Below are 121,896 nucleotides of genomic sequence, written 5' to 3' on the forward strand. Positions count from 1 at the left end.
CTTTCTTCTTTGCCGCTTTTGTTCCCATCGGACGGCTTTGAGTACCAAGGGATGAGAGGAAGACGTTGTCGTCTGTCACGTTGAGATCGATTGCCATACCTCCTTCACTTGAAGAGTAGTTTCCGGCGGTGGAAACTTTGGTTCTCTTCGGCGTCCCACTTGCCACCGGTTCTGTCCCACCGGTGTACTTCGGGCTCTTCTCGACAATCATCCAAACGTCGAAGTACTTGAACTGCTTCTTTCGTTGCTTCTTCCAGTCAAAGAAAAACTTCGCCCTAACCTTCTCCACGAGGTCCATATCGCTGTGCCCGCTCGGCCACATCTGGACTACGTTAGTCCACTTGTCATTCCACTTGTTCATCTCCTTCTGGACCCGACCCCAATGCTTGCGTAGCTTCACGTAGCTACGCTCGAACGACCCTCTAGGTCGACCAACGTTGTACTTCTGGGCAATCCGCTCCCAGAACACTTTGCCACTCTACTGGTTGACGATGATAGGATCCTCGGAGACGTCAACTAAGTTCTTGGCCAGCCACAATGTCTCCTGGCGATGGTATTACCATGTTGGAAGCCATCCCGGACTAGGCGTTGCATTTGGGTTGGGTGATGCCGGCACGTACCAGTTGTTGGCGTTGATGAACTCGTTCATCTGTCGTTCGTCGCTGTTAAACCACTCCATAGCAGACACAACAAATATTGAAATAAGAGGATTGAAATGGAGAAAGTGTTGGAAGAATGTTGAAGAAATGGAGTATAAATAGGAAAAAAAATTGAAAAAAATAAAAAATAAAAAATTGGGGGTTGCGATCTGGCCCGAAACACCTCCAACGCCGGGCCGGGACTCGCCAACGCCAGCCCGGGCACGACTAACGCTGGGACGGGACGGACCCAGGCCGCGATTTTCTCCCCTCCAACATTCGGTGACGCGGGCCAGGACCCAAGCGCGGTCCAGCCCGCTGCATTATAGATGCTCTAAGGAACACATTGTCATAGAATATAAATGTATAATAATTAAGTAGTGATTAATTAAAATCAACATCATTGACAACCCTTGATAACATAGATATAATTCTCCATCTGCATCATCAGATTTCTATTTCAACTGAGCTAATAACTTCTTTTCGAAAAGAAAATCTCAAAAGTAAAGGCATAACTTCCCTCTTCATGCTCTAAAGTGCTTCATATGTTCATCTTTTGCTTATAGTGAAAATGCAGACAAGAATTTAACTTTAAAAGTTGAATAACAACAATTTTCGTATTATTATTTATTAGAAGTCTGTCTCATGTGCGACCCTCTGAATTCGTTTTGGATATGACATCAACAAGTCATCGCCTACAACCTGACATGAAAAGCCACTCCAGATGTAGAGGATCTTCAAAGTGTGATGACACCCTACAGTAACCAACCTTATCAAATGGATCTCCAATTGACACAATAGGGTAGGTTGAGTGAGAACCATTATATGTAACATGATAGAAGCCTACTTAGACTGCCAACACAGCTACAGTAAAAAACATAAGATAACTACGTTCAGATCTGCAGATGATACCAAATGAGGAAACTTGCCTGGATATATCAGGAGCCAAACCACAAACAAGCAGGATTAGAAGTTGCAAAAGAGTTTCTTGAAAATTTGCCAATATTCTGGATGATCCAGATCATGAAAGGTTACATCAATTGAGGTGTACACACAAATATACAACATCTATACCTGCATATAAAATCTACTTACATACTACTAGTGTACTACAGGAACTTCATCCGTGACATTTCAACATGAGTCAAGAATGATGCCTCTTTTTCGAGACTGCTAGAATAAAGTGAGAATGTGTAAAGCAGACATCACATGATTCTGAGCCTCTCCATGAATACATAAATAAGAATATTAGGGAATCCGCAATGGAGCGGACGATGCTGCAGCATCGCGGACGATGGGTTACCCATCGTGCGCGGAGGATACCCATCGTCCGTCGCATCGTCCGCCACTGTGGAAGACGCGGACGATGGGTCACGGACGATGCGACGCGTTTCCGTTTTTTTTTTTAATTTTATTAAATTTTCAAAACCTATATATTCCTCTCATTTTCACTTCATTTTTCACTCACTTCACTCTCAAATTCACTACATTTTCTACATTTCAAGCAAAATGGATTCTGGAGATTACCCGAATAGTCCGATGTTCGGTGGTTTACGATCCCGACTTCAGCACTGACTCATACGGGCTGTCCGACATGGAACCTTCTCCCCACCGCCGCCGCCGCTTCTGGGTCCGCCACCAAAAAGAAGCGGACCAAGGCACGAGCCCAGAAGTTGCCTACAACGGAGGTGTGTGAAGAGTTCGCCTCGGGAAAGATGAACTACTCCGACCCCGAATCCATCATCTTGACGAGATGTTGGATTGATGTTTCGGAGGATCCGGTGTACGCCAACAACCAGAAGGTGACTGCGTATTGGGAGCGCATCGCCGAGAAATACAACGCGGCCAAGTCGGCGTACGCGTACAAACGCCGCAGGGAGCAGCTCCGCAAGCACTGGGATCAAATAAAGAAGCAGGTAAATTTGTTCGCGGGGGAGTACGAGAAGTGCGAGAGGGAGCAGGCCAGTGGCGAGAGTCTCGCGGATGTGCGGGACAAAGCGATGCAGTCGTACATTTCATTGTACGGCAATTTCAAGCAGTACCAGTCCTGGGCGCTCTTGAGGGACAAGAAGAAGTTCGTTGGTGGTGTGATTCCCCAATCGACGGCGGCGAGGAGGAGGACGTCGAAGCGCACCTTCACTGATTATACAAGTAGCGATAGCGGCGCGTTCCAATGGACCTCAACAGTCCGGTGTTCGAGAATGAGAGTTCCGGCATACCGATGTCTTCCTGGCGTCCCCCTGGCGTCAAGGCTGCCAAGGGCAAGGGCAAGGCCACATCCTTTTCCGCCGCGCCGCCTGACCTGGCCCCGTCGCCGACCCCGAGTTCGACGCCGTCCGCGACTTCGACTGCGGCCCATACGTACGCGGATTTGGCGGCCTCCTCCGACTACAGGACGTTGTTGGACGCGCACACCGCCCTCATGCAGGCGACCAACCCGGCTCAAATCGAGGGCATCCAGCGGATGATCGATGGCCTCAGCCGCAAGTTGGGACTTCTCTAGCTAGCCTCCTTTTTTTGTATTTAGTGCTTTTTTTTTTATTTCTTATTTTGTAACTTTTTTTTAATTAAGTAAATTTAGAATTTCCATTTAATTGTGTTGTTTTTATTTGTTTGTTTTTATTTTTACATTTGCAAACATAAAAATATAAATACAAAATAGAAGTAAAATGTTTAGGGCGTCGCTTAGGGCGGGCTATAGTCTGCCCCACTGCAGGTAGAATAGGAGAAGGATAAAATGCTGACGTGGCGGTGCATAGGGCGTCCCATTGTCAATTCCCTTATACAAACTACATGACTGAAAACTCAAATGGAGCTACCTTCTTATCAGTCTTGTCCAAGTCTATATTGGAAAACATAATTGATTCAGATGAACAATGCATATAAGAATGATTTCTGCGAATAGAAATGGTAAATTAGATTCAAGTCAATACCAGCATCAAATCATCCAAAAACTAATTAATAAAGTTGATCAGAGAAACTGGTAGAGCCTCAAAAGGTAGTATAGTTTTTTTAACAAAACAGGAAATTCATTTAAAATATTTTACGGAATTCGATAATTAGTTATATGTATCAGCATTTATTATTAATTATAATGAATGATATAAGTTAAAAAGGTTAAATTATTATTTTTAATGTACAGATTTAGGTGGTCTTTAATAAAATAAGGAGAGTGTAAAATAAGCTATTCCAAGTCTCAACTAAATATTTTCGTAGCTCAATTACGTTTTACAGAGACGATAGTTGTTAGGAATTTACAAATGTGATTCCAATGCATATGGGCATAGGCGGAAAAACAAGCACGTACTTGCTTTATAAATTGAATAAACTCAAGTCTCAACTAAATATCACTCATTCATAGCTCAATTACTTTTTTTAAAGTAGATGGTTGTTGGGAATCTACAAATGTGCTTTAAAATGTGAATAATCAAAGTATATTTAGCAAATGTAATTGTTACGCACATGCAAAGCTATCAGAATGGCTACTTGACTTGCATCATTTATTAAGAATAAATAATAGGAGTAATTAAGAGAAACTTTAATTCAAATCGGACCGAACCAGAATTAATTTAAGTATTTTTTTTTAATCACACAATGTGAAAATAATTCTCTCTCAGTCCCTAACAATTTTTAAAAAAAATTGTAATAGAAGGTGAATTGAAAAAGATACTCCCTCCATCCCTGAAATTTTGTCATATTTTTCTATTTTCGTTCGTTCCATAAAATTTATCACATTTCATATTTTACCATTTTTAGTAGTAGACCCCACACTTTACCAACTTTTTCAACTCACTTTTTATTACTTTTCTTAAAACCCATGCCCAATCAAAATGTGATGAAATTTGGGGGACGGAGGGAATAGTAATATATGAGTCCTACTTTTATATAGTTTTATGATAAAATGTGAGCGAAAATGAGTTAGTGAAATGTAGGGCTCACTATCAAAATTAGTAAAAGTGAAAGATGACAAATTTTTAGAGACATATAAAAAAATGGAAATAAGTGACAAATTTTTAGGAATATACAAAAAAATGGAAATAAGTGACAGATTTTCAGGGACGAAGAGAGTAATCGAATATGCCTTGTTACCTGAGCTCGGTTTTGCGGACACTAAATTAAGTTATACATGGATAATATCGAAAATAATAATCTTTCCGTCCCTAAAAATATATTTTTTAAACAAATACTAATCATACATATCATTTTAAACGTGAACCCTACAATCAGCTAACACTACTTTCACTATATTTTCACTCTATTTCACTTATTTTATCAATTATGTATTAAAATCTAGGTCATTTACAACTTTACCTAATTTTTTAAAAGGAGAGGGATTATATCGTATCTAGAGTCGCTATCTTTAGAAGAAGTACTTGCTAAATTTGCAACTTTTAATTAGATCAAGAAATGTTCAACTCTAAAATTGCTATTTTACCATCAGCATATAGTATTATATTGAGGCACTCTCCCGTGTGCGCGCACGATGAGTGCAAATGAAGGCGGCAGTGCAGGAGGGGGAAGAAGGACGGGCCACGATGACGATCAGCGCGCCCGCACAAAATTCATCTAATTACTCCTAATTGTACAGTGCGCCGTACAATAATTTATCTAATTATATGTACAAAAGGAATCTATATATATATATATATATATATATATATATATATATGAATAGGGTCTTGTTAGGTTGAGATTTTTGAACTTAATTGAGAATGACAATCTCAATTCTCATCCAGAATATTTATGAAATGTCAACATGTAGTTTATGTCAACTAGGGGTATTATCGTCAATAGCCTGCACATCAAATTTCAACAACTTTATTCAATAAATACTTATTTTATTTTAATTTATTTTATTATTTTATTATTTTTATTTTTAATTTTTTTTTTAAATTCTTTTTTTAAATTCTTTTTTTTGGTCAACTACGTATATACTTCATGTCAACTACACATCAAATGTCAACAACTTTATTCAATAAATACTTTTTGACATGATTTGTACATGTAGTTGACATGAATTGTATATGTAGTTGACATGAATTGCACACATAGTTGATATTATATATGTGTAGTTGATATGGATTGTACACATAGTTGACATTATATGTGTGTAGTTGACATGAATTGTATATGTAGTTGACATTATATGCATGTAATTGACATGGATTGTACACATAGTTAACATGAATTGTATATGTAGTTGACATGAATTGTATATGTAGTTGAAAAATAAAATAAAAAATAAAAAAAGTAAAAAAAATTAAAAAAAAAATAAAACAAAAAATTAAAAAAAAAATTAAAAATTTAAAAAAATATTTATTGAATAAAATGTACCATGATATTACCATTCTGCCCTTTCATAATTAATTAATCTAAAGATATTTTTCACGTGGAAAAATCTGGACCACTCATTTAATAAAAATGAGTAGCTGATATTGCATCTCATTTTTCAATTAGCATAAAAGATCTCAATTGATCACTATCCTATCCGAATAAATAAATAATTATGAAACCTTTAATTAAGTATCAGGGAATTCCAAAAATCAATTTACTAGTACATGATCATTTTGATCGGAAAATAATTGATTTATTATATGTATACATTAAAAATTAAAGGAGATTGTATACAAAGACAAGTTCTTTTCCATTAATACACTCTATAGTATACAATTTGTATTAATATAGAGTATCGTAAATACACAACCCAAATAAACACATACATTCAATTTCACAAATCACCAAATGACAACTATGCCCCTCCAATTCACACCCCAATTCCCCATTTTCCGATCATAAAAATGTCCATTTCCACCGCCTAGGCCGACACTGCAGCCGCCACGTCAGCCGGCCTCGCCAACTCCCGCGGAATCAGATTCACCCTCAGCCCGTTCTTCATGAACAGCGTCAACGAGATCTTCTGCTCCACCCGGTGCCCCGGCGCCAGCGCCAGCCGGTACCGGAGAAGCACCGCCGCCGCCACCGACTTCATCTGCAGATAAGCCAAATCCTTACCCAAACACGTCCTCGGCCCGGCGTTGAACGCCACAAACTTATACGCATCCTTGGGCGCCTCGAATCGATCGCCCGCGGCGGAGATCCATCGCTCCGGCTTGAAATCCAAGCAGTCCTCTCCCCAAATGCTCTTCATCCTCCCCACCGAGTAGATCGAGTACGTCACCGTCGATCCGGCCGGCACCGCCGTGCCGTCGGGGAGGACGTCGTCTGCGACGACGTACTTGAAGTCCTCCGGCACGGAGGGGTAGAGGCGGAGCGTCTCGGCGAGGGCGGCCTTGAGGTAGACGAGGGCGTCGGCCTCGTCGAAGGTGAGCGGCTCCTCCGTCCACTTTGAAGGGTCGGTGCCGCGGGTGGAGCAGAGGACGGAGGAGATCTCGCGGATGATGTTGGCCTCCACGGCGGGGTGGTTCATCACCAGCCAGAAGAACCAGCTGAGGGCGACCGAGGAGGTGTCGCGGCCGGCCAGGACGAAGTTGAGGGCGATGCGTTTGAGGACGGAGCTCTGGAAGTGGTTGCCGTCGGCGTCTTTCTTCTTCATGAATCGGGAGAGGAGGTCGTCGGATGGCCTCTCCTTTCGCGCGTCTAGGGCTTCCGACATGTACCTTTCCACCACCTATTCACGGAAAACCAATTAGTGACAGGATGAGTGACCAATCAGACTTATATCATAGTAATAGTTTCATTTTACTAGTGAGATATTGTTATATTATTTCATTACCTCCTAAATCTCAATGCATGTGATATATTTGCATGTTCATGTTAATGTTAGGCCTTCTAATACATTATTAATTATTAATTATTAATATAATAAAGCAACAACATGCATGCAATGAGAAAACAAAGTTGAGTGATACTCCTTCCGCTTCACTAAGTGGAGCATTTCCTATTCAGCATGAGATTTTTAGCCGTTTTATTTTATGAAATGTGTCAGTTAGAATGGGACGGAGGGAGTATGTACCTGTAAGCTCCTACTAAGCCTCCTCTCGGCTCCGGTATCAAAAAGCTTCTTCAACTTCCACAAAAAGCCAGGATAAAGCAATCTCTGCAACGTCGCCTCCGTAGCAGAATCAAACGCCACAGCAAACGGATTCTCGGGCATCTCCGGCGACAAAGTCTCTGGATCCTTCCCAAACGTAAGGCCACATATATTATCAAACGTGAGCCTCAGCAACAGATCCTGCAAATCAACGGCTCTCCGCTCCTTTGCCGCCTTCTCAAGTATGACCCAAAGCCTGGTCCGGATAGTCCGGCTGACCCACCGGGCCATGGCCTGCCTGAGCGTCCGCGTCGTGAACTCCAGCGCCGCGGTCTTCCTCTGGATGAGCCACGTGTCCCCGTCGCTGTTGAAGATGCCCTGCCCGAGGAGGTCGTGGAAGGCGGTCTGCCACGTGGGGCCCTTCGGGTAGTTGTCGAACCGGGTCCGCAGGATGTGCTCGATGTTCTGGGGGTGACACGTCACGGTGTAGAACCCCTGGCGCCGGGCCAGGAAGGGGACGGCGATGGTGCATGTTTGGTAGGTGGCGGCGCCGCCCGTGGAGCGGAGGGTGGCCGCGATCCAGTCGTGGAAGCGGCGCCGGTTCAGGAAGGTGTAGGGGAGGCTGCCCACGAGGGGCCAGGCGGGCGGGCCGGATAGGGTCCGGGCGAGGAGTAAGAACCAGATGAGGTAGGCTGACGTGGCGGCCGTGATGAGGAGGGTGATGAGAAGGGAATCCATGGGGGTGAGGTTTGTTTTTTTTGTTTGATTGATGAATGAGAGTTGAGAGGGTGTGTTTATATATATATGTACATATGTATACGCGTGTATGTATATGGTGAGTGTGCTAGTGAGGGGAAGAGAAAAGGAGAGAATTAGGAGAGAGTTGTTGGGAAAGAAGGAGGAGTCGTTGTTTGGTTGGATAGTGAAGTCATTTTGAATTCCCTTTGGAAAAGGCGTGCATATTGAGTTTCTATAACTCGATCGATCTTCACTTTGTGCTTTGGAACGTAAAGATGTATCGCACTTTATTTCAATAGCATACATTTAACCAAGATACACGTTAGTGTATGAATGATATATAGTTAGAAATACTATATTATAGTAGATGAGCTGTTATAGAATTAAGATTTCGTATATAGTAGATGAAAATATAGTGTGATCCTAAGATCATTTTGAAGGTAATAATATACTACGGGGGTGTTTGGTTTGCAAGATTGTATCCGGGATTAAATTTGTACTGTGTTTGGTTCATGAGATTCAATCTCATAACTCAATCCTAGATGGATAATCATGGGATAATTAGTCATAGCTAATCCCCTATGATTAAAATAATCTCACGACTCAATCCTAAATTGTATCTTGATATTATTTTATCTTTGAAACCGAACACCACCTACTAGTATAATGTTTTAATCCGTTCTTGTGTTATTCACTGAATTTATTTCACTACAAGTATAATGTCTAATCAACAATTTATTTCATCAATCGACATAAGATATTAGAAATACTATTAAATATTAGTAATTCACTGAATTAGAGTTGGTGAAATCCATATCCTATTATTCACACTTTTACTAAAATAATTTCCTATCATAAATATTACTACTACCTTCGTCTCTCAAATTTTGACATACTTTGACCCGGCACGGATTTTAAGAAATGTAATGGAAAGTGAGTTGAAAAAGTTGGTGTGATGTGAGTCCTACTTTTAAATTATTAGTTTTATAATAATATGTGAATAGGAATGAGTTAGTGGAATATGGGGTCCACTACAAAAAATGGTAAAAGTGAAGTGTGTCAAATTTTCAGGGATGGACCGAAATGGTAAACTGTGTCAAAATTTGGGGGACGGTGGTAGTACTAGATAACATATTGAGTCAGATGTATTTCCGTTCAGACTCCATACTCCGATCGACAGTCTTTTTGTGTTTTCGATCAAATTTTGTCTTTCTTCTAGGTTGTGGGTGTGTGAGGTTGGTTGTTCCTATCAGAGATAATCCTTTGTTGATCGAGGGATTCGGTCATTTTTTACCTATTTTTAATTATGAAGGAATTAGGTTTTTCAGTGTGAGTATGTTAGTCAATTACGTCTTGTAGCTCGTCATGTGAATGTGTGTGCGGACTAGTGGTGGTTCGATGAATGGCGTTACAAATTTTAGGTGGTCTCACATGTTAAGATCCTCGGTAAAGGTAGAGACATTTCAGATCTATACAAAACGATTGAGTCTTTTGTATCTTGTTATATTTCTTGTTAAATATAGTACAATATATAATTTGAAAATACGCACGTATTCTTGGCATTATATACACTACACTTGAATACTTATGCAATACATTTGGGTCACTACATCGTGGCAACATAACTTCATTATTAAACCACAACTGTGTGCAAATTTGAAAATTCACTCAAACGTTACATTCTTTTCAGCATTATAAATAATTAACTTAGGGATGGAGAGCATTATATTATAGATCCTTATAGATATATACAAATTATATTTTCAGTGCAAATTTCTTCTTCTGAATGTGTGAAATTAAGATTTCATTTGAATCATTGTAAAATTACCTTTAATTTAATACGATCACCTTCATAAGTGAATCTCCCCAATAATTTCAAAACCGAAAAAGGTTTCTAATCTCTACTCGTAAATAAATTGTACTCTATTTGCTCATAAAAAATAGTCTTATAGGTGGATGACACACATTTTAATGTGAGATTGATAAAGTATGATAAACAAAATATGAGAAAAAAAGAGAAAATGTGGATAAAATTGTATAAAAAGGATAAAAAGCGAATTAAGAGAACGTTCTAGTTTTAGTACTATTGTACTACTAATTTTAATGGATGAACAAAAATAGAAAGATGTGAGTATTCTACGAATGCATAATTAAGGTCATATAGATATACTGATTTACTGGAGCAATGAGCCAAGATGAAATGTCTTAGTTAATTGAACCATGGATTAATTAAGTAGCAAAATGGAGGGGCATGCAGTTTAGAGAAGTGTGTGTATTACTACTACACATAGCTGATATTGTTGCACAAGTTAAAGTGTATCGTTGCTGAGTTGGTGGCCCGAGTCGAGAAGTACCCATTTACTCAAACCCAGTCTTCGCCAGCACGGCTAAAGAAAATCTTGTACACGACATTTTTTTATTGTGAGCTTTGTATACTTTGTTAGTGCTAACGTTTGGTGGCATAATTATTTATTTTATTATATACTTAATTATAGTAGCATCTAAGTACTTCGTATTTCACGTCTAAATGTGAAAATTAAATGCATGCTTATGTAAACATGGAGTACTTTAGCTATCCCAACAAAATAACATATCTTGGCATGTCATGGATTTTAATTCACAAATAATTAAGCAGGAGAAATAATATAAGATAACGATTGTGGTTTTGTTAATAAAGAATGAAGTCCGTCTCATTAAAGAGAAAAAGATCACTAAAAAATAGAAATAATTTTTTTTATGAGATGAAAAAAGTATATTTCTATGGTTCCAAAATGACGGGGTTGATGTTAATCAGGCCAATCAGCTCAGAGTTCGTCTAATGTGAAAATTAAAGGCATGCTTAAATACGTAAATATAATAGAGTTCTATGGCTTCAAAACGATAGGGTGGATGACAATCGGGTCAATTCGTTCGGATTATTAGACTGTTTGGATGCGGGCTATTCGGGTTGAAAAATATACATATTCAATATTAATAAATCAGGTCAATCGGGCCTGAGGAATTTTATAGTAATACAATTTAATCAATATTTTTAGTGAAAATTTAATATCTATAAAGAATGAATAGATATAAAGGATTATTTTAACTCAAAAGGAATACGTTAGTGACAAAAATAAAAATTTTCCCCTAAAAAATGATTAAGTTGTTATGATAAGTGTAAAAGTAAAAGTAAAATATTTTGGGTCAAGCCCGCGGACTATTCGATTTAGAGTAATTCAAGTTGTGATTCTTTTCGGACTATAAATTTACATCCTAACTCTTAAATTGGTCGAGCTATTCCAGCTAACTTACTGGTTTCGATATGAAATGATGTCCCTAAGTGGAAGTGCAACATGAGGGTTTTAAGTGTGGGTTTTAAATGACGAAAATACTACTCCACTTAAATACTAGAGATATTATAAATATGTTTATACGGGGCAGTGATAAAATTCAAACTTATATATTGTACAAACTTAAAACTCCTCAACACAGCTTTAACACAGTTTCAATACAATATCAACACAGTGTAAAATTTTAAGATTTTAATGTCAACATAGTATCAATACAATATCAACACAACATCAATCATTGACTACCATTGAAATTATGTTGACATTTTCTTGTTGATGTTTTTTTTTATCTGTTGACATTTTTCAATGGATCAGATCATAGTTTTGAGTTTGTATAATATTTAGAATTTTTTATTTGATCACGTCCCGTTTGTATGGTTTATATAAGTGTCAAGATATATAAACTGATATTTGCCCATATTTATTTGCAGACGTGTCATAGGACAACTTCTTAATTGAGTTATAATTAGAAGAGTCTTATCTCAAACTAGTAATTGATTGAGATAGATGGAATATTTCAACGAGTGCCAACCATTCAATGTTTGATGTCAGTATATATAATACATTTTCAAAAAATTGCATAATTTTCTACGAAAAAGATTAATTCTTTATATTAGAGAAAAGACTAGACAAGGTTTGTGTTTGTGTTTGTGACAAAAAAATAGTACGGAAAGCTAAGGACAATTTCCACTCCGTGAGGGGCGGGGAACACCTGCATGTGACGTGCAATATTTGGCAAAATTTACCTAATCCTTCTTCTTTTCCTACTTGATTCTACAATTATTCAAATAAATGGTTCCCTCTATATAAATATAACATTTTAGCATATCAGATTTCTTTTTTGGAAAAGCAAATCATATAGTATGGTCCACTATGAAATGAGGCCAGTATTATAAAAAATCACTCCCCAACCAAGAAAATCATCATAAAAGGTTATCAATCTTTGGAACTTTTACAAATTTAAATGAAATCTTGTGAAATCATTCTAGTAAAATTTATGATGAATTTGTCAATCTTAAGATCTCCTGTTGCTCGAAAAGTACAAGCTTAAAAACCAACCACCATCAACCACATATGATGATTCGTCAATATGTACTAAGTACTATTGAAGAAATAAAAATATATAATAAATGATCACAAAGTTACTAATTTCAAACTATATATAATCGGGGCTTTCTCTCTAGCTCTCAATTAGATCTATCTTGTTCTTATTTGCTTCCTGGTGATCTAGTGGTAATTAAATTGCAGAGTTATGATTTTGTGATTAAAATATTGATTAAATGATTGTAAAATCCTTTATAGATCTAGATATCTAATGCACGATGGATATATGATTAAAGAAAAAATAAAGATGGATTTTATATTTAAAGTTGTCATATTCCCATGTCTAATTATTATGATGATAGCCCAATTGGTCATTTGCAATAAATGTATAAATATGTGGTCGGCAACTTGTAAATAGGTTATATTGATCACATCCACCATCTGTATGAGGCTACGCATGCATTTAATATGGTAGTAATAAAATTGTAAATCCTAAGAGACAAATATAATAAAATCCAATCATATGGACCACAACACAAACCTCACCTACCATGCCACATTGTCTTCCTAATTCACTCCATTATTTGTGTTTGTATGAATACTAGTATTCAAGTTTCTCATTTTATTATTTCGATTTCAATTTGGACTATAATTAAATTTTTATTAGATAAATGCTGGAGATCGATTTTCATACCAAATATTTGCTTTCTAATAATAATAATATTTCTTTTTATAAAAAGTAGTAGTACATCATACAAAGATCAGTATCAAATAAAAAGTAGGAGTATTATATTTATACTACATATTTATATTCGAAACATCCCCTCTATATTTTTTATGAGTATTAAATTATACTGGAAGACCATGCAACAGTTTTAATTTCTTTTGTTCATCAATATAACTATATAATAAACAAAATCACTATACATGAATATTCGCATCAATTAACATATACCGACATATATGGTCAGTCGAAAAAGTTTTAATTCGAACGTCATTTATTAATTTCTACTCAGAATATGACAATTTTATATTACACATTTTGTAATTGTCTAAACTGTATTTACTGTAAATTGTAGTACTTTTTTATTTTATGCTATAAAGCTTAGAACTGACGATCATAAAAGTTTAATCAGAAATTATCAAGAAGGTGTCCGAAACATCGAGATTCAAAAAATAATACTGTAATCAATTAATCGTAATACTATTAGTTATTAACTTCTGCGAGTTCATATAAAAATCAACTATCTTCGCCCACAATTAATTGACGGCAATTATTTTTTGAATCATCTGTAATAATTAAATTATTTTCTATGTATAATAAAAAAAAATCGTTTTTCTATTAATAATATAACAATTATTTTAATAAAAAAAAATCGTTTTTCTATTAATAATATAACAATTATTTTAATATCTATTGCTTCATATCAATACCCTCAGTATGTATGTCGTTTCTAATTTTAGAAATTATTTTCTCTCTAAAAAAGTGAGATTTATTATTCACTAATAATACTTTAATTATTTTTTTTCTTCACCTGTCTTTCTCTTAGTTTATTAATATTAAAATTCATATCAAACTCATGCTGGTATAATGAATGAAGGTAGATATAGAAAATTAGAAACAACTAAACAAATATATAAACCCACGCACGTACGCAGTTATTCGCTTCTTATCATTTGTTTAGTTATAATTAAGTACCCCATAATCTTAATCTTACTATATTTACACGTGCCCGGCGGCCCGCATAAGATAATCAAAATTCTCTCTTAGAGGCATGAGTCGCTAATAAAAGAACTTAAAATAGAAATCTTAACGAAAATGTTTTTAATTAACTAGCACGCAAATATGCGAAAAATAAGAAACATGTATTCAGTTAATTACCATCTTATCAACATCAACAAATGATTTAAAATCGAAATACGTTATTATTTGACAATAAAAAACAAAATTCCAAATAATTTACACCAACCAATTTGCTAATTTGGACGAAAAACTAACTTAAAAGAAGAAATAAAAATCGCGAAGAACATAGAAATCTAATCAGGTAATCACAAGGAAATTGAATTAGGGTTTACGGTAGAGGGGGAAATCAATCAGATTCAGCTGGCGACCGAATTCGATCTCGGCAGCGTAGAGGAAGAATTGATGAAGTCTATGCAGTCATGTATGGCTTCAGCTCTCTGAGAATCGATGGGCGCGACGCTGGTTCTCGCCCTCTCCCTCTGCGGCGGCGGCGCCCTGGTGGTTATCCGCACGACCACGGCGACGAATTTTCCGCCGACTTGTTTGAGATATCTGACCGGAGAGATGAAATTGCAGGTTCTCATCGTGCAGCCTTTTCTCTGATTCACAGCTTTTTTTGCTGCGGAATTCTGCTTGCTCAGACTGCCTTTACCGGACATTCCAAACGCTCTGGCTATGCAAATTCAGCAGGCTCTGTTTTTGTCTGTGTGTGTGAGAGAGAGAAGCGTATAATGAGCTGAAATCAAGTTGGGGGTTAAATAGAGATGTTTGAGCGTTAACTACCGTGAATTATTTCTTTGAATTAAATTATGAGCACATTAATTACGGATGTTGTTAAATAAATTGAGACCACTATTTTTATACTCCATACTGAAATACTACGAACGACTTCTTTTGTTTAAAATTGAGTTTCATACTCTGTTATGACGTAGCAAGTGTTTTCTAGTGACTTTTTCTTAGATGTGAATGAAACACAAAAAAGAGGAGTTTGCCTTTTTTTTAAGTGATAATCATAATTTTTTTTTGTTACAGACTCAATGTCCTACGTTGTGAGAACAACTGGTGTGGAATATATAGATTAAATGTGCAATCTCTTGTAATAGGTTAGTCTTTTGAGCTGAGTTTTCCTATTTGGTCTGTATTATTGGCTCTTTCATTGAGAGCCCAAACGGCTTGGAGTGGTGGCCGGACAAAGAACTCGTTGTGACAAATGAATACGTTCGGGATCGACTCGGAAGGATGACTCACGGAGTGGTGGCCGGGAACATAACACGCCTTGACCAACGTGGCCGTGACCAACGAAAACTCGGAGTGGTAGCCCACAAAATGATGACCTGGCAAAAAACCAGTCGTGGCCAACGAGGACGTTGCCCCTTAAAGGAGGGTCGAATATTACGGGCTCAATGTCTCACATTGGTTGTGGGAACAACTGATGTGGGATATATAGATTAAATGAGCTCTTTCTCCTAACAGACTAGTCTTTTGGATTGAGTTTTTTTATCTTTTGGATTGAGTTTTTTTATCTGGTCTTATATCTCTTTTACTAAAACAATGTTTGTAATTAATACACTAATTTGGGAAAGCTTTCACAAGAAAGAAGCTGCAAGGAAGCTTTATAAGCTTTTATGTGAGGGATCACAAAACTTGTTTGATCCTTCCTTATCAAACAGTAAAATTTCAGTCACAAGCTAGAAATAGTCAAAATTCAAAACCATCTTTCCATATGTATGAAATGTGTTTTACCTTCTTATTGTAAGTTGGGAATAGTGGGCTAGCATGTGATCACAGATGCACTGACCTAGTGTTGGATGCAACTCGAGCTCAAAGTGTGGAGACTCTATACCCTATGTAGCAATCATCTCTTCCTTCTTTTTTATTTTTCTTTTATAATCAAGGTTTATGAGTCTAACATCCCATCTGCCTATACATGCAAATTGCCCGAGTCACGGTTGAGGCGATGCACGCATGACTAGGACGCTTAGTGGTGTGTGTATCAGAATGCATATTTGGGGAAGTTTAACAGACTTCATAGGTGCTATTCATATTAACAATGTATGTTTCTTTTTTAGCATCCATATAAAAAAAAACTCCAAGGCTAAGAAGTTCTCAATGGGTGACCCCTTAGAAGTTTCATTGACAGCATGTGAGTGACAATAAAATACGCTGAAAATACTTGAGTCAGTTGAAAACCAAATTTAAGAGCGTGTGAATGATAATAAAATACGCTGAAAATACTTTGTGTTAGTTGAAAACCATTAATTTGGGAGAAAATGCTCCAACAAACACGTACACAAATCACTTTCACTTGCATCCCAAATCATACTCAACTTCAATCTTCTACTTTTATTATTTCAAATGAATTCCAATAATTTCAGTTTCAATCTAAATCAAAATATGTAAGTAGATGTTGATAATTATATTCGGGAAATGGCAGTGATCCGGCTAGACTGGAAAGTTGGAATGTCGAGACAAAAAGAAAAAAATGAAACGGAATAATAATTATGAAAATGATAAAAGAGAGGTTAAACTTAAAATTGTGGTATAATACTCTCTTAGTCCTACAAAAATAGGCACACTTCCCTTTTCCATCCAACCCAAAATAGCTCATTTCCATTTATGAAATTTTTTCCTCCACTCATTATCCATATATATAAATTTATTTACAACTTATACCACTAAGGTCTATTGTTAAACACTGATAATAGTGTGAGTCTCACTACCACAGTATAACTACCCTCTTATTTCTCTTTCTTATTTTATAAATTATGCATTAATTCTTGTGGCATTCAAAATGTCTCTATTCTAATAAAATGGAGTAGTAAATAGAATTTAGGTGATATGAATGATTTGGACTACGGTGAAATATCATCGTGAAAAGAGTAAAGGTCAAAATTGGTCCTAAATATATAGCTAGAATATCAATTTGGTCCAAAACATCCACTTTTTGAAAATTGGGTCCAAAACATTTGAAACCGTTAACGAAGTGATCCTAAACATTTGACATCGTTGTCGAAGTGGTCATTTTCCGTAAAAAACTAACAGTCAACGCTAATTAATGATTTTTTAACTTAATTAATATACCAATGCATAATTAATTAAATAAAATTAAACATAAAATTAATAAAATGCTAAAAAATTCCAAAATCGACTATTTCTCCCTCTTTTTCCTTCTCTTCTAGCAATGGACGGCGACAACAATGGTGGGCGGCGATGATTTTGATCTCAGACAGCAGCAATGCGGAGAAACACACGATGACGACGATTTGTGGAAGAGCGGGCAGAGAGAGAAAGACGCGACGACGTTGAGCGCCGGAGAGAAGAAGAGAGATTCTGATTTAGGAAGAACGAAGGAGAGATGGAAGAGAAGGAAAAAGAGGGATAAATAGTCGATTTTGGAATTTCTTAGCATTTTATTAATTTTATATTTAATTTTGTTTAATTAATTATGCATTAGTATATTAATTAAATTAAAAAATCATTAATTAGGCGTTGACCGTTAGTTATTGACGGAAAAGGACCACTTTGACAACGATGTCAAATGTTTAGGACCACTTCGATAATGATTACAAGTGTTTTGAACTCAATTTTTAAAAAGTGAATGTTTTGGACCAAATTGGTATTCTGACTATATGTTTAAGACCAATTTTGACCTTTAGTTTCGTGAAAAATAGAATTATGGAGTACTTTGGAGTTTGAAGAGAGGCTAAATTATTCTTTACTGTAGATTGAAAAAAGTACAGTTAGACAGCACCGTAGAAAGGTTTGATGGAGACGTGTGAACAAATGCGGTAACTATTTCTCAGTCTAAACAACACTTTTGTTTTAATTGGAATGTTCTAATTAAAATAACATATTTTTAAATTAGAAATATTACTTTCTTTGTTTTTCCAAACTCTTTTATTTTATTCTCTCTATTTTATTTATAAAACAACACTATATAAATTTTATGGAGAATTAGAAATATTTCACTTGGGGACGAAGGGAGCATATTTTATTGTGGAAACGATATGACATCATTTCATAAGTTATATTTTGTCAGCCGAAACTTTCAGACAAAACTTTTTTTGCTTTGTGTCGTAGATTCCCATTTATTACAATTTTGTATATGTAACATAAAACTAATGTTGATAAACAAAACAAATATAAATATGTTGTGGAAAATATTGAATTATGTTTAACACAATTTGTAAACATAGAATTCCTTCCATAGGAACATGTACTTCTAGGCAGTCACTTTCTTACTACTAGTGCATGCCCCACACACTTTATCGGCGACAAAAAAAAGGAAAAATGAATCTAATATCAAGTTAATTTTTTTTAACTTACGAGTTATGTTTGTAAATTTATTTGTGATATACGAATAAATTCTATAATTCCTTTATAATGAATAAATAATAATAATAATAATAATAATAGCTATAACAATAGATCATTTTAATTAACGTTTATGTGTGAGTTCGAAATTCACAACAGATTTTCAAAATACTATGCGTTTAGAACTTTCTCACTTTCTAATTCCCCATTTGTGTAACTTTTAGCTTTCTTCTTTTCGGACATTACCTTTAATTATAGTTTTTTTTATCATTTGATCGTTTTAATTCATAATTAGTCAATTAGAATTATTATTTCATGAATCAGAGTGTACAGTTTTGTGGTAATAGTAATTCGCCCCCAAAATTTTGACACAATTTACTATTTCGGTTCGTCTCTGAAAATTTGACATACTTCACCTTTTACCATTTTTTGTGGACCCCACATTCTACTAACTCATTCATTTTCATACTCACATTTTATTATAAAACTAATACTTTTAAAGTAGGACTCACATCCCACCAACTTTTTCAACTCATTTTCCATTACATTTTTTAAAACCCGTGTCGGGTCAAAGTGTGTCAAAATTTAGGGGACGGAGGTAGTATTTTATAACAACTCAGAACTTTGTAATAAATCTAATAAATTTGAGACAAAAGATTGTCATCTGGGTATGGCCCAATTCCATCTTCTCAGAAGTAGGGACAAGACAAGGTAAGGTTATGATCAATGAATTTGGCCAAAACGAGCCCTAATGTCTATGTTTCTCCTTCTTTTGTTCCTTATAATACCAACATCAACTGCCACAAAACAGTAATTCCACAAGTACTAAATAATTAAATATTGGCATTTGGCCCTTCTTTTGACATACTCACTCGTGAAATATTATTACAATATAATAAGATTCATGATAAAGTACACCAAATTGAAATTATATGAGACCACGTCATTATGAGAGGAGTTAATATTTAAGTAGTAGTAGTACTAATTCAAATTTTACAATAGGAATATCTCACACAATATTCTCTAATTACTGCATAAAATTTAAAATGATGGTAGAGTGCATCTTTACAAGGACTTTTAGTCTACAACTACTATTATTTATCAATCATTATCTCCTAGAGTAATGATGAAGATATTTAAAAATGGTTAATCATCTATGGTTTAATTTATGTGGACTTAGCAAGACACATATTTAGGGAATCAACCAATAAGTAAAGTACCAACTTTGGCCAAGCAAACAAGTATCAAATGGAGATAGCAATTATAGCCAATTAGGCCCCATGATAATCAACCACTTAATCAAGTAGTTAGGAAGATGGGGATTAATCTCTTGATTACAAGCAAAGCAAATACACTACCTACAAAGACACCTTTAGCCTTTTATTATCTCAGTGGGGCACATAAACAAATAAATTTAAGAAACATTGATGCTATCTTTATTTTCATATTTTAATTTATGTATTACTGTACTTATTTTTATATATCAGTCCATACAAAAAATACGAAAATAATCTATTGAATGAGGTAGAATTTTTAGAATGGTGTATATAATTTCTTATATATCCAAAATTTCAATCGATATAGCTCAGACTATTTATAAAGTTCACTCAACATATTATTGTTCAAGTCATTATAACCAAGATAGAAAATAGAGCTAGTTTATCTTTCGAAACATCCAAACATTTAAAAGCATTGTACTATGAAATTCGAATATATTTTGCAAAAGATAATAAAACATTGCAATTTAATGTAATAAAATTAAAAAGCTATGGCCCGACGCATGGCATTTTATAACCAAAAATTGAAACTGAAATTTGGAAAAGTTCAAAGAGAGAAAATTACAAAGGGTGGAAATGGGACCGATCAATAGAAAAAGTTGCAAAGGGAAAAATAGGAAAGTGTGTCTGAAAAGGGAGAAAAAAGTGAATTTAGAGTATAATGGGAATCTGTAATTTTATATAACAATGTTTGTGATCATCCTAGGGAATTGTATATTTTGTAGCATACTACCTTTCGGCAACTGAGAGATGTCACCAACTTAAAGAATGCGAAAAAGTTTTTCGATCATAATATAAACAATCACTGTGTAGTTTGTAATTCAATAAATAAAATACTTTTTCTATTAGTATATCATAGCGTTTCTTTTGAATAAGTGGAAAAAAAAGCAGGAAAGAAACAACTAAAAAAAATGAGTAGAACTAAACTACGGTGAAACGGAGCAAATAATAAAATAATACTGTTAAATATTAGAGAGAAAATTATATAGTATGAAATATTTGAAAGAAAAATATTGTATATTCAACTAGTATTTTATTACTATTAACTAGCGTAAAGAAGTAAGAGTATATGGCGAACCATCTTCCAATTACTAACATGCTTGAAGGCTCTACAGATGTCATTTGAAAGTGAACATGGCCACCGCCAAAATGTCAGCTTCACTCGATCTGTTGTCAATCTGCCTCATTTCATTATTGAAGAGGCTTCAGACATATAGTCCACTGATGTGGCGGCTCCGTACCTCCAGAGGTCATTTCGGGTTCATGGGCGAAGGGGAAAGACAAAGCGAAGGTGAAAGCATCCCATGAGAAGGGAAAAAATATACTCCCCCGGAGGAGACAATGGCGGTGGCCTGGTGCTACGTTGACGTGTCTGAAGATATGGATATAGGAAACCGGCAGACGATTGTGGTGGCATGGTGCTATGTTATTTTATTGTAGTGTTTTTAACAAAATTTATTTAATCTATGCAATTTACTAGTTTTAGAATTCTAAATTAAAAATGAAAAGATATAAATTAAAATGAGTAAATTAAGTTATTGCGAGGCTGGCCTTATTGCGAAATGTTATATGGCTGAAATGATGTTGATATGTCAAAGAAAATAGGATTGTAAAACTAAAAATGGGCTGGAATCATAGTTTTGTTTTGCCAATGCCTATAGAAGTTTTTTTATGCGAGTGAGTACATTTTGGGAAAGTTTTAAGCATCTTCCCAAAAGTGACATATACGAATTAGGTAAATTCCGTTTAAAAAAAGAATTAGAACTTTAATCATTAATTGCTCTACTTTCTACTAACTGATGCAAATTAATTAGAGAATTATCATTAGTCTAGCATAGAACGAAATAAAATATCACACTCAATCAAAGTATGATATAGACAATTTATTCTATTTGTTTTTTTTCCTTCGCCAATGCTTCCACAGTTCCACTCCTTATTTCTTACTTTGTTTGCTATATATATATATATATATATATATATATATATATATTTAAAAACTAATTTTCTAATTCTATATATACATTGTGAAAGATTTATATGGACAACTATTATTAAAAAAATGAATAATTTTGTTATTGAAATGACAAAAAATTCGTTGTCTAAGGGAAGTGGCCAATTTATTTTCTGTAAAAAATTTTATTGTTGGAACATAATATGCTAAATGCCAAAACTGAAGTCTATTATTGCAATTTGCAAAGTGTAACAACATGAGCAAATATAACTCCCTCCGTCAAAAAAAAGACAATTAGGACGACACCAAAATTAATTCATAATTAATAAAGTAAAGAGAAGAGAAGATGAGTAGTTAAAATAGTGGATAGTGGAATTCGTTTTAATATTAATGTTTAACGGTGATGGGTTTGAGAGAACTTTTCAAAAATAAAAATGTGATATTTTTATATGATGGATGAAAAAAGAAGTGTCCTTATAAATATAATGAAAAGTAATGTGGAAAACAAGTTCACAGACCTTAAATTTGCAAGGTGTCATACTTCCTCAAAAGAGACACGAGACATCCCCATGTTATGAATAAATATGGGAGGGTGCATCCGCTTATAATACATCCACATCGTCGTCTCATACGTCAAAAAACAAAGATATAACTGAAATCAACCAAGATTTAAAAAAATAAAAATAAAAACAAAACGGAATTTTGGATATGGGTAGCTAACATATAGTAGTATTACGTTAAGTGTGATCCGTTGCTAAACCTTTTTTAAATTGCTAACTTGCTAACAAATCAACATAAATGTCAACTCACATTAAAATGTCAACACATATTTGTGTTGACATTTTAATAAACTGTGTTAACATTTAAATATCAATGTCAACATAATGTATTAAAATATCAACTTAAGTTTATGTTGACATTTCAGCATCATCGTGTTGACATTTTTTAATACATTGCATTGATTAGTTAGCAAATTAGCAACTTAAGAAAAGTCAGCAACGGATCACACTCCGGTATTATATACTCCATGTCTTTAACTAAAGTTCACATATTTGGTTGGATTTGTCTGAAATGATTGGATGGTTGGGGACCAGTTTGCTTATAGTATCCAACCACGACCTTTGCTTTTTGTTTGCATACATAATTAAGTTTTATTTATAATTTCTGTATTAATACACGTAACAGAAATAATCATATTAGTTTGGTCACGACTCAGGACTCACTAGTAGAGAAGTCAAACATGATCTAACACGTCAAAATGCATGTGTTTTGGACCCGGGCCATATGAGCAACCTTACCTGTGAAAATTCAATCAAACAATTTTCTGCCAATTGGCCCAATGGGCTTGATCACTGCCCCATAGATGGAAAAGAAATGTTCGATCTATGTAGCATATGAAAATTCAATAAATCAATTTTCTCTCGATTAGGGATATCAATCAGGTCAGTCCAATAAATTTCAAATTATTTCTAATTGGATTGCAGCATAATCAGGGGCGGGCTAGTAAATAATAGTTTTTAGGGTAAAAATTTTCAATTTTAAAGTTAAGGTTTCAGGCTAACCAAAGGGCTAATCAGATTGCTAGCGGTAAAAATTAACATATGATCAATTCAATGTATAATAATGAAAATAGTCATATTTATAGAATCTAAAAAAATTAGGTATAATAACTTTGATATATATACTTAAATTCCAACCTGATTAAATACTAATAAAAAATATGGCATAGAATCAGAATGATAATTTGATAAATCTGGAGTTGTTGAATAGTTAAACATATAAGAATAGATTGTGATGGAGGGGAGTGATCAATTGCTAACTCATCATTTAATTGCTATATACAACTAATTTAAAGCCATAGGATTTTAGAAAACGTGTGGTCTACAATTTGCTACGTGTAATTTTCGTTTTTATTAATAAAATAAAAAAAGATAAAAAAAAAACTCCAAATGAAGGTTTTGGATGAAAATGTTAATATAGTGTTTCGAAAACATCAACACAAAGCTTTGAGAATGTCAACACAATGCTTTAAGAATGTTAACCCATTGCTTATATTGACATTCTACGTGTATTACATTGACATATTTTATATAGTATGTTGACATTTCTGCTTGTACGAAAAAATTTAAAAAATTCAATTTTTTTTTAAAATTTTGACGTCGGAACATATGCATGTAAGATATCGTTGGAATCCTTATGAAATTATCTTTAATTTGATATATGTTATATGAATTTAAAGTTTTGGGATTTCTTTTAAAAGTTAGTTATAACGAAACATGTAGTTAATTGACATTAATACCCCTATTGATATTTTTTGGAATTAATCCTATGGCCTTATTGACGTTTTTCGTTGATCGTATTGACATTTAGGGATTAATGATCTAAGCCCTTAATTTGAATATCTAATGGCTATTATTTAGTTGTAGTTAGCAATTAAGTTATGAGTTAGCAATATAACACTCCTCTTGTGATGGATATGACACTAAACATTTAATTTAAAATTTTAAAAAATTTCAAAGCATGTTTTAGAATTCAAAATGTTTATTATAGTGAATTTGATCTTTCCAATTCAATCATCTATTATTATATGAAAACAATATAATTATAAACTAAAAGCATAACTTAGTTATAGTATATTGGATTTCCATTGATGAATGCTTCTGACTTGCATCCGACTCTCTCCCTCAACCATAACAGCATTAGCTATTACTCCATCCGTCCTTTAAAAATATTCACCCTTTCTTTTTTAGTTCGTCTCATAAGAATATGCATTTTCTAATTTTGAAAAGTTTTAATACTTTATTGAGGTAAGACTTATTTTCCACTAATAACACTTTTAATTATTTTTTCTTTTGACCTCTCTTTTTACTTTATCAATTTTGCGTGAAAACTTGTGCCGAACCCAATGTGCATATTCTTTGAGGATGGAGGGAATATTTCGAAGATTCTGCCTATATTTTATGTTAGAAATGTCAATTTTTTATCCATTCTTGCTTTATTCTTCAAATTTTGCTATAATACCTAATGTATGTAGCCACATTTTTTACTGCTAAAGTGATGTTTGTTTCTACTCCAGGCTATATCTGTATCCTACTTATAATCGAGAGAGAGATACCTACACATTTACTTATAAACAATTGTTTCTATAAGTGGAGCAGAGAGTGATGTATACAAAAGATACTAGTATAGAATGCAAGTTAGCCAATTTACATAACAAACTGCCACTTTGTGCATCAATAAAGTTAAAGAGGCAATTTTCCTTTAATAGTACGAGTCTTTCTGTATCAATGGCCATCCTTCAAACATGTATTTTCCAGTAAGACTGTACAAATTAGCTATATCGGATGTTATAGCTATACAGAGCCGCGAAAGTAGAGCGTCGACCACCAAGTTCTGCTACCTGTCTTTCGCCTCCTCCATTCGAGCATTTTGGCTTTTCAAAACACCGCGAAAATGTACGGGAGTGGATGTAATTGTTCATCATCAAGATCCCGATTGCAGTGGGAGAAGAGACCTCTGCTTTCCTCTGATGAAGAATGTGAGCTCGGCAGGGGCAACCACCATTTTTAACCATTCTTGCAGCTCTTCGCCTTCTACTTTCTCATTTTCTAAAATCGTATTTTTATGTCAAAAATTGGGAATTAGATGGGGGTAGTTATCAGAGAGCATTTCATTGGCAATACCTTCGAGGTGGGCGCCCAGACCCTCCAAGATTGTAGGATTTGCACGAACAACGGAGAGCGCCACGTCAAGTGCTGATTGCAGCAAGGCTGTAACCTCTCTTTGAACAAGATCAACAAGGGGGCCCTATCAAATTGAAAAAATAATGCAATCAATATTTGGAACATGAAAGCAAAGATAATTGACTAACAAAGAGACATAACGGAAAGTGCAGAGTAATACTTGTTCCCTTCCCCACGGTGATCCACCAGAGTCATCCATTCCGCCACCAGAAAGAGTTGCCAATGAGACGGGGCCTACAGCTTCGTTGAGGCCATACTCGGCCACCGCCTTATATGCCATATCGGTTGCTCGTCGAATGTCATCAAGTGCACCTGTTGATACACGCCCAGAGTAAATAAACTCTTCTGCTGCACGTCCGCCAAGTAGAGTGACAAGTCTCCCCCGCAGCTCATCAATGAAGAGCAAATACCTATCTTCAGTGGTTGGAGGGGTGTATGTAAACCCCAGGGCACCTCCGGATCTTGGCAATATGCTCAGCTTCTGATGAAACCAAAACAATTGACAAAATTAATCATGTTACTGTTCTCATGCCTGTTACCATACTCTATTTCTCCATGTCACAGCAGCAGCAGCAATACATTGACAGTATGGTTAAGAGCATTAATCAGCTCAACTTTTTCCAAAACAGTCGACCCTAAACGACCGACTCTGGAGGAAAACTTGCAAGAGCGAATGCCACAAAGTTATTACCTCAACCCGAGGTTGTCCAGAAAGAAGATTTGCAACAGCGGTTCCGACCACTGCATGACCAGCTTCATGGCGTGCAACAACAGCTTTCTCACTGCCCTGCAACTTGGTTGTCTTCTTTTCAATACCCTGCAGCATAGTTCAAACTATCAAAGAGACATACAAAACCAAAATGAAGCATGTGACAACAATTCCTAGGTAACATGTTAACTTGGTTTGCAATGATTCGCTCACTGGTAAGAATGGAAACTGCCCTTTAAGAAAGGAAAAGGGAGTGCATATTTACCGCTATCGATCGCTCAACCGCTTGGATGAAATCATTTTTTTCAACCAAGGATTTATCACTCCTTCCTGCCAATAAAGCAGCTTCATTTACCAAATTTGCAAGATCTGCCCTGCACAATATCCAAAAGATGGCAAAATAAAACTTCAGTAAAGTCTTTTAACGTGAACAAAATGAATCAGGAATTCTGATTAAATACAGACCCAGTAAATCCCGTGGTCATTGAAGCAATATCAGCAAGATTAACATCTTTGCCCAGAGGAAGTTCTTTCTTGGAAACATGGACATCCAAGATAGCTTCTCTTCCAGCCCGATCAGGTGTTTCAACCTAATGACCAAATTATGCATCTTATTATACAGACAACTGGAAATGCCTAAAACTGTACCATTCTTAAAATCGAAAGCTATAAAAACAAATATCTAGTTACCGTAACAACTCGATCAAATCTACCGGGCCGACGTAGTGCAGGATCTAGAACATCTGCTCTATTAGTTGCTCCGAGTACAATCACTGCTGAATTACTATCAAATCCATCCATTTCCTGCAGTACTTCTCTAGTAAGTGTATTTCAGCTCAGCAGAATGTCAAAAGTGTTTCAGAAACAAAAAGAAGGCTAGATTTCAGAGCCTTACAGTGAGAAGCTGGTTTAAGGTCTGCTCACGCTCATCGTTACTCACAATACGGAATCTACCGTCACGGCTCTTGGCTACAGCATCTATCTACATATCAAGGAACTTGTAATCAGAAACTTGTAACTGATCATTCAATCGAGAAGGAGCAACTAGGGAGAGTAAGGAGGAACCTCATCTATGAATATTATGGATGGAGCCTCCTTCTTTGCCCTAGCAAAAAGATCTCTTACACGAGATGCCCCCATACCAACATACAGCTCTACAAATTCACTTGCAGAACAGCTGATGAAAGGGACATCAGCCTCCCCAGCAACAGCTTTTGCTAAAAGTGTTTTACCTGTTCCTGGTAGACCAACCTGTAGACAAATGGGGATTTGATTTCCACTTGATTCAATCATTTTGATGCATGGAAAATCATTTACAAAAAAGGAAAAGTTTTAGCTAATTATACAGATAATTAAAGTAAATTGAAACTTAACAATCTATTTCATTACAAATCTAATGAATCTCCAGATAGTATATATCTATGAAATATTTTTTTGAAGACAGAAAGCAAGTTTCTGCTAAATTGCTCAACAAAGGAAGTAGTATATTTCCATAATATATCTACAAGCTATCTCCAGTAAATATTGACACCCAATCTCAGTTTTCATTCATGTTTGAGATTTTATATTTGCTACCAGAGTAGAAGAAAACTCACCAAGAGAACACCTCTAGGAGGGCGTGCACCAAGTTTTATATACTTATCTGGATTCCTGAGAAATTCCTGGACAAAGAAAACAAGAATTTTGAACAATAAACCATTTGAGTCCTCTCTACAAGGCTAAATTGCCAAAGTGAAAACCTACTGGAATCTGGATTAGCATGATTTACATAGGATTATATTTTTATGGAAAGTATAACATACCACAATCTCTTCCAACTCCTCCTTTGCCTCATCAACACCAGCAACATCAGCAAATGTAACAGTTTCCCCTTGTTCGGAAACTTTGGCTCCCCCGGAATTTCCAGATTTTCGGTTCCTAAGCTGCCCTGGTGTATGCTGTATTTTTGGAGGCAAGTTTTAACCTGTGCCCATTATTTTTTTTTTTCTGGAACAACATATAAGCAGCATGATTATTCTTACCTGAGAAAAGCTTACAGGGAACCGATGAAGAAGCCCTGCCAGCACTGCGACATAGAATAAAGCTATCTGTAAAACAGAAAAAGGAAAGAGCAGAATTAAATCTCATAAGTAGAATATCTATGTGAAGGGTGATGGCATAAAACAAACAGAAATTATGGAGCACATAATCTTATTTTATTTTTCTGTGGCCTTACTCGATCCTGATGATCACCAACAAAAAAACAATACTTTTTGGGTTTATAATATATTTTGAAACTAAAGATATGACAAAATTTAGCAAAGTAAGCCATATGGAGTTTCACTTCAGCAACCACATTTACTACTTGCGAATTGTAAGCAGTACATAGGACCCAATCAGCTATCAAGTTTTTTAAGCATTAGAAAAAATCGAAATTTATATCAGAAGAAGCTAAGGAGTATTCAAAGTATAGAAGGAGCACCATTTTCCATACCTAAAAACACCTTGCATCACAATAATTTTTCAAAAAGATTGGAACTTTATTGTCATAGATATTCAGAATCATGTAGAAAAAACCTCTCCACATTTGGCAGCAAAAAAGTAAAAGCAAATCTAACACCAACTCACCAATGCAGAATTCAAGAATCCACCAGACCTCTTATCCGGAGACCCAAACTCCACATCATTCTCTAACATCTTCTCATACGGCGTCTTGATGTCAACAGGCCTCGTGGTGGTGTACACTACTCTCTTCGTGGGAGTCACAGACTTCAACAAAGAATCAGAGTCCTGAAACTTACTATTCACCTCAGCAACCCCACTCTCCACAGCCCCACTCTCCATCTTCAACTTAAACATGATGTGCACACCATCAACCTCCACCTTCTGCACCTGATTCCCATTTATCTTACTCAGAAACTCACTGTACGGCACATTAACAAAAGTGGTAGGCGTCCTCGGCTCCGAGCCCGGTAGCGGAATCCCAGGCCTCAGCAATCTCATCACAAACATCACAATCCCCAATTGAATGAGCAAAACCCCCATCTCCTGAGCCTGAATTATCGGCTGCCACTTCCACTTATTACCATTATTCCCCCACCAATTATTCTTCCCCTGCTTCTCCCTCCGGCCTGAGCCCGAAGCAGGCTTCTTCGGACTCTCCGGCCCCGTAGTCCCCGCCTCGGGCTTCTCAGCCGAATCAGTGTCGTGCTCGCGCGGGCTGTTGGCGTAGATTTTCGTAAACTTATGATTCCGTAGAAAATAGCCTTGCAGCTTGGAAACCCTAGGCTGCGGCTGCAGAAGGAAAGGCGACGACGACGTATCGTTGTGGAGACGGCTCGATTTCGAGGTGAAAGCTCGATAGCGAGTGGCAATTGAGCTGTAATTGTGCAAGTAATTGGAATTGTTGTATCTAAACGTCGAAATTCGTCTGTAGATTATGGTCGTGTCTATCGCGGCAGCCATTTTTGGGACAAAAAAGTTGGGGCAAAAATTAAATTAAATTGAAAGCACGCGATTCAAGAATTTATGTGTATATACATCTAGAGATAGAGAGAGAAAGATTTACAGAGGCGGAGATTTTTTGAGGGCAGAGAGATGTGTGGGGGAGAGTAGTGGGTTGAAGAGCGTAACATGGGGCGTTGGATCGGCCGACGACGGTGCTTTCTGACCGTTCAAACGAGGCACGAGTTTGTATTTTCGTTTTATCCAAATTTTCTTCGTTCGGGAGTACTTTAAAAATTTAGAATTTTTAGACTATAGTTACACTAAAATTATACTCCCTCTATTTTATAGAAATAGCCAAATAGGTCATAATTTTAATATATAATTAATAAAGTAAGAGAGAAAGAGAGAAGTATTCTCTTCATCCCAACTAAATTTATATAAAATTTTTAGGCACGAAGATTAAGAGATTATGTTGAATAGATTAAATGAAAGTAAAATAAAATAGGAAAGGGGGAAAAAAATAGGAGAGATAAGAGCATCCGCAGCGGTGCTTATCCGTCGCCTTGTTCGTCCGTGCCGCTGGACAGAGCTCGTCCGTCCGCCGCTGGAGCTCGTCCGTCCGTGCCAGCGGCACGGCGCTGCTCTTAGCTAAGAGCACGTCCGTGCCGCTGAGCAGCCATACGTGGCGTGTTTTTATTGGCCAACGGCTATGCCGTTGGCAAATTCGATTTTTAATTTTTTTTAAAAAAAATTCATAATTAATTCAAAATAATACCAAAAAAAATATATATATTTTTGGATTCCCAAAAAAATAGAGCCGTTTATAGACGGTTTTTTTGGATTTTTGTGAATTTTTTTTTTTTTTTTAATCCCAAAATCATCTATAAATACACACATTCATCATCCACTTACACACATTCATTATCCACTTTTCACATCAAATTATCTCTCATTCATACTTTTTTATACTAAATCATCTACATCTTCCAAACTCTCTCTAAAAAATTCAAAAATGGATTTCACCAATCTCATTGCGGAAGCGGAGCGCGAAGAACAAGAATATTATGAACAATATCGTGCCGCCTATGAAGCCTATGTCGCCGCCAACGCCCCTCCTCCTCAACCAACTAGAGCAAAACGTCGCTACATCCCTCGTGATCGAGAGGGAGCCCATGAAAGGCTCTTTGCCGACTATTTTTCTGACCAGCCGCGGTATCCACAAGATTACTTTCGGTGCCGTTTTCGCATGTCAAAACGGTTGTTTATGCGTATTGTCACCACATTGTCCACCCGCGTTGAATACTTTCAAGAAGGTGCAGACGCAACCGGTCGGCAAAGTCTCACGGCGTTGCAAAAGTTTACTTGTGCCATCCGACAACTTGCTACTGGGCAAACGGCTGACCTCTTCGACGAGTATTTGCATGTCGGTGAGTCAACTGGAATCCTATGCCTCAAGAGTTTTTGCGACGGCGTTCGTTCTGCTTTCGACGAGGAATTCCTTCGGGCACCCACCACCGACGATTGTCAACGGTTGCTTTGTCTTCACGAAACAGTCCACGGTTTTCCCGGTATGCTAAGCAGCATTGACTGCATGCATTGGAAGTGGAAGAATTGCCCGACTGCTTGGAGGGGGCAACACTTAAGCGGCCACAAAGGTGGCGGCCCAACGCTTATCCTTGAAGCCGTCGCCGACTACCGCCTATGGATTTGGCATGCATATTTCGGTGTTGCCGGATCCAACAACGACTTGAACGTGCTATATTCTTCACCACTCTTCGATGATGTTTTGAATGGTGTAGCACCGGCGATCGACTTCACCGTCAACGGAAATGCATACCACATGGGTTACTATCTCGCCGATGGTATCTACCCAAGGTGGTCGACTTTCGTGAAGTCGTTCAGCAATCCACAAGAGCCGAGACGGATTCTTTTTGCGCAGCGTCAAGAGTCTGCTCGGAAAGACGTCGAAAGAGCTTTTGGTGTCCTTCAAGGCCGATTCAACATTGTGAAGTCCCCTTCTCGGCTTTGGTACGTTAAGAATATCGCCGACATCATGTACACGTGCATTATCTTGCACAACATGATTATAGCTGACGAAGGACCGATGGCGGGTAACTTTTACGACGAGGATGAAGCCGGAAGCTCAACCGCGAGGTCTCCCCCACGTCGAGGTGTGCATACGACGGTGAACGAGAGGATGGAAAGAAGACACACAATGCGCGATACAAGAGCCCACACTGAGCTACAAAAAGATCTAATCAATCACATTTGGGCGAAATTCGGCAACGAGTAGTGTAATTTTTAATTTTTAGGATTTTATTTGTGTAATTTTTAATTTTTAGGATTTTAATTATGTAATTTTTAATTATTTTGTAATTTGTAATAGTATTTCGAATATTTTAATGCATTTTAATATTGTGAAAATGTTTTTATTTAAATTGAATAATAGAATGGTGGGACCCTTGAGCTTGTCCTTAGCTAAGAGCACGGATGTGGGTGTTGTGCTCTTAGCTAAGGACAAGCAGTAAAAGTGGGTCCGGGCCCACTTCCGTGCTCTTAACTAAGAGCACGGATGGGGATGCTCTAAGAGAGAGTAGTAGGTGATAAAATAAAATAAGAGTAATTGGATGTTTTGTTTTTTGTCAAAAAATGAAATAAATCAACTTTGTTGGAACGTCCAAAAAAGAATACGACTAACTTAATTAGGATGGAGGGAGTAATTGAAATTGTGTAGTGGATTGTGGAGCCCATAAATAATAAAGAAAAAAGAAGAAAAAAGTTTTCATAAATGAATATGGTTAGATGGATAAAAAAATAAATATGACCTATTTTTATGGAAAGGCTTATGAGGACAGCCCTAAGTCAAGTAACATTATTTCATGACAAAAAGTTAAATTTATATACCTTTCTGTTTCACCTAGAGGTGCTCACGGTTCATGAATCGGTCTAGCTTTACAATATTCACTTCTATTCCATCATGATAGAGATGATTATACAAAAGATACTGATTTTACAATTTCTAACAATTCTGATTTTAATAATAAAAGGGTTACTCTTTTTGTTTGCAACATAGAAAACATGAACTTTCCACTATTTTGCATGCTCGAAGATTGTTCCAGCAATTTGAAATCAATGCATACAATTATTAAGGTTGGATGACTAAGCTTTGTTCGAACATAGAAAAAGCAATTGTGTGTTGAAATGTACCAAAGGTTTAAATGAATGATCTTCTAAGGGAATCCATCTAGCCAGTGCAAACAAGTTGTTCTACCTCCTAGCTTTGTCGGAGGTGCATGCTATATGATTCAAATTATCAAGATAGAATGGTTCAATGTGGATAGTTTAGTTATTCCAATTTATTCATTACTTCGACTTGGAATCCAAAATTGCCTAAGATTGTTAGGTTTGCTGAGAGTACGGGCTTGAAATCCATTATCGTCCGTATATTGTTTGTCGAATATTAAAAGTTAAACTAGATGAGTTAATAACAGATATTCGATATTAGAAGATCGTTGGCAACAGTTAATATTTTTTAGTTCATACATACATAGAATTTAAATTATTTTAATAATCTTACTAGGAACCATCTTTTACTACAGTTATTTATAATATGGAGTTTCAGAAACGTGAGTTGTCTCATGCACATATTTTGTTTTATTGGAGTAAGGATGGCAAGCGGATTGATGCTAAACCCTAATTCATGAGGTTGAAATTGATAATTTCTATCATGCTAATGTTGGCTAATTCATGTTACATGGTCCATGTGGTGTTTCTCAACCATTATCTCCATGCATGGTAAGTGTCAATGTAGTAAATATTTTCCAAATAGATTTGTTGTTGCTACAACTTTTGATGGAGATGGTTATCATGTTTATAGGCGTATAGATGGTGTTGAGTTGTTCTAAAAGTTAGTGGAATGTGAGTACTACCTTTATATATTAGTTTTATAATAAAATGTGACTAGGAATGAGTTTGTGGAATATAGGGTCCACTACCAAAAATGATAAAAGTGAAATGAGACAAATTATGTGGGACGGACCGAAATGGAAAACTGGGACGGAGGGAGTAATTGTTATCTATTGATGAAATATGGATGTCATATAAATGTAGAGTGGTGTAAGATCTATTAAGTACTCCTTCCGTCCCACAAGAAGATACATTCTTTCCTTTTTAGTCCATCCCATAATAATATGTACTTTTCAATTTTGGAAACTCTTTTATCTCTAATGGGGTGAGATCTATTTCTCACTAACAATACTTTAATTACTTATTCTCTCTACCTCTCTCTTACTTTATCTATTTTGCATTAAAACTTGTGTCGAACCCAAAGTGCATATTCTTTGGGGACAGGGAAAGTATTTGTTTAAGTACATCAATAAAGGACATGATCGTGTTACAAATACTTTTATGGAATCAGGGATGGATGGCTATGAGAACAATATTGATAAAGTGAAAATGTATTATATTTGTAGGAACGTTCCTCTTGTGAAGATTTTTGGAGTATTTTTGAAGTAGATATCCAATATAAAGATGTGACATTTATTTTTTTATTTTTTCAGTATATTAAATTGTACAACAAATTTAGTGATTTTATATGTCTAAAATTGATCACACCTTATTTGCACATAATGTCTTTTAAACTGATTAATTAAACTCATCATTATTTTATAACAACTTGGCACAACTACAATATTCCACATCTTTTGGTTTGCATTGCATGCTTAGAAATAGGGATTAAATTGAAGAAGCTCCAATAAAGGGATCAATTGATGCTACCAACCAAAAAAACATTTACTATATTTTGGCCACATTTCTCGCTCCATTTCTCTACCAATCTCAAATTCCTCATCATGCTTTTACACTATCCAAAAACAACACTTTGATTCTTTCCTTGCTAATTATTTTGGAGGAAGAAAAAACAAATCTGTAAACTCATTTTTATCTAAATTCATGATACCAATTCTTGATTAATAAACCAAAGATATGGTTCTGAACGCATATGATGTCAAGATTTGCATGTGGAAAATGATGCAAATATCAAAAAACACATGCATCAATGTCACCAAAAAACACCCATACGTTACATTATGTTCATTTTTCTTGTTAATCATCTACATGTGTTTCCCTCTCTTGTTCTGGATCACGTTCTACTCACTCCCACCCGTCGTCTCCACGTGGGTGATTCTCAGCTTCCGGGATATCCGAAGATGCAAGAAGGAGCAAGAGAAGGAGAGCGAGCAGAAGGAGAGAGAGGGGATGCAGAGAATCAAGAAGGTCTACTTGCGCGTACATTCCGTGAGGCAGAGAAAGGCCAAGGAGATCGAGAGTGGGGCCGAACCCTATGCTGCGGACAAGGGGAACACCGTTGCAATTGATGAGTATGCAGACGACGAGGGATATAACTTAACCGAGCCAGACAAGGATGTAGTCGAAAAAAAGACACTCGTTGAAGAGAGCCCCAAAGAGATACGAGAAGACATTCCGTTAAATAGTGGAATCTACAGCAACCCGGAGGTGGTGATGAGCCTTAAGCTCCTCAACGACGAGGAAGATGCAAGAGACGAGACGGGGAATGGCATGGACGTGAACATAGCCGAGGCCGAGAGGCTTGATAGCTTGATCGCAAGGCGGCGGTCCAAGAAGGTGGTGAACCAACATGCCAGGAGGAGGTCCTTGATGAAAAATGATGCTAAGATAGGGGCTCAGATGTCTCCCATCGTTGTACCAAAATGGGGTAGCCCTAGCCGATCCACCGCTCAGATCTCTCCCGGGTCTGCCCCGTCAATATTGGGACCCATGAGGAATCCGTTCGACATTCCGTATGATCCACAAGAGGAAAAGCCTGACCTAACAGGGGACAATTTCCAACGTGAGTTTGCAACAGGGCATAACAAAGAATTTACGTTTTGTAGGCACGAGAGCTTTACCTTTGGCCGTTCTCAGCCCGTGGACTTCTTCGAGGATCGCGACGACGCGCCATTGGTTGATGATTTCGGGTTCAGGCGACGACGATTGTCCATCGGATATAAGTACCCGAGGCCAGAAGCTGAAGAGTCAGGTAAACAATACTCCCCATGTCCCATTAAAATAGAACATTTTTAAAATAATACGAGTTTTAATGCAATTGATAAAGTAAGAGACAAATAGAAAAAAAAAGTGATTACAGTATTGTTAGTGGAGAATAAGGTTTAGGGTCACCTGATTAAATAGAATTTTTTTTCCTAAAGTAAAAGTGGTTTATTTTTGTGGGACAACCAAAATGACAAAAGTAGTTTTTTTTTTACGGGGGAGTATTATTACAAAATAGCACATGACCGGTTGTCGAATTTCATCTCGTATTGCTTAGCTCCTTTGGTCTAATATTTCATGAATCGTGACAGACACGGATTTTGGTGCTACAACGGAGGCGGAATCCGGACACGCGCCTGACTCGGGTCCGGATTCTAAGCCAAATTTAGAAAGCGATCAACCCAACAATGATGAGATCAAGGAAGTCATCCAAGTGCATAAGAATGGGACTGATAATCGTAGCACGGTGAGCACGAGGCCTAACGCACTAAGCTACCTAAGCTTGAGTGAGGCCTCGAGTGGTTCATCTGACGAGGATCATACGCCCGTTTGCAAAATAAATAGAGAGGCCATACTAAAATCGCTCTCGATCCGAAGAAACTCTGTCTCCATCCCAGACATGGAGAGGGAGAGCAACAATCATCTACAAGAAAACAATCTTACTTATGCCAACTCTGCTCTAGAGAATGCAAGCAGATTGAAGCAGGAATATTTCGCCGACAAGCCCCAAAAGCACCACGGCATGACCTTCTCGATCGCCTCTGACATGCAAGTCGAGGTATCCGAGCTCAGCTCCCCACCGCTCACAATTGGCGAGAACATGTCATACCAGGACGACGCCTCTGCCTACGACACGGAAATGGAGCGAAACACTTCTTGGGACGGCCTAGACTCATGGGCAGGCTCATCCCGTCTGTCTGAGGCCGAGGACAACGAGACTAGGCCGCCTAGAGCAAATGGAAAAAAACGAGGCGTTATCCCATCATCTAGTTCCATAGTTGGCTTGCAGACTAGTACTGGTGAGATTATCACAGAGACTACCTCGCCAGAATCTAGTTCTGGCGAGGATTCTGGCGAGGAACAGTCTCATGCTGCAACATTAGTAGAGAATGTTGTTAGCAATGAGCCCGCCCCACGCATCGAGGTGGCCCCTACGAGTCCGGTCGCCACAAATCCCAACGATCCTCCTCAGGAACGCATCCATCTTCCAACTATATCACCAAAATCAGTACTGCAACCAACGCTGTCTGAGGCGAGTTTCGAACACGAGGATCATGCTCGTCTTGCAGACCATTCGAGCTCAAACGCACCCCCGATAGCATCAGGGGTGCAGTTTACAGTTGGCACGAGCCTGAATGGAGCTGCCGAATCATCACAGGTTCGGATATAAATTAATCAAACAAGAAAAGCTATAAATCTCACTCTCAAACACAATACATCCATTAGCATCTACACTCAAATTCAAGTAAATTTTATTTCTATTAGCTAATTGACGTGCAGCAAAAGATTGAAGTAATTGACCATAAACTAAAGCAAGTGGTTGATGGTAGCACCTCAGAAACTTCACATACAAAGCACGGAAGCTGCTCATCGACATCGTTGTCATCCGATGTTAACTCCAGCGACATGGACTACATAAAAGAGGTTTCTAAGATTCAAGAAAGCAATGCTTCTTTGGATGCAAATCGGATAGACAAGGTATGTATGTATTATTCAATAATTGCAATGATTTTGAGTCTTAACCACCGATATATTTTTATGACCATTAATCTGAATCAGGGGAAGATGGTTATCCAAGAATCATTACAGGTGCCCGATAGCGAATCAAGTAGTGAGGAGGACTATGATTCAGAAGTCGACGAACGATTCAGAAGTCGGGGACCGCAGCAGTGATTTACACAAAGGTGGAGCCAAGTGAAATATCAAAATCATAATAGTCTCTACTGTCACCTTCAAGTTGAAAATGTATGAATTAGTAGTTAAAAAGTTGCTGATGTATGAATTAGCTTAAACATTCACAAGTTTAGCTGCAAAAGTTGGAGGATGGAGTGTGGAAGATGAAGATCGAGAACATGATGGTTGCTTCTAATGTTGGAGAGATCAAATGTAAGATATCTTGCAGCAGTTAGGTAAATGGCGGTGAACCCAAAATTAGCAATATATGTATATGCATAGCAGATATATTTACACGTGAAGATTATTCGTGTGGGTTTTGGTATAAACACATCACAATCTCAAAGCTTGTCAGTTATGCAGATTAAATTAGAGGTCCACTAGTTATGTATTAAGATTGTAATTAGTATGAAGAAAGCTATAGTTTCAATTTGCTTAATTAACAAATTCATCTGCTAGGATTTTTCCAAATTTTGAATTGTTAATTCGGATGAACCCGGACTATTTAAACCTCAAACAATTGACTCTGTATCAAAAATATCATACGTCTATTTCGTGTGGATCCTAAAATCTTGATGTAGCATCATTTTTAAGTATTAGAGTACAAAATAACCTAATGTTTTTGTAATGTTATTTAAAAGATAGTAATACTATATGATGTCAATCGGCGAAACCCGTTAAGATTTCGGTGGCAAAGAATAGACGCATAATAATTTTGCAATTGTGTGTTAAATTAAATATATTTTTGGTTCGAAACAATTTGAACAAAGATATTATAATTCAGGGTTTAAAGTACTACTCCCTTCCGTCCCCTATTAGGAGTCACTCTTTGACCGGGCACGGGTTTTAAGAAATGTAAAGAAAAGTTGGTTGAAAAAGTTAGTGGAATGTGAGACCCATTTTTTTATATTGGTTTTATAATAAAATGTGAGTAAATTGAGTTAGTGGAATGTGGGACCTACTTACTATTTATGGTAAAAATGAAGTGTGACTCTTAATTGGGGACGGACCGAAATGGAAAAGTGTGACTCTTAATGGGGGACGGAGGGAGTAATTGTAATACCCGCACCCTTATTTCTATTCTTTTGTCTTGTTAATGTCGAACTAAAGATGTAAAAGTTCTCTTTTCATGAAGAGTTAATGGAACTCGAGCCTTTTGTGATACTTGATCCTTTTTAGTTGCAAATAAAAGCTAAAGTAATCAAATGAACTAAACAATGGGAAATACGTGTAGAATATCACGGATTTTCGAATAGCATTACTAGGCAATAAAGTGAACAGCTAAAAAGATAAAACGTGCATGGAACAAATGGCATCGAGCCTCTTCTTCCGGGCCGAAAGTCGCGGCCCGTATCTGATCGGCCACCGGCCCAGGGCAGCGAGCCCACTCTCCGAGACAGCTAGGTAGTAGCCAAGATTTCTCTCTCACCTGCAAGATAAAAACAAGTTTTAATGGCTAAGGAACAAGAGTAATTAAGGGACTACTATTAGAAGGGGAGAAACAACCTTTCCTTTTGCTATGGAGGACCAAAGACTCACCAAGAGGGGAAAGTCAATCCTGCAAAATCCTCCACACTATGCAGCACCTGTTTCTACCAGCCACAATCAAACAATGGAATTCATTAGCCAAGTACCAAGTACCCAAACTAGGCACCAAACTACATTAAGATAAAGTGGCTGCAAAAGATCAAAGAAAAGGGAGATTTGCTGTAGGAAAATAACAAGAAAATACAACAGCTTCAATTAAGGCTTCATGAGTACACACTCTTGCCTATAAAAACCCCTCCACACCACTTATGAACTCCCTTCCACATACTTCAAAATTTCCAGCAGTATAGAGAGTTAGAGAGTGGAACGAAATAGTGAGCAGCAACAAGGACAGCCCCATTCCTTCACTATCACAAGAGGTAACACACAACTCTCCTTATGACTCCCTTTTCATCCATGTAGAAAATCACTACACAACCATGCTTAAGCACAAAGATATCACTTTGCAAATCTACAACAGAAATAGTAGGGAAAACAAGCACGAGCATATGTAGAAGCGCCTCAACTTAGAAATCTCGAATAGCATGCTAAATCTTAAATGAAATCACAGAGACACAAGCACACCCTCTGTTTTTTTCGAACCTCATGTTTAGACTCAAGAACTTGGAGCTCCAGAACTTCCACATCATAACAAGCTAGTTTAAGGAAAACCATAGTCTGCCTCATAGGCCAAATTCAGTAGCAAAACAATACGAACTTCACCGCCAGGAACAAATACAAGGATTTTAATTTCACATAGCTACTGTCCAAGTTTCAAACAAATATACTAAGTAATGAAAGGGGGAAAAAGAACTTAGCTTTAAGGCCGACGGGCGGCGGCGGCGGCGGCGCTGGTCTGCGAAGCGGACCGAGCAGCGTCTGCCTCAGCCAGAGATGTCAGCGACGGCGCTGAGTCGCCGTGAAAGGACGGGAGGCAGCAGCGGCGAGCTGCGATGACGACGATAGAGAATTCGTCGGAGGGAGCCAGGGGAGGGCTGGAGCTTTGACGGGCGTGAGTCGCCAGGGAACGCCGGAGAAAGAGAGAAAGGCGATACCTTTTTCCTGTCGGTGACTTCGCTGGCGAAGTACGAAACGACGGCGGAACTGGATGGCGCGACGGAGATGCCGAGGACCCCTCAGCGACTCCAACTGAGAGCGATGAAGGAGCACGAACGACGACCCGCCTCACGGAGTGTCTGACCGCGATGGCAGTGCTGCCTCGCTGAGCTCACGACCGGCGGCGACACCGGATGGCGGATGGCGGCGTCGGACAGAGGCGCTGTTTTCCCCAAATCCTCGCGCGACGGCAGCGGCAAGGGCTCGTCGCCGGCCCATAGCTGGCGACTGACGGCGCTGACGGCGAGACAGCGGCGACCCGACGACCGGCGCGACGAACGGCGAACGGCGAACGACGAGGAGCCGTCGATTTCTCTTCCAAGTTAGGGTTTTTGATTTGGGAATTTGAGAAAAAAAGAGAGAGAGGCCGATGGCTTCTGAGAAAAGGGAGTAAATTGGGCCTCTTCTTGGGCCTCTATTAATTAAATGCATGGGCTAAGGTTTTATTCTAAAGAATGGACTAATTCTTTAATAAACTAAGAAGTTGGGCTAATAATTAAAATAAAATGGGAGTTGGCTTTAGCCTAATTAAATCATGAGCCCACCTATGTTGCTCAATCAAATAATTGAGGTTAAGTAATGGTCCGCTAAATTATTTCCACGATGATAAATTTAATTCCCGGACTTTAGTATTAGCGCTCGAGTAATTTATAGTGCGAAATGATGAAAAGACCTCGAGTCTATTTTAGTGCTCAGGGACTTTTTTTATGAATTAAGGAAAAGGAATAAAATGATCACGCACTTAGGATGCATTCATGTTTAAGCTTAATGGATATCTCAAAATCTAATTAAGTATTATTTTATTTCCTAAAGGGGCGTCTTCACACGCCGTCTAAGGCCAAGTTAAAGAACTTACAGATAGAGATTTTGCTTTGAGGTGGGCATTCTTTCAAAACGTGATTTCAGTATGAAAATGTGAATCTTTGCTCAAGTATGTTGTCATGCCATGTTTTGTTTTATGATTACCTATCTGCTTGGCTATGCCAATTTAAGTTAAATCGAATTCGGGTCCCAGTAGGGCCGCAAACCCTACTCGGACTAGTGTATGCATAAGGGGACCGTGAGCTAACAAAGGAGTTGGCCGGTCCAGTGACCGTCGTGGAATGTGGCCACATTCCCGGTTCACATCAGTTTCAGATATGGTAGATCTATGTTACGTGATTGCGCAATCAAATTTAATGAAAAGAAAAGTATTTAGTGACTCGGGTCTTTTAATAAAAACCCCGTGATCACTCAACTGTGGCATTGATAATTTAAAATAGAACTGTTTTTGGCAATATGCCCACTGAGTATATCAAATACTCAGCCCTGCATGTTATTTTCAAATGTGCAGGTTGAACGTGGACGAGCAGGCGAAGGTGTTGGGAACGATCCTTAGATAAGTAGATAGGTAGCCCAAGGTAGTATGTCTCCATACATACTACTTTGTCTTGGACTTTTCCGCTGCATTAGGACTTGTACTAGGAATTTATGAACCTAGACCGCACTCTGATTTTATTTTGGCCTTGATTCACATTCGCCTATGAGACTAATGTCCTATATTCAACTTATCAATCATGTTTATCCCGTTTCATTATTTCTAAAGTGTTATTTTAGTCACACATATATGCAGTCACTACCACTAGAGAGAATGTGGTCGTGACAGAGTGGTATCAGAGCAACGTTCTTTCGCTCTGGACCCAAGAACCTTCTTTTCAAGCCTTGGTCTAGAATGATAGTACTAGACTAGAATAGTACTAAAATGGAAAGCTTAAAGGGACCCAACACCTCGACTCGTCACGTTCAACTGCAGCAATGAGGTAAGAAAGAAGTTCTTACCAGAAAATTTTCAGTTATTTATGAAAGAACTTGATAAAAGGAAAAATGATTTCTTTCTGAAGATATTGTGAAAACATTAAGGTTTTCAAGGAAAAGCATGTAAATTCCAATTTTCCTATGAACTATGGAATTTCAAGTTTAAAATGTTAAGCATAAGGATGTCTTGAGACAAATGCTAAAGTATTATTAATTACGCATGCTCGATTATGTGAAGTATGATGATAGATTAAGGAACTTTATAGAAAGTTTTGAAACGACTAATGCATGCAAACGTAGGATGCCTAAGAAGTACATTAGGTTGAATGCTCTTGAACAGTAATATAAGTTGATGATCCCCTACCGCTTTTCTAAGCGATAAAACGAATGAGTATATGTAAGTTAGGGCAAACCCCTAATTTTGCCAAAAAAAAAGAAGAAAAAGAAGAAAAGGGGCAAGGAAATATAGATGAATGAGTCTGAAAACAGACCCCACACCTTTTTCCTTCATCTTATGTCTTGACGAAACCACGATTCATGATGTTGTATTTGGATCAATTCCAAATGTACAAGGATGAACCTTATAATTTATAAATAACCCATCTATTCTTAGATGGTAACGATCACATGAGATACGAGAAACTACCTACGGCACATGGGCGTTTGTTGAATGTTTAAATGATGTGAACAACATGAAGTTCCCTTTGTCTTCATGATCTCAATCATAACCAAAATGAGCGTACCCTTGATCCAGTAAAGTAGGTGTATCCTTACACGAAAAGATATCGTACCTACGATCTAATTAAGTTATCCAGTCTTGCGTAGCAAGTCAAGGAGGCTACGTGATCTCGAAACAATACTTATAGCACGCTGTGAAGCACGATGGAGAGTGCAATGTTTTACGAGAATGACCATTCTGACTTATCGAGAACATTATGAAAATATAACCTTCAATGGCAGTTGTTAGTTGTATGAACATGAATCCTAGCTAGGAGTGTATGGTTTCCTAGAACGCTCTTACCATGTTCGAGCTCCGAAAGAACAAACAAGAAAGTGTCACATAACTGGAACGGATGATTATGGTCAACAGTACTTACTTGGATTCCCATCGATATCTTTCTATGAACCTCCTTAATGAAAATGCCCTCGTCTACTTTAGACTCCAGATTGACTCGCATTTATGCAAGTAATGCCTCACTTTTTCCTTTCCTATGAAAGTTGTGACTCTCTTCTAGTTTGTTGGCTATAGTAGTTGAGCTCATTATTCAGAAAATGTAAAGTGTTGACTTTTTAAGCTCCGGTCATAAACCTCCGATTCTAAAGTTGCTTACGACCATTCCCTTCAAAATAATCTCATTTTGAACATCCTTAACAAGGGTGTATTGCCGTCTACTTAAGACTTTTGATTGACTCATGTTTTTACAAGTAATAAATCGCTATCATTTTTTTCTTCAACGAAAGTGGTGACTCACTTTCAAATCCTAAATTCAGAAGAACTCATATGTTCTCAATTATCTTTGTTGGTTGTTGTCTCCTACGCCCCATCATTTATAAGATCAATATCTTGGTTTCTTTAACTCTCACGATATAACTTCATCCTTAAGTTGCTTATTGTTCAGACATTTCTCCTCAGAGAATGGTACAAAAAGTGGAACTTTTGTTCACCTCCTTATTTGGCAACCATATTGTGACTATTTCGTTCTTATATGGGTGAATTTGTTTTGCCCAGTTCCACTACATGCATTGTTTCTAGCTCATGATTTCTTTCTGAAACACTGAGTTAAGGCTAGTGTATTGCATATCCCTTGATGTATTGGACCTATTTGATCGTTCCAAAAAGTTTCTTTCACCTTGGTTGCCTCTAACCAAACTTGCGAACCCATTGACTTGATTCCACAATATCACATTATGATGTCGTTAAACCATGATAAACATTGATTCGTGGCAATTGCCTGTATTTCTAAACACTTCCATGACTGATAAACTCGGGCTTTGACATGTTGAAACCATCATCCTTAATGTTCAGATCTTTTCAATTTGAGCCGACAATTGAAATATCCTATATGGTAGCCCACTATTGAAATTGAGAGATAATTCAACTTCATCCTATTTTCATGATCCATCTCATGTTATTTCAAGCTTCCATCAGAAGTGAGTTCCCAATCTCATGGGTTTACCTAAGACCATTCGAACCACGTAGTTCTCTGATTGGTCATGATAAGTTCAATTGACCTCAGTGTTTGCCTTCAAAATAAATTGTCGCAACTTGATTAAAGAAATTTTCAACCATGCTTCTTCTACGCAATTTCAGATCCTATCCAAGTTAAGACTGATCAATAAATCGTCGAGTTCTTAATACAAGACTCTCATGGAAGGCATAGCCTTAATTCCGTATAGATACAGATGACCGACATACATGCAGAAGCAATACGCCAACCAGAAGCGACGGTATACATAACAACATGAAAAGTTGACTATTCGCACCTGTGTGCCACCTGTAACGAGCTACTAAGGGATGGAATGTTACGCTATTTACGCAGGTAATAGGACACAAAAAGAGAACTGTAAATGAGTCTTATATACGTATAAACCTAATGACTCTTCGTCGCGCAAGACTTATTTAACTAAGCAATTCAGCGATTGGCGGGCAAATAACGAAGTGAACTAAGAGAGACACAAGAAATGGAGATCAAGATCATCGTTAGGAAACGAAATCTAGTCGAAATATGAGCACTGTCATAGATTACATTTTAGTGAACGGATGTCTTTGACAAGAGGAAAATCGTCCGAAGTGTGGCGAAATAAAATCAACGAAAGGAAGGAACGATCGAGAAAATGGAAAACGAACTTCAAATGAGAGTAAGAAGCAATAGCTTGCCCCAAAACCACCGCAGAATGGGGTAGACAAACCGATCTCAATAAGAGGGTTGAGTACCGACCTAAGGCCGCTCCCTGTGCTAAGTGGTCAATAAACCACCACGGGGAGTACAGAGTTAGGACATATAGGTGCTTTAATCATGGCAGAAGCACATTTTTTCCAGGGGATGCCTGAACAAGAATACTGGGGCGAGAGGAAGATATGACCATCAGGGGCAGCATCCGCAACTGCGGGCAATTCAAGGTGAGCCAAGAGGAAAGGCAGCCCCCCCACCCCCAGCACCACAGCACCAGCGGCAGCTACGCCAAAGGCTTCCCACTCAGGCCAGAGCTTTTGCATTGAGGCAGAAGCAGCCTAAGTTGAGCAAGGGAACCAAGAGCAGGACAATTTGTCAGGTATGAGAGCTGTCCTCAACGCACCTATTGCCATTTTGTGTGATACTGGCGCATCCCACTCATTCATATCAACAACTTGTGTGGATACCTTAGAACTACCTACTGATGAAATAAAACATAAGATGAGGGTGTCCTCACCCGTAGGAGGCCTTATAGATATCTCACGAACTTGCTCGAACGTAGAATTCACTATGGGAAACCTTAAGTTAGTGGCTCACAATTTGCATGTGATGTTGATGTGGAACGTCGACATCATATTGGGAATGGATTGGTTAGCCGATAACTACGCTACCATTCTTTGCAAGGAAAGGCAGATCTCTCTGCAATACCCAGGGAAGGAACCCACAATCTTTCACGGAATCTCCATGAGGCGACGAAAGTCCATAATTTATGCACTACAAGCGACCACTATGATAAGGAAAGGATGCCCTGCATACCACGTCTATCTGAATGGAGAACAGAAAGAGGACCGAAAGATAGAGGATGTAGCAGTGGTACGAGAATTTCCAGATGTCTTTCCTGACGCACTACCAGGATTGCCGCCAGACAGGCAATTGGAATTCACAATCGATCTCGAACCAGGATCTGCCCCAGTATCGAAGGCACCATACAGAATGGCGTCTAAAGAGTTAGAAGAACTCAAGATACAGTTACAGGAACTACTAGATCTGGGCTTCATCCGGCCCAGTGTGTCACCATGGGGCGCACCAGTGCTCTTCGTGAAGAAGAAGGACGGAACACTGAGAATGTGTATCGACTACCGAGAGTTGAACAAGCTGACGCTCAAGAACAAGTATCCTCTACCAAGGATTGATGACCTTTTTGACCAACTTCGAGGGGCTGGTGTATTCTCGAAAATGGACTTGAGATCAGGCTATCACCAACTGAAAGTCCGACATGACGATGTACCCAAGACGGCGTTCCGCACCAGATACGGCCATTACGAATTCACTGTAATGCCTTTTGGGCTTACAAATGCCCCGGCGGTGTTCATGGACTTAATGAACCGCGTGTTCCACCCATACTTGGACAAGTTCGCCTAGTCTTTATAGATGATGTACTTATCTACTCGAAGAACGAGGAGGAACATGAGGAACATCTGAGAACCACCTTAGAGACGTTGAGAGCCGAGAAGCTCTATGCTAAGTTTAGCAAATGTGAGTTCTGGCTTAACGAGGTGAACTTCCTTGGACACATAGTAACGGCAAAAGGGATCCGAGTGGACCCTGCAAAGGTGGAAGCAGTACAACGTTGGCAGTCACCAACAACACCTAATGAGATTCGAAGTTTCTTAGGATTGGTTGGATATTCTCGAAGGTTTATTGAAGGATTTTCGAAAATAGCTAGACCAATGACTCAACAGCTCAAGAAAGGAGCTAAGGTCAATTGGACGCAGGAATGTGAAGCAAGCTTCCAGTTGTTAAAAGAAAAGTTGACCATCGCACCAGTCCTAGCCGTGCCAGCACAAGGAGCAGACTATGTGGTGTACACCGATGCATCAAAGACCGGACTCGGATGCGTACTGATGCAGAATGGCAAGGTGATTGCGTACGCGTCACGCCAACTCAAGCCGCACGAGTTAAACTACCCCACTCATGATCTGGAACTAGCAGCAGTGGTACATGCCTTGAAGATTTGGAGACATCACCTCTACGGAGTTCGATGTGAGATCTTCACGGACCACAAGAGCCTTAAGTACTTCTTCGAGCAAAAGGATTTGAACATGCGACAACGCAGATGGCTCGAATTAGTCAAGGATTATGACTGTGGTATAAATTACCACCCAGGCAAAGCGAATGTAGTGGCAGATGCCTTGAGCAGGAAGGCTACACCCCAAGTGGCCACTTTCCTCACACAAAATGAGGAGCTTATACGCGAATTTGCTAAGATGCGACTAGAGGTAGTGAGAGCACCAGAGACGGTGGAAAGTAGGATCGCCACTTTAGTGATTGAACCAGACTTAAGGGCCAGAATCGTTGAGGCTCAAAGGAGTGATGAAGCATTAGAGAAAATTCTTCTTAAAGTGAGGACGGGAAAAGAGGTGAGTTACCGCGAAGAAGCGGATAACGCCCTCACTTTTGAAGGAAGATTATGTGTGCCTAATGACGAGGCTCTCAGAAATGAGATCATGAGTGAAGCACATGAGACACCCTACACCGCCCACCCAGGAGGTACAAAGATGTATCAGGATATGAAGAAACAGTTTTGGTGGGATGGCATGAAGAGGAGCATAGCGTCGTTTGTAGAAAGGTGCCTAGCATGTCAACAAGTGAAGGCTCTACATCAACGACCCTATGGGAAATTGCAACCCCTGGAAATTCCCGAGTGGAAATGGGAGCACATTGCGATGGATTTCGTGACAGGATTGCCAAAGTCCCAACGGGGAAATACAGCTATTTGGGTGATTATAGATCGCCTCACCAAAAGCGCTCACTTCGTACCAGTTCGTATCACTTACGGATCGGACAAGTTAGCTCAGATCTATGTGCAAGAGATCATACGCTTACATGGAAAACCGGTAACAATCACATCAGACCGTGATCCAAAATTTACTTCTAGATTTTGGATAAGCCTGCAGCAAGACCTGGACACCCGATAGAATTTCAGTACTGCGTTCCATGTGCAGACGAATGGACAGTCTGAAAGGACGATCCGGACACTGGAATATATGTTGAGAGCCGTAGTGCTCGACCGAGGAAGCTGGGAGCCAGCATTACCGCTCATAGAGTTTGCCTACAACAACAGTTATCAGTCAACCATAAACATGGTTCTATATGAAGCATCGTACGAAAAGAAATGTAGATCACCACCCTACTGGGACGAAGTCGGTGAGAGGAAGATGCTTGGACTGGATTCTGTAGAGGAGATGATAGAAATTGTCCGTCAGATCCGTGAGAGAATCAAGGAAGCTCAAGATAGGCAAAAGTCTTACGCAGATGCTCGCCGAGCCGATTCTGCAGTTCAAGGCGGGAGACAAATTTTTCTGAAGGTATCCCCGTCTAAAGGGATTACGAGATTCGGCATCAAGGGCAAGCTAAGACCGCGCTTCATCGGACCCTATGAAATTCTAGAAGAAGTCGGTCCGGTGGCGTACAGATTGGCACTCCCACCGAGTTTCGGGAATGTGCACAATGTTTTCCATGTGTCTCAATTGAGGAAATATGTGTTCGACCCAAAACACATAGTCCACCAAGAGGAAATGGTTTTAGAACCAGACTTAAGCTATGAAGAGAAGCCAGAGGCAATCTTGGACAGGAAGGTCAAGGAATTGAGGAATAAATCTATTGTAACGGTGAAAGTTTTATGGAAGCATCATGGTCACGAGAAAGCTACGTGGGAATTGGAAGACAAGATGAAGGAAAAGTATCCGGAGCTTTTTGAGTGACATAAGCAAAATTTCGGGACGAAATTTTCGTTAAGGAGGGTAGAATGTAATACCCGCACCCTTATTTCTATTCTTTTGTCTTGTTAATGTCGAACTAAAGATGTAAAAGTTCTCTTTTCATGAAGAGTTAATGGAACTCGAGCCTTTTGTGAAACTTGATCCTTTTTAGTTGCAAATAAAAGCTAAAGTAATCAAATGAACTAAACAATGGGAAATACGTGTAGAATATCACGGATTTTCGAATAGCATTACTAGGCAATAAAATGAACAGCTAAAAAGATAAAACGTGCATGGAACAAATGGCATCGGGCCTCTTCTTCCGGGCCGAAAGTCGCGGCCGTATCTGATCGGCCACCGGGCCCAGGGCAGCGAGCCCACTCTCCGAGACAGCTAGGTAGTAGCCAAGATTTCTCTCTCACCTGCAAGATAAAAACAAGTTTTAATGGCTAAGGAACAAGAGTAATTAAGGGACTACTATTAGAAGGGGAGAAACAACCTTTCCTTTTGCTATGGAGGACCAAAGACTCACCAAGAGGGGAAAGTCAATCCTGCAAAATCCTCCACACTATGCAGCACCTGTTTCTACTAGCCACAATCAAACAATGGAATTCATTAGCCAAGTACCAAGTACCCAAACTAGGCACCAAACTACATTAAGATAAAGTGGCTGCAAAAGATCAAAGAAAAGGGAGATTTGCTGTAGGAAAATAACAAGAAAATACAACAGCTTCAATTAAGGCTTCATGAGTACACACTCTTGCCTATAAAAACCCCTCCACACCACTTATGAACTCCCTTCCACATACTTCAAAATTTCCAGCAGTATAGAGAGTTAGAGAGTGGAACGAAATAGTGAGCAGCAACAAGGACAGCCCCATTCCTTCACTATCACAAGAGGTAACACACAACTCTCCTTATGACTCCCTTTTCATCCATGTAGAAAATCACTACACAACCATGCTTAAGCACAAAGATATCACTTTGCAAATCTACAACAGAAATAGTAGGGAAAACAAGCACGAGCATATGTAGAAGCGCCTCAACTTAGAAATCTCGAATAGCATGCTAAATCTTAAATGAAATCACAGAGACACAAGCACACCCTCTGTTTTTTTCGAACCTCATGTTTAGACTCAAGAACTTGGAGCTCCAGAACTTCCACATCATAACAAGCTAGTTTAAGGAAAACCATAGTCTGCCTCATAGGCCAAATTCAGTAGCAAAACAATACGAACTTCACCGCCAGGAACAAATACAAGGATTTTAATTTCACATAGCTACTGTCCAAGTTTCAAACAAATATACTAAGTAATGAAAGGGGGAAAAAGAACTTAGCTTTAAGGCCGACGGGCGGCGGCGGCGGCGGCGCTGGTCTGCGAAGCGGACCGAGCAGCGTCTGCCTCAGCCAGAGATGTCAGCGACGGCGCTGAGTCGCCGTGAAAGGACGGGAGGCAGCAGCGGCGAGCTGCGATGACGACGATAGAGAATTCGTCGGAGGGAGCCAGGGGAGGGCTGGAGCTTTGACGGGCGTGAGTCGCCAGGGAACGCCGGAGAAAGAGAGAAAGGCGATACCTTTTTCCTGTCGGTGACTTCGCTGGCGAAGTACGAAACGACGGCGGAACTGGATGGCGTGACGGAGATGCCGAGGACCCCTCAGCGACTCCAACTGAGAGCGATGAAGGAGCACGAACGACGACCCGCCTCACGGAGTGTCTGACCGCGATGGCAGTGCTGCCTCGCTGAGCTCACGACCGGCGGCGACACCGGATGGCGGATGGCGGCGTCGGACAGAGGCGCTGTTTTCCCCAAATCCTCGCGCGACGGCAGCGGCAAGGGCTCGTCGCCGGCCCATAGCTGGCGACTGACGGCGCTGACGGCGAGACAGCGGCGACCCGACGACCGGCGCGGCGAACGGCGAACGACGAGGAGCCGTCGATTTCTCTTCCAAGTTAGGGTTTTTGATTTGGGAATTTGAGAAAAAAAGAGAGAGAGGCCGATGGCTTTTGAGAAAAGGGAGTAAATTGGGCCTCTTCTTGGGCCTCTATTAATTAAATGCATGGGCTAAGGTTTTATTCTAAAGAATGGACTAATTCTTTAATAAACTAAGCAGTTGGGCTAATAATTCATGGGAGTTGGCTTTAGCCTAATTAAATCATGAGCCCACCTATGTTGCTCAATCAAATAATTGAGGTTAAGTAATGGTCCGCTAAATTATTTCCACGATGATAAATTTAATTCCCGGACTTTAGTATTAGCGCTCGAGTAATTTATAGTGCGAAATGATGAAAAGACCTCGAGTCTATTTTAGTGCTCAGGGACTTTTTTTATGAATTAAGGAAAAGGAATAAAATGATCACGCACTTAGGATGCATTCATGTTTAAGCTTAATGGATATCTCAAAATCTAATTAAGTATTATTTTATTTCCTAAAGGGGCGTCTTCACACGCCGTCTAAGGCCAAGTTAAAGAACTTACGGATAGAGATTTTGCTTTGAGGTGGGCATTCTTTCAAAACGTGATTTCAGTATGAAAATGTGAATCTTTGCTCAAGTATGTTGTCATGCCATGTTTTGTTTTATGATTACCTATCTGCTTGGCTATGCCAATTTAAGTTAAATCGAATTCGGGTCCCAGTAGGGCCGCAAACCCTACTCGGACTAGTGTATGCATAAGAGGACCGTGAGCTAACAAAGGAGTTGGCCGGTCCAGTGACCGTCGTGGAATGTGGCCACATTCCCGGTTCACATCAGTTTCAGATATGGTAGATCTATGTTACGTGATTGCGCAATCAAATCTTAATGAAAAGAAAAGTATTTAGTGACTCGGGTCTTTTAATAAAAACCCCGTGATCACTCAACTGTGGCATTGACAATTTAAAATAGAACTGTTTTTGGCAATATGCCCACTGAGTATATCAAATACTCAGCCCTGCATGTTATTTTCAAATGTGCAGGTTGAACGTGGACGAGCAGGCGAAGGTGTTGGGAACGATCCTTAGATAAGTAGATAGGTAGCCCAAGGTAGTATGTCTCCATACATACTACTTTGTCTTGGACTTTTCCGCTGCATTAGGACTTGTACTAGGAATTTATGAACCTAGACCGCATTCTGATTTTATTTTGGCCTTGATTCACATTCGCCTATGAGACTAATGTCCTATATTCAACTTATCAATCATGTTTATCCCGTTTCATTATTTCTAAAGTGTTATTTTAGTCACACATAGATGCAGTCACTACCACTAGGGAGAATGTGGTCGTGACAACAATATTTATCCGATATGGAACTTTAGATTTGTTCGCTGAAAAATACAGTTTGTACATTTTAGATCCCTCGAAAATTACTAATATCACTATAGGTCGTTAGATTATTAAAAATATTATCACAAATCCTTTTTATATAAATATATAATTTCAAATGTCATTTAATTTTAAGTGAGATAGTAATTTTTAAATAATTTTCATAACCATAAAATAGTTAAATATAAAATAAATAAATTTATTTCCTCATAATTGAAAACCAAATTTATTATTATTTTCAATCCAAAATAATAAGAGAAAGAAATAGATACAATGCCATTTATGAGTTTAGAATAACAATAAAGGTATGCAGCCACGTTATGACCTTTACACAAGGTATAATGGTAATCCAGTCCCATCGAAGATTGACCTTTTCTTCTAGGTTTGTTACAACCAAGATGATCATTGCTAAAAATGGAAACACCTTTTATCTCTACTTTAAGTTCTTTTTCTTACTTTATTCTCTTCACTTAACACACAAAATAAAATTGCATAAAATCTCGTGCCGCTCAAGGAAGATATCATCTTCCTTGGGGTGGAGGGAGTATAAAATTTGATATCACACGTATAATGAGTCATTTTTCTATTTTGGAAAGTTCGAAGATAATTGAGTTATTTTTATTTTTGACAAAAAATAATATTTTCTATTACTTTATTTTTTCTTTATTTCTCTTACTCTATTCCACATCCTCTCAACTAGGGGTGTAAATTCGGGTACCCGCGGGTACCCAAACCCGAAAATTCGGGTACCCGAACCCGAAATCTCAAAAATATCATACCCAATACCCGACCCGTATGTGAATTCGAGTACCCTAATACCCGATGTGGGTACCCGAACCCAACTAATCGGGTACCCATAAACTCGGAATTATTATATTTAAAATTTATTCTTTTACATAAATTAAATTGGGATGAGAATAGAAATTATTAAAAATAACACAATACTTATATTATTGACTATAATTCTATATTATATAAAATAGACATTAGACAAATAGACACTACTTAATTTTAAAATAAAGTTACCCTAGATTTACCTACAGGCCATAGGCCCTATACTAAATAAAAATATTTATCACAAATACATACTCAATCGGGTATTAGTCGGGTACCCTAATACGGGTTTCGGGTACCCTAAACCCGAAAAATCCTAACATTAACAACCCAAACCCGTACCCGAACCCATAATTTCGGGTACCCAAAACCCATCGGGTATTGGGACTGGGTCGGGAATACCCGAAACCCGCGAATTAAATTTTCAGGCCTACTCTCAACACATTAATGTTAAACTCCATATCTAAAAGAAGTGTCTCTATTAAATTTTAAGATTAAAGTATAATATCATATCTTAAAATTATTATATTATGCATGATTTAATAACAGTGACACTAATAATAATATTTGATGGACTATATGATATATAATTTATGATAATATTTATATATAACTATTTTATGCATAATAAATATGAATAAATAAAAACAAAATGCAATTAACATATACATATGAACTAAATTATAATATACAAATAAACAAAGTTTATCCTCCATAGGTCAGTTTCAACTGATACCAGTTATCCCAAAATTTCTGTATTTCCTTATGTATATAACATTTGAAGAAATTGTTTGTCTGTAATGGCACTTCGCTTTGGAATTTTGATGCTCTGCTCCGCCTTCGAAAAATTTAGTTAATTTTGTCAAACGATTTTGATTCTTGTTTGCTCCTTTATGTCTGGGATAGTGGGATTTCAGATTATTCATTCAAATTAGGTTGAGATTTCAGTTTCCAATTGAAGGTCTTGATATAAGGTTTAGGGTTTGTGCAAAGGTAAACGTTTTTTATTGCTTTTTTGTGTTTGGATTTGTGCAGGGAGTGTGCTGAGTGTTGGTGGGAGTGGGCCTTTTGAACTCAGATCGGGCGGCCATGGCGGACACTTTCCTGAAGGCTGCGCCGCAGTCACGGCTTGGGATCCCAAGGCTGTATGGTTTGACGTCGTTGATGGTAACAGCAATGTCTATGGGGCTACCATTTTTCTTCCTTGGAGCTACCAGGTTGACTATAAAAGCAACTTCTTGAATTTTACGTGGATTGTGTGCTTGTAGAGATGCTGACTTGATCCGGAGGATTGGTTGTGCAGCTAGCGGAATTCACTACACTTTTGCTCCATGTGTTGCTGTGAGTTTTGCTTCTGTGACTATCTGCGTCTTCACTCTTTTATATTGCTATGGAATTAGTTCTTAACACTGCATCTGTCCTTTTATAAAACTGATTTTAGTAGTTGGTAAATTTTATAATTTGGAGAGATATAAATGTTTTAAGAAAAATGCCTCTAGTTTTCTGCATGGAGGCTTTGGTCCATTGCTGTTTATGATATCGTTAGGATGATAGCCTGAACGTTCCCTGTTTTCCTTCCTTTATCTTTATTACTAGTATTTGTTATGCATTGGTATTTGGTCATGATACAGGCTTGTTGTAATAGTCTATCTAGTGGAGTCTTTATGTAATTGTTATTAATAGCTCTTCATTAAAAGAGCTATATGTCTTTGGGGAAAATAAGAATAGGACGATAATCGTAGGAAGCTAGTTTAGGCTAGCCATAGGGCCTCAATTTGAGGGTTATTTCTTGTATTCAGTTTTCTTATCTAGTAGTATTTCTTCTTCTTGTTTTATCATTTATTTTCTGGTATTTGTTCTTTCTCTTTCTCTTCCTATTTCGGTTAGTTTCCAATAGGCAACCATATTGTCCCTACCAATTTGGTGCATGAGTGATTGTTTCCAACCCGTAATTTGGAAAGGCCGTTGAAAATCCCGCAGACCTGCTAGCAGCCTTCCATTCACTGCACGCTCGAGTTGAGCGCAACGTCCGGCGCGTTGACAAAAAATATAAACATGTATCATTACCATTGAGATTAATACTCTCTCGGTCTTATAAAAATATTTGCACTTTCCATATCCGGCCGTCCCATAAAATTATGGGCATTTTCATTTAGAGAAAATTATCCCAATTTATTATCCCTATACATTAAGTTATCTATACAACTTATACCACCATCAAAACACTAATAATAATGTGGTCCCACTATCCACTGATACTATTTTAACTACCTTTTTTTTCTCATCTTTCTTTCTTTACCAATTTTATCTTAATTCCCGTGCCATATCTATGCCAATATTTTTATGGGACGAAGGGAGTAATATAATAAAAAAATAATGAATAATTACCTGATCCATTTATTTTATGTTTCAAATAGCCAAAGGACTTCATAAAACCAAAACAACTCCCTATATTTGGTCATTTCATTCCTCATTATCTTGCCTTGAATACTTTGGCCGGGAACTAATTTCTCTCACATATTCAAAGGGGGAATCACTCAATTTCCTGGATTCTAATTCTATTTTATATATAGAATTATTCTATATTTTTTATTTCTGTAGATTAGATCTCGCACAAATACTTTCGATGCTCTTTCTTACCCTACTTATCCCTATATTTTTTAGATTTGAGTATCTCAATGGTTTGTCCACTACTTCATATATTTTATTACATGCATTCTATGATGTAATGGATATGTCGAAATACTTTGCACATTTGCATAAATGGCTATTGAGTTCTAGTAATGACTAGATGTAATGTTGTGTAATTGATCCTTCTATACAGAATCAATTATATCAAATGTTCTCTTAAACTTTTCTTATTTTCTATTGAATTCTTTGGAAACGGCCTCTTTACACTGATCCATAGCCTCATAGATGTACTCATAGCAAGCTTACGCGTAGTATCAACCGTTCTCAGCACTTCGACAAGAGGACAAACTAATTTAAGTGTATAGACGACAGCCTCTAGTAATTTTCATATAGGGTTGCATAGAAGCTGTAACCACCAACTATTTCTCCATTCATTACTAGTGAATATTTTTTTTTGAGATTTTGCCGCTGGTTATGCATAGACCTCAAACGAGAAGATGAAAGTGACAAATCTGGTGATAGACGACTCTCTTATTTGTATATATTCTCATTATTTCATTGTAAATGAAATAAGTCAAACTATAGATTTTCTTACCAATATCCTCAGGCATCAAATCAATGCAATGTGGTGCACATGGTGACCAAAACAAATTGGGCTTCTTCACTTGCAATATCAATCTAACCTTCTTGTAGTTAGAAGCATTATCCGTCACAATCTGGATCATAGTATGCTCTTCGACATAATCAACCATCTCGTCATGCATCGGCATCAAAGCATTTGCATCTTTCACAATGTTGGGAACATTAATGAACTTCGGCAGCAAAACATTTGTATTTTTCACAATATTAGAAACATTAATGGACTTGATGAAAACTGAACTTTTAGGAAGCTCACCATGAAGTAATGTCACTTTGAAAATCGAGTCACGCCACATATAATCGAGCACCCATAAATCGTAACATTAACTTCTTTGTTACGAATTCACTCTTAAAGCAAGATAACTTGGTGGCTTCATCCCCGGACCAAACTATCCAAAAGATTCAACAATCTTGAAACATCATAGTTTGCAACATTAAATGATATTCCAGCGCCATAAAACAATCTAGCCTAATTGCTACAAGCCTTATTCAATTCTTTTTTGCGGACTTCATTTTTTGTATTCCGTTTTCTCTTGCTCAACTTTTGTGTTTAGACTTCATTTGTTGGATCAGGGTTGAAATACATATCTAGAGCATCTTTTATCATATGTTTTTTTAGTTACGTCGATCTATTGCCAGAAACATCAACATCTTCTTTGTGAAAGCCTAAATTTTCAAAATCAAAATCTGGCATAAACACAATAATTATCGAGGGAATTTTTGTAAAAGTATACTTTGTGAATTTGATGCCAACATAAAAGCTTGTTGTATTTTAGCATCTTTCTTTTTTCTTCATAAACTCCATCGTCTCATCGAGGGCATTTTTGTGAAATTTTTTAATCCACTAACGAATTGTTCTTTAACCCTTCGAACTCCTGGAGAGTTCGATAGGTTATGGAACACTTAATTGGAGGATTTAAAAATGTCATAAAATGTCCTGATAAGATGAGAGCTTAGGGAGAAAAAAGAAATACGCTAAAATACAAGAAGCTTTATGTTATCGTCAAATTCACAAAGTAGACCGGATTTTGAAAATTTAGGCTTTAGGGAAGAAGACGACATTTTTTACTGTAGATCGACGTAACTAAAAAAGTTTTGGCCAAAATGTGTTCTAGATGTGTATTTCAACCTTGATGCAGCAAAAAATTCCAATCACAAAAGTTGAGCAAGAGAAAATTAAAATACAATAAATAAGGTCTACAAAAGATAATTGCACGATAAGGTTTGCAACAATTACGCTAGATGATTTTTTTGATGCTTGTATACCATTTAAAGCTGCAAACTATGATTATTTCAAGAGTGTTATTGAATCTTACAGACAGATTGGTCAAGGTATGAAGCCACCAAGTCATCATGAGTCGAGAGTGTTTTTGCCTAATAAAGAGGTAAATGTTGCAAATGATATCCTAAAAACTCATAGAGATAGGTGGAGATTTTATGGGTTCTCGATTAATATGTGACTGGTGGCATGGCTCGGTTTCTCAAAGAGCCACTAACAACTTCTTAGTGAACTCTTCTAAAGTTCAGTTTTCATCAAGTCTATTAGTGCGACTCAAATTGTGAAAGATGCAAATACTTTGTTGTTGATGCTTGAAGTGATGATTGATGTATTCAAGAGCAAAATATAACCCGGACAGATAAGCTTTCCAATTACAAGAAAGCTAGATTGATGTTACAAATGAAGCAAGCTAATTAATTTATGTTGGTCTCTGTGTAACACATTACCTCGATTTGATGCTTGAGGATATTGGTAAAATACTACACTTGTAAGGAAGCCATAAGAAGATCAATAGGTTTGACTGGTTTCATTAATAGTAAAAGTAGTGTGCTAGATATGATGAAAAAATATAAAAGTAAAAGGGCCGGCCATCACCAGATTTGTCATTTCTTTCACCCCATTGAGGTCTATTGTCTATCCATAACTAGTGGCAAATTCTCAAAAAATGTTCACTAGTGATAAATGGAGAAATAGCCAGTGGTACAAAAAGACACTTATCAATAATGCAATTGAGTGAAAATTATTGGAGGCATGTCGTTTATGCACTCAAATTGGCTTGTTCTATTGTCGAAATGCTAAGGATGGTTGATGATGAGCGTAAGCTCACTTTGAGTTATATTTATGAGGCTATGCATTGGTGTAAGAGGGTCAGTTCCAAGGAATACAATGGAAAAAAAGAAGAGTTTAAGAGAACATTTGATATAATTGATTCTAGATGGAATGATCAATTACACAGACCATTACATGTTGCAGCTCTTTACTTGAACCCGAGAGTCTTTTATGCAAGGTATTTCTGTATGTCTAGAGGTCGTGGAATGCATGTACGAATGTGTTGAGAAGTTGGTAACCAACCAAAGTATTAAAAACAAGATAATGAGGGATGAAATGGTCAAATATATTGAGTTGTCACTAATTTTGGAAGTCCTTTGGCTATTTGAAACAGAAATCAAATGGAAATCATTTGAATCTATTAAACCAAATTTGCAAAGAATTGCAATTCGAATATCGAGCTTAACATGCAGTGCTACTGGTTGTGAGAGAACAAAAGTGATTTCAAAATGTAAGTAATTAGAATTTGGATAATCTATATTTTAAATGAATGACATTCTTACTTATATATTTGAAGAAACTAACATATTCTTTATTTTCTTTATTCGTAGCAAAATGAGGAATCTTCTTGGGTGAAATTTGGATAATCGTCTTCATTTATAGAAAAATGAGGAATAGGTATAGAGATCAATTCTACTTGTATGAAGATTAATTATTGGGGCGCACACATGTTTTTTCACTTCATCTCCCCGTGGCAACCCGCGTTCCTAACAACACTGCATGTTATGTTGTTTAGAAATTTGATTTTTTCTCTATAAGTTACGTCTATGAGCTTCTCTTTTCAATGTAGATTTATTTAATAGGATAAATATTAATATATCATATATAGAATATTCAAGCAATAAACATACAAAGACACAAATATATAACCAACTTAAGTTTCTCTCTTGCTCTCCACCTTGATCTCTGAAATGGCTTCGTCTGGAGCCTTTCAAGTTAAGTTCTCTCTTCAGATTCATCGCCTTCACGGCTTTGATACTTTTGTTGCTATCCACTAAACACGATTTGCATAAGCCACTAAACCACTAACACACTAACTAAGCCACTAGTAACATCCCTGAAAGAACAAGACAAAACTTGCTTTTACACATTATTCAAATAACTTAAATCTGAAACTCAAATGTCATGTTTAATGCACTGACTGTACCACAGGCTGGGGAACCATATCGTGGAGAAGTGTTACGCAAACACTTATACCTTCTACCATGGAAACAAAATACTTTGCTTGTTATGGAGCATCTAGTCATGGAATATGGCTGCGAAACTTTGTCACTAGTTGCATATTATAGAGGGTATTGAAAGGCCACTTGAGTTATATTGTGATAATAACTCTTTAGTGTCATATTCCAATAACATATCATATTGAATAATTGAAATGAAGTTACTGGTTGTGAAAGAAATGATTCAGAGTGGACAAATATGTATATAGAGCATATAGAAACGGATTTAATGATAGCATATTCGCTCACTAAGGGATTACCACCCAAGGTTTTTCATGGGCATGTGGCCCAAATCATTGTTATATTATTTGAAGATACTTCCGTTTAGTGGGCGTAAATTTTGTTATGATACTCTATATTATGGTTTTAGAAATATTGTTATGAAACTAAAGTTCTTCTGTACAAAATTAAATTTTTAATGTGTTCTTGTTGATTTCTAGTTTTTTTTTGGTGCTAAGTTGATTTCTTGACTTTTTTGCTTATTATCTATCTTGACTCCTATTTGATTCTCTCTTGATTTTTCATTGTTTTCTAGAGTTTCCAGCTGTAACATATGTCTATGATTGCAGAATATGGGACCTCATTTTCCTAGAAAGACACCGTTCATTTCATTTTCATACAGCCGTTTCCTTCTCTCAGAATATGGGACCTTGTTTGCCTACCAACCCATCATTCATCTCCTTTTCATCTCTCTCTCTCTCTCCTCTGCACGTGCATGTGTTGCATATCTGTGAATTGTCGTGTCATTTCCTCATAAGCAACCATGTCAAGACCTTGAATATAGCAAGATTCTTTGCCTTATGATCTGTTTCTTTTTTTTGTATTCTTCCTGTGTTTTTGTTTTCGAGTGTAAGGAAGCAATTTTACTAACGATTTGGAATAAGACAGGCACTACGATTTTGGAAGCTATAAGGGAAGTTGTTGGGGCCAAAACTATGAAGAAAATCCATCTGGAAGTTCCTTTGCCATTGTGGTCGTGGGTGAGGGTCCGTATGTGGAATCTGGTGGTGACAGTTCGGACCTAAAGATCCCATTCAACAGAGCCAAACTCTCCAGTGTCTCGCTGATCAAGTCCCCACATTGGTGATCTTGATCTCCGGTAGGCCTCTGGCTATAGAGCCGCAGCTCTTGAATAAAGTGCACGCCCTCGTTGCTGCGAAGGAGGCAAGCGGGGAATGATATTAGTGGCTCAGATTACTAAGTTCATTCTTCTCCCACTTAATCTTATTCATGCAATCTACTAATTATTTGTGGTAGAGCCTCAAAAACTTACCTATGCAGAGGAAATAGAGCCTAAAGGAGCTTTTAACTTAAAAAATAATATTTTTCTCTAAATTCCAAATATTTTCTTATATTCATATAGTATTATTAATCACCAAAAGTGTGGGTGTACCCACAAGAGAGAGGTGTGAATGCATACGTTCCTTCATATTTAAGTTATTTACTCTTTTTGTCTCCTTGATTTATGACAAAAGATGTCAATAATGCAATTTTCTTGTTATTTGTATGAAAAAACCATACCAGTTAGCATCAAGAATAAACCACTGCCCAACCCTACCCTACCCCCAATCCAACCAAAAATCAAAGGGCAAAGTTGGTCTTTACTTTGATTCATTATAGCAAGAAGAATCAGAATATTAGCCAAGAATAGAGATAAAAACCAATTGGATAACCGAAAGTTTAAGGTTCTAGGACTATTTATGTGGTTGGAACTGGTTAAGTAGATAATATATTGGAATAAAGTTGATTACTTTCTGCTACAACTTGTGCAATTTCTTTATTTTTCCTTCATACATATATTTGGGTATTCTAATATAGTAGTAGTAGATAGTTATAAAGATGAGAAAAGAGGTGAGACTTATTTCTTGTGTATGGAGAGAAGGGTTAAGCTTCTTGGAGATGGAAGTGTAACCCTACTCTGGCTTTGCCACGTGTGTGGTAGCCACGATCATTTGACTTCTAATTTATAGTGATAATTAATATTGCAAGGGATAGAAGGAATATAAGTTGGGCCATTTCATTTCATTGGGAGGGAAAAAGTAAAAATGCCTTATTCGTTTCAGATTTCATTGAATTATTTGGTTTTGTACTAGTACTGAATATTCCATCACAACTTGTGACCAGTATCTTGGAATTAAATTGAAAAGTGGGTTTGGCACAAATATCACCCAGTGGCCATTGGCCTGTACGATATTTGCTACGTGTAAATAAAAGTAGATTTGAGAGAAAATTCATCTAAATACTGATTCACGGATTTTGGTTAAATTATGATATCTTCCCTGTTTTTTTAAAGTATGTGGAAAAATCCTGAACTTTGATGTAAAAGTTAATTTATTTTGAAGTTGATTTTCTCCAAATCAAATTTTACATGATATGTGAAAATCTGAAGTCACAAGTTCAGAATAAGAGGTGACAAGTTACCCATGGGTCATAACGCAGTTGACAGCGCGGAGTTGTGGTGACCTTGAGGTCACGGGTTCAAACCCCGCAGGTTAGTCAGATTTCGCTAAAAAGCGGGTTCGATACACCTGGTTTTAAACCAAAAAAAAAAGGTGACAAGTCAGAAAATACACATTGGTGTTGATGATTGGTCTGCCAATGCAGTGCTCAATGCTAAACCTTAAATTGCAGTTTAAAATGTGTCAAAATCGTCCTCGAGCTTCCAATGTGACTCCTCGTTCTTGCTGTCGATGATTGAGAGGCCTGTGGAGCCCCAATAGGTGTCGTAGAGGGCGTAGGTGGGGTGGATGTTGACAAGGATGATAGTGTCGCCTAGGCGATGTAGTGGTTGACCGCCCACTTGATGGCAAAGACATACGCATCACTAAGATCAATGATCATGTTGATCTTGGTCTAGGCATTGGCAGTGGGGTTTTAGGGGAGAGCATGGTGTAAGGAAGTGTAAAGCGCGGGAAGGAGTGAGCATGGAAGAATGAGAGAAACTTTCATTCACTATTTCCCACTAACTAGGAATCAGATTAGAGAAAAATAAATATACCACAATCATTTACTTAAAACACGGATCAATTCTATATTATTTAATTTTATAAAATGAAATCTTTTGTCATTCGAATGACCTGGTCAAACTGCATTGACCGTGCTAGATTCCAACACAATCTAGAATCTTATCACTAAGTAATCATTCTCTTAAGAAAGATTTAAAATCAGTTTTTGTTTACGTTTTCCTCTTTTTTGTGGTTGGTAAAACGAGCTTCGATTGATTCTTGGGAATATTGGGATGCACACTCAGCTTCTACTGAAAAAATGCATAATTGAAGTCAAATCCAACATGTCCAAAGAACACTAATTTTTTGCCATATTGTGTGTACTATGCAAAAATTTAAAGAATGGTTTCTGAGTCACCCAAATTTGAAATTTATGATCTCCGAGTATATACCACTAACCTCTCCAACAGAATGAATGAGAAGTTACTGTTCTTTGAAAAAAACTAACCTCAACATAGTAGGCCACATAGCAAAATGGACTAATATAAGTCCACCAATGATTGATGGATCTTAGATCTTTTTTTTAAGTACAGGGAGAATGACATGAAGATTGTTAACTTTCAATCCTTGGCATTTTGAGATTAATATTTATCTATCCTTTTTTTCTTCATATCTACCAACACTGTTCTAACTCAAATGCCAAATCTCAACATATTCACAAAAAGGGAAAATCAAGAAAAATCACAAACAAAGCTAAGCTTTTAGGCTACAATTCTTAACTATGCATTTCTCAAACCAACAAGATCAAATGCATCCATCATCATGCATTGGGGTAGTGCAACTCCGGCTGCATCTGAAACAGCACGTTTTGGGACCCCATGAACGCGTCGTGCACCATGCCCCGTTGCAGGTGCTGGCCGAACGAGCCTATGCTACTGTAAGGCGAGGAGGCAAACATATTTCCATGGCATAGTGAGCTGAACCCTATGATGGCATCATTGCTAGCCTGACTCCATGGATAGCTCGGCAGCTTCTCCGACTTGGGGGAAAGAATTGAGGGCTGCTTCTTCCTCTCCGGGGAAGGCGCCTGGTGGTCGTTGAGGTTCATTGTCGTGATGTCGTGAATGCTGGCTCGCCGTTTGTCCTTTCCACCGGAGAGCTGCCGGATGAAGTATTTTTGGGCGTGGCTAGCTACTTGTGTTGGAGTTCTTGTGATTACAAAATTCCTAGATATGTTTCTCCAGTCTCCTTTTCCATACTTCTTCAGCCCCATCAAGAACAATCTGCATAAGAATATCATTCAAGAATTGTGTCAAATGCTTTGCCAAGAAAAAAAAAGTGATCTTGATCTTGAAATGGGGTCATTAATGAAGTGAACACATTCAAAACCAACTAATTACAACTGAAAACACACACCCAAATATTCATTCAATTCAAAAAACTATGTCACACAAAACATTATTAGCAAAAGTTTCATAATCTTTCAAAAAAATCCAATCTTGAAATGAAATTTCTTGCCAAGTTTCTACCAAAACCATTAGAACATATTCAAATCAAACCCAACTTGCAATTAAACACACAAACCAAAAAAACTCACTTATGCTCCTCCTCTGTCCAAGGCACCCCCTTCTTCCTCTCATGCTCCGACGGCCTCCCTTGCGGCGGAGCCTTCCTCCCACCGGCGAAGGAATTCACATATCCATGGCCCCATTCAAGAGTAAAAGGAGAGGAAGTGGTGTAGCCAGGAACAGGGATGAGCCCTGCCTCAATACTGCTGACATCATCTTCCAATTCTTTATACTGCCTAATAACATCGCCGACGGTTTTTCCGGGCACCATCGCCGCCACTTTCTGCCACCTGTCCGGCGTGTTCTCGTCGAACAATGCGAGGGCATTCTCAAAGAGCTTGTTCTCGGCGGCGCTCCACCTGCTGTCATCAAGAAGCCAGCTTGAATTGGAAAAATAAGAGCTTGGTGATAAGATCTCCATGTCCCACCTTTGAGAGAGAGAGAGAAAAAGAGACAAGTGCGGAGAGGTGGGAAGGTTGGGAATGGCATAAATCAATGTTAAATCAGGGAAGAAGCATTTTGGTGTTGGGAGGAATCAGAATACCTTTTTCCTCCACAGCCACCTCACTTGGAGGAATCTCAAAAAGAAAAGAAAAAAAAACCCCACTTTGAAAAATTGAAAAATCCTCTCAATTTGGGGTACTAAACCTAAAGATTAAAATCAAGATGGGATTTTTATTGAATATCAGAGACTAAAACCATTGACTAATATCTGAGAATACCCAGAAGAAAAAAATCAAATCTTGGAAGCTTGGATAGAAGTTTGATTGATCTGAGGAAAAGGGATTTTTTCTAGGGTGATGGGAGTCACTGATTTGGCAACAAAGAAAACCTGAGGGCTGCAAAAGGGAAAGGGGCAGTTAACAGAAGAAGAATCTGAAGAGGAACAGTGACAGCCTGAAAAAGCTGGATGATAGAAGCTCTTGATGAGTGAGAGAGTAACTCTTGAATTATGAGAGAGAGAAAGGAAGAGAGGGGGTTAAGTTAATAGTAGGATTTTGTGACCAAAAATAAAGTGGGAAAAAGGCTTCTGCTTTCTTGCTTTTTCCTCTCAGGGGAGAAACGAGAGCAATCTACTTAGCAGGTTTCAAGAAATGATTCTCAACTCGCCTGACCCCATACAGGGAGAGACAGAGAGAGGGAGGGAAGATGGATCCGCAAAGGAGTGTAGGGTAGGGTAGGGTAGGGTAGGGTAGTGGAAGGTGGTGAAGGTTGATTGGATGGAACGGTGATTGTGGATACTGCAACTCGTTAGTGTATCTACCATAGAGTGGCATATCCACGATTCCGCTAAGATACAGAGACAAAAATTCTTTCACAGCTATAAGAGCATCCTTAACGTTATGGGTCGGGCCGCAACTCGCGAGTCCCGGCCCGAGGACAGGGTTAAATGGGTGAGTCACGGCCTGGACCGGTCCCGGGGCCGTAGTTACGTCCCTGGGTCGCTCCCGGGGTCCGGCCCGGCTCAGGGTGACGGGCCGCAAACCTCCAAAAAAAATTTTCCTTTTTCTGATTTTTTTGCCTATTTATACCCATTTCTTCAATATTTTCCACCAATTTCTCCATTTTTATCCTCTAAATTATTTCAATATTTTTTCTAGGACTTGTAATTTTTATTTTCTAGGTCTTAATAATTTTTTTTTCTAGGATTTGTAATTTTCTTTTTTCGACTGAACAATAAATTTTCCCAATTTTAGTTGTTCAACGTATTCTATTTTACGAGTAAAATAGGTTGTAGTTGTGAATAGTGCAAAATAATAGTTGTGGCCCGAGTTGTGGCCTGCGGGGTTAATAGAGTTGTGGCCTGGGACTCACATTTAGGGGAATGATGACGTGGAGGGGACTTGCGGTCCGGATTTGGGATGGGGTTAAGGATGCCCTAAAAACTTATCCAGCCTAATAGTGGTCATACCACTACCACAAATCACATTATTTTATTAATTGTTGTTATATTTTAATTGTATTGGAATAAAAATTATCGGACGAAAATAATTAGAAAAAATACATAATTTATTTTAAAAAAATTAAACCAAATCTTCATTGTATTATAAAAAGGGAAAAATTATACAACGAAAATTATCATCACACAAACAACACCGTCGCGCATATCACGATGAGCCTGCTCATCTACGAGCCCAGGATCTCTTCAACCGAATCGGCCTGGAGTTGGATATGTCATGTTTCCCTGCGCATATTCGGTGAAAGCTTGGAGCAAGTATACGTTACTACGTGGTACACCTATTTGCAGGGGCGCGGTGGCAACATCCTCACTTGAACTAGCACCATCGTCCGATGCCCAACGCTTTGCAGCGATCCTTCATCATCTATTATCACGTTATCCAATATGATACATGCATACATGATATCAGCGACATCGTTTCCGTGCCAAACTCGTGTCGGGCACCGTATAATGCCCCATCGGACTTGGAGCACACCAAAAGCTCGCTCAACATCCTTCCGAGCACCCTCTTGACGTTGCGCGAAATAGGATTTCTTCAGCCCAACCGGATGCCGGATTGTCTTGACAAATACACACCAACAAGGGTATATCTCATATCCCAAATAGTAGCCCTATAGTACTGCGTGCCATTGGCCACGATCAGACCCTCACCTCGGCACTCGTCATTGAAGAGATGGAACGATTGCAAAACGTTGTAGTCGTTGTTCAACCTTGTAACACCGAAATATGCATATCAGATTCGCAACTAGTAGTCAGCCACGACTTCCAGGATCATCGATGGGTGTTTGCTTTTGAATCCAGCAGTGAACTGTCCTTTCCAAGCCACCGGCAGTTCCTCCATTCCCAGTGCATGCAATCTATGCTGCCCATCATCCTTGGAAAATCGTGCACCCTCCCGGAATATCTAGCAGTATCTGGCATTGGTAGCGGTTGGCGTTCGTATAAACTCTGCACCGACGATGGCCTTGAGGCCCATACAAAACTGCCTCAAAACCTCTAGGTTAGTCGTCTCACCCATATATAGGTATTCGTCGAACATGTCAGCCGATCCGACAAAGGCAAGCTACCTAATTACAGCGGTGCACTACTGCAACGTCGACAGTCCGATACGGCCGCTTGCATCACGTCGGAGGGTGAAGCACTGATATTGCCCCGCCAATGACGTCGATATATGGAGGAAGCCGTTGCGACATTCTAAAACGCCGACGGAAAAGCTTTGGCGGATAACGGGGGTTTTCGCCAAAGTAGTCATCCATCAGCCGCTGGTTAGCCCCGACATGGTCACGTCGGATTGTCCGCCGACAATGGATCGGACGAGGGACCGCCTTTGCCGCCTCCCGTTCCGCTTGCTCCTCAACTTCCCGCTCCACCTCTTCAACCACCACGACAAACGCCTCATCTATCAATTGTTGATAATCGTCGTTATCTATTTTATGAAAGTGAAGTTGAGTAAAATTTTAGAGTGGAGATTGGAATGGTGTGAAAAAAATGAGAAGAATAGGTTTTATTTTTAGAATTAAATTAAGAAAATTTAAAATAAAAAAAATCTGGCGCTGTGCAATAGGCCGTCGCGGCCCAAACCCCACCGCCACTTCCTCGCCGCATTCGCGGCTCGCGCATTTCCTCCACACCCCGCCGTGGCTCCCTCTTCCACAGTTAAAGCGCGCCGCGCCGCCGCCGTGACCCTCTTATTGGAGTCATTCTTATAAGGGTGGAACAGCCACGCCGCCGCCACAAAAAAAAAAACTTATCCGCCTAGTTATCATTGTCATGCCTCAGCCACAAACTTGTCCATGCACGTCCAGCCACGCCTCACATTATTTTATCAATTATAGGTATATTTTAATTGGACTAGAATAAAATTAATTGGACCAAAATAATTAGAAATAAAAAAAACATAATTCATTCATAAATAATTAGTCAACGTGAATTACAAAATAAAGTAATCAGGATGTACTCGCTCCCCTACGTGCCCACATCTCTTCAACCATATCGGCCTGGAGCTGGAGATGTTCCGTTTCCTTGCATATATCAAAGAAAATTCGGAGCAAGTCTTCATCAGTACGCGGTACACCCATCTGCAGGGGGGCAGTGGCAACACCGTGACTTGGTCCAGCACCATCGTCCGTGGTCCAACGCCCAACAGATACACATTCATTGTGACATCCCTAACCCGAAACATGTATTATTTTGCATATTAGCATATTTTATTATCATTACACATTATATCGTCATTCTTAGTGTAGAGATACTAAGTGTGTTATAGAGGATATATTAGTCGTTAAGATGATAGTTGAATATATATAAATAGTTTTAAATAAAAAATATACGTATTATTTAATATTTTAGTATATTTTATTATTAGTTAAGTTATAAGTATATTCTATCAGTATTATATAGAGTAATACTAGTATTTATTAAATCGTGCCTTTATATATTTAGTTTGAATTATTGAAAATTATAGTAATAGATATAAACATATACATGTAGTACGGGTAATATGTGATCAAAAATGTTAAATATTAAAATTAAATTTGTGTGTGTGCAGGAAAGTGTACTATTATAAATCTGTGTGTGTACGTATGGAAAAAGAGCCAAGTTTTGAAAGGCTACATAGTAAAAAGTAGATAAGCATGAACTTATAAATTGTTTTATTTGCATTTTCTTTATGCTTTAAAATAATAAGTGAATTGATATATATAAGATAGGAGAGGACACGTGTTGTTATATGAAATAGTGCATGTCTTACATCTAGGTGGATTTCAAAATAAATGATATACAAGTGGTTGAGTTGGCCGACGTTAACATAGTAATTTTATATGTACAAGTAGAGAATAGTACAGAAGGGGGCAGAATTAGAGAAAGAAAAAGGAGGAATGTGAGAGCAGAATATACATGGTTAGAAGAAGAGTTATTCATGGTTTACACGATCGAAGGTTGTAAATCAAGGGACAGAGTCATATTCTCAGTTAGACTATATAATCAGGTGTGTATAAATCATACTTTTAATTTTACATATATTATGTGATTGATTGCTATGTGTTAGAGTGAAGTGAATATTTGGATTATATGATATGAATTTGATATAGTTGTCTTATTTGGAATTATTTTATGAAATTTGATATGGATATGTGATTGGTGCAATGAATATGTGTGTGGTGCTATTAATATGTTTTTATATGACAATAGAATATCTTGAATCGAGGATTAAAGAGGATATGTGACAGTCTTGCCCTGGGTTCTATGGGTCAAAGAAAATATGCAAAGAGGGACCTTCGTGGAAAGGTCAAAATGCAAAGAGGGGCCTTCGTGGAAAGGTCAAATAATGAAAAGGGATCTTCGGGTCGTATACAATGGAAATCCCATGCAGATACCAGACTTGATTTGTCACAGAATAATAAAATGAACAGAGTGGCATATGCATATTTATATGAAATTATTTTAATATTTATTGATTATTGTTTTATATATTGGTTAAAGAATATGTTTGATTGATGGACAATGGAATTAAAGGTAAGGTTTATATGCACTGAGTTGTGGCTTATATAAACCACTAATATTTTTCAGGAATAAGATATCAGTGAAGTTTTTCATTGATATAGGTCCTAGGAATTGCACATGTTATAAGGGTCGGCGGCTGACACGTTCTGGCAACTTCTCTTCCTCATCATTTTTGCATTTAGATAAATGTATTGTATATAGAGTGGTGAGAGGGTCCCACTACGGTTTAGAATGTTTTGATATATGTACCTGATAAATGTGATTTTTGAAATGATATAATATGTGCGTTTATGTACTTGAAGCGTGGGTTAATTTATTTAATTTTTAAAATTTATTTATAGCAAGTGCATACGTCATAAGAGTTGAGGTGTGACAGTTTAGGTGGTTTCGGAGCGGGGATAGAATCTCGCTGGGACATGACATTCATAAATATCATACGATACATATTAGTTATAAGTTGCACATGCATTTGCATTATCATGAACATTTGTCACCGAGGAGAGAAGGGTTAGCCGCCCTACATTGTCCATTAATTATAAAGTGCATTTTGTATACATGTTGCATCATATGGGGATTACCCAGGCTTTTAGAACAAAGAGTACATGGACCAATGATGAGGCAAAGAGGTAGAAAATTTAAAAGAGCTCGAAAAAGTAGAAGTTGTTGATTTTATGAGACTAATCTGACTGAGGCTAAGATATGGTTGAAAGGGATAGAACATGTGTTCAATCAGATGAGTTGTATGTCAGATGAGGGTTTTGATTATAGGGTATCTCTTCTTTGAAGCTATACTTACTCTTGGTGGGAAACAGTCCCATAAGCTATGATACAACCTCTGATATAGTCCCATCAAACACATCAATAATAGTCTTTGCGGTGCGTAGAAATGGTCTTCCTAAGAGCACTCCGCTAGACTCAGCAGATTCGTTATCACTCATTTTAATTACATAGAAATCAGCTGGGTACAGGAAACCATGCACTTTTACTATCACATTCTCCAGCACACCTTCAGGTGAAATGCATGTTCTATCGGCTAACTGAATTACTACTTTCGTATCAACCAGACTTACCCCTATCAACTTCTTATATATTGAAAGTGATAACACATTTATCGAGGCTCCTAGATCACATATTGCATGCTCAATTTTAATGTCACCCAAAGAAATGGGCAAAGTGAACATACCTGGGTCTGTGCATTTTGATGGCATCTTCCTCTTTTGTATCACAGTCGACACATTTTCTCCAATTACTATCTTTTCGTCGGGTTTGGTTTTTCCAGCCATGAACTCCTTAATGAATTTACTGAATGTAGGCAGCTTCAAAGCCTGTAGGAACGGTAAGTTTATTTCCAGTTTGCCGAAGATCTCCATGAAGTCTTCAGTGTCGTCCTTCTTCTTTTTGGCTTCCCCTCGATGAGGGAATGGCTTCATGCGTTTCAACGTTACTGCTGGACCCCCGACTGAAGATTCTCTGACTTCTTTCCTTCCTTCCTCAATCTCCACTCCAGGCTCTGGGTCTAAGAAAAATGGATCAGCCATTCGAGGTAGTGGTTTCTCCAGGTCCCCTTTTTGAAGACCGTCTTCCACTCTGATATTCATGATCTCATCATCCCCTTGATCAGTGGTCAGTTTCTCATCTTCCTTGCTTGTCATAGAAGGTACACTCTCATCATCTTTCATTGCTGGACCCTCATAGCCCCTCATCTCATTCAACGAAGTGGTCAATTGCGACATTTGCTTTGCCAACATATCCATGGCAGACTTCTGCTCTTGTTGTGCATCTTGAATTTTGTGTACCATATCATTGATCGCCTGCATATTGTTCTGCATATGTTGTTGAGAGCTGACTAGGTCGTGTACCATATCATCCAGATTCCTCAGAGGTTTATAGTTCGGCTGATTTGAACTCGACCCTTGATTATGGCCCGGTCCACTCCCCTGATTTGGGCGATAGTTCCCTTGACCTCCTTGATTGTTGCTGAACTGACTCACTGAACCTTGATTTCCCTAGTGTGTATACTGGAAATTCTGATTGTTTCCCGTGGCGTTCCTCTGGTGTGGTGGCACATAAGAACTCCCTTGATTACTGTAACGCCCCGGAATTTAAAACCCTAATCTCAGAGCCCTAGAATTAATTATGACGTGGAATCGAGAATGCTTTAATTTCGTGAGATGAATCTATGTTGAAAGTTTGAAAAGTCAAACTTATTGATTTGATGATGTGGCATGTGTTTTATTTATTGTTTATGTGGCAATTTAATTGTTTAAGGGTGAGTGAGAATGTTGGAGAAAATTTCCATAAATACTTGTCACCCTAATTCTTGTGAATTTTCGAACCCTAGCCCCTTTTGTGGAGGATTTCTATTTTCCGGATTTAATTTAATCCTTGGGATATTTATTTAAATTAAGTTCTAAGAGCCAATTATTTCCTTGTTTAGAAACACAAAAATCGAGCCCCCTTATTTCATAGTGATTTTCGAAAATCACTATAGTTGGGAAGGAATGAATTTAATTGATTTTATTTGATCCCTTACTTAATTTCCTTCCATATCTAGAATTCAATTATTCTACCAAATCTTTCCATATTTCAAGAGAACCTTACCATACCTTATTTTAATTGATAGTCAAAATCCATACCTTATTTAATAGGCATAGAACACGCCTATTCCTTGCTTCCAAGAGGGAATTCTTATTTTTATTTTGCTCCGTGATATTTTATTCTACTCCGTAAAATATACCAAAACAAAACCATGGCTAATTACCTAGCCTATATTTTCGAAAATATGGAGATATTTCCATCTCCTATTTTTGTTAATTTTCCTTCTCTACTTCACCCTATTATTTTATTCTATTTATTTATAAGGCAAAAGATCCTACCAAATATTCTATTCTTATTACCTAAAGATCTCATTGGACTCTATAAATAAGAACCAACCCCAACCCTAGCCCCCATAGTTTTCGAAAATCCCTCCCCCATATGCTCTCTCAATTTTCTTCCACTTTACTCCATAAATCCTTCATCTTTTGAGAAGAAATCGAAGTTTAATCCGTGGATATTGAAGAACCAAGCCTATACTTTGTTTCTACCAATTGATTTTCTCTAAAAAGGTATTTTCGTTTAAGAGTTATGTTGTTCTTCTTATACCTCTCCTTTTCTTTTTCTTCCAACCGATTTAATCGGTGTTCTTGAATCTTTATGCATATAATTGAGAGAAAACGGGATAAGAAGGGATATGGAACATGTGTGTGTGTGTGTGTGTGCCGAGAGGGTGAGGTGTGTGTGTGCCGTGTGTGTGTGTGTTATGCGTGTGGTGTGTGTTGTGTAGTATGTGCTTGATGGCTAAATACTTTTGCATGACGTATGATGATAGATCCAGGGTTGAGACGCTAAGAAATATATGTATGTTAAGCATGACTTGAAATTAGTAATTCTTGGTGAGTGTGACTTGAAATCTATAGGTTATGAAGAGTTAGGTGAATCGTTGGGAAAGAGAGAAGTAACGAGGCATGCATAAGTTAAGAATTTATAATTGAACCTAATTTGTGAATACGTGCCTATGTGAATTTAAAGGTGAAACCTCGGTTGCGAAGCCAGATATCGGAAAAAGCGAAACTACTTGAAATCTAAGCAGTCAAGGTGGGCTTTACTCTAAAAAACTCTCTTTTATTTTGTCAAAGATAATTATCGGAGCTATAAGGGTGGTTTAACTGTTATGCCATGCCTATGTTTGTTTTATTGTGAGATTGTGTGCCTGATGCCTAGTTTGTGAGTTCGCTCCATTGGGCTATAGGGCTATGGATATGATATACGAATTCGGGTCTGAGTATGGGCCGCAAACCCTACCAGGCTGTGTACACGAGGGGATCGGGAGCCGTCCTAGCTAGTCGGCCGGTCTCGTGGGCGAAAAGCGTGGCCACGCTTTCGTCGCACCATGGAAAGATTGTGATATGTGATTGTGGAATTGGATGAGAAAATGGGGAGTTATTTTGACTGGCCAGTCTATGGAAAATAATTTGTGATACTCGTGATGTTTCTCTTAACTGCTTAAAACTCGAGTTCACTTGGTAAGGGTGGCATAACTTATTAAATAAAATGTTTTGGCAATGAGCTCACTGAGTATTTCAAAATACTCAGCCCTGCATGTGTTTTCCTATGTGCAGGTTGAATGATGACGAGCGGTGGCGGGTGTTGAGCAGCTTAATTAATAACCATGGATGTGTTGAACTCTAAGTGTAGTTGTGTCACCATACATAGCTATGCTCCTCTCTTGGTCGTTTTCCGCTGAATTTTTGATACTCTTTGGAATTTCTTTTGGGATATTTACGTCTTACTTTTGTTTGTGGCCTTAGCCCTTTTCTCGTGATTTTGTCTTGGATACTATGTCGTACTCTTAAGGTTTTGACCATCATTTATGATATCTATCTTCCTTTGAACTTCTAGGTTAAGTTGTTGCATTAAATACTCTGATATTTCTTCCAAATCTTCTGGTCAGCACTCTTTAAATGAAACCCTAGCCTATGTTTACTTCTTTTGAGTCGGTTTCGGGTAGCAGCCGCCGCATTTATTGTACCCTAGGAGGGCGGGCTGTTACAATTACTCTGGTTCCTATTGTTCCAATTGGGCTGGTCCCCTTGATTGCGATAACTCCAGTTGTTTGGCCCTTCCTGATTCTTCCCTGACCAGTTCGAATTATGCTGTGGTCCGTCCTGACTGCGGTTAGGCCAAATCTGCTGGGCTTCTGCTGGACCTTGGTACTGTAGTTGGAGCTGTTGGTTCCCATCGGCCCACCTGAAACAGGGGTTGTCTCTCCATGGTGCCTCCTTAATCTTCCACTGATTCCAGCTTGTATTCTGATTATTCTGATTCCAATTCCCCACTGCATTCACCTGGGCTTGGAATTCTCCATCGGGCGGTGGACCATAATAGAGTTGGAGTTGATTTTCCTCTGGACCTGGCAGTTTCTCTTTCTCCTGCGAGGTAGGGGAATTCTTTTTTTCAATTGCACTTAGAAGTGGCTTCTCCAACCGATCTATCCTGTCCCCGACTCCTTCTCCTTCTTGTTCCTTTACTGCATTAGCCGAACTTCTCCTCATGATAGTACGTGGGTTATCGTATGCCTTCTTTGCATCGGTCAACCTTCCCAAAATCTCACGTGCTTCACTTGCCTTATTCTTAGTAAAATTCCCCCCGCTCGAGGAATTCATTAAGTCCTTAGACTCAAGATTAGCTCCTTCATAGAACAAGTAAAAAGTCTCAGCCTCCATCATTCTATGATTAGGACAAGCGTCGAGCAGCCCCTTAAACCGAGACCAGTATTGGCTCAAGGACTAACTCATCGTAGTCGTTCTTACATTCCTTCTTTAAGGCATTTGTTTTGTTGGACGGGAAGAGATAGTCCAGGAATTCCAGTTTGAAATCCTTCCATGTGTTGATCGAGTCGGGTGGAAGCCTCAGCAGCCATGTATTGGCCTTCCCTTTTAGGGCAAATGGGACTGCACGCAGGCGGTAGTCCTCCTCAATGGCATCATTGGGCCGCTTTTGGATGCTGCACAGCTTACTAAACTCGTTGAGGAACTCGTAAGGACATTCATTCCTCCGTCCAAAAAATGTAGGTAAAACACCCAGCACGTTTGTCTTAATATCAATAGAACTCTGTCGCTGATTCGAGACTATGGCATGGGCGGGTTAACCATCCAGATGCGCGCTGAGTGAACCGATCTCCGGATCAGGGTCCACCAGGTGTGCCATATCTACGTCTGCCTCCTCCTCTGTTTCGGAGTGCTCTGTTTCTGTAGACGATTTCGGGTCCTCTCCTCCTGACGAATTCCACTCTTTTTCACTTTCTGATTCGAACGGAAATGGATCTACTGTTGTAAACCCTGATCTGGTGGTGACTGTGGATGTTGATTCCTTGACCTGCCACCTGACTTGAGCGTCCCTCGACCCAGACAGGTTACTCCAGTTTGTAAATCGTGAGCCCTTGCTCATAAACTGTCAAGGGAAAAAAATAAAGGAAATTAAAACTATATACACCAAATCTTTAAACACGTAAACAAACTACACCATCCATCCCCGGCAACGGCGCCATTTGAAGAGTCGAAGGTGTATGAGTGTTGCGTTGTTATATAAAATAGAACTTCCCCGATCCATAGAATCCATTAGACACTGGGTCTAGGAACTCAAAGAATCATCGGGTTACCTGTCGTTGGGCACACAATCACTTCCTTCTCCTTTCAAAACCCTCAACCCGCTATGCTAAAAAGATTAGTACAGGGAAGCAGGGATCGAATCCACAGAGACAGATGTGTAAGTAAACATGCTGAAAGACTTGGAAACTATTTTTGGCTGCTGCCACGCAATTTTCTTCGGGGTTGAAATTTAATTCCTAGACTCTGGAAATGAAATGTCCTATCCTAACAGCTAGATCTAGGCAGAGATAACAGAACATGCATAATGGTGACCAAATGAGCTTGAAAATTACTACTAGACGGGGTAAACGGCTTCCTAAACTAACCTAGACACAGGAAAGCGTAGCATGTGGGGACCATATCCCTAAACGGCATAGTACGACGGAAAAAGCTGCAGATTAACCAACTAAAGGACTAACTAACAGCGACATTATCTTCTCTAACTTTTATCACAAAATAACAAATGAAAAACAGAGCAAAGCAAGGATCGAAACAGGGCAAACGAAATTAAACCGGTTAACACAAAGAACTACTGAAACTAAAGCAGATCTACGATTACTAGACGAGGTAAACAAGTAAACAGAATTTAAATATCACAACCATGCAAACACGAACAGATCTACACGCTGGATGCTTCATCCACTCCGGATCCAAGCCATCCACAACAATCCAACACAATTTCCATCTCCGATCTTCGCAAGTTCAACCAGATTCAACCGATCAACTACAAATCTCCATGCAATTCAAACTCCACCTCAGATCAATCGACAATATCCACCAAAAACAAACAAATAATGCAACAATAACATAACCGAACCGAAAGTGCCAAATTCCATAGCAAAATACACAATATCCAACGAGAAAGTAGCAAAACATGACCGAGCTTCGAACAGCGAAGACTCGGGAAATCCGAAACACAAACAAAGGCAAATAAAGGATTGTATCTTCGCCTCCCTTGGAGACGGCGTTACACCACAACGGAATTGAAACGTTAACCCCTAAGATGATTCCCCTAAAAGTGTGTGTGAAGAGAAAATGGAAAAGCTAAGCTAAGAGCTGATGATGCAAAAGAAGGACTCCGTTTATGTTGAATGCGTGCTCTTATTTATAGGGGGCGGAGCTTCTAGACTCTTCCTGGTGTTTCCCATTTTTCCCTCCTTGCGGATGCTCCTTCGTCTAGTAAACTCTTCCCTTTTTCTGCTCATTTTTCCCGACAGCTTCTTCCTCCAGGTAATCTTCTCTTTTTCCCTGGAGCTGGCATTTTCTCTACACACCTGGCTTATAAAGCTTTGTTAGACCTAGGAAATCACAGAATTTATCCCATAACCAATGCATGAAATTATCCTTATCAGAACCCGGTAGTGAACTGCCCTTTCCAAGCCACTGGGCATTTCTTCCAATCCTAGTGCATGCAATCTATACTGGCCATCATCCCAAGAAAACCGTGCTCCATCCCATGCATAGCAAGAAGTATCTCGCGGTCGGCTTTCGGAGATACTCTCCACCAAATATTGCCTTGATGCCCCTACAGAACTGCCTCAAAACCTATAGGCTAGTCGTCTCACCCATGTGTAGGTTTTCGTCGAACATGTCAACCGGTCCACCATGGACCTGCTGCCCTGCAGTGGTATACTTTTGTATCATCGACAGTTCGATCCTGCCGCTAACATCAGATCGGAGGGTGAAGCATCTGTACCGCGGAGCCAATGACGATGCTATATGTAGGAAGAGCCGTTGAGATATTCTGAAACGCCGACGGAAAAGCTCTAACGGAAAATTCGGGTTTTCGCCAAAGTAGTCATCCATCAGCCTTTGGTTAGCCCCGATATGGTCGCAGGGGATTGTCCGCCGATGCTGGATCGGATGAGGGACCACTGCCGCTGCCCAGCGCTCCTCCACCTCTTGTACTTCTTGCTCAACCTCTTCAACCAACGCGTCATATGCCTCATCCCATGAGCGTTGATACTCATCGTCGGAATCCATTTTGGGAGACTGGAATGGAATGATAAAAAATAAATTGGGAATATGTATTTTATAGATAAAAATTAGAGAATTAAAAAAATTGAAAATTGACCACTGCGGCGGTCTCGCTGCGTACAATAGGTCACTGCGCGACCGCCGTCCTCCCCCACCCAGCACAGCCTGGTCCTCTGCTATGGATGCAGCGCTGCGGCGCCTACGCGGCTTACAATAGGCCACTGCGGCGATGCTATTGTTGTTACTCTAATGGCATCATATTATAATGCACACTTCTTACGTCTGTACTTAATTGAAAGAATAATCAAAGGCTCAAAGTTTAGTTTTTTTTTTTATATTAGTATTAGTTAATTAAGGAGGTATGGCTATGGGGCTGGTAGTGGCATCTCATTTATGTCCCATGGCTGATGGCGTAAAGCTCAAATTCAACTATAATGCAAACCACTCAGATGTTTAATAAGTACAGTGCTAGTAATTTGGACATTGACAATAGCAATATGTATAGTGTTTATTGTGTGCATTGTGTCATTTTGTAGCATACGCACACGCAATAGTATTTGGTTGCGATAATATAATGTGTGTATTGTGTCATTGTATATGTATATTCAGCTATTTTTGAATTCTGCTTGTATTGAAAGTTATGAAATGATATTACATGAGTATATCTGTGTTAATATTCATGAATGTCAATTTGATTTTATAAGGGATATATGATTTTTATATGGGTTTTTGGCTTTTAAAACCAAAACCTTTCCCCGAACATGAACTATAAGATTTGTTTTTAAAACCACGAACTTTCATTTCGTTAGGATTTTCCCAACCCGACCCGAATAGCACATTCCCGACCTGAATAGCATAATTCAAAATGTTAAAGTTGTGTTTTGTTTATTCAAAAGTTGTCATTTGTTATGTAATAATTGTGATTGTATGTGTTATTGTGCCAAATAGGATCCAAGTAATCAATTTAGTGACAAATGGGATTAAAATTGACATGTAAACAACCCGGGTTTCGTCGTCAACCCGCCGGGGGAAAATCCTAACGAAATGAAAGTTCGTGGTTTTAAAAATAAATCTCATAGTTCATGGGAAAAACCCGAATTCGGAGAAAGGTTTTGGTTTAAAAAGCCAAAAATCCTTTTTATATAACTTAGCTTGGTGTGGAATGAAGGCCTTAGTTTGGTGTGGAATGAAGGCGTGAATGAAATAATAATTTATACTTTCATTCAATTCTTTTGCATGGTATAATAAAATAAAATGCTCATGTAATAAAGTGGAGAAAACAATGAATTAGAAATATAAAGTAATTGTCATTCCATTCCTATTTTCATTCCATTTCATCCACATTCTATTCCATTATATCAAAAAAGACTTTAGTATTTTTATCAAAATTTTAGCGATATTTTGAGTCTCGTATTTCTCTCGGTCCATAAATAAGCAATTCTTTGAAGATAAATCTTGTCACAAAATATGTTTCTATTTCAAAATTTATGATTAAATCATACCAAAAAAAAGTATATTTATTTATTTCAAATGCTTTTAAAACGAAGGTACTCCCGCCGTTCTACTGAAGATGACTCAATTTCCTTTTTGGTTTGTCTCAACCTAGATGACTCATTACTTAAAATGGAAACGCATTTATCTCTATTTTATTTCTTCTATCTTATTTTATTCTTTCCACTTTACATATAAATAAAATTGTATAAAATTTCGTGGTACCCAAGGAAGGGGTCATCTTCCTTGGGGGACGAAGGAGTACTAATACTCAAAATTTAATGGAATGAAATGAAAGGTAGTGTAATTTGTCGTTGCTCCAAGATTTTGAATGTCCATTTATGGTCACTTGTCAAAAGGGGAATGCCTAGCCAATCATATTTGCTGTGATTCTAGGTAACTACTGATTAAGCTCAATAATGACCTGGATAAGATAACTAGTGTAATTATATGATTGATAATTGGATAATAAGTTAAACTAATGCGGCTTAAATAAATAACTTCCTAAATCAAAGTCAACGAGGACTTAAACGTAACCATTAGAAACCAAATTTCTCTACAATTTGAATGTTTCAATATAAGCGGGATTTCATATCAAAGTAAAAATATTAATTCGCAAGTATGATCGAATTCAAACGTCCTAGCTTGGTTTGAGTCGTTTGAATTTCCATCGAAATTATTTTGGTTTCATTATGAGTTTCGCCAGCTTATCGTCCAGATTTTTGTTGACAATTGTTTGCTATCGAGCAAAAGTTTCTTCCTCGAACTTGCGACATCATCTTCTTTTCATACTTCACCGCACGTATATGCATGCCGATGCTGAAGAGCTTATGTCCCATCTCTTGAATCGTATACTTGTGTGTCGGGTTGTTGGCTTCTGCCTCCTCGCTGTGGCCATCTGTCGCCATATAGATGGTGGGGGGAAGAGTGATCAATGTAAAACACCTTATGATAGACCATGGATGATCGTCTACCGAAATTATGAGCACTCGAGAGTCGAGAATTAGGGTTGGGAGGTTTGCAAGAGGCGGAACCCTAGTTTAAGTGCTAGGGTTTTCGAAAAAAACAAAGTGGATGGAGAAAAAGGTTTATTCTTTATTTCTTAATGACTCGATCTAATGAGAATTCTATAACTTATAGAATTTCCCCTACTTGATTTGATATTACGACTTGGAAAAGAATCAAGAAAAAAATCCTAGAAGATTTAACTCTATTGATGCTAATTTTAATATCCGCAAAAAGGAAACAAATCTAAGTAACAAAATATACTCCTCCGTCCCTTGTAATTTGTCACCATTTGACCCGGTAAGGTTTAAGAAATGTAATAGAAAGTGAGTTGAAAAAATTAGTGGTATGTAGGTCCTACTTTTATATGTTGATTTTATAATAAAATATGAGTGATGATGAGTTAGTGGAGTATGGGGTCCACTACCAGAAATGGTAAAAGTGAAAGGTGGCATTTTTAGGAACGTGCGAAAAAAGAAATAAGTGACAAGTGTTCAGGAACGGAGGGAGTAACAAATATTGACTAATGAGTTGTGAAATCCTTGAAACGTGCGGGCTGCGTTTTCTGTCGCTTTGGCCTACTCGACACCCGAGTCCCCTCGCCACTCCTCGCCACGCCTGGTCCATCTGCACGTGGTATGCCCTCTGGTCGTCGCATTACGTCTTGTATGGACTGGAACTGTAGGTCCCTGTTACACTTTTTATTAGCACTAAAAGTCAGTACCAAACATCTAATCATGGGAAATAGGATTGCAAACTGCCTATCAGAATCAAGTCTCATGTAATATCTGGAAACACAGGATTTTTGGTTTATTAAACTAGCCAGAACAAGTAGGTAGTAAATAAGAAGACATAGCATACAGTAAATAATACTCCATTCGTCCCAAAAATATAAGGACATTTGGGATGGCACGGGAACTGATTCATACTTGGTATAGTAAGAGAGATGAGATGAATGGTGGTTAGAATATTGTTAGTGGATAGTGTGATTTAATTATTATTAGTATTTTTTAATAGTGGGCCCTAGTAGTATACGTGATTATGAGTAATAAGTTTGAGAGAACTTTTCAAATGAGATAGTTTTATTTGACAGATGAAAAAGGAAATTATCCTAACGGACGGAGTAAAAATCAGGCAAGTAAGTCAATTTCAGGGATGTTGACTTAACTATTTTAGTTTACTAATTAACAGTTTAAACATCCAATCTTGACTATAGTGCTACTAGAGTGAATCACACAACTATTCTAAATTATTGAGGAAAGTAGATTATATGCAAGGGTTTGTCAGGGATCACCTACGACAAACCCTAAAACAAATCCTAAAACACACTTTAATTCTAAAACAAATCCTAAAATAAAATAATCTTATAATTATGAGCAATTTTGATAAGTGATGGTGGGGTTCATTTTATTTTGTCGTGAGTGTGTTTTAGGATTTGTTTTAGGGCTTATTGTAGGTGATCCCTTCCGGGGTCATATGCATGCAACTAGAGATGTCAAGTAGGCCGGGCCGGGCCAGCCCAGCCCTGGCCCGCTGAGGCCCGCCCATATTGAGGCCAGCCCGGCCCAAGCCTATGTCTGAGGTGGGCCGGGTCGGGCCGGGCTTTTTTAAATTTTGCTTAGCCCGGCCCGGCCCAGGCCCACTTGCGTTGATGTGTTTAACTAAATCTAAATTTAAATAATATGTTTAAGTTCATTTTATTGACTTTGTATTAACAATATTTTTCATATTCTTTATTCTATTTAAAAGAAATTGTACAACGGAAGGAAAAACCAATATTGTTAGTTTTGTTAGTAGATAATGACACATGAGTTGATGTTGCATGTTATAATTACAAGTATATGAACCTAACAAATTTATAAAATTTTATAATTATTCATCAAATATCAAGGCTTGAATACGTAATATTCTTTAAAGTTAAATTTCAAAAACATCTTTTTTACCTCTTAGATAAAAAATATATATAAGAAAAAAATTAGATATAGTCAAAATTGAATGTCGCAATCATGATTTAGTAGGAAACTTTTGTTGATATTAAACTATTACTGTTTGAATCCATTCAAAGACACAAAAAAATTGGAATAATAGACAAAATTAACATGTCTCGTGCACAAGATGACATGCATAAATAGGTAAATATACTATTATTAGTAATTATGTAATACCCGCTCTTTTATTAACCTTTTCTTAACGTTTAATGTCGAACCAGAGAAACGTTTGTTTCTTCTAATTACTTTCAAATCAGAAATATTAGTCAATGACTTTGCTTGTTTGCTAAATTGAAGAGTGTCGATCGGACTATAACATATTTCGTATATATGTATTAAATACAATAAATGTCAAGAAAGAATATGAGGTTACTTTGCTGATCTAGAAAATTCGAATACATATCAAGCTACTCTCTAGTTACAAAATAAATTACACACAAGTTGATGAGAAAGAATTTAAGAATGCAAATATACAAATGTTGGGCCTCTCTTCTCGAACTCAAGATTTCTTTCGGCCCAATGACTTGAAGGGCAGCCCGATGGCCCACGCAGCCAGCCCGACTGCCTTGTCTCGATCCAAGACCACATCACCAAGATTCAAAACCCTTTCCCTTATCTGCCATCAAACCTGCAATGAACAAACAAAACTAATAAATATTGTAAGGTACCCTTTTCAACCTCAAACCAAGCAAGGGAAAAAGACATCCTTACTTTATCAAAGGAGGTCAAAATGATCCCAAAATGGCAGGTACACACCTACACTTCCATTGCACCAACCAAGAGCTGCAATGAGAAAACAACAGTTGTTAAAGACTTAGGAGTAAAAGGCTGCAAACCTGTGTGCTAAGCAATAAATGAAAGGAGGGACATACTAAGATAAAACAAATATGGTTTACTTTTCAATGCTGCCAAATTGGAGACTTGCCTCTCTTGGAGTGTCAACTCACCCTTAACCAACTCCTTGTCAAGTAGCTAACCCAAAACGTCTCCCTCTAGCTGCACCAAATCTGCCTGAATCAAGCAACCACCTGCACCCCTGCATGTCCAAACAAGTGATATTATGAAGGGAGTAATTGTGCTTCAAGAAAGAGACGAATGTATTAATTAAAAGCTTAGTGAAGATCTTAAAAAGGAGGATTTGGCTGCAAGAAGAGAACAAAGTAATACAAAAGCCATTTAAAGCCTCACGAGTACACACACTTCGCCTATATAAACCACTCTATACTGCCCTCTGACTCCCTCCCCATACACCACAAATATTCAGCAAAGTTAGAGAAAAATTTGAGAGCTTGGAGTATCAACACCAGTGGCAGCAAGAGCAACTCCCACTCCCCATAGGTAACACATTTTTCCTCCTCTCATCACAAACACTTGATGCTAAAGCAAGCTCATCTTTTTCCCCAACATTTCAACAAGGAATCAGGGAGTAAGTGAGAGAGTCCAAGTTTTAGAAGCTGAAAATCAAGCAACTGCTTCAAGAGGTAATACACCTCCACCGCTCTCCCAAATGACATCTCATATCATCATGTAATTTAAGTAGAAAGACATAGAGTAATTTTCAGTAGCTCTACTCCAACCCAATGTAGCTAATCTATCTTAGAATCCACTTTTAAGGATGAAAGAATCCTAAGCACCAAGGCACATGAACAACAAGAGCATAGTTCTATAGCCACACCAAGTTTAAACACCTCCAAGATAACTCAAGAAAGCTTAAACAAGAGAAATAAAAAAAGAAAGAAAGATAGACTTAGCTTAAGGAGCGAAACGTTCGGCGGCGGGGCGCCGACGGGGAGGCAGAACTCGGCGACATCGGCTCGCTGAGGTGACTGTTGCTGCAGAAGAGGATGACAGCGGCGCTGCCTCGGCAGCGTCAATTGTGAAATGCGACAATGGCAGTGCTGCACCGCTGTGTAGCACGGAGAGAGAGAGAGGCGATGCCTCCTCCTCACTTCCGGCGGGACTCCGGAAACTCCGCGAGGCGTCTGCAGGCCACGGCTGAGAGAGGCAGAAGGAGGCGATGCCTCCTCTGTGCTGCTGGACTCGCCGAGGATGAGAGTGCTCGACGGAGGGCGTGAGACGGAGGCTGCAGACGTGAGTCTCCGGCGAGTGTCGTGGCTGCCTCGCGAAGGAGGCAGCGGCGAATGGAGACGAGCGGCGGTGGGTCTATTCGTCGAGCAGTCGGAGACGAGGTAGGAGGCGCTGTGCGCTGCCGGCGACGCAGAGGAGGCGCCGACCGGAGCAGCATCGGGCGCGAGGTGAAGACGCCGTTGTGCCCTTCTCGCTTTGGAGAAATTCAAATTGGAAAAAAAGAAGAGGTCACTCCGGCTTGGATTCGCCGGAGGAGGGTGACAGAAGAGAGAGGCGTGAGGAAGAGAGGTGCCGCTGCTTCTCTATACTTCCGTCTAGGGATTTCATTTTGGAAGGTGAAATTTGGGGATTATCAAGTGTGGTAAAGGAGTATATTTGAGAATAGAATTTGGGCCAATCTTTTGAGATAAGTTTGGGCCAAACTAATTAAAATGGTTGGGCTACTTTTAGTTTTAAGTTGGGCTAAGGAATAAGTTAAGTTGACTAGTCACCAACTTAAATCTTGGGCTCGTTTGAAATGATGGTCGCTAATTAATTTCGAGACGATGAAAATAAACCTCGGATTTATTTTAATGCTTGAATAAATTACATGGAAAATAATACTCCCAGAGGTAATGAATTATTTCCTAAACCTCTACCATAAATTAAATCTCCCGATCTAATTAATGTTTAAGGTTCCTAGAACTTTTTAGAAAAATAAGAGAAAGAATAAATGAGCACGCACTTAGGATGCATTCACGTTTAAGCTTAATTGATTTCTTAAAGTCTAATTAAGTATTATTTTATTTCCTAAATGGACGTATTCGCACGTCGTTTAAGACCAAGTCAAAGATTTTTCCCGAAAAGACTTAAGCTATCGAGGTGGGCATTTCTTCCAAAATGTGAACTTGCCTTTTAGCATGATTATGTGAAAATTGTGCTATTTATGTTTTGTCATGCCACTTTATGTTTTATGGATTACCTATCTGCTTGGCTATGCCAATTATGTTTAATCGAATTCGGGTCCCAGTAGGGAAGTAAAGCCTACTCGGACTAGTGTACACATATGGGGATCGTGAGCTAGCTTTTAAGTTGGCCGGTCCAGTGACCGTCGTGGAATGTGGCCACATTCCCGGTTCACATACGTTTCAGATATGGTATATATGTTATGTGATTGCGCAATCAACTTTACGAACAAAAGAAATTTTAGTGACTCGGGCCCTTTAAGTTAAAACCCCGTGTTCACTCAACTGGCTGACAAAACTTTTTACGAAAATTATGTTTCGGCAATGTGCCCACTGAGTATATCAAATACTCAGCCCTGCATGTTTCTTTTCTAATGTGCAGGTTGAACGTGTACGAGGAGGCGAAGGTGTTGTTGGGAAATGATCATTAATAAGTAGTTAGGTAGCCCAAAGTAGTATGTCTTCATACATACTATTTTGTCTTGGACTCTTCCGCTGCAGTAGAACTATGTTCTAGGAATGTATGATTTCAGTCTTGACACTCTGACTTTCTTTTGACTATGTACCCATTTGCCTTCGAAACTATTTCCTTGAGTTGAATTGTTTCTGTTATGCTTAATTCATGAGTGATGAGTTTATATTAGTCGCGAAATAGCTACGTTCACTAGCACTAGGGAGTTGTGGTTGTGACAGAGTGGTATCAGAGCACCGTTCTTTCGCTCTGGACCCAAGAACCTTCCTTCAAGCCTTAGTCTAGAATGATAGTACTAGACTACAATATGACTAAAATGGAAAGCTTAAAGGGGAACCAACACCTCGACTCGTCACGTTCAACCGCAACAATGAGGTAAGAAAGGAGTTCTTACAAGAAAATTTTTAGTTATTCATGAAAGAACTTGATAAAAGGAAAACTGATTTCTTTCTGAAGATATTTTGAAAATATTCAAGGTTTTCAAGGAAAAGCATGTAAATTCCATTTTTCCTACGAACCATGGGATTTCAAGTTTAAAATGTTAAGCGTACGGATGTCTTTGAGACAAATGCTAAAGTATTATTAGTTACGCATGCTCGATTACGTGAAGTATGATGATAGATTAAGGAAGTTTTTAGAAAGTTACGAAATGACTAATGCATGTGAACATAGGATGCCTAAGAAGTACATTAGGCTGAAAGCTCTTGAACAGTAATATAAGTTGATGATTCCCAGCCGCTTTTCTAAGCGGTAAAATTAACGAGTATATGCAAGTTAGGGAAAACCCCTAATTTTGTTTAAAATGAGGAAATATAGATGAATGAGTCTGAAAACGGACCCTGTACCTTTTTCCTCCACCTTATGTCTGGACGAAACCATGATTCGTGATGTTGTATTTGGAATAATTCCAAATGTACAAGAATGAACCTTATAATTTATGAATGAATCCATCTATTCTTAGATGGTAACGATCACTCGAGATACGAAAAACTACCTACTACGCATGGGCGTCTATCGAACGTTTTAATGATGTGAACAATAGAAAGTTCCATTTGCCTTTATGATCTCAATCATAACCAAAATGAGCGTACCCTCGATCAAGTAAAGGAGGTGTATCCTTACACGAAAAGATATTGTACCTACAATCTAATTAAGTGATCCAGTCTTGCGTAGCAAGTCAAGGAGGCTACGCGATCTAGAAACAATGCTTATAGCACGCTGTGAAGCACGATGGAGAGTGCAATGTTTTACGAGAATGACTGTCCTGACTTATCGAGAACATTATGAAAATATGACCTTCAACGACAGTTATTAGTAGTAACACCAGGAATCCTGGCTTGGAATGTATGGTTTCCTAGAACGCTCTGATCATGTTCGAGCTCCGAAAGAACAACCAAGGAAATGCCACATAACTGGGACAGATGATTATGATCAATAGTACTTACTTGGATTTCCATAGATTTCTTTCTATGAACCTCCTTAATGAAAATGCCCTCGTCTACTTTAGACTTTAGATTGACATGCATTTATGCAAGTGATGCCTCACTTTTTTTCCTTTCCTATGAAAGTTGTGACCCTCTTTCAGTAGGTTGGCTATAGTAGTTGAGCTCCTTGTTTAGAAAATGTAAAGTGTTGAATTCTTAAGCCCCAGTTATAAACCTTTGATTCCAAAGTTGCTTACGACCATGTCCTCCGGGATAATCTCATTTTTGAACATCCTTAACAAGGGTGTCCTGCCGTCTATTTAAGATTTTTGATTGACTCATGTTTTTACAATTAATAAGTCGCTATCATTTTTTTTCAACGAAAGTGGTGACTCACTTTCAAATCCTAAATTCAGAAGACTCATATGTTCTCAACTATCTTTGTTGATAGTTGTCTCCTACGACCCATCATTTATAAGATCAATATCCTGGGTTCTTTAACTCTCAACTTCACCCTTAAGTTGCTTATTGTTCAGACATTTTTCCTCAAAGAATGGCACAATAAGTAGAACTTTTGTTCACCTCCTTATTTGGCAACCATATTGCGGCTATTTCATCCTTATATGGGTGAATTTTTTTTATTTATTTTTTATTTTTTAGCCCAGTTCCACTACATGCATTGTTTCTAGCTCAGGATTTCTTTTTGAAACAATTAGTTAAGGCTAATGAATTGCATTTTCCTTGATGGTAGTTGAATTTTCCAAAAAAATATTTCTTTCACTTTGGTCGCTACCTGTGAATCCATTGATGTATTTCCATGATTTCCACATTATGATGTTGGTGAACCATGATCAACGTTAAATCATGGCAATTGTTCACATTTCTAAACCCTCCTGCGACTAATCATATGAGGTCTTGACATGTTGAAACCATCATCCTTGATGTTCGTATCTAGTCAATTTGAGCGGACAATTGAACTATATTATTTGACAGCCTACTATGGAAATTGAGAGTTAGTTCAGTATCATCCTATTTTCATGACCTACCCCATGTTCTTTCAAGCTCCCATCAGAAGTGAGTTTTCAAATTCGATGGGTTTATCTAAAACCATTTGGACCGCCTGGTTCTTTGAATTGACATGATAAGTTCAATTGAACTTAGTATTTTCCTCCAATATCAATTGTCGCAAGTTGATGATGAAAATTCATAAGAGTCGAACAAGAGATGTTATCCTTGTCCACTTTGATGTTCTGGAGCCCTTCAAATTTTCAGTCATGATCCTTCTATGTTCCTATCCAAGTTAAGACTATTAGATTAATCTCCAAGTTCTTGATACAAGACTCTCGAGAAATGCATAGCCTTAATTCCTTTAAGATACGTATGATAAATAAGTTTCTATTACCACACGTGCAGAAAATGATACAGCATCCAGAAGCGTCGCATAATCGACAACACGAAACGTTAAATATTTCACATCTTCGTACCGCTTGTAACAAGCTGGAAAAAAGATCGAATCTTATGCTATGTGGATAGGTAATTATCCTTAAGAAGAGAAATGTTAAGGAATATATATATATATATATAGATCAAATGACTTTTGATGATGTACAAGACCATATATACAAATGTTTAACGGATCGAAATGCTTATTAAGAGTAAGATAAGTGAGTCACAAGAAACGAGGACTCAGTCATGGTTATGTAATGAAAATCATGGATCAAATGCGAGCATATTCGTAGTTTTCATTTGACGAAACAAATTCCATCAACCAGAGGGATTCGTCTGAGAGGTGGATAGAAAGAGCCACAGGTTGGAGAGACATTCGGGAAAAAAAAAAACGCGTGATAGCACCACTACCCTCACCATCCCTGCTACGGGAGGAGAGAATCAAAAATTTTCTTTAAAGAGTTATCGCAAGAGAACGGATATGGAGTCCTACAATGTGGAATAAGGACAAACGTTAGCAACAAAATGCGAAGAAGTATTCTGTGATATGTTAAACCATACCCCCGATTAAGCGGTCCAAAAAAAAAATGACGATAGAGTTTTGTGTTAATCCTAGACATGAGATCGATATCATCGTGGAAAGTCATGTTAGATTATTTTACCACGAATCGCTTAGTCGAACAAAAGGGCATGAAGCCAGCAAGGTTTGGAGAAAGAAGCCAACACCTTCACTATACTATTCCTGTATTCAAGGATAAATATAATTAAAACAAAGTTTGTACTAAATCATGACAAAATGGATTACGACCGGCATAAAAGTATCCTTAGGACTACGAAAAGTAGACTACCCCAGCTAAGTAGAAGGTTACGAAGTCTAATTTGCTAGCCCTATGGCTACAATTACGACCGATGCAAGCATTAGAGAACTCCGTATGTGACGATGAAGCTTAATATGAGGAATGGCTTCACCAGTCATAGAAAATAAATTAATCAATGGATGGCTTGAATCAGCCCTAGTATCAAAGGAAGGCACCATACGGAATGACGCCTAACGAGTCAGAGGAACTAAAGATACAGTTCCAAGAACTACTAGACCTGGGTTTCATCCGACCCAGTGTGTCACCATGGGACGCACCAGTACTCTTCGTGTAGAAGAAAGACGGAACACTGAGATGTGTATCGACTACCGAGAGTTGAAAAAGTTGACTCTCAAGAACAAGTATCCGCTACCGAGGATTGATGACCTTTTTGACCAACTTCGAGGGGCGGGTGTATTCTCAAAAATGGACTTGAGATCAGGCTATCACCAACTGAAAGCCCGACGAGACGATGTACCCAAAACGGCGTTCCACACCAGATATGGCCATTACGAGTTCACTGTAATGCCTTTTGAGCTTACAAATGCCCCGGCGGTGTTCATGGACCTAATGAACCACGCGTTCCACCCGTACTTGCACAAGTTCGTCCTAGTCTTTATAGATGATGTACTTATCTATTCGAAGAATGAGAAGGAACACGAGAAACATCTGAGAACCACCTTAGAGACGTTGAGAGCCGAGAAAATCTATGCTAAGTTTGGAAAATGTGAGTTCTGGCTTAACGAGGTGAACTTCCTTGGACACATAGTAACGGTAGAAGGGATCCGAGTGGACCCTGCAAAGGTGGAAGCAGTACAACGTTGGCAGTCACCAACAACGCCTAATGAGATTCGAAGTTTCTTAGGTTCGGCTGGATATTACCGAAGGTTTATTGAAGGATTTTCTAAAATAGCCAAACCAATGACTCAACAGCTCAAGAAAGGAGCTAAGGTCAATTGGACACCGGAGTGTGAGGCAAGCGTCCAGCTGTTAAAAGAAAAGTTGACCACTGCACCAGTCCTAGCCGTGCCAGCACCAGGAGCAGGTTATGTGGTGGACACCGATGCATCAAAGATCGGACTCAGATGCGTATTAATGCAGAATGGCAAGGTGATTGCGTACGCGTCACGCCAACTCAGGCCGCACGAGTTAAACTACCCCACTCATGATCTGGAACTAGCGGCAGTGGTACATGCCTTGAAGATTTGGAGACATCACTGATGGGGTTTGGTGCCCCTTGCACAGCGGAAGACTTGTACAAATAAATAAATCAGACAAGGATCTATTTGACCGATTATGCGATTAATCAATTCACATGTTTAACATATAATTGCATGCTAGAACGCAAATAATTCATGCTCATAGAAAGTAAATCCTAAACATGAATACTACGGTTTAAGGTTACCGATTTGATTCTCCAAAGAATCGACGATTGCTTGCGCCTTCTCCACGAGATGATCTTCAATACTAGACCACGGATCTTCTCTCTGGTTCCCGAACTGTACTCCAATATCAGTGTGGGCTGATCTTACTAGAATACTAGGACTTAAATAAAGAAGACAGAAGAAATCCTTTTGAGAATAGGAGTGGAATTCGAAAATTCCTACAGCTGGGGAGCTGAAATTTTCGAAAAATACAATAATGAAAAATTGTGTTATTTCTGTCTCCTTTATTCTCCTATTTATATTAAGTTCCTTATGGGCCCAGACAGGGATCTATGGAAGGTTTTGGATATGGGCTCATCCAATTTACTTTTTACTAATTAAATTGAACCCACAATTTAATATAAGTTATAATTGGAATATTACGAGCAGCCACTACAGAAGTAATATTGAACTCTCCCCATCCAAATCCGAAATTACAAGTAATCCGGGTTTCCACTTTTATTATTTATTTCCCGCGCTTAAGATATAAATGTCCATTAATTAATTAATGTCTGCTATGGACTTAATTAATTAATATCTTATTAATTCCAAGAGTGGACATAGCAAGAAACATTTATTTATTATTCATAGAGTAATAAAACTCCAACTGGCCAGTTTTCCGAATAATAAAACCTTGTTCGAGCTCCTCTTGAGGACATTATCAAACGAGACTCACCTCGTGCACGTTTCAACATAATAGCAATCCTAGCACCGCTAGATATTAATCACCACTACCCAATATATCAGGATTATTGGGTTGCGAAAAACCCGCACCATTTGATAAGTCAAAGTAGTGCATAATCAATACCGTATGCTCAATGCTAACATATGTAGATTAAGAAATAATATTTTATCAAGACCTAGTCTTTCAGTAGATAGCATAAAGACACGTCTTGCTGTTAGATCCGTTCAGTGCTATACCACACCAATGTCAAATTATTTCAGTAAGGCTTAGAAATATGCGGACTGACATTGCAACCTTTGACGATAGGTAGCCAAAGCCTATCTAGGTTGTGAAATTCTTCTTTTTCTTTTGCAAAGCATTGCATAGATCTGACCGTGTTACCTTAAAGTGGACGACGCCCACAACCGGTCTACTAAGCAAAAGACTTAGACTTTGTTTACTTCTTATGCATTTAAATGTTTGTAAAACATCTTATAAATGCACAAGCAAACACAATGTAATAATAATAGTGATTCTATTCGTGCGAGACTGCTCGAATAATACTGAATCGGGTTAAAAGTGGATTGTAGAGTTTTACATATACAAGCAAGATTCTATTCGAGCGAAACTTGCTCGAAACATGCTTTTCAGTATACCAAACCTAACAATCTCCCACTTATACTCAAAACATGCTTTCGAGTATACCCACTGCCAAAAACTCTCCCACTTATACACAAAGCAGGTATTGATTTTAGATATATCGAACTACCATTCATTTCACCAAGTGAAAGAAAAATCTGCTTGGTTGTTCTCTGATAATATCTTTTTCACCATAATGTCTTTGCTGCGTACTTGATCTTTAATTAATTTCATCCCCATATGTGATTGCTTAGCTTAATAAACTCGTGTGTCCTTTGAGTTAGCCTTCACTAGAGTAATCAAAAAATAATACTCATAGGCATACTCAAACTTACGATTAAAGCTATTAGGAAGATATTCCTAAGGTAAACACATATTCAGAGGATGACTTACTCGATCACTGATTAGTCATAAAACTAAGACAGTGTAACCCCAAGGACATTACATGAATGACTGGTAAACTAGAATATAGTTACTAGTCTTTCTCAAGCACTAGGGTATATTCATTACCTCAATCAAAATCCTTTGCCATGGTTAATATGATATATACTTGCTATGTATAAGAACAACTAATATCAAACTTAGTACACATTATAGCATATATGAGACAACTATCTCCGAACTAGTCTCATAATTCTTGATCTCACTAAGTGTCAAACGACACTTGACTAGAAACAAGACAATTCCATCTTGAGAGGTATAAACCTTTTCATGGAATTTCTAATGCTTAAATGTTCCAAGCAATGTGTAGATATAGGATTCCTAAGAGAATCTCAACATTCTTTCTAGCAATCTTAAAAGGACTTAGATGCTAAGAATGTAATTAGTTTCTCTTAAATCATTTATCTTAAACTGGGTAGACAACCAGTTTCCTACGCTAGATGCCAATCTTAGTTGTTTGCAACTTTTGTAGATTTCATCATCGTAGAGTACCAATAATACCATACATAATGCACTTTCAACTTCCTTGTGCTTACAACACTGTTAAGGACATAAGTCAAATTCCAAATATTTGATAATTTTGATAAAACACATATACTCTGATTTAGATGCTTGCCTAAGACCACGAAGGTCTATATAAGCTTCCAATCATGCGTTTCTTGCCCTTAATTACATATCCCATTAGAATGTTCTAGTAGATGATTTCCTCAAGACTTCTATTTATAGAAGGCTGTCTTGACAATCATAATACATACATTCTAATTTATGTAAGTTCTAATAGACAATAGGATCAAATAAATCCTGGCACAACGATAGCGAGAAGATAATTCCCTTTGGGCATAACCCATTGTCATTGTCTAGCCTTTTGAGATCCATATTTACACTTGCAAATATACTAGCTCCCACTGAATGACACAGCCTATAGGTAGTTTTGCAAGTCTTGTAAAACATGTTGTCTATCTTAGATTGTAATTTGGAATCTATCACCTTTTCAAGGATGAATATCCAAATGAACCAATACTACATTGTAGTTAAAGGGATTATGTTCAAGTTGATCTAAGACTGAGTCTTACGACACTCTTAGACCCATGAACTTGTTGTGTTCCTGTGGAACGCTCCCACTACGATATGATTCTTACAATCTAAGGTACTGGAGTTGATTTTATTAGTGCAAAAGTTTCTAATGGTATGACTTATTAGTAATGTGGAAAATTTGATATCTCTCTCTTTATTTTGAGAGTTATCACGCTGTTAGGCTTGTAGTTCATCTCTAGATCTTCATACAAGAATTATATCTTTGAAGATTACAGAACTTATAACCTTACATCATTTGGGACAAACCTTAAAACATGCCTCAGTACTCAACTCCAATTTCTTGGACACTTTTCCAACACGTGTTGGAACAACATTACACCTTGAGATGTGCTAGACTAGAGACGCTCTAGTCCACAACTCGTGTTTTGTAGAAGGTACTGATGATGGTAGTTTCTTTAATGTTTATCCCATCAATGATAAGATTTTAATGAGTACAACTCATCACTTAATCAAACTTGTCTTAGAGAGACTTCGATTCCTTCTTACATAACTATCCCATTCATTAGATGAATGCTTGGATTCGTTAATGGAGATTAGACTCCCACTACTGATCATAACCCTTTGCTCGTCTCCTTATGGTGTAAACCATTGAGACTTGCTAGTCTTTCTATGTTGCACTTTTATAAGTATTCTGAATCTCTTGAAAAATCAAATGATTCTAACTCATAGTGCATCAAACAGACTTTCTCAACTGTCAAGCTATTTAACGAAATGTTAAAATCTTGATAGTCTAGATCCGTTCGAACAATTTCTAAGTATTTTCTTGGCCTTAAGGCTAAGAGCCATAAATACTTTATCATTCAATGATTAAGAAGTTGATGTGTTGTTGAATACTCAACCTTGTCGCACTTATATTATTTTAATACTATGATGCCTTAAGCATCAACCATAAAACAATAGTTGAGCATTAATAGCTCCCACTGCAACAAAAACCTAACTGGATGAAGATCTCTTACTTAGAAGTTGCATTGTCATGTAAGTCATTGTCCTTCTATAAAATAGGTCAATCCAACTCACAAAGCATCTTTTCTCGCTTTAAACAAACTTCGATGACAATCCAGGCTCTCTCATTTACATATCTAGTCTTATGTTCAAATGAACTAGGACTTTAAGAAAAATGCAGCCTTTATGAATTCGCCATCTATCATGTTACTTTCCTCTAATAGTAACACAACGACTATTATTCTGAAGATTTTCTACTTTTCAGTTAAACCTTCTTATAGTCATTTCTTGTTACTTTAGGCGATGACTTGTGTCAGAAACTATTTGAGTGATCAAAAGATCCTCAAAACATTCTGTCACTCTAGGATATTCCAATCGAATCATCTTAACAGATTCTATTGATATCCATCTTTCATCGTCATTAACCAAGACTTGTCGAGCTACTTAAAGGAAAATAGCTTGACCTTATTCCTCAAAGAGCTTGTCAAGTACATGCATAATGCATTCTCGAACATTCTTCGTGGAATTATGACGAGGAAATGGAGGACATGAATCATTGAGTATAAACTCCAAGCTTTCAGCGATGAGAATCTTATCCATTTTTGTTTCCGGTCTACATAATTTAGGCATTCGAGTTTACTTTCTTTAAGGATCGCAGACAAACATTAAATGACATAATGGAGATTTGGCAAATAAACTTATTATCACATACTCATGCTCAATACATAATCACAAATAACCACAAAACAATTATGTATCTTACAACAGCAAAATTAATAAATTGTATCCTCCTCTGGAGGTTAATACGCATTAAAATTTTGACAATTTTCCTGGTCACAACACCGACGCATCAATAGCTTCCTCCTCTGGAGGTTGACACGCCTAATGCTGCCTAAGCACGACCATCAGATTTAGCATTACAGAATTTTATTTCTACAACACACTCCCATAACAATGTTCATGTGTTGATAACAAAATCAAGCTATCTCATAAATTCTGATTGAACCCTGAAACTCGCAGTTCCTTAGGATTATTGTCCCCACTCTGCAGGTGGCAATAATATTGGGAACCACTTTCTAGTTCATTCTATTTATTATGTGAGAAGTCCGCCCTTATGAACTTGCTGTTTTCGTAGGATTATTGTCCCTACTCTGTAGGTGGCGATAATATTAGAAAATCAGCTTCACAAAATTTGGCAGTCCAACCGATGGAGACCGTATACAACGCACTTGTTGTAATCATCACTTAGATATTTTTATATGGTTTTTGCATAATTATCACATAAGCAGATAAAGCAGATAATCCACTTAAAAATAGATAAACACCAAATAAACAGATAAACCCATTTAATGCATGGCATTTAAACACACATGATAATCATCGAAAATTATTTAATCTAGTCAAGGGGGAATCAATTAAATAATTAAGTTTTATCATGGATAATGTTTATCCAAATTTATTTAGGATTTATCAAGATAGAGTTAACTATCTAAATCCATTTAGGATTATTCTAGATTTTATTTCGATAAAATCAAATCCTACAATTCAAGATAACGTTGATCTAGGATTATCATTATTTAAATCGTACTAGGATATTACTAGATAGAAACACTTCCATCATAATCCTTAAGACAAATAAAATCCAATCAACCAAGATTTATACAAATCTTAATTCTATTTAGAATAGACATCCAGAATATATCAAACAATACTTAGGATTTCTTAGATAAATAAATTTATCTAAATCCAATTAATTAAGGATTTTCTTATATATCATTAACATCCTAATCTATCTAGGACATACATCCAAATGATAAGGATAACTTGGATTAATACTTATTTTGATCCATCTAAGATTTGTCTTAATAGAATTAAATCTATTCAAATCCATAGGATAAAATAAATTAATATTAATATTAATCCTAATCCATCTAGGATTTAACTTGGAGTAAATCCATATAAATCCATAGAATTAAATAATATTATATTATAGTTATTCAAATCTATCCAAGATTTATCTAGGAACAAATCCATATAAATCTATAAGATAAGAATAAAATATTATATTATCACTATCCAAATCCATCTAGAATTTATCTATGAATAAATTCATATAAACTCATAGGATAAGAATAAAATAATATTATCATTATCTAAATCCAACTAGGATTTATCAAGGGATAAATCCACATTAATCCATAGGATATAGATAAATATTAGATTCTCATTATCCAAATTTAACTAGGATTCATCTAGGATTTAAATCCCTACAAGTCCATAAAATAAGGATAAAATCTATAATTAATCCATGATTTAATACAAAATCAAATCTTATATAATATATAAAATCTACAAAAGATATATTCAAATCTTATTTCCAAATTAATCTTGAAATATTTCCAAAATTGAATCCAAAGATTAGGAAACCCTAAATCAATTTTGGAAAGCGAAGTCACTGGACGAAGCGATGCGACGTCGCGCGGGTAAACCCGCGCGAGCGTCGCGCATAGGGTAAACCCTAATCTAGCTCTCCGTCGGACTCCCACTTCACCGCAGCGTCGTCGTCGCTGCTGCGATGCCAGCTTCGCAGCGGCTGTTGTGGGGCGATCACCGTCGCTGATCACGGCTGATCGCTGCTGCAGTCGACTGCAGCTGTTGCTGACCGCCTTAGAGCACGGCCGCTGCTGCAGTGTTGGAATCGTTGCTCACCGGCGCTGCTCGCTGCTGCTGCGACATCGTCGACTCTACAGCCGCCAGCGCCGCTGCAACGTTTCACCCACTGCCATGCCGCTGCCTCTGACAGCCCGTGCGCTGCTACGTTATCAACTCCGGTACTGGGCTGCCGCTGTGGAAGCTGCTGCATCCGTCCGCTCAGCCCAAGAGAGGCGAACCGACGATCGAATTGACTCACAATTCAAAAAAAAAAAAATTCGTTCATGCACTTATTCAAAACCATTGGAGTCAAGATAATCATTACCACATAATAATTATGTTATGATTACTAATATTAGGAATTAGATTCCAAAAGTCACGTCTCCAACATTCATGGAACCTTGGGCTTCTTCGTTCAACAGTAAATAAAACACATAAACGAAGAACTCATGCATTCAAGCAATTCACATAACATGAAATTAATCCACATAATCAGAGCCAAAAATTGGCTCTGATACCAAATGATGGGGTTTGGTGCCCCTTGCACAGCGGAAGACTTGTACAAATAAATAAATCAGACAAGGATCTATTTGACCGATTATGCGATTAATCAATTCACATGTTTAACATATAATTGCATGCTAGAACGCAAATAATTCATGCTCATAGAAAGTAAATCCTAAACATGAATACTACGGTTTAAGGTTACCGATTTGATTCTCCAAAGAATCGACGATTGCTTGCGCCTTCTCCACGAGATGATCTTCAATACTAGACCACGGATCTTCTCTCTGGTTCCCGAACTGTACTCCAATATCAGTGTGGGCTGATCTTACTAGAATACTAGGACTTAAATAAAGAAGACAGAAGAAATCCTTTTGAGAATAGGAGTGGAATTCGAAAATTCCTACAGCTGGGGAGCTGAAATTTTCGAAAAATACAATAATGAAAAATTGTGTTATTTCTGTCTCCTTTATTCTCCTATTTATATTAAGTTCCTTATGGGCCCAGACAGGGATCTATGGAAGGTTTTGGATATGGGCTCATCCAATTTACTTTTTACTAATTAAATTGAACCCACAATTTAATATAAGTTATAATTGGAATATTACGAGCAGCCACTACAGAAGTAATATTGAACTCTCCCCATCCAAATCCGAAATTACAAGTAATCCGGGTTTCCACTTTTATTATTTATTTCCCGCGCTTAAGATATAAATGTCCATTAATTAATTAATGTCTGCTATGGACTTAATTAATTAATATCTTATTAATTCCAAGAGTGGACATAGCAAGAAACATTTATTTATTATTCATAGAGTAATAAAACTCCAACTGGCCAGTTTTCCGAATAATAAAACCTTGTTCGAGCTCCTCTTGAGGACATTATCAAACGAGACTCACCTCGTGCACGTTTCAACATAATAGCAATCCTAGCACCGCTAGATATTAATCACCACTACCCAATATATCAGGATTATTGGGTTGCGAAAAACCCGCACCATTTGATAAGTCAAAGTAGTGCATAATCAATACCGTATGCTCAATGCTAACATATGTAGATTAAGAAATAATATTTTATCAAGACCTAGTCTTTCAGTAGATAGCATAAAGACACGTCTTGCTGTTAGATCCGTTCAGTGCTATACCACACCAATGTCAAATTATTTCAGTAAGGCTTAGAAATATGCGGACTGACATTGCAACCTTTGACGATAGGTAGCCAAAGCCTATCTAGGTTGTGAAATTCTTCTTTTTCTTTTGCAAAGCATTGCATAGATCTGACCGTGTTACCTTAAAGTGGACGACGCCCACAACCGGTCTACTAAGCAAAAGACTTAGACTTTGTTTACTTCTTATGCATTTAAATGTTTGTAAAACATCTTATAAATGCACAAGCAAACACAATGTAATAATAATAGTGATTCTATTCGTGCGAGACTGCTCGAATAATACTGAATCGGGTTAAAAGTGGATTGTAGAGTTTTACATATACAAGCAAGATTCTATTCGAGCGAAACTTGCTCGAAACATGCTTTTCAGTATACCAAACCTAACAATCACCTCTACGGAGATCGATGTGAGATCTTCACGGACCACAAGAGCCTCAAATACTTTTTCGAGTAGAAAGATTTGAACATGCGACAACGCCGATGGCTCGAATTAGTAAAGGATTATGACTCTGGTATAAATTACCATCCTGGCAAGACGAATATAGTGGCAGATGCCTTGAGCAGAAAGGCTACACCCCTATTGACCACCTTCCTCACACAGAATGAAGAGCTCGTATGTGAGTTTGCTAAGATGCGACTGGAAGTAGTAAGAGCACCGGAGACGGTGGAAAGTAGGATCGCCACTTTGGTGATTGAACCAGACTTAAGGGCCAAAATTGTTGAGGCTCAAAGGAATGATGAAGCATTGGAGAAAATTTGCCTTAAAGTGAGGACAGGAAAAGAGGCAAGTTACCGCGAAGAGGCGGATAACGCCCTCACTTTTGAAGGAAGATTGTGTGTGCCCAATGACGAGACACTCAGAAATGAGATCAGGAGTAAAGCGCATGAAACACCTTACACTGCTCACCCAGGGACCACGAAAATGTATCAAGACATAAAGAAACAGTTTTGGTGGGATGACATGGAGAGGAGCATAGCGCCGTTTGTAGAAAGATGCCTAGCATGTCAACAAGTGAAGACTCTACATCAACGACCCTATGGGAAATTGCAACCCCTAGAAATTTCTGAGTGGAAATGGGAGCACATTGCGATGAATTTCATGACAGGATTGCCAAAGTCCCAACGGGGAAATACTGTCATCTGGGTGTTTATAGATCACCTCACTAAAAGCGCTCACTTTGTACCAATTCGTATCACTTACGGATCGGACAAGTTAGCTTAGATCTATGTACACGAGATCTTACGCCTACATGGAGTACCAGTGACAATCACTTCAGACCGTGATTTAAAATTCACTTCTGGATTTTGGATAAGCCTGCAGCAAGACCTGGGCACCCGATAGAATTTCAATACTGCGTTCCATCTGCAGGCGGATGGACAGTCTGAAGGGACGATCCAGACACTGGAAGATATGTTGAGAGCCGTAGTGCTCGACCGTGGAGGAGGCTGGGAGCCCGCATTACCGCTTATAGAGTTTGCTTACAGCAACAGTTATCAGGCAACTATAAACATGACCCCATATGAAGCATTGTATGGAAAGAAATGTAGAACACCGCCTTAGTGGTGAAGTCGGTGAGAGAGAGATGCTCGAACCAGATTCTGTAGAAAAGATAATAGAGATCGTCGGTCAGATCCGTGAAAGAATCAAAGAAGCTCAAGATAAGCAAAAGTCTTACGCAGATGTTCGCAGAACCGACCTGCAGTTCAAGGCTGAAGATAGAGTTTTTCTGAAGGTATACCCATCAAAAGGGATAACAAGGTTCGGTGTCAAAGCCAAGCTATGGCCGCATTTCATCGAACCCTAAGAGATTCCAGAAGAAGTCGGTCCTGTGGCGTATAGATTGGCGCTACCACCGAGCTTCGAAAATGTGCACATTGTTTTTCATGTGTCACAATTGAGGAAATATGTGTTCGACCCCAAATGAGTAGTTCATCAGGAAATGGTGTTGGAACCAAGTTTAAGCCATGAAGAAAGGCCTAAGCAATCTTGGATCGAAAAGAAAGAGTTGAGGAATAAATCTATTATAATGAAGAAAGTTCTGTGGAAGCATCACAGCCACGAAGAAGATACGTGGAAATTGGAAGACAAGATGAAGGAAAAGCACACAGAACTTTTTGAGTGACAAGCAAATTTCGGGACGAAATTTTTGCTAAGGAGGGTAGAATGTAATACCCGCTCTTTTATTAACCTTTTCTTAACGTTTAATGTCAAACCAGAGAAACGTTTGTTTCTTCTAATTACTTTCAAATCAGAAATATTAGTCAATGACTTTGCTTGTTTGCTAAATTGAAGAGTGTCGATCGGACTATAACATATTTCGTATATATGTATTAAATACAATAAATGTCAAGAAAGAATATGAGGTTACTTTGCTGATCTAGAAAATTCGAATACATATCAAGCTACTCTCTAGTTACAAAATAAATTACACACAAGTTGATGAGAAAGAATTTAAGAATGCAAATATACAAATGTTGGGCCTCTCTTCTCGAACTCAAGATTTCTTTCGGCCCAATGACTTGAAGGGCAGCCCGATGGCCCACGCAGCCAGCCCGACTGCCTTGTCTCGATCCAAGACCACATCACCAAGATTCAAAACCCTTTCCCTTATCTGCCATCAAACCTGCAATGAACAAACAAAACTAATAAATATTGTAAGGTACCCTTTTCAACCTCAAACCAAGCAAGGGAAAAAGACATCCTTACTTTATCAAAGGAGGTCAAAATGATCCCAAAATGGCAGGTACACACCTACACTTCCATTGCACCAACCAAGAGCTGCAATGAGAAAACAACAGTTGTTAAAGACTTAGGAGTAAAATGCTGCAAACCTGTGTGCTAAGCAATAAATGAAAGGAGGGACATACTAAGATAAAACAAATATGGTTTACTTTTCAATGCTGCCAAATTGGAGACTTGCCTCTCTTGGAGTGTCAACTCACCCTTAACCAACTCCTTGTCAAGTAGCTAACCCAAAACGTCTCCCTCTAGCTGCACCAAATCTGCCTGAATCAAGCAACCACCTGCACCCCTGCATGTCCAAACAAGTGATATTATGAAGGGAGTAATTGTGCTTCAAGAAAGAGACGAATGTATTAATTAAAAGCTTAGTGAAGATCTTAAAAAGGAGGATTTGGCTGCAAGAAGAGAACAAAGTAATACAAAAGCCATTTAAAGCCTCACGAGTACACACACTTCGCCTATATAAACCACTCTATACTGCCCTCTGACTCCCTCCCCATACACCACAAATATTCAGCAAAGTTAGAGAAAAATTTGAGAGCTTGGAGTATCAACACCAGTGGCAGCAAGAGCAACTCCCACTCCCCATAGGTAACACATTTTTCCTCCTCTCATCACAAACACTTGATGCTAAAGCAAGCTCATCTTTTTCCCCAACATTTCAACAAGGAATCAGGGAGTAAGTGAGAGAGTCCAAGTTTTAGAAGCTGAAAATCAAGCAACTGCTTCAAGAGGTAATACACCTCCACCGCTCTCCCAAATGACATCTCATATCATCATGTAATTTAAGTAGAAAGACATAGAGTAATTTTCAGTAGCTCTACTCCAACCCAATGTAGCTAATCTATCTTAGAATCCACTTTTAAGGATGAAAGAATCCTAAGCACCAAGGCACATGAACAACAAGAGCATAGTTCTATAGCCACACCAAGTTTAAACACCTCCAAGATAACTCAAGAAAGCTTAAACAAGAGAAATAAAAAAAGAAAGAAAGATAGACTTAGCTTAAGGAGCGAAACGTTCGGCGGCGGGGCGCCGACGGGGAGGCAGAACTCGGCGACATCGGCTCGCTGAGGTGACTGTCGCTGCAGAAGAGGATGACAGCGGCGCTGCCTCGGCAGCGTCAATTGTGAAATGCGACAATGGCAGTGCTGCACCGCTGTGTAGCACGGAGAGAGAGAGAGGCGATGCCTCCTCCTCACTTCCGGCGGGACTCCGGAAACTCCGCGAGGCGTCTGCAGGCCACGGCTGAGAGAGGCAGAAGGAGGCGATGCCTCCTCTGTGCTGCTGGACTCGCCGAGGATGAGAGTGCTCGACGGAGGGCGTGAGACGGAGGCTGCAGACGTGAGTCTCCGGCGAGTGTCGTGGCTGCCTCGCGAAGGAGGCAGCGGCGAATGGAGACGAGCGGCGGTGGGTCTATTCGTCGAGCAGTCGGAGACGAGGTAGGAGGCGCTGTGCGCTGCCGGCGACGCAGAGGAGGCGCCGACCGGAGCAGCATCGGGCGCGAGGTGAAGACGCCGTTGTGCCCTTCTCGCTTTGGAGAAATTCAAATTGGAAAAAAAGAAGAGGTCACTCCGGCGTGGATTCGCCGGAGGAGGGTGACAGAAGAGAGAGGCGTGAGGAAGAGAGGTGCCGCTGCTTCTCTATTCTTCCGTCTAGGGATTTCATTTTGGAAGGTGAAATTTGGGGATTATCAAGTGTGGTAAAGGAGTATACTTGATAATAGAATTTGGGCCAATCTTTTGAGATAAGTTTGGGCCAAACTAATTAAAATGGTTGGGCTACTTTTAGTTTTAAGTTGGGCTAAGGAATAAGTTAAGTTGACTAGTCACCAACTTAAATCTTGGGCTCGTTTGAAATGATGGTCGCTAATTAATTTCGAGACGATGAAAATAAACCTCGGATTTATTTTAATGCTTGAATAAATTACATGGAAAATAATACTCCCAGAGGTAATGAATTATTTCCTAAACCTCTACCATAAATTAAATCTCCCGATCTAATTAATGTTTAAGGTTCCTAGAACTTTTTAGAAAAATAAGAGAAAGAATAAATGAGCACGCACTTAGGATGCATTCACGTTTAAGCTTAATTGATTTCTTAAAGTCTAATTAAGTATTATTTTATTTTCTAAAGGGACGTATTCGCACGTCGTTTAAGACCAAGTCAAAGATTTTTCCCGAAAAGACTTAAGCTATCGAGGTGGGCATTTCTTCCAAAATGTGAACTTGCCTTTTAGCATGATTATGTGAAAATTGTGCTATTTATGTTTTGTCATGCCACTTTATGTTTTATGGATTACCTATCTGCTTGGCTATGCCAATTATGTTTAATCGAATTCGGGTCCCAGTAGGGAAGTAAAGCCTACTCGGACTAGTGTACACATATGGGGATCGTGAGCTAGCTTTTAAGTTGGCCGGTCCAGTGACCGTCGTGGAATGTGGCCACATTCCCGGTTCACATACGTTTCAGATATGGTATATATGTTATGTGATTGCGCAATCAACTTTACGAACAAAAGAAATTTTAGTGACTCGGGCCCTTTAAGTTAAAACCCCGTGTTCACTCAACTGGCTGACAAAACTTTTTACAAAAATTATGTTTCGGCAATGTGCCCACTGAGTATATCAAATACTCAGCCCTGCATGTTTCTTTTCTAATGTGCAGGTTGAACGTGTACGAGGAGGCGAAGGTGTTGTTGGGAAATGATCATTAATAAGTAGTTAGGTAGCCCAAAGTAGTATGTCTTCATACATACTATTTTGTCTTGGACTCTTCCGCTGCAGTAGAACTATGTTCTAGGAATGTATGATTTCAGTCTTGACACTCTGACTTTCTTTTGACTATGTACCCATTTGCCTTCGAAACTATTTCCTTGAGTTGAATTGTTTCTGTTATGCTTAATTCATGAGTGATGAGTTTATATTAGTCGCGAAATAGCTACGTTCACTAGCACTAGGGAGTTGTGGTTGTGACAGAGTGGTATCAGAGCACCGTTCTTTCGCTCTGGACCCAAGAACCTTCCTTCAAGCCTTAGTCTAGAATGATAGTACTAGACTAGCAGGCCGGGCCTGGGCCGAGCTGGGCTGGGCTAGCCCGGCCCAGTTGACAACTCTACATGCTGTTAGGTTTGGTATACTGAAAAGCATGTTTCGAGCAAGTTTCGTGCGAATAGATCTTACTTGTATACGAAAAACTCTACAATCCACTTTTAACCCGATTCAGTATTATTCGAGCAGTATCGCACGAATAAGAATCAATATATTATTACATTGTGTTTGCTTGTGCATTTATAAGATGTTTTACAAACATTTAAATGCATAAGAAGTAAACAAAGCCTAAGTCTTTTGCTTAGTGGACTGGTTGTGGGCGTCGTCCACTTTAAGGTAACTACAGTCGGTTCTATGCAATGCTTTGCAAAAGAGAAAGAAGAATTTCACAACCTAGATAGGCTTTGGCTACCTATCGTGAAAGGTTGCAATGTTAGTCCGATTATTTTTAAGTCTTTCTGAAATAAGATGACGTTGGTGTGGTATAGCACTAAATGGATCTTACAGCAAGACGTGTCTTTATGCTATCTACTGAAAGACTAGGTCTTGATAAAATACTATTTCTTAATCTACATACGTTAGCATTGAGCATACAATATTGATTATGCACTACTTTGACTTATCAAATGGTGCGGGTTTTTCGCAACCCAATAATCCTGATATATAGGGTAGTGGTGATTAATATCTAGCGATGCTAGGATTGCTATTATGTTGAATCGCGCGCGTGGTGAGTCTCGTTTGATAATGTCCTCAAGAGGAGCTTGAACAAGGTTTTATTATTCAGGAAACTGGCCAGTTGGAGTTTTCTTACTCTATGAATAATAAATAAGTGTTTCTTGCTAAGTCCACTCTTGGAATTAATAAGATGTTAATTAATTAAGTTCATAGCAGACATCAATTAATTAATGGACATTTATATCTTAAGCGCGGAAAATAAATAATATAAATAACGGAAACCCGGATTACTTGTAATTTCGGATTTGGATGGGGAGTGCAGTATTACTTCTGTAGTGGTTGCTCGTAATATTCCAATATAAGCTTGTATTAAATTGTGGGTTCAATTTAATTAGTAAAAAGCTAATTGGGGGGGGGGGAGGGGCATATCCAAAATCTTCCATAGATCCCTGACTGGGCCCAATATGAACTTAATATAAATAGGATAGTAAAGGACAGACAAAATTACAATTAATTTTAGATGAAATTTTCGTCCCCCTCTCTAATTAGTAGAGGAGCTCGAAAATTCTTCAGCTCTCCTCCGTGAGGAATTTATGTCTTCTTTTTATTCGAGTCCTAGTATTTTGATAAGATCAGTCCACCCTGATATCGAGATACAGTTCGGGAACCAGTCAGAAGATCCGTGGTCTAGTATTGAAGATCATCATGTGGAGAAGGCGCGAGCAATCGACGATTCTTTGGAGAATCAAATCGGTAACCCTAAACCATAGAAAGCATGTTTAGGATTTATATTTTCTAAGCATGAATTATTTGCGTTCTAGCATGCAATTATCTGTTTAACATGTGAATTGATTAATCGCATAATCGGTCAAATAGATCCATATTTGATTTATTTGTTTTGTACAAATCTTCCGCTGTGCAAAGGGCACCAAATCCCAGCACATGCAACTCTAAATGTTCATAAGAACCTAAAAAGCCCTGACTCTTGGACTTTTTTGGGAATATTGACTATAGTGTTATCATCTAATATTTGGATCCTCTCTAGATTCCCCTTATACCATTTTCATCTTGTCAAGCAATCAAATACATTATTGCACATAATTGAACAAAGTAAATTGAGTGTTGTCAAACAAACATAAAGAGTTGCCTTCAGATTACTAGAATTCTTATGATTTAGCGACTCGTAAAAAGCAGTAATTAAAGTACTAGGCATAATTAACAAGATAAATCCAAGGTTAAATTTCAAAATTTTCAGTCTTCTCTCGCTTAAATCGCAACTTCCAAATGGATGATAGATGAATGTGAGAGATGTATGACCTGATGGATTATTTATGAGTATGGAACTGGACTAAAGCTGGATAGCAGCTGGAGGCTTATGCTCCACCCAATTATTACGGGATGATTTGAATTAAATAATTGGATTGGGCACCATCTCAACAAACCGTCAATTCAATTTGCTCTCTTACTCAACCGATGTAGATCTCCGAATTACTTCATCCATCTAATAAAAATATAAGTACTTTCTATTTTTGTATGTCTCATAAAAATATGTGCATTCCATCAAAATTATCCTAAATTATTACTCTTATACACTACTAAGAAATGTAAATAATAGTGGTTTGGAAAGATTAATGGAATATAGGGTCCACTTTTTTATATTAATTTTATAATAAAATGTGAGTGAAGTGAGTTAATGGAATGTAAGAACTACTTATTATTTAAGGTAAAAGTGAAATGTGATTCTTATTATAAATGACTTCTATTGTGAGACTGAGGAAGTACTAATAATGTGGGTCATAATATCCGCTAACACTACTTTAGTTACTCATTCTCGATCTCTCTTACTTTACTAATTTTATTTTAACTCTCGTATTATTTTAATTATCTATATTTACATGAGACGAACAAGTATCAACGTTAGTGTGTATTTATAGGACTGCTGACTTGAGTAAGGACGTTTTACCTAGGAATATTGGATAACTCAACTGTCACTAGTCAATCAAGCATTATTAGCCCAAGTCCATTAAAATAATTAAGCCCAATACAGAACCCCAAACATAAAAGATAGAGTCAGAAGAGGTAGATCAATTATAAAAGAAAAACTGCCACACAATTATAAAGGAAAAACTGCCACACAAATATTGGATCAAAACGGAAAATTCTCACATCACACTTTCAATTTCTTTGACAAACACCTTTGGAATTTTACATATTTACATGTATATTTTGGACAAGTAAGTATACAGATGTCCAACAAACTACAAGCATAACAAACATACTCGAACCAAATACAAGGAAACTTCATACATTTTGTAATCCGGCCCAAACGAGGTGCTTGGTCCTTCGTTATCGACTGACCACACCCAACCTTCGTCGTTTTGGGCCCGAGAACCAATTGTATTATTGAAAAATCAAAAGTTTTGTGGAAATTAAAAAACTACAAAGAACCCTAATTAGGGTGGTGATTTTTTAGCATTTGGGCAAATCATTTGGAGGTGGTAGAAGAGACTCATTGGGCCCTTTGCCATTGTCCACTACAAATGCCATCTTAAGTCCCCATGATGTGTGCACTTCTAAGTGGCAATGCAAAAACCATACTCCTACAAATTCCATCACAACATTAGTAAAATATTACACAAATTTTAAAAATATCACATCATTTTTATCATGATCTAATCAATAGCATTTTTTCCCAACAAATTTTGAAATAAAAAAAGTACCTGGATTATCAGCTCTAAATCTGATGGCAACCCATCCACCAGATGGAACAGCAATAGTATTCCTTTCGACTGGGTCAACAAGGTTGAATCTCTTCGGATCCAAATCCGGGTCAAAATTCCCCAAACCCTTACCCACAGCGAAGAAATTGAATCCATGCAAATGGATCGGGTGATTTTCCGGAAAAATCATGCTGGTGCCCTGCAGCACCACCTGCACCGTCGAATTGAACGCCAGCCTGTACAATCTCGTCCCGCTCATCGTCCGCATATTCTCCGGCTGCTTCGCTCCGGTGTAATCGAACGGCGCCGCCGGCCTCGCGGGGAAATCGTCGGTGAATACGCCGCCGATTCCGAAGAAATGAGCGTTGAGGAGCGCGATCCGCGGCATCACGAATGTGACGTTGTTGATGTCCGCCACCACGCGGAGGCGGAGGCTGTTGTCGCAGCTAGGACAATCGGCGAAGCCGAGGGCGATGGTGAAGAGTAAGGAGTGGTCGATCTGGAGGGGGACTTGGGACGGGTAGGCGGCGGAGTTGAGGCCGCGGAGGGACTGCGTGAAGATGTCGGCGATCGGCGTGGCGTTCTGCGCTGGCCGATCGGAGAGGAATGTGGTGGCGGAGGCTAGGGCTCCGGCGTAGATCAACGTGGCGGTTGCGGTGGAGTTGTCGATTGTGACCGGAGAGGACTTGAAAGGGGAGGCCGTGATTTGATACCTGCAATCCAATTTTGGCGGGAAAATTGAAAATTGGATCTCTCCCCAATTTCGACAACTCTATTAAAAGGAGTTGAATAAAGTACCTTGAAGTGAGGTGATCGGTGGTGAGAAGGACGTTGGTGGTCTGGCCGGGGGCGAGCAATATGGTGTCGATGGCAAATGGCTTGACATAGGTGGCGTCAACCTCCACCACCGTGAGATTGTGGCCGGCGATTTTGAAGAAGAGCTCCGTGTTCAGAGCTGCGTTGATTATCCGAAGCAGATATGTTTTGGAGGGAATAACCACTAGATTGTATCCTCCTTGATTTATCGCCAATATTAGTATTGATAAATTCAAATTGAAACATAAATAAAAAATGTGAAATTCACCTTTGCCTAGGCAATTGGACTTGGGACCAGGATGACCGTTGATCGTGTGAGCATCGGAAACGTTTGGGGCATTGCCTGACGCCATGGCTTCATCTATGACTGCTTCCACATCTGATTTCCACCATTCCCCTGCATATGTTTTATAGCCTTGGTTAATTGATAAATTAGGACTTCCTTTTGTAAATATGTAATTATAGTTGGATTTAATTTTGCAGAAATGTCCAAATTTTGAGATTTGAATTGTAAATTTACCTAGTAGTAAGACCTCCTCCTTGTGGGGCTTAGGAAAGGGATAAGGCAGGCCATGCTTGGGAAGTATAATAATGGCGCCATGAATGGTAGCTCTAAGCCATAGTATGTGCGCGTGCCAAAGAAGCGTGCCTCGCTGCTCACTTATTGTGAAATTATACACGTAGCTCTCCCCCGGTTGGATCGGGCATTGGGTTATGTAAGCCGGTCCATCGGCCCACCCTGTGCGGAATTGCCTTATTCCGTGCCTGTCACCAGTAAACAATAAAGATATTGAGTAAGGATTTGGACAACAATTTCAAAGATTGTAATAAGAAAGGAAATAAAAGTACATGCTCTTGGGGGAATTTTACAGCCAATTAACTTAATATAAAAACAAAAAATTAAAGTAAAAATAGAGGAGAAAATCACCAATGGATAGATATATTATAAGTAACGTGGTTGACGACTTTGATTAACATCGTGTCGCCTTCTCTGGCGTAGATGTTGGGACCGGGAAAACGTCCGTTAACAGTCACTACTTGCTTGCTTGAGCATAATTTTGTTGAGTTTTTCATCACCACCTACAGTATTTTTATAGTGACAATATTATTTTGACAATCATTTGAACTAAAAAATGTAGTACTACGAATTTGGGCATCATATTTTTCATAGGAAAAACTTTTGGTATTTCAAGTTTGTCACTATAGCTTGCTTGCTATGTGTGATGGATTAAAGGCTCATTCAAAAAAAATCAGTTTTCTTTCTGATAAACAGAAATTGCATACATAGGCAGCGATCTTACATTGAATTTGTAGCGACGAACCTCCGACTGCACCATTGGAGGCTGTAAAATAGTGATCAGCAATAGCAAGAATCGTAGCCAGGCTGAGGCAGCCATCTGTGTGTGTGTGTGTGTGTATGTGTGTGGTTTGGGAGAATGTAGTATATTAATAGTAGTAGTTGTAGTAATGTCAAGTTTGCATGCATATTGTGCTGATGAGCAAGCAGGATAGGGACTTTTATACAAGTCATTTTTTGATCAGTTTTCGTGGTAAAGTTGTAAACTTACCAAACAAGATTTTATTTTTCAATAATACAATTCCAGAAGCTAGTGGTTTTTGGTTTAGCTGTATTTCTTCCATAATTGAATTTCTTAATAAATGACTGAAATATAGAGAATTCATATCAAGTGGAGTATACTAATTATAGTCATATGAATATGATGGGTATTAGTTTATTATTCTTATTTAATAATTAATTCTAATTTCATCACACCCTCTACATACATATTATATAGAAGCGATTATATAAAACATTTTTCTCTTATAGTGTAAATTCAATCTGAATCATTGATTTTTATGATTTACGTATATATACTTCAAAAGATGAAAGAGTCTCGTTGTGTGGAAAGTGAATCCGAAGGGCCGGTTACTTAGTTTGTAGTTTAATTAGGACGTGGAGTAATTAAAAGTTCAAATACTCATTTACATTACCATTTACTACTAGGTCCGCCTCAAAAGAAAATGCACTTTGGACATGAATTTTAATTCACAATTAATAAAGTAATCGAGAGATAAAAGAAAAAATAATCAAATATTATTAGTGAAAAATAAGGCTCATCTCAATAAAGAAGAAAGAGTTTCCAAAATTAGAAAATACATACTTTAATTAATGGAACGGACTAAAAAAATAAAATAATGCATACTACTTTTATTTGACGGAGAAAGTAATAAATTGCTATATATTGCTTTCCGGATTTAGACTTTACCACTCACCTTAATTTCTTCCGTTCACAAGCAAAAGCAAAAATGCATACGTGGCTATTTAATTATTCTAAAATTTAAAAAGTTTGATTTTGCTCTTTTTCGTTCTTTTTAATTTAATAAGTTTGATTTTGCTCTTTTTCGTTCTTTTTGAGCTTGTCAATCGCTTTTCAGTCTCAAACATGCAAAACAGCAAAAGAATCATAGTACTATTTTAAGATTGTATCATTGTATCATTACACACAAACAAGTTAAATGGAGTATAATTCACAACTTCGATATAACTCTAAACATTTTGTTACATACAAACTTGAGTCTATGTTTTTATTTCACACACTACAATAATAAATATACATGATTACCCAATTTAACCGTTTATCAAAACATATGCTATGTATATATATATGTAAATGTAGAGAGAGTGATGAGGATCAAATAAAATACTACTACTATTATTAGAGTGATGAGAAAAAATTATTATTATGTTATATAAATTCTGATAATACCATCTGATACTATTATTGTTAGGGATATTGGTCTCTAATATTATGAATTTTGACCTAATTTTAATTTAAAATATCACAAACATTACATTTTGTGTGTTATCATGGCAGGTCAATCATCATATATGCTAATGCACTTGATTTTTTTTATCCTACTTGGCACAACTAAATGAACGTGACTTTCTATGTGACTTTTTATCCAAGTAGCCACGAACTTTAAAAGTGGTCTAAATTATCATACATATTTTCGCTGTCCACTTAGAATAAGTTTTTGCCAAAAATATCTTATTTGTGTCAGATTGACACAAAATGTATATTCTATGATATTTTAGATCAATTCAAATTCGTAAAAAATACCAAAACTAGGCCAAAGTTTGTGATTTCGGGACCAATATTCCTTATAATTATGCCAATCCAAAGAACAATTGTAACTATAGTTTATTAAAAAAAATACGCGGTCAATGTGCTATACTCTATTTGATGAAAGCGAGATAATGATAGAGACCATATTAGTTTAACCAACAAGTAATTGCGTGGAGTTCATATCATATGGAGAGATTTCCAAAACAATTAGATAAAACAAAAGAAGAAATATATCTCAAGTCTTGAAAGTATTATCGCTGTGAGCTGTCAAATAAATTCATAAGAGCAAATTTGCAAGTGGAAAGGTACTTCAAAAGGTATAAAAGTGCTATATGTGAACATATTATTCAGAATATAATTTGGCTTAAGAATTTACTCAATCTATATGAAAATAAGTAAATAAAGATTTTAGTTGGCCAGTATCTTTCACAGGTTTTCAGAAGTCTCTCAAATATGAAGTTTCTCAAATATGGGTGACAGCTCAATCCTACTTTCAGCAGATATAAATAAGTCAAACATCTGTAAAATTTTCTTAAGAAAACATGTTTGAACTTTGATAATTTGATTAATTTCGTTCAACTTCAATTTATACTAAAAGAAAAAGAAAGAAAAAACCTACACGAGTAAATATTTGTGTTCTAGAATTGTTTAAAATTCGATGAGAACAAAAAAAGAGAGTGAAGAACAACTAGTTCAATCAATGTTGTGTGACTTTGTGAGTGATAACTCTACTAGTCTACTATCTAATCACGTAATTCAATCACTAAAAAAAAAAAAAAAAATGGAGTTTTGCAGGAAACTTTTTTATATAAGTGGAAACCATTCTCTATCAAGAATAGTCAAAGAATAATTAAAGAAATTGTAACATGTTTAATATCAATATAAACAGTGAAATTGTATTTATCTAAAACTAGAATCTATCGATTTTTATTCGCCAAAGCTTTATGTACACAACGCAAAGAAAAATTCATTTGAACATGAAATAGAGGTAATGGCTAAAAAAAAGTAAAAATATACTAATCCATGTTCCATATTAATGGAGTCATTTTGCCATTTTGATGCGCTCCATAATAATTGAGTCGTTTCCCTCTTTTAGTAAAAATTAACACGGTTCTTTTCACTTACTTTGCTCTCACTTACTTTATTCTATCTTCATCTCTCTACCTTTTTCATTTCCTTAACTCACTTAACATATTTTTTCTTAAATAGCATGCCGAAAAGAAACGTCTCCATTAATGCGGAACGAAGGGAGTACTATTGAAGAATACAATTGAATAAGCGTAAATGCAAAAAACCTGGAAAATTAGGAGGGTAATAAAAGATCAATATCAACAGAACCTCTGGATAGTGTTCTATCTTCATCTGCAGTAATGTACATTATCAAGACTTTCTGCTCGCTTCACACCATGGACGGAAGAACAATCAGGGATCGATACCTCGTGCTACATTAAGACTTAAATCGCCTGAACTCGAACCATATCTCATAATGGTTGAAGAGCAAACTATCATGTGTATGCTTGCCTTTATATTCTAGGCCCAGATTAGTCAGCCTTTTTGTGCATTCTTCACCTCCCAATCGAGAGCAGAATTTGACGTTGTGTGAGACAAAGATTCGACCTTCTAGAGGCTTCAGGCGACCCACTAACCGCTCCAGGCCTGTCCAGACGAGCTTGTCGGGCATATGGAGGAAAACAGCACTAGCATAAATCAAATCGTACACGGTATCAGAACCAAACTTACTGAAATCCATGTCTTCGCCTCTTACAATCAGAGGGCGCTTATACAGCAAGCCCTGTGATGGAAGCTCGTAGCGCAGTGCAGCCATTAGAGAGAGCTCGTCCCTTTCTAGACAATGGTAATGCTCTGGATCTAAGTACCGTATGAAATGCAGGCCAACACGAAGTGTGCCACACCCGATCTCAAGAACTTTTGAATTTGGTGTGACGTGGGCAGACTCTGCAAGAAATTCAAATACATCCCTTCCTCCTGCCCAAGGCTCCCCGTAATTGCTGTGGTGTTCTTCTACAAGCAGCTCACCGGGACAAGGGAGGGCAGTATGGTTATTAGCATCTTCTCCTTCATAGTGAGATATGCCTTTGAAATGAAGAAGATCCTGGAGCTGCTGTTCACGAGTACGCGGGTTTATGCCCTTACGTAGAATGTTCTGCTGCATATGTAATCCATTCGCTTCGACACGACTCTTCAACCAATCTATGTCCTCAGCTGAGGTTGAAACATGCTCTCCACTTATCTTACTGCTGTGGTCCCCAGTCGGGGTGGAGCAAGAGCAAGGAACGGAGGCAGGTGAGCTGGCTGAGAGCAAGAAGAATAGGAGGATCGCAAAAGCTGCAGCTGACAGAACTAGCGTGGGAACTGAAACGACCACTCCCTTTGATGGAAGCAGTGCCATCCGGCAATCAGTGAATCTCAGCTTTCTTGGACCCTTTTGCCTCTGACCAGAAGCTTTGCTGAATTTTAAACTCTACAAATAAAGTGGGAGTTATAGTAGTTACAATTTAACTAAAACAGACCCTATCTATCTCAAAGTAATCAAATCATTTGGTAAAATGACAGATAAATTTTAAACACTGATATCTAAATTCAATGCATAAACTACTATCCAAATAAGAAACATCTCAGTATATTATTATATACATAAAGTGACTGAAACCTCGTAATTTTCACTCTGCCTCGGGCTGGCTTGCGATAGTCTCTAACGCATAATCTTAAATGAACTAAAATTTTGGAAGCTACTTCAAACATGCCAAGGATTATCACCTTCTCCAATCTCTTGAAATACAAGAGTTTGATGCATAAAGATAGGGTGAAGTTTTGGTCAGACTAAGTGGAATATAGTGGATCACATCAGCTTATTCTAGCGCTAAAAGATGATTTTAATCTACTACATTGCACCAAGCTCTGAAAGCAAGATGGCTACGGTGGTGTCCAATCCAATTTTGCATTTTCTCATTATTTCTTCCTACATCTGATAAATGTGGAGCTTCATTAACTACACAGACAACAAAATGAAACTACCAACATTCAGTCTGTGATTCTTAAACACATACTATATCCGAAAGAATAGTAGAGAATTCTAAATTAAAAAAAAAATCAACAAGTTCAGCAATGATTTCTAACTCAATTATGTTCGCAACTCTATGATATATAGAATCAACAAATTTTTAGAAGAAACCTCACCTACGCTGAAACCAAACAATCTGGAGCAAGAAATCTTACTTCAAGTGGATAACTGCAGCGCAGCGCAACGCGGCGAAGCAGAGGCAACAAGTTCCGACGGAAAACGACGAAACCAACTGTGAATCTGAATTTCCACTTGTTCGCTGAGAAAACCTAAATCGAGAAATTTCCAGAATACAGTAAAGGACAGAGATTGGGTGGCTGCGTTGGTCGATTTCTGGTTTCAGATGGTCGGGAAACAGTCGTCAATGACAGATCTCGTCGCCGATGAATTGGAGAAGCAATGATATCGGTGGCGGTGTGGAGTGATGTGGATTTCATCTCAGATTTGCAGCCAAGGGTAGTACAGGTATTCGGGAAAATAAGGGAGGGCATTTTTGGTACTCCCTCCGGGCTCTGTTCCAACTAAGTTCAGTGGTATACTCCGTATCTTTTTGGAATATCTCACACCAGCTTCGATATAGAACTATCATACAATATACTTTATCGTAAATTTGGTATGCAAAAAAAACATATATTTACCTTACCAAAATTCCATATCGATATCGTACTTTATTTTTGGTACGTTGTACTGAAGTTCGGTATATCGTACTTTTGCGGTATACCTGACTTTCAACATCAATGAAAATAGATTATTTGAGTTTTTAGAATATTATTTATATTATATAATTTAAAAAATATATTAAATATATTTTATTAATAATTACTCCATTCGTTCCTTCATAGTTGAGTCATCTATTTTGGGAAGTTCTCTCGTAGTTGAGTCATTTCTATATATAGTAAATTTGTTTCTGTCTTACTTGCCAGACTCTAATGGATATGCACGGGTCGGCGCACGAGTTTTCCGGGATGTTGGCAGCATAGATTATATGCATTGGGAATAGAAGAACTGCCCAACTGTCTGGAAAGGGATGTACACGATCTGCTTCAAAGGCAAGAATCCCAAGATGATCCTCGAAGCCGTAGCTGATTGCCGGCTATGGATTTGGCATGCGTATTTTGGGTTAGCCGGGTCGAACAACGTCTTTCAGTCGTCGCCCCTTTTCAACGAGCAGTGCATGGACGTTGGTCCGGCCATTAGTTTCGTCGCCAACGGCAACCGACACGATATGTGCTACTATTTGGCGGATAAGATACCCTAGGTGGCCCATGTTTGTGAAGACGATCAGATGCCCAACAGATCTAAAGAAGATGTACTTTGCACAACGACATGAGGCGGCGCGCAGAGATGTGGAGCGAGCATTTGGTGTTCTCCAGACTCGATGGGCGGCATGAAGGGTCCAACACGGCTGTGGTATCAAAACTCGGAAGGGATCACCTCATACATAGTATACTACATTTCATAATACACTAGTTAAAAATTGACAAATGGATCTCTTTTTATGCAAATAAAAATTATTGCATTTCATGTGGATATTCTTTATCAATAAAAAATTGGACTTCAATTCTAACTTTCCTAATATATCTACTACTACACTAATCTAAAATAAAATTTCATTTTTTTCAAATTCTATTGTTAATTATATTAAAAATAAAGAACTAAACATATTTTATTAATATAAGAATATTGAAATTTTAGCCCTTTTATATTTTTATAGAAACCGCTCATATGTCTAGTAATAAAAAAATGTGCAATTACCATCTTTAAAAAAATTGTTTTAAATGTATAAATAAATTAATTGAAATAATAATATTCGTTGAATAGAATGAATATTAATAAAATAATTTATACTTATGAGCTATACAGAAAATGGAAAAACAAATATTATATTATATTTTAAATAATATAATAAAAATAAAAAACACTAGAAAACGCCATATGTACGATGACACAAGTTTTGTGTAAATTAATAGTACTAATATTTTGATGATTCATTTTAATAAAATGATATGGCGATAAATTTTATTACCATTATTTATTTTATTTATATTATATTTTAATTTAAAATTAATGAAATTTGGGAAAGTTAAATTTAAATTTTATTATTTTAAGATATATTAGGAAAGTTGGATCGAATTCAACTCATTTTTTTTATCATAAAAAAAATCCACATTGAATGTAATAACTTGTATTTCTATAAATTGAGATCCATTTGTCAACTTCTTAATGGTGTATAATAAAATGTACTAGTATACTATGTAGGAGGTGATCCCTTCCGATCAAAACTGCATTGCTGATGTCATGTACGCATGTATTATCATGCACAACATGATCGTCGAACATGAAGGTCCAGAACTGACTGATTGAGCCAATGAAGATGTTGTCGGTCCAAGCCACGACGTGGCCAATGTACGAATGGGGATCCCTCATGGGGACGCCAAACGGGTCGCCGCATTTGTCGATCTTCAATAACAAGAAGCTCATATTTGACTCCAAAAAGATATAATTGAAGAGTTATGAGTGCGGAAGAGTGCTTGTTGATATCAATAATGTAATTTGTTTGAATCGTTGTTTTTTTTTAATTGTACTATGTTAATTTTTTTTAATGAAATTATTATTGCACTTTCTCTGTCCATTCTCGTGTCGAATTTTTAATTTCGTATTTTCGTATCTGTGAATTTGTTAATTTTTTTAATTGGCTAGGCTATTGGTTAGTCCTAGTGCTAGGCTATTATTGTGCAGTGGTTAGTCCTAGTGATGTAGCAATGTAGTGGTTTTAGTCGTGGCATGGGGTGATTTTGGTTAGTCCTTGTGCTGGGCTATTGGGATGTTCACCTTATCGTGGATGCTCTAAAGCGTTGGTCGGCCTCTAGTGTCGGAGTCTCCTCCCTAACGGACTCAAGCCCTCTCTCTAGTACATGCATCTCTCGATCACATGAGTTGCACAGAGTTGTTGACTACATATCTATCCTAATCATGCATCTCTCAATGGCAACAATTAAGCAAAAGATGTATCTAATTGGTAGCTAAGCAATTAGATAGTAAAAGCTCAATAATCAACAAAACCAACAAAATGAGATGGATAAGCATTCCACCTTAAGATCAATCCATACAATCTATCCAAAATTCACCAACTCCCTATTAGAAACTTAGCTACTCATGATCAAAGTCAAAACAAAATGAAATACAAAGAAAACAAAGCAAAACATGGATGTAAATGGAACTAAGAACTCCCTATAGGCAGAATTGATGTTGGGGAATCTTTTCCTTTAATCTCTTGAAAGTGGAAACTCCTTGCCTTCAAATCCTCTTCAATCACTTGATCTCTTGCTAAATTTGGTAGTGTGGGGGTTAGGGTTCGAAATATGAGAATTTCCTTTTATACTTGGAGTGAAAACAAGTTGAAACGGGCAAAACGGAGCGAACAGACTAATTTCAGACACAAAACGCTCGACACGGCCGGGCGAACTTTTTGGAATCCATACCGGTAAGCCCGGGTCGATGCAGGGGGCTCGAGCTCCGATGCGCGACGTCGTCTGATCGGGATGAAGGCCATGAAAGGGGCTAGGACAGGTAGGGGACGAGGCAAACCAAGCCGCCCCCCTCCACAAGGGCGAATAATAATTTAATGACTCTCTTATTCGCGGTCAACAGCCGACACTGCCCGTATGACGTCGTTCCAATTCAGAGCATATAACCATGGACGAAGAATTTCTCATGGCGCAATTGGGACTCCCCTAATGTCGGCCAGCTGTTTGTGCCACTATAGCAACCTCCACAACTGCCGATAGAATAATTTTAGGATTTTAACTATGCACTATGTAATTTTTTAGTTTCTATGATTTAAATCATGTACTTTTAATTTATAGACATGTATTTTTTAATTATTCAATTTTTAATATTTAAGATTTTAATTTGTCTTTTTTAGTATTTTTAATCAAGTATTTTAAAAGAAATATTTTTTAATTAGTTACAATTTCTAATTGAAAAAATTAAATAGTGAAATCTATGAATAATTAAGAGAAGAGATGATTAAGAGATAAACGGTAATATAAGTAATTTTTTATTAGGAGATGATGTAAAAAGTGGTACGATGATAGTCTAAAACGTTGTGCTATTGCAAGGCGAGTCTAAATCAATTACGGGGTTGGTTTTAATAATTAATCAGGAGTATTTTCTTAAGTTGAAATTCACCCTGAATACTGTATTGTCACCATCCAAAATAAATCAGTAATCATGACACTCCCAAATTTCCCAAAGAGCGTTCATATTTGACACCATATCGACTTATTTGTGTAACTATAAAACAATCATAATTTAACATGTAAGTTAAAACGTCTACGTCTAATTAATTCATACGGCTCCACTTTAATTAAACTTGAATTCACATTTCACACCATATCAACTTATTTGTGAAACTATAAAATAATCATAATTTATCTTGCAAACCAAAACGTCAACGTCTTATACTCTAATTAATTCATACTATAATAAAAGTATAAAACCTTGAATCCGCCATAATCATTTTCTTTTTGGATTTTTCCGACTTTGGCGTTGCTTTCGGACAATATACAGTATATCAGAAAACGGAGGTACTGCTATATTAGAATTATTGTTATAATGAAATTCTAGGAAAGAACAAATGGAATCAGCATTTGGTCATGATTATTTTGAGACTCTGAAATGGAAGCACTTCTTTTCAGCACATAAGATTAAGAAAAATTGCGTTAGGTGAGTCAAGTAAAAGGAGAATAAAGTAAAAAATGAAAAAAGTAGAGAAATGAAGAGAGAAAAAAATAAGAGAGAGTAAAGTGATGTGGAAAATGTGTTACCTTTTATTAAAAATGACTCTATTATTACGGAACGTACCCAAAAGACAAAAAGACTATTACTATGGAACGGAGGGAGTATTATACTTTCCACAATAAGAGTCATACTTTTACTATTTTAGTTCGTCTCACAATAAGAGTCACATTTCACTTTTACCATAAGTGGTAAGTTGGTCTCACATTCTACTAACTCACTTCACTCACAGTCTACTATAAAATCAATATTAAAAAGTGAACCACATATTTAACTAACTTTTACAATCTATTATTCTTTACATTTCTTAAAATTCATGTTCAAACCAAATGTGACTCATATTTTGAGACGGGGGAATATTAACATTAAAAGGATAATAAAGCAATCTGTTGAAATTTCCTAAACCTTTTTGGAGTAAAGATAGTTTTCTCTACGTATTAATGCAATTACTCAATTAGAACCTTGAAGTTAGGTGCCATATAATTTCGTCCATAGTTTAAACCATCCCACATAGTTGAATAAGTAAAATTACTAAGTAATATTAAATATTATCCCAATTCTATTAGTGTATATAGCTTTTTGGAGAAATCGTATTAGGATTTGCTCCCTCTTATAACACTACAAAAAAATGTCAGTTTACCGACGGATACCAACGGAATACTCTGTCGCTAATCTTTTTCCTTTTTTTAATTAATGTATTTTCCGTCGGGAAATGTCCGTCGGTAAAGTTTTGTGGACGGAAAATACATTAATTTAAAAAGGTAAAACATTAGCGACGGAGTATTTCGTCGGTAATTCCTAGCGCAAAACTTTCCGTCGGTAATTCCGTCGTTAATTCGTAGCGAATTGTCCGTCGCTAATTCGTCAATAAACTGACATTTTTTGGTAGTGTAACTTCAGATAGAAACCGCCTCACCCATCTACGTACTATAGTGTTCTGGTTCGCAAGTCAGATAGAAATTCAGATGTTCTGAGCGTTTCTAAGTGTTCAGAGAATATAACAACTTTGGTTGTAGCCCTCTGAGTGGTCTTAGGGTGTTCGTGTGGTTCTTCAGTTGTAACCATTTCCTTCCATTGAGATCTTCGGTAAAAGGTTGTATCGTGGGTGGTCATTGTCTGTGTGACACTGAGCACTTCGATTTGTTATCTTTTACTGCCACTAACGCTTATTTTGCATATAGAAAGTCTAGTTGTAATAGAAGTAATAGAAGTCTAGTTGTAATAGAAGTCTAGTTGTACAATTATATGTAGTTGTAGTTCTATTCTTGTTTGTTCGTTGTTGTATTTGGTGTGTTGACCAAAAGAGGTTTTAGTTTTTACTTTAGTGAATCTTTAATGATTGATTTCTATTTTAAAAGTCGTTCTAACTTATTTATGACGGCAAAGTTTTCACCTAACTTTCGACTTCAAGAAAAAAAAATCATGTTCACCTAATTTTTATTTGAAATTTAGAGTTATCCAAATTCCAATGTATATGAAGCCAAAATGAGATCCTCCTGAAGTCCGTAACCCATTTTATTATAATAGATCAAACATTATACAATCATATACTACTAAATAATAAGTATGCATTATTATAGTATTATCCTTCGTTACACGATTATGTGAACATATCTTTTATTTGGTGTATTAGTTTGAATTGAACATATTCATGCATTAGTATGTTTTGATTCTTTTGAACTAATACACAAACATATCTGTTCATTTATCAGATGTAATTATCAAATTGGCATGTTAGATTTTAGTACAAAACGATCATAAAAAATTTCAAAGGGCAAATCACAGTCAATTGGAAACTTCAGTAGTT

General features: G+C 37.9%; 7 protein-coding genes, 6 long non-coding RNA genes and 2 pseudogenes across 17 annotated transcripts in view; 6 read left to right on the forward strand and 9 right to left on the reverse strand.

The window, feature by feature from the left end:
- LOC125194989 (uncharacterized) overlaps positions 1 to 575 on the reverse strand; it is a 706-nt gene extending 131 nt beyond the window's left edge. Inside the window, exons 1-2 of the mRNA XM_048093199.1 lie at positions 561 to 575; positions 1 to 478 (exon numbers count right to left, since the gene is read on the reverse strand). The exon at positions 1 to 478 is cut by the window's left edge and continues 131 nt beyond it. Coding sequence (XP_047949156.1) covers positions 1 to 478; positions 561 to 575 — 493 coding nt within the window. The remainder of the gene's footprint in view (positions 479 to 560) is intronic.
- Positions 576 to 6,258: 5,683 nt separating this feature from the next.
- CYP86A1 (cytochrome P450, family 86, subfamily A, polypeptide 1) lies at positions 6,259 to 8,439 on the reverse strand. The gene is made up of 2 exons (XM_048114463.2): positions 7,612 to 8,439; positions 6,259 to 7,266 (listed from the first exon to the last, which is right to left on the reverse strand). The coding sequence occupies exons 1-2, from the start codon at positions 8,365 to 8,367 to the stop codon at positions 6,454 to 6,456; spliced, it is 1,569 nt and encodes a 522-aa protein (XP_047970420.1). The 5' UTR covers positions 8,368 to 8,439; the 3' UTR covers positions 6,259 to 6,453.
- A 16,754-nt stretch (positions 8,440 to 25,193) lies between these two features.
- Positions 25,194 to 30,106, reverse strand: LOC125195002 (ATP-dependent zinc metalloprotease FTSH 9, chloroplastic-like). Its single transcript, XM_048093212.2, has 13 exons — positions 29,086 to 30,106; positions 28,500 to 28,565; positions 28,281 to 28,415; positions 28,074 to 28,139; positions 27,544 to 27,729; positions 27,374 to 27,460; positions 27,169 to 27,282; positions 26,944 to 27,068; positions 26,744 to 26,852; positions 26,461 to 26,586; positions 25,930 to 26,250; positions 25,710 to 25,833; positions 25,194 to 25,634 (listed from the first exon to the last, which is right to left on the reverse strand). Exons 1-13 carry the CDS (start codon positions 29,920 to 29,922, stop codon positions 25,510 to 25,512), a joined length of 2,421 nt encoding a protein of 806 aa, XP_047949169.2. The 5' UTR covers positions 29,923 to 30,106; the 3' UTR covers positions 25,194 to 25,509.
- Positions 30,107 to 34,887: 4,781 nt separating this feature from the next.
- Positions 34,888 to 38,235, forward strand: LOC148932395 (uncharacterized). The gene is made up of 4 exons (XM_089063520.1): positions 34,888 to 35,962; positions 36,285 to 37,351; positions 37,474 to 37,671; positions 37,753 to 38,235. Exons 1-4 carry the CDS (start codon positions 34,888 to 34,890, stop codon positions 37,864 to 37,866), a joined length of 2,454 nt encoding a protein of 817 aa, XP_088919646.1. The 3' UTR covers positions 37,867 to 38,235.
- Positions 38,236 to 53,830: 15,595 nt separating this feature from the next.
- LOC125197960 (uncharacterized) lies at positions 53,831 to 62,697 on the forward strand. 2 transcript variants are annotated; one of them, XR_016135421.1, is made up of 5 exons: positions 53,831 to 54,029; positions 54,130 to 54,261; positions 54,363 to 54,435; positions 60,580 to 62,182; positions 62,296 to 62,697. It is a non-coding gene; the product is annotated as an uncharacterized LOC125197960 (long non-coding RNA). The 2 variants fall into 2 exon arrangements; XR_007172324.2 differs by lacking the exons at positions 60,580 to 62,182; positions 62,296 to 62,697 and having other exon boundaries at positions 54,363 to 54,922.
- Positions 55,911 to 56,660, reverse strand: LOC148932396 (uncharacterized; annotated as a pseudogene).
- LOC148932397 (uncharacterized) lies at positions 58,199 to 58,930 on the forward strand (annotated as a pseudogene).
- A 466-nt stretch (positions 62,698 to 63,163) lies between the features above and the next one.
- Positions 63,164 to 65,482, reverse strand: LOC125202187 (transcription factor DIVARICATA-like). The gene is made up of 2 exons (XM_048100547.2): positions 64,234 to 65,482; positions 63,164 to 63,919 (listed from the first exon to the last, which is right to left on the reverse strand). Exons 1-2 carry the CDS (start codon positions 64,623 to 64,625, stop codon positions 63,457 to 63,459), a joined length of 855 nt encoding a protein of 284 aa, XP_047956504.1. The 5' UTR covers positions 64,626 to 65,482; the 3' UTR covers positions 63,164 to 63,456.
- Positions 65,483 to 68,979: 3,497 nt separating this feature from the next.
- LOC125219186 (uncharacterized) lies at positions 68,980 to 69,962 on the forward strand. Its single transcript, XR_007176091.2, has 2 exons — positions 68,980 to 69,150; positions 69,732 to 69,962. It is a non-coding gene; the product is annotated as an uncharacterized LOC125219186 (long non-coding RNA).
- A 12,659-nt stretch (positions 69,963 to 82,621) lies between these two features.
- LOC125217185 (uncharacterized) lies at positions 82,622 to 84,611 on the reverse strand. The gene is made up of 3 exons (XR_007175610.2): positions 83,211 to 84,611; positions 83,026 to 83,097; positions 82,622 to 82,942 (listed from the first exon to the last, which is right to left on the reverse strand). It is a non-coding gene; the product is annotated as an uncharacterized LOC125217185 (long non-coding RNA).
- Positions 84,612 to 85,199: 588 nt separating this feature from the next.
- Positions 85,200 to 85,965, forward strand: LOC125205421 (uncharacterized). The gene is made up of 2 exons (XR_007173754.2): positions 85,200 to 85,263; positions 85,729 to 85,965. It is a non-coding gene; the product is annotated as an uncharacterized LOC125205421 (long non-coding RNA).
- A 15,413-nt stretch (positions 85,966 to 101,378) lies between these two features.
- LOC148932398 (uncharacterized) lies at positions 101,379 to 103,467 on the reverse strand. The gene is made up of 3 exons (XR_016136030.1): positions 101,968 to 103,467; positions 101,783 to 101,854; positions 101,379 to 101,699 (listed from the first exon to the last, which is right to left on the reverse strand). It is a non-coding gene; the product is annotated as an uncharacterized LOC148932398 (long non-coding RNA).
- Positions 103,468 to 103,956: 489 nt separating this feature from the next.
- Positions 103,957 to 104,722, forward strand: LOC148932399 (uncharacterized). Its single transcript, XR_016135044.1, has 2 exons — positions 103,957 to 104,020; positions 104,486 to 104,722. It is a non-coding gene; the product is annotated as an uncharacterized LOC148932399 (long non-coding RNA).
- A 2,962-nt stretch (positions 104,723 to 107,684) lies between these two features.
- On the reverse strand, positions 107,685 to 110,548 carry LOC125208653 (laccase-4-like). Of its 3 annotated transcripts, XM_048108317.2 has the most exons (7): positions 110,381 to 110,548; positions 110,008 to 110,159; positions 109,600 to 109,844; positions 109,348 to 109,476; positions 109,062 to 109,278; positions 108,264 to 108,976; positions 107,685 to 108,143 (listed from the first exon to the last, which is right to left on the reverse strand). In XM_048108317.2, exons 1-7 carry the CDS (start codon positions 110,474 to 110,476, stop codon positions 108,013 to 108,015), a joined length of 1,683 nt encoding a protein of 560 aa, XP_047964274.1. In that variant the 5' UTR covers positions 110,477 to 110,548; the 3' UTR covers positions 107,685 to 108,012. The 3 variants fall into 3 exon arrangements, with proteins under 3 accessions (XP_047964274.1, XP_047964266.1, XP_088919578.1); XM_048108309.2 differs by having other exon boundaries at positions 109,062 to 109,476; XM_089063452.1 differs by having other exon boundaries at positions 109,348 to 109,844.
- A 2,870-nt stretch (positions 110,549 to 113,418) lies between these two features.
- Positions 113,419 to 115,751, reverse strand: LOC125202618 (uncharacterized). Of its 2 annotated transcripts, none has more exons than XM_048101060.2 (2): positions 115,445 to 115,751; positions 113,419 to 114,689 (listed from the first exon to the last, which is right to left on the reverse strand). In XM_048101060.2, exon 2 carries the CDS (start codon positions 114,615 to 114,617, stop codon positions 113,655 to 113,657), a length of 963 nt encoding a protein of 320 aa, XP_047957017.1. In that variant the 5' UTR covers positions 114,618 to 114,689; positions 115,445 to 115,751; the 3' UTR covers positions 113,419 to 113,654. The 2 variants fall into 2 exon arrangements, with proteins under 2 accessions (XP_047957017.1, XP_047957016.1); XM_048101059.2 differs by having other exon boundaries at positions 115,406 to 115,751.
- Between the last annotated feature and the right edge of the window lie 6,145 nt (positions 115,752 to 121,896).

Source organism: Salvia hispanica, chromosome 2, assembly GCF_029641045.1.
Source record: "Salvia hispanica isolate PSC_SH4W2 chromosome 2, Shi_PSC_v1, whole genome shotgun sequence".
NCBI classification, from domain to species: domain Eukaryota; kingdom Viridiplantae; phylum Streptophyta; class Magnoliopsida; order Lamiales; family Lamiaceae; genus Salvia; species Salvia hispanica.

Excerpts from the sequence above, each read along its gene's own strand:
- CYP86A1 (XM_048114463.2), bottom strand. The coding sequence starts at position 8,367 with ATGGATTCCCTTCTCATCACCCTCCTCATCACGGCCGCCACGTCAGCC. Across the intron at positions 7,267-7,611 it reads GGCTTAGTAGGAGCTTACAG|GTGGTGGAAAGGTACATGTC; the intron begins GTACATACTCCC and ends TTCCGTGAATAG.
- LOC125195002 (XM_048093212.2), bottom strand. The coding sequence starts at position 29,922 with ATGGCTGCCGCGATAGACACGACCATAATCTACAGACGAATTTCGACG. Across the intron at positions 28,416-28,499 it reads TCCCTGTAAGCTTTTCTCAG|CATACACCAGGGCAGCTTAG; the intron begins GTAAGAATAATC and ends CCAAAAATACAG. Across the intron at positions 26,587-26,743 it reads CGGTTGAGCGATCGATAGCG|GGTATTGAAAAGAAGACAAC; the intron begins GTAAATATGCAC and ends ACTATGCTGCAG.
- LOC148932395 (XM_089063520.1), top strand. The coding sequence starts at position 34,888 with ATGGTTCTGAACGCATATGATGTCAAGATTTGCATGTGGAAAATGATG. Across the intron at positions 35,963-36,284 it reads GCCAGAAGCTGAAGAGTCAG|ACACGGATTTTGGTGCTACA; the intron begins GTAAACAATACT and ends GAATCGTGACAG. Across the intron at positions 37,672-37,752 it reads ATGCAAATCGGATAGACAAG|GGGAAGATGGTTATCCAAGA; the intron begins GTATGTATGTAT and ends AATCTGAATCAG.
- LOC125202187 (XM_048100547.2), bottom strand. The coding sequence starts at position 64,625 with ATGGAGATCTTATCACCAAGCTCTTATTTTTCCAATTCAAGCTGGCTT. Across the intron at positions 63,920-64,233 it reads TGGACAGAGGAGGAGCATAA|ATTGTTCTTGATGGGGCTGA; the intron begins GTGAGTTTTTTT and ends ATTCTTATGCAG.
- LOC125208653 (XM_089063452.1), bottom strand. The coding sequence starts at position 110,476 with ATGGCTGCCTCAGCCTGGCTACGATTCTTGCTATTGCTGATCACTATT. Across the intron at positions 110,160-110,380 it reads TTCGTCGCTACAAATTCAAT|GTGGTGATGAAAAACTCAAC; the intron begins GTAAGATCGCTG and ends AAAATACTGTAG. Across the intron at positions 109,845-110,007 it reads TATAATATATCTATCCATTG|GCACGGAATAAGGCAATTCC; the intron begins GTGATTTTCTCC and ends TACTGGTGACAG.
- LOC125202618 (XM_048101060.2), bottom strand. The coding sequence starts at position 114,617 with ATGGCACTGCTTCCATCAAAGGGAGTGGTCGTTTCAGTTCCCACGCTA.